This window comes from Prinia subflava, chromosome 18, assembly GCF_021018805.1.
Source record: "Prinia subflava isolate CZ2003 ecotype Zambia chromosome 18, Cam_Psub_1.2, whole genome shotgun sequence".
NCBI classification, from domain to species: Eukaryota; Metazoa; Chordata; class Aves; order Passeriformes; family Cisticolidae; genus Prinia; species Prinia subflava.
This window is the reverse complement of record NC_086264.1, coordinates 12,735,984-12,855,567: the sequence shown is the minus strand read 5'-3', so window position 1 is coordinate 12,855,567 and position 119,584 is coordinate 12,735,984. Positions and strand designations below refer to the sequence as shown.

Here is a 119,584-nt window from a genome sequence, read left to right as displayed (position 1 = left end):
TATTCTATTTGCACAATAAAATATTCCTGCTTGTTTGTTTTTTTTTCTGGGAGAAAAATTATTTTTTTAATGGCAGTAGCTTATAGGACTGTACCTTTCCCTAAAGCCTGCTGGGATGGAACCCAAGTATCTATTATTAAAGCAACACATCAGCCTTTTTGACCAGTAAATAAAATTTAGACTTTAATACAAAGTAACAGCAGTGTTGTTCTGAGCAGTCAGTTTATGCACAGGTAAATAAGCACAAATCACACAGGATTCACCTTTTAACTGTGAAGCTGATATTGCTTTTATGGTGTTGGACATGGAGCACGAGTTCATCTCCAGCCTGGACTGGGAGGGGCTCGTCCAGAACCACTGCAGCTTGTTTCCAGTGGGAGCTCTCAGCAGAGGTGTCCAGGCTGTGCTCCTCATCCAGGTGGATGTGGTACCAGAAGGGAATGGCAGTGACCCTGCCTGTCTTACAGATCTGGATCTAAAAATATTTTAAATAACAATCAGTCAAACTGCTTTGTTCCATTTCAATCCTTTCCAGAGACAGCTGCACACAGGTAAATCCTGTCTGGAGATGTTTGGCCCACAGGAGCAGCCAAGCAGGGCTGCAGGAGAGGTTTAAATGCACAGAACTCACCTTCACCTCTCTGCTGGGGCTGTTGAGCAGAGGGTTCATGAGATCCAGCCTCAGGAGCTCTGCTGGCTCGCTCAGGGGGACGCAGGGTAACGTGGACAGATCCAAATACACACGGACAGGAACCTGCAGAACAGACCAGAGCTTCAGGCAGCAGCCGCCAGTGCAAGGGGAAAAGCTAAAAACAATCGTAACACAAAAACTGGCAGGAATCACTGGGATGGCTGTCAGACACAGACAAAAATGCAAAATACAGCCCTCAAATCCCTGCTGGAACATTGGATACAATTCCCTGGGAACTGTAACAACACAGCCACTCTTCTGTACAGTAACAGGGACAAACTGAAACAAACATCACCCACTGTAGTTTATCTCAGGATCCCTGTGTGGCCACAGAAACCTCTCCTGATGGTTTCAGCAGTGTTATTTTACAGCTCACACCAAATCCAAGCAGCTGAAGAGCTGTGTGGAAGCCCCAGCAGCTCCTACCTTGAACTGGTTGATGAAAGGGGCGATGCTGAGGCCCAGGGTGGGCTCTGTTCCCTGAACGGCGCTTTCCAGCAGCAGCGACTCCGATTCCACGAGCATCCCGTACACCAGCACGTACTGGGGGAAAATCTTCCCCCCACTGTGAAGTAAACACCTGTGAAATGAGAGGGGTTGCACCTCTGAGCTGAGCAAGCAACAGCAGTGAAAGAGGAGTGAGGACACTGAAGAAAGGCACACCAGTTCTAACGTGAACACAAAGGTCAGCAGTAAAGATTCCCTAGGCACACAAAAGGGATAAATCCATTTCACACTTACTTACCCATTGCCATTATTTTATTCTCCTCTGCCTTCCTTCCCACTGCTCCTGCTGTGAGGAACAGCAGCTCTGCTGTTCTAACACCACGTGTTTGTCTTTCAGCAGGACCAGGTTGTTCTGACACGTACACAAATCCAGGCTTTTCTAACCCTGCACTAAAAGCTGCCTTGGTTATTCCTTGCTCACCTGCAAACTTCTGACAGACCAATGAATATCATCATCCATTCATATTCTTGCATAGAAAGAGATAAAGGAATATGAGGTGGTGAAATCTGGATGCTTTTTTAAAAATATAATGTATACAATGGTCATGCCAGAAACACTGGGAGGTTCAGTCCAAGGAAAAACCTTTTTCTACAGAAGCAACATAACAGTAATTACATAGATAACTATGAATATTCTAGGAATATATAAAAAACTATATATATATATTTAACTAGGAATATTCTTAAAATTTTTCAGGTAATTACAGATTCCTAGAAATATTTTTGTCCTTTAATACTGTACCTGGATATTGCAGCCTTTTCCATCACTTCCTGCTGGATTAAACCCGACGTCTCTATAACATCCAAGATAATAATACTCCACAGTTTGTCTGATTTGGGTCTCTGTAGCACCACACTTTCCTCTTCTAAGTGGCTGAGCCAGAACTCCAGTGTTTCCTTGGGGAAATGGTTTGCCTCTGCAATGACGTGAAGCGCTGCCTGCTGCTGCTCCTTCTCCACAGAGCTGTAGGCTCTGACTGGGCCAAGCTTGCCAGCTACAATTGGCAGGATGGAGAAGCCTTCAGACACATCCAGAACGTACAAAGCCTCAGTTTCCACACCTGGGGAGCTCTCTGGATGCTCCTGGGGGTTCATCCCGCTGCTGTGTCCGTCAATGTCCATGGAGGGCGAGTCCCTGCTGGGGTTTGGTGGCAGCAGCACTTTGGCCATGGCAGCTCTGAAGCACTCGTGGTAGGCTGTGTCGTTGAGCAGGGCCATTTCTGTGGGTTCCAGCACGCACACTGCAGCTCTGCCGTCCTGCCTGCTGCTCGTCTGCAGCCCAGCCAGGGCATGACATAACTCAGCCTCGTTACCCAAACCCGGCGTCTCATCTCTGGCACTGAAATCCATCCCACACTCTGAGGGCAAAGAAGAAATCTTCTGGATCTTCAAGTAGCAGTCCTGGCAGCAAACTTCCATCACCACAGTGTCTCCAGTCTTCACAGAATAATCTAGGCAAAAGAGCATTAAAAATGTGTCAGTGACTTCACAGACACATCACTGAAGGGCCTCACGGTGCTTGAAACACAAACAAACAAACAAACAAACCCACTCATTATCTCATTTGTTCCTATCCAAACCACCAGAGTGTGTGCAGAGAGGGTGACCAGAGGGAGAAAGGCCTCAGGAGAGGCTTGTGAGGAGCAGCTGAGGGCTCCTGTTCTGTTCATCCTGCAGGGGAGATCTCAGCACAGTCTGGAAGCCCCTCAAGGGTGGCAGTGGAGGGGAGGTGCACACGAGCAAACGGAATGAAGCAGGGAAGTTCAGATGGGACACTGGGAAAGGATCTTCACCCACAGGACTGTCAGCCACTGGAACAGGTTCCCCAGGGCAGCAGTCACAGCACCAACCCTGCCAGAGTGCCAGGAGCACCTGGACAATGCTCTTGGGTGATTTAATTTTAGACAGTCCTGCAAGAAGCACAAAGCTGGAGTCTGTGATCCTTATGGGTCCCTTCCAGCTTGAGATATTCCAAGATTCCAGCAAACAGGAAAATGAAAGGTGGGTGAACACAGAGTAGGCACTGTTAAAATCAACAATATCCATGTATCCTGTATGTGGACAGCATTCCAAGCTGAATCCCACACGGGGCAAGGGGGAGGCAGGAATGTTCAGCTTTGGTTTTGTGGTAATTCCTACCTCACCTTGCCCCCTTCCTCTCCTGAGTCACAGGTTCACCAGGTGAGTAGCCCCACATTTGGAGATGCTCCACAATGCATTAAATTCAGTACAGAGAAAAACCCAACTTAATGAAAAGCATTCTCCCAGATCTCTCAGTCCCACGAACAAGCCCTGATGCAGGGAGATCAGGAACCACCTCTCAGCTACTTGCTGAACTTCTAATCCTATTTGGACTTCCTAGTTCCTGAGATAACTTATTGAAATGACAAAAACACCCAAAAAAAGCCCAGTTAATGTACCCCAACAAGCAAACCCCCAGGACATACCAGGGAGGCCCTGCACAGGATACACAGCCTGCTCCCAGCAGGTTTCCTCACTGGGGCTTGTGGACAGAGAGTGCTCATCATCCAGCTGCAGCACAAACCACACCACCACAGCATCCAGTGTTCCTCCCTCAGTGACTGGCAGGCTCAGCTTCCAGGGCTTTCTGGTTGCCAGGCTTTTCAGGTCCTGACCAAAGCAGGAAGAGAAAATAAAGTAGGGGAGTTTATTTCCATAAATAAAGATTTGGTTTCATTAAACTGAATTTTCAGGTTCTCATCCAGTGGGTTCTAGTAACTGCAGTGTTACATTGCCATCACTTTGAAACCCATTTGAAGGCTCATTTCAGCTTTCCCTGCTCTGTCATGCTGCTTAACCTGTATTTACTTCTCACATTTGCCACTTTATAAACCTTCCTCTCTTATTTCTGCCAATTCCAGATTGGAACAGCCACAGCACGTCAGGATGGCAAATTATCAGATAGTCTTGTTAAAGAGAGAGCAAAGGAAATAAAGCAATGGCACAGGAACAGGCAGTAAAACCCCAAAATGATTCGATGCTACACGTGTCCTCTGAATGAGGAACACCTAAAACCAGGAGGGAATTCTACAGAAAGGATGCAGTTGTTGAATTTTCTATGTCTTGATCCACAATTGCTCACATATTCCATGCCACAACTTCTCGTGAAGGATTAGGAAGAGCCAAAATCTGAAACTGTTGGCAAAAACACGGCTCCTTTAGGGCCTGCAAGTGAGGCTGAGCTTTAATTACTGCCTGCAGAGGTAAACATTTCCCTGCCAGTGGCACTGGTGTGCTGCCAGCAGACATGCACACATGCAGCACATGTAATTGCAGCCACACCTCATTCCCCTGCCTGGGAACAACAGCAGTGAGAAAGCAATTACCACAGGCAGCTGCTTTTTTCAAATTATTATTATGTTGTGAATTTTGATTATTTTTTATTTTATTTTATTCTCTGATCTGTACTGCTGTCTTTGAAGTCTCCTACAACTCAGTTCAAGGAACACTGTTGTGCTGTGTTTTAGTTCTATCAATTTAAGTCTGGATAGTTAGCACAAGGAGAATAAATGCAACACCTCTCCAGTTCTTTGAAATAGAAAATAGGTCTTAGAAATTGCCTTTCTAGTGCTAAGCGATTTCTTATCCGAATTTCTGTTCTTAGTCAGTAATTCTGCTACTGTTTTTTAAGTTTAGAAGGATTTTTTTCTCATTACAATAGGAACAAAGACAATTTTTTTCTCATTTTTAGCTGCATTATTGAACATCCAGGTGTAGCCATGACATAACACATTAAAAAAGCCCCCAAAACAAAAACAAACTCAAAAATCCATGCTGAGAGAAAGTAACCTGCCAATGTTTGGAACTGCCACATCTGCCCAGTGACAAAGTAACAACAAACAGTAACCAAGGACTCCCAGCCACAGCAGTGATTCATAACAGTGGCATTTCTTCCTTTTTACTTAAGATATCTTAACATTTCATACAGGAGCACTCCATCAGTCTAACTGAAACTCCAAAGGAAACATGATTTCCAGAATAACTCTGTTCTTTACTCTTTAAAATTATCTTTACGTGTTTGCCAGCAGGCAGATGCTTGAGAACAGACATCTCTCAGATGAGAGCAATAGTTTCTTACTGATGCTGGAAGCAGAAGCAACATTAGGTCACAGAGAGTGTTCCCAACAGATCTCTGAAGAGCCTTGTCTTGTTCCATTTTTCATCTCAGGATGTCAGACAAGCCAACTAGGAAAAGCTATTGATTCACAAACTGCAGCTCCTGGCCAAGCAGCAGCCAAGAATAATTTCATTTATGTAACAGAATCTATTTTGAGCTCTGACTCAGTGCTGGCTCCTCAGCACAGGTCAGTGAGCCAGAGGCACACCAGAGATCAGATGTGTCATCTTTTTAGCAAGCTCAGCTGCAGGGCTGGACTCCTTTGCCTTCCAGTTCAGGCCTAGTTAGCATAAACATACAAATGTATTTCGTGCTAAATACACAGAATTATGCCACTAGATTTCAGAATGCCCTATTACAGAAATACCCTAAGATACAAAGGAGCTGCAGTATGGAATCAAGTGGTTGAACAGAATAATTTCTTCATCTCCTCTTTTACACTTACCCACTAACATTTACTTTTTTATGCCAGATGGAAAATCCAGCCTTTCTCCTGTCTTCAAGAGCTTCATGCAAACTCACTTTAGAGGATTAAACTAAGTCAGCTCCACAACTGCACGAATCATTTAGGATCTCTTGCATCCTTCCTTTCCCTCCCTGTACTGAGGCCAGCAGCTGTTTGATCTCATGGTGAGGTAGTTTATAAAGTTCCCTAAGCTACGCCTAATAAAAACCTTCAAAAGAATTGCAGACTGTCATCTGAGGAATCACCTCACCACACAACCAGACCAGCATCAAAACCAGCAGAGGATTTCAGTGCAGCCCTGCTCTGCACTTGTGAACTGTTCTGAAGTTGAACCCAAAAACAAGTGAGATGTGGGACTTTCACTGTCATAAATGATTAATTAAGAAGGGTGTAAGGACAGTCATTACCTGCAGGTCGTTGAAATCCACTGTCATGAGCTGGCAGGGCTGTGTGAGGGCTCTGTAGCCCCCGGGCACACGGCTGAGCCTCTCGGTGGTGTAGGGCTCCAGGGTTTCCTCCGAGCCTGCAGCAGCGTGCGTGGGGCTGAAGAACCGCACTGAATCCGACAGGGACACACCGGCCACCTCCTGCACTCCCACTCTGGGAAAAAAGGCAAATTCATGGTTTAGAATGTGTATTTCAGCATAATGGTATGATTAACATGTCCAGAAAATCTGAACCTCAGAGGGGTAGGGAGGTGGGGCAAAAAAGAAAAAAATAATCAGCATTGAAAGGGGATGGGGATAGCAGAAATTTTTAGTTAAACAGGTTATCAGCCACTCAGAAAATAAAGAGCAAAGTAAATGAGAAATGGTCAATCAAAACAACCAGTCTCTCTTCCCAAATAAAAAATGTGGGTTCAAGCTGGAGTTTAAACACACCTGTGATGCCTACGTATCTCTGTGCATTCCACTGCCATCCCAAATACTGTAGCACTTGCAGGAATAACTCTGCCATAGTGTCCAGCACTAATGTCTTGGTTTTTAGGCTGTGAAAACATCAACAGTAACATGCAATTAGACAGTGGCCTGTTTTACCATTCCTGAAAAGCCTAAGTTACATATTCACAAGCCATTGCAGTGACAGTCCAAACATGGGGAAGTTCTTAGTGACTGCTAAAGTCACAAGTCCTTGGCATTTTGCTGACCATTAAAGGAATTTTTAAATACAGTGTGTCAGTATAACCAGGCATCAGATCTACTCTTTAGTCTACTACTTCCTCTGTGGAACTCTAACAAAATGCAGACTGAAAAACACTGCTAGAGCCTACTGAAAATTCCATTTTCTGTTATCATTCCTGCACTGAACACTAGAGGTCATCATTTCAATCAGTACAACACTAAAGGTTTCAGCCAGATAAAACTCTTTTAAATGAGCTGGAATCAAGGCAAGGACAAAATAAAGAGAAGGAATATTAGCTTAACAGAGATTAGGCTCCTTGTCATATTACTTTGCTTAATGTAGTAGCAAAACCACAAAATATAAAGTAAAATCTGAGACCCAGTGGAATTGCTCTGTCTTCTAAAAAGGTTCAAATCAGCAAAACTAAATTAATTTATTTACCAAATTATAATTGAGTGTTCCCAAGTGTTACAATGAGAAATAACTCTACCATAATTCAGCATTTTCTGCTTAGACTGACTGTACATTTAAAATGCACACAAACCCTTTTGGTGTTACTTACAAAGATGGGGGACAAGAAAGATTTAAAATAAAGGAATGAACAGTGATTAAGAGTGAACCATTTGCAAATACCTGTTCACTCAGAGCTCACAGAAATACAATGCATGTTCTGCCTCACTGCCACTCACCAAATTCAAATCCACAGGGCAAGCCCACCTCATTTTTAGCACACCAAAAGGAATGAAATATTTTCCTTCCCACCTGTCTGGAATGTGTGCACATGCACAGGGACCCACATCTCCCACCTTAGGCTGTAAAAGCAGATGTTCCCAAGCATGGATCAAGCTCTCCACAATTCCTTCTCCAAATAAGCCAGCATCGACTGTTTCTGTGACAACCAAGGAAACTCTAGACAAGAAAAATATGATGTACAACACTCCTGTCAACAATCAATCATTCTTTTAAAGAAAACACCCCACCATACCAAAATGAGCTCAGAGCAAAACTTTTACCAGCATTCTGGAGTTTCAGTACATGTGGGCAATTTAATTCTTCCAAAAAATTGTGTGTTTTGAATTGTTGTTAGAAGTTAGTGAAGATGCAGATAAAAGAGAGCAAATATTGAGCAAGAATTTACTGTAAAGCTTCTTGCTCAGCATTTATAAATAAATTGTGTGGGAAGAATCTAGCCAAAACAGGAAGATGTTTCAGCCTGGGCACACAGCCAATGATACTGCAGAATATGTATTTTGTGCAATGGTATGTACTCACACATGTGTATAAAAAGGAATTAAACCCTCAAAACTATAATCAAAGCACAATAAAATTACTACACAAACTAACAACCCTAAAATCCTAAGTCCTCTGGAATTAAACCAAAAACAAACATCATTATAAGAGGAGACATTTCCAGAACAGCAGTCATTTATTTATTAATAGCTGGCACAATTAGGCAAGGCTTGATTGGCCTAAACCAGGAGCTTCATCACTTCAGATCAAGACTCTGTGTCATCACCATAACTTTATTAAATGCTGGTAACTCCATCCTATTCAAAGGCTGCAAAAGTGAGCCACGAGATCTTGAAAGTATAAAGGTGTGTTAAAATTACTTTTATGACATAGTACTGTAATTTTTTCCTGTTGCTGCAGTATCATTACATAAGCCCCAAAGCTCCCATCATCAAAGCGTTAAACTCCTTAATTTACAACATTGTTGATCTACCATAGAAATCAGGATGATCTGAAGAACATGTTCTCATTTCTGCTCTTTAAGCATATAAAAGATACAGAGAATTTACAGAGAAGTGTTATTTCCTGTTTAGGTCACAAGGCATTTCCTATTTTCATGAAATTAAGAGCAAACTCAAAATACCATCAGAAGAGAAAGCAACAACGTACCTCTCAGGTATGTGCTTTGGAATTTCTATATCCAGTGACTTCAGATGCAGAAGTTTAATCTCTCTTTCCATGTTATTTGCTGCCACCACATCACGGGCCAGTTCATACATGGTTTTGGATAATTCACAGGCATAGACAGAAGATGCTCCTGCCTTTTTTGCAAACATACTGAAAGACAAGAATCAGGGGTTTTCCCCTCCTCCACATCTGCTCTGTATTTCTACCAGTTCAAGTGTAAAAATTATCCTCAAATGAACTGGTATCTCTTGTGTGAACACTGATATTGCTCAAATTGATATGTTATCAGCAAAAAACCCACCACAGCCAGCATAAGGACACTCCCCCAGCTCTGCTGAATCCACTCTTCACAGTCAGTATTTAAAGACAGGACAAATAACACCACAACTTCAAACCCCATGTGAGTAACTCATTTAAACAGCACTTGAAATAAATCCTCCTTTAACCCCTCTGAGGTTCCAGTGCTAGCTCAGGCCTTAGAAGGCTTTGGAGGAATATTTCATGGACAGGATAAAGGAGGCTCTGACCCTCAGCTGCAGTATAGATGTTTATTCCAGGTGGTGTCTGGAGGGAAAGAGGACAAGTGCAGAGGAACAGGATCTTTTCTCAGCTCTTGCCAGAGAGGGGCAGTTTGGGACACAGCCAATAGGATCAGAAAAGAGAGGAAGGGTCAAACTACATGGTACAAGCTCTAGGGGTCCCTGGGGGCAGAGAAACCCTTCCCACAGGGGAATGGAACAAGCACTTACTGGCACAAAAAGCATCTGCAACAAATAATGAAGAAAAGGTTCAAAAAATACTGATAGACACTCATCTCCAGACTCATTGGCTTCTGAAAGCCTTGCTTGCTTTCTTAAATTCTGTCTCCACAAAAGGATCAAAGTAGAATCAAATATCAGCCAAATTTTGTCAACCAATCTTTCCTATTAAATGCTCTGTTAGCTTTTCCATTGGGTTCACGTGGAATGCGTACCTGAGGATGGCCGTGCCTGCGCCGATGTCCATTAAATTCCCTTTCATTAAATTCCCTTTCCCATCAGATTCCTGTGGCATACCTGAGAATACCCGTGCCCGTGTCCATTAAATTCCTGTTATTAAATCCCCTTTCCCATCACAATTCCTGTGCTGTACCTGAGGATGCCTGTGCCCGTGTCCATTAAATTCCCTGTTATTAAACCCCCTTTCCCATCAATTCCTGTGCCATACCTGAGGATGGCCGTGCCTGTGCCAATGTCCATTAAATTCCCTGTCATTAAATTCCCTTTCCCATCACACTCCTGTGGTGTACCTCAGGATGCCCGTGCCGATGTCCATTAAATTCCCTGTCATTAAATTCCCTTTCCCATCAATTCCTGTGCCGTACCTGAGGATGCCGGTGCCCGTGCCAATGTCCATTAAATTCCCTGTTATTAAATTTCCTGTCATTAAATCCCCTTTCCCATCACAATTCCCGTACCATACCTGAGGATGCCGGTGCCCGTGTCCATTAAATTCCCTGTCATTAAATTCCCTGTCAGTAAATCCCCTTTCCCATCAATTCCCGTGGGGTACCTGAGGATGCCGGTGCCCGTGTCCATTAAATTCCCTGTTATTAAATCCCCTTTCCCATCACAATTCCCATGCCATACCTGAGTATGCCCGTTCCCGTGCCGATGTCCAGCACGGTGGCGCTCCCCGCGCGCACGGCGCGCTCGATGGCGCCGCGGTAGGCGCGGTTCCGGCGGCCGTCGTTGAGCATGGTGAAGTGCCAGCGCTCCACCAGCCAGTTGGCTACGCGGTGGAAGTTCTCCCTGGCGTCGGCGAAGGCGGGGTTCAGCTTCACGGCTCTGTGGAAGTAGCCGGCTGCTTCGTCTCTGAAGCCCATCCTGAGAGCAGAAAGGACAAACAAATGGAAGGCGTGCAGCTGTGGGCAGCTGGGGGTCTGTAAAGAGGGCTGCTATATCAGCTAAAAGATAAAAAATGTTTTGCCTTAGTTAGAAAAATTATCTTTAGAAGCTGGCATTACTTTATGAAAAAGAATGATTTATAGCTTCACATCAAGTCAAATGCAAACCAGTTCAGAAACACCATTGTGTGCAACCACCTTCATCCGCTACTGCGTCCTTTGACAAAGTAAAACTGGTTTTATTTACAAGAACTCGCTGCAATGACTTGACACCAATCCAGTCTCGCAGATATTCAACTAAGAGAATGTTATAAACTCAAGAGAATGCTGTAAAACTGTTGGTGCTCTTTTTAACTGGAACATCCTGCAAAACCACCAAATTCTGAGTCGCCAGCTTTTGCATTGAGAGCCAATTTTGAAAAAATAAATTACAAGAAACAAAAAAGAAACCAAATTGTGAATCTGAACCAAGTTTTAGTAATTCCTACAGCATAATCTCAAATCAGTTTCAGTGATGGCACTGAAAAAAGCCCTAAATCTAGCAAATATTTGTATACATTGTAATACAATGCTTAGAGAGGTGTTCTTTTAAAACAAAGAAATTACAAAAAGGAAACCTAACTAAACCACCTGGATTATCATCTATGATTTCAGCCTTAAAATTCCAGCTGTAGAAGATCTGAGCAACAACAAAACATGGTGGCTTTTTTTTCCCCACATTTGCTGTGGTTAACAACAAATTATTTATTTTAGAACTGGCTACTCTTTTTAAGCTATTTAAGACAACCAGATTTGAATGTGTTTGTATTTACAACGTGACCCTCACGAAAAGTGAATATACATCACTACAAACCTGAAGAGATGTTCTCCCATGCTGTTACAGATCACTTCATCATTGGGATACAGTTCAAGAGCTTGTTCATAGCAGTTAAACAGATCTTGAATCCGTGCCAGAGAATCCAGTTCCTCTGCCCATTTGAAGAGAGTAAACTGAAATGTTTCCTAGGAAATAAAGCACAGACCACTGAGGTGCTGGGAGCTGCCAGAAGTAGGGAACTGAGCCCTGAAAACATCTGGAGGTGCCCTGACACCCACACATGAGGATCAGCACCCAGCAGTGTTTACTGAAAGCCTGTATATTAATGTGTATTAATGTATATTAATGCATGTTAATGGCTATTAATGTATATTAATGCAGCCTCCAGTACCAACAAGGTCCTGGCTTTATTAAATACAATTGACACACAAAGACTACAAGAAGATTCTATGAACTCCCTTCATACAGAGCTTATTAAACTTGTCATTGGCCATCTCAGTTGTTACTGATTTTCCCAATTCTGTCTTCAATAAAAGCAGAAATCAGTTACATGTAACAAATCCCAAGTACAAACCATGTCACAGAGACCTCAAGAGAATGACAATAAATAAAATTTCAAGCCATTTGAAGAGCACTTACTTTGACAGTAGTTTTTAGCTCGGGAGCTAGATTTAGTACCAGGAGATAGTGAGCATATGCAGTTCCAAAATCCTGGTTCTCCAGGCAATGCTCAGCACTCTGCAAAGACCTGGAGACCAGCTCCCTCCTGCTGGCTTCTCGGCCTCCCCTGTGGTTAGAATGAAGTTTGGCATTCGAGTTGGGCATCTTGAAGCACGTAAATGCTCACTTATCCTAAAAAAAAACCCCAAAAAACCAACAAAAAAGTCACACATACTATATACCGTAAGGTAAAACATTTGTGCACAAAGCTGACAGATCAAAAAACATTTCAGTTCTCAATGGCAAAGACATCTCTCCTCCCACCAAATCCTAAAGATTCAAAAACACCTAATCTTTATATAAGATAATTCCATCAGCTCTGAGTGTTCACCATTCAAAAGTCAAAAGTGCACCACATCTAGGTGAAACCAGGTCCTGGAAACAGATTACATTTCTGGCTTTGGAAAATTTATTTTTGTAACAGACGTTTTAGCATGTCTCTGACCAAACGGTTTTGCACACTGGAAGTTCATGCACTTAATAGATTTCACAATCAACCACAAAATCTGCAGCTTAAATTTCTTCTTAAACAACAGCATCTTCATAAAGGGAAGCCTCACAGAAAGAGCTACAAGTTTGCAGTTTATTTTACACAAGGTATCACGGCTATTTTTTCCCTTAAGAAAACATTAGAAAGAGCGACCAGAACCAACATGCACATTTTCATACCTGCCTGTGTCAGCGCTGTAACTTCTAAAGGTGCTCAGGTGAGCAGGGCTGTAATATGTAGAGATGGATCCCAGAGCTGAAGAACACGCAGGTTCCGTGGAGAGCGACTGCAAGAAACACAACGCCGACAGGGTTAGACTTCTTTCCCCCGCCTCTTTTTCCTGTTTTCTTAAAAATAAAGTAAAATAAATAACAAAACGCAGACCAAAGCGCGCAAGCGCGCCCCGGGACACGCAGAGCCGGGGGCGCCCCGCCGCTCGCACCGGGGCCGGGGCAGGGCGGCCGAGGGGCCGCAGGCGCTGCCCGTGAGGGGCAGGCTAAGGGAGGAGATGGGGGCTTCCCCTGCTGCGGGGCATCACCGGCTGCAGGGCTGTCCCTCACGGGATCCACGGCCGCCCCTCACCGGCTCCAGGGCTGTCCCTCACGGGATCCAGGGCCGTCCCTCACCGGCTCCCTCACGGGCTCCGCGGCCGTCCCTCACCGGCTCCCTCACGGACTCCACGGCCGTCCTTCAGGGGCTCCAGGGCCGTCCCTTCCGCGCTCCCTCACCGGCTCCACTGCCGTCCCTCACCGGCTCCCTCACGGGCTCCGCGGCCGTCCTTCAGGGGCTCCAGGGCCGTCCCTCACCGACTCCCTCATGGGATCCACTGCCGTCCCTCACCGGCTCCCTCACGGGCTCCGCGGCCGTCGCTCACGGGCTTCACGGCCGTCCCTCACCGGCTCCCTCACGGGCTCCATGGCCGCCCCTCACGGCCCGCCAGGCCGCCGCCATAGCGCTGCCGGGCCGGGGCCATGGCGCAGGCGCTGGGCGGGAGCCGGCGCTGTGGGATAAAGGTGTTTTCATCCTCCGCGTCCTTTCTCGGCCCTCATCCAACCCTCTGAAAGGTGGCCGTGCTGCTGGTGCTAACGCAGGGCTGCAGGAGGGATCCGCAGCAGTGCCCGATGAGGTTTCTTGGCGGTCCGTGCTGCTCAGGGCTGCCCGGCCAGCGGGAAAGATCCACCACCTTAAATGTAGCCAGCGCTGTGTGGGCACTGCCTCCCTCCTCTGGCCTGGAGTCACGGTGCTCCTGACTCTTAATTCTGCTCTTGGTAAGTCCTGAGAACCTCGGATGAGTGCAGCACAGGCTTTAAGTCATAAACAAGCTTTTCTTGGGCCTCTGCCTGACAGCTCTGCTCGGCAGCAGCAGATGGAGAGGCGCAAAATGCAGAGCTTTGCTCTACATCTGAAATTCCATATCCTGCTCCCTCCCATGCCTGTCCCACCATTTACCTCCCCTGTGGAGCTGTCTGCTCTGGGAACAACTCCATTCAGATCCTGGAGTGCAGCTTTGAAAAGGCAGGGTTCATTTGGGCACGTCCTACTTCTGGGACAGGAACAGGCCGTGGCATTGTTTGCTAATTATGAAGTGTTTGGAAGCTGCTCATCTTTACTTTCCCGTTTTAAAGCATGACTGCTGCTCTTCCACGCTTTTACAGCTGTGGGTATTGTGTGTGCAAGCCCTTTTTAGAAACAAATGAGCGTTGTGTAAAAATGCCAGGCCAGCATTTCGAACGGGATGAAAAGAGCACATGTGGAGTGGGAACGTGAGTCTAAATGGAACAGCGTAGCAGCTAAACTGCAAGTTGTGCTAGAAAAAACATAACTGGTAAAGCACTTGGGCTGAATGAAGTCCATGAGGATGTGCAAGTATCAGCACCAAAAAGTATCAAATACTTCATATGAGGACTGAGCTCCAAAGGAGAATTTAATACCTTAATAAATCAACTGGTACCAACAAGCATTCGTTCAGTTTTGAAAGAAAAAAACCAGCTGTGAACTTTAAATTAGTTACAGATAGGGAACAGCCTTGTCTGATTTTGGCTTAATTACGCTTTCCAGCTGGAAGATGATAGTATGAGACAAAATGTTAGTACATGTGTGGTATCAGGAGCCAGAAGGAGGAGAAAAAACCCACTGCAATTATCAGTGGTCAGTGAGGTGTAACAAGAGCTGGACTGTACCAAACACTGTAATGAGCAATTATCTCTGGCACTCTGTGGTTCTCCAGACTAATTCAGCTGTATTATTTTTTTGTCAGAGCAAATAAATGCTAGTGGATAGCATAAGTTCATTATATGCTAACAATATTTTTAACAACTCAGCAGTGTGTTGGAAATGGTGGGAGCTGATATCAATGCTCTGTAACAAAACGTCAGTAAAACTGAAGGTTAAATTCACCAGTTTCTAATCTGTCTCTCCTTAACATGCAGCCTGGAGACACACTCAGCCTCACATCAGGATATCATCTTTCATGAAAATCAGAATGGTGACCTGAAAAGAACATAAGGAAGGTAAGATGGAACCAAACATATGAGATGCTGGTGTATGCCTGTTGTATGAAATGTCTTGAAGAGGGCTTTTCCTGAAGCCGTGCTTGCAGTGAATGTCAAAGGAAAATAACCAAAGCAAGGATAAATGCACAGTTTATGGACAGGATATTGCTATAGCTTCACATTATCAATCTATGTCATAGTCTCTTAAAAGAGGCTACAAGAAGGCAGTAAAATTTGATGATTTTGAGTAGGGGGTGGCAGAAAAGCAGAGATTTTTCTGATATAAAGCCACTTTGAGCCTTAATTAGGTGAGGTCGCCCCAGTGCAGAGCAGAGGGGACAATCCCCTCCTTGCCCAGCTGTGCCTGGTGCCCCCAGGACAGGGCTGGCCCTCCTGGCTGCCAGGGCGCTGCTGGCTCATGTTGAACTGTCCATGGAGCAGGAGCCCCAGAGCCTTTGCCCAGCGCTGCTCTCCCGTCCCCAGGCTGTACACAGAGCCAGAGCTGTCCCGTCCCAGGTGCAGAATCCCAGCCCCTCGCACGGTTGGTCATTGTCCATCTCTAACTCCCCGAGGCGTCCCTGTAGAGAGCAGCGGGCTCTCGCCGGTCCCTGCCCGCAGCGCCTCCGCCGAGCCGCCCTGCCCGCGCACCGGGCGCGCCCCGCCGCGGGCAGCTCGGAGGGGCGGGCGCCGGGCTCTGCCCGCCCCGCTCGGGCGTGTCGCGGCGGGGCTGCCGGGAGGGCGGCTCCGCCGAGCTCGGCTGTGTGTCTGTGTGTCCGTGCCCAGCGTTCGCGGGGGGAGCCGCCGCTCCGGCTTTGTGGCCGCGGCCGCGGAGGGCGGCGGTGCTGCGGAGCGCGGGGAGCCGAGCCCGGCGCGGCGGCGGCCATGGGGCTGCAGCCCCTGGAGTTCAGCGACTGCTACCTGGACAGCCCCTGGTTCAGGGAGCGGGTGAGAGCCCACGAGGCCGAGCTGGAGAAGACCAATAAGTTTATCAAGGAGTTGCTGAAGGATGGGAAGAACCTGATCGCCGCGACCAAGAGTGAGTGGCGGGGAGCGGGGGGAGCTGCGGGGGCGGCTGCCCGGCGCCGGGAGCCTTCGCCTGCGGGGCGGCGGCGCTCGCCTTTGTGGCACAGAGCTTTGCACTGGCGTTCTCCAGCCTCTCCCTCGGGTTCCCCATCGGCCGCTTGGAGACGCAGCTCCTCTCCAGCCCTTCTCCGTGGAGAGGAATAAGGGATAGAGGCGGTGGCAGCGCCGGGTGATTCCTGTTGCATCTGCCCGGTTCCCGGGCCGGGCCTGGCTCTGTGTCCGCCGGGAGGGCTCGGTGCCGGTGCTGCGGGCTGTGGATCGCGTACCTGAGCACAGCCGTGGCGTGCCTGTGCACTGCAGCCTGTGGAGAGGCTGCTGGAAAATACCCCTGAAAAAGAAGCGTGTTCAGGAATTAGCACACTTAGTTTTGTGCTGACAGCGCTGGTTACCGGTTCTATGCCTTTGGCCTCTTAAAATGTGATGGTGCTGTGTTAATTTTGCATTTACTTGTTGGCTATATACATAGTGTATATAAATACCTAACTATAACGTGTTTTATGTGGGAATAGTATTTTTTTTGCCTTGAATGACCATGTTCATGCGTGTTCTTGGTGTAGTATTGTGCTAATGTATTTTTCCCATTTAACTTAAGACACAGTTGTGTAGTCACCTGAATATTTAGTAGGATGATTTGCTACACTGATTATTCAAATAAACCACTAATACAGTGCCCTGGCACCGTGTTCTCGGAAGTGTACAGCACCTCTGGTATGGTAAACTTCTGAAGCCAGGAAACCATGCTGTCAGGATGTTTCCATTAAACTGAGAGGGGTTTGGGCAGTGGTTTGATCAGTGCAGCTGCCTGGATATGGTGAAGTTTGTTAAACCAAAATTAACTCATTTCTGTAAATAAAGAAACATTGTTGTCTGGTGGAAAATGCCATGTCAAATTTCACTTGTCTGTAACTTATTCTTGAACCAGTTAACATTCAGTTACTGCAAATTGTGATCTTAGAGGATTATTCAAAATCTGTGATTTGAATTGTCAGTATAAATCATCTTAACTTGGAGTGTAAAGTAAAAAAGTGTCCCAAAAATCAGATAAGAACAGTAGAGAGAAATCATTTCACTTCTCTTCCTCAAGCATCCAGACAGTATTTTGGTGACTGCCCCAAACCCTCAGTTGCTCATGCACAGTGATGTCTACAGAACTTCATTTGTAAGTGTGGAGCTGGCTGTGCTGAGGAAAGCCCTAACTCCTGTCCAGAGCACACCAGAATCGTGTGCTGGCAAATTGGCCTCGTGTGCAGTGCTCAGGGGGCTTTGCTGTGTGTGCTGGAAGCCAGGTGTGCTGGCCAGAACTACCTGAGAGTGCTCAATTAAATACTCAGGGCTAGCTGAGATCCTGCCTGGTGTTCAGGTCTGAGCACTGCCTTCCTTTCTGAGATGACAGTCAGGAGGTTTATTCCTGAATTTAGTTGCTGAACCTTATTCTAACAAACATCTTCAGCATACTTGTTTGAAAATTACAGACAGGTTCGACCCTTCCTTCCACATTTCAGGTTTCTGCAGTTGTCTCTCCTCTTTGCAGTGCCCTGAGTGACAGGTTTGAAGCTGACCTGCTTTCCTCTGGTACTGCCAAAGGAGTGCCACTGTTCAACAGACATTTAAAGATAATTTAAACCAGAGGAAGTGCAAGAAGTTAAAACCCACTAAAACCCCAGTGGTTAGGGCATTGGTCCTCCTTGTGTTTTCAGAAGAAAACATTATCATCTAAATTCTTTGAGGAACCTGATTCATTTGCTGTCAGGAAACCAGATAGGATTAGTATTTGTTCCAAAAACCAAGCTTGAGAAATGGTCTAGACACAATAGTCTATTCATTTGTGTCCAAACTGCATTTTCTGCACAAAGATATTCTCACTGCAATTTTGAGACTATGATAGTAAAGCAGGGTGTAGTGAGCTTAGATGACTGCCTCTGAAAGAGCAGTTGCTGACAATTTTTAGTCTTTTGAACAAAAAATGTCATCTTGATAATAGCTAAAATATTTCCCTGTTTCTAGAACCAGGTAAAATATGAGATTTGCACCTGGTGTAATTGATATGTGAGTGTGATAAGCTGCTCTGAGTGGTGTGTAAAGTATAAAATGTAGTAAGTGCACTGTTATTCTTCAATTTGTGGGAAATACGTAATTTGTGGGACTGCAATGGACACCACCAGCATTTCCCTCCCTCAGCAGTTTCCTTATTTCACTTGTAAAGCTGGCAGCAGACGTTATGTGGATTCTTTAGGTGTGAATAACTGATGCAATTGAATAGATCCCACTTCCTGCCTGACAGACAGCCTCGTAAGTGACTTTTTTTTGATGCTGCCTGCAGTGGGTTACATTCTGTCAGGAGAAAGCAGATGCTGCTGCCACTCCCTCTAATTCATAGGAACCATCAGTGTCTTGCAGGGCACAACGTGATGTGGATCCTCTCTCCCTGGCTCCTTTCCATTTGTCTCCTCAGTTGCGTGGGATTGTATTTTTCACCTAAAACTCGTAAGGGTTGATTTTTGTTAGTACAGAACTATATTGCTTAAAAAGGAGAAAAAAAGAAGAATATGCATTTTTAAATTGTTGAATTTCCAGAGTAGAGCATACCTCAAGTGTATCTTTAAAGTTTCAGTAGTTTCAAGAATGTGATAAAAAGATAAACAAGAGTGACTCAAAGCTGTCTGTTTCCTGTGTGAGGTTTTGAATCACTGAGTTGTCTAGTTCAAGCTAAATATTGGAAGGATGAATAAACAATAGGTGGCTCTTCCTTTTTTGTAACAGTTAAATGTGTCTAGAAGAAGTACAAACCCATTTTTTCCCTTCTGTTACTAATACAAGTGGTATACACCTATACTTTTTAAAATAGAAATATTTCTTAGGGGATTCCAGTTCAGTTAAACAAGTTAGGATCAATTGAGTTTGTAAATAAATTCTGGATGGAGGTAGTTGTGCTTCAGTAAAAGTGAATTTGAAGGTGCATGATAAGAGAATCCTTGTTCTGAATCATGAAAGGAATGTAAGAGGTTCAGTTCTGAGCTCTTAAAAATCTGCAGTGCAGTTTGTCAGAAGCTAAGGAACACACTGGATAAATACTTTATATTTATTCTGAATTCTTGCCCCTATGTTGATCCAACACACATCTCTTCACACGATGGGCTGCTGAGGACAGGACATGGATGTGTCGGGGCATCCTGGCCAGTGACTGCTCCTTAGTGCTGCTTTCATTTTGTGTTTTTCATGGAGAGTTATTTCTTGCACTCCTCCAGACAGAATACAGAATGGGAACCAAATTTATTTTATGTGTAGAAAGAGTTTGTTGGAATACACAGAGTTGCTGATGAGTTTTTGTTTTAACAAATATCCAGTCCCAAGCCTCAGTGTGATATCTGAGTTGTCCAAACCCATATTCTTTTTTCTCTTGGTGTGTGGTTGACCTTCCAGACACTGATCTAGGTTAGATTTTGCCCTGACCTGGTGTATATATTATTATGTAAATATGAAAGCTGTGGTAATCCCATATAATAACACCACATAAAAACCTCTTAGACCACTTGAGCTGCGGTGCATTTTTTCCTTAAGCACTAATTGTCTCTTTTTTAAAGCTTTCCTTAATATAATCTGCAGTTATGAAACCATGTGTAATGTGTGCCAGCTTTCAAAGCCTTAGGAACTTTTTTTTTTTTTTTTGCAACAAAAATGTTCTACTGACATTCCAGTACATGTCAGAGAAGATAAAACCCCTAATATAGGGCTTATTAATAACTTCTAGACAAAAAATGGATATTCACTAAAGATTTAGGTAGAATCCAAAGATTAAAAACTTAATGCCATTCTTACTTAATGGGGAAGAGGGGAATATTGTGAGAGGGTCTTAGTTGAACTTGTATGCAAAGTTTCCTAAATCAACCATGGTTAGTTAGGCCTCTATATTTGATTATTTTGCCTTGAATTCAGCGAGACCTCTGATCTAATAAATCTTTACATTTAGCATTTTAGGAAGCTATTTTATTTTTCAGTCCCTAACTCAAATCCAGGCTTTATTTCAATTTTAAGGCATGCTTTAGGTGTGATAACCATAAGCAAATCAATGCTGTATGGGAATGTTCTGAGATTTAAATTTGAAATACACTCTGCTAGGGCCATTTTAGATAAAAATTACTTCAAGGGCAAGTAGTGCAAAGGCTACTGAGCTGTATTTACCTTTAAAAAACCCCACCTTTCTATTGGAAATGTTTCCATTACTGAGCTCATTAGAAAACTGAGGCAAACAGGTACTTTGGGGCCCATCCAATAGAGATTTCCCTTAAGAAAGAGCTGCTGATAACAACATAATAAAATGTTGCTTTTCCCTTCCCTTCAAGATAATTACCACAGCTGGGGCCTCACTAACTATGACAACACTTTTTTTTTTTTTTTTTTTTTTTTTCCTTCTTGTAGCTAAAGTTGCTTCTGTACAAGGACCAGGGAAATGCTTTTATTTAAGCAAGTACCCTAAAGAACATTTTGTTTAGCTCCACCCCAAGTGGAGCATTCGTTACTGTGTCAGCAGCTATAAAAAGTGTCAGGCTTATTCTGTGCAGGAGGCCACTTTGTCAGCTTGGATCTCATCTCTTCAGCTTCAATTACTAACAAGCTCCACTGCTGTCTTTGTCCTGTAAATGTTCCACTGGTCATTTTTTTTATTTTTGAAAGCAGAGCATTGTGCTGCTGAACATCTGTGATACCAGAAAACATGAAATTTCACAAATTTATATGGATTTTCTTAGTGCTGAGAGATGTGACAAACTGTCGTTAAATGAAGTGATTTTGTCTTTTAATCATTTGGGGAAAATGTGTCATTTTTCAGCTTTAGATAAAACGTGTGATGATCATTAAAGTGGGCATCACTGAAGTGTAATTATCAGTCTTCAGGACAAAACAAACAGACATAAGTTTATAATTTTTGGAGTTGTCTGGTAGATTATGTTGAGAAGGTTTTTATCTTTTTTTTTTAAATTACAAGACTTTTAGAAATGTAATTTTAGAGTTGTATGGAATCTCAGTCTATCTTAAGGAGCTGTAACAAAGCCTGGATTTGCCCTACAGGCTGTAAAGTGCCAACACCTGCTTGCAATAAGAAAATCCAGCCCACTGCTCAGGCTGCAGGTGGATGCTGTTCCTAAAATTATCTGTGCTTGCCAGCTCTGTATTGAAAAAACGTCACAAAGTTTAGCAAGCTGACCTTCTGACTCTGATAACACTCCTCAAGTCCAAAATAACTTGGTAAGTTTTTTTGAGGCAGAACATGTCTTTCTGCCTGGCACAGATGTTTTTTCTGAAGGGGCAGGAAAGAGAGGGCTATGATGATTTTCTTAGGGTTTTTTTGGGCAGTAGCAAACAGGCTGGGTGCTCTTTAGACAGGGAGCAGGTGGAAACATGTTTGGGATGGCACTGAAGAGCTGCATCCCTCCTTGTCTCCTCCTTCCCAGCTGTTTTGTAATGTTACATAATTCATGTATGAAGTTTACAGTGACAGTGTGCTTTTGTTTTACAATGCCAACTTCAGTCCTACTGCAACCCTTAGCACATTAACCTGAAAATCAGGGCCTGGCTGTTTTAGAGAGTCCACTGAGTGTGAATCTTGACAATATGTTTAATGTTTTGATAGTGTGGCTTGTGGCTTCTTGAGATAATTTTTATGATTTGCTTATGGCCAGTGTGGCTTCTTTTTGTGTCTGATGCCCCTTTTCTGAGTTTCAATACCATATTTACTGCTCAGTGTTTTGGTTATCTTTTAAAAGTCCTCAGGTTTCTGAGTTAGTTAATTAAGACACTTGGAGCAGTTGAATGCTTTCTGGAATATCTAATGAATGTAAAATATTTGATCAAATAAACTTGGGCACATATTGGAGAACAGTTTAAGAAACTACTGTTCAGGGGATGTAACATCTCTCTGCTGGTGGTTGCTGCCACCCACTGGAGTTGTCAATCTTAATCATCTCCCCAAATCTGCCTGTTGCTAAGGCAAACCCATCTTCCTTGCCAAATTTAAACTCAGCCATCAGTTTTGCAATGAGTTGAAGCAGGCACCTGTACTCCATCCCAGCAGCTCCTGTTGTTTTCCTCTGGGTGTGACTTTGATGGAGGAGGGCAGTAATTTATGAAGCCCCATATTACACATCTGGGATAAATGTGTGCCTTCTGTCCAAAGCACGTGTTTTGTTATCTCACTGGGAAATAAAACACTGGAAAGGGAAGTCTGTGGCCTGGTTTTTTACACTATCCTCCAGTTCTTTTTCTAAACAGATATTTTTGACAGACAACCTCAATGTCACGTTGGTTTTCCATACCTGCTTGTAACTATGGATGGAGCTTCTTGCAGATACTCTGTTGTCTTTTACTCCTTCTGCTCTGTTTTTGTTTCCTCCCTTTGTTGTTCTTTTCCATCCTGTGTGTTTGCTCATCTTTCAGGATAAAAATAGAGAGAAAACATCCAGGCCCTCAGAAGCTATGTGACCATCACAGGCCAAGGCCAAATCAGAAGTTCCTGTAAATCATTCGTGCTACGCTTGTCCTTTGTGGGAAAGGAGCAGCGTGAGGGGAAAAATAATCTACAGGGATGGAAAATCACAGTGTTATTAATCAGATTGTGGTTTTACTACAGCCCAGACCTTGGAATAAATGTCCTGTTGTTGCCTCTTTAAATGAGAGGGCTGGGCAGGTGAAGGTTCTTGGCTCCATAGGTAGGTCAGAGAGGAGCTTTGTCTCTCAGATCTGGTTGTTACAGCTTCCCTGGGTCCTTGTCAGCTTTTGTATGTGCACCTGGCTGGTTGGGACTGCATGTCCTTGAAGAGGAAAAACAATGCTTTGTTTAATTTGGCAGGGAAAATTGAGTATATCCAGGATGAAACTGAGCAGGGCTCTGTACCAGAGCTGGGCCTTGAAGGACGCTGTGGTGTGTGTGGTGTCCTCACCAGTTTGTTGCTGGTGAGTGGCTTTTGGCTTTGAAACGTTTCCATCTCCTCCGTTAGGCTGGGGCATGGGGGCTTAGAAATAATGAATGAATTAATGCTGAGGATTATGAAGTTTGTCATACATCAAGGGTTTAAGCCTTAAGAAAAATCAGATTGTAATGTCTCAAATCTCAGAAATTGGGATGTCTTCCCAAGCAGAGAGAGCATCGTATTTTTGTTTGGTTGGTTTAATCTGTGATATCATCAGTCTTTAGAGTCGCTTGCTTTAAAAAATGTTAATAATATTTGATTGTAGGTGTGTTTGAACAAAAAAATTATGGAAACTTGTAGCAGTTTTACATAAAAATTTAATTGCTTGGACTGTGCTTCTTCAAAAGAAATCCCTGACTCTGTCCAGTCTGCTCTCGCACACTTGCTCTGTGGTAATATTACTGTTCTTGCATTGTGCTTCATTTTATGCTTTCAGTCATTTCAAAATGCTGCTGTGCCTCTTCCTAGCTGTTCCCTTGTTCCAGGGGATTTGGCATCTTTGCTAAAAGAAATCTTAACTACCTGGAATGATTGCCTTTTTTTAAAAGATTTGGACACTCATGGCTTAACCCCAGCTAAGAACTGAGAACCACACAGACACTTGCTCACTCTCCCAGCCAGTGGGATTAGGGAGAAGATTAGAGGGGTAAAAGCTGGAAAACTGCTGGGTTGGGATCCAGACAGTTCAATAGGGAAAGCAATTTCTGAATAGCCTTGGAACATTGCTTCCTAGCACTATTATTAGTGTAGCAGCCAAGAGATACGAGCAGCTGCTGAGTTTTGTTCTGAGTGCCTGCATGGGTGTGTTGGGGTGCCATGACCAGGGACAAGCAGCAGCACTGGGGGATGCCTGGCAGGAATTTTGGTTGGAAAATAGTTGACATGAGCTCAGTGGTTGGTGATTCTGTCTCTTCTCTCTCTCTCCTCTGAGAGGTGTGAGTGATGTAACTTTTCAGATGATTCCTGCCATAGTTAGCAAAAATTGCTGCTTTCTTCACCTCATTTGATGTTTTTAGCTGCCTTTCTGTGATCATTTATGGAGCAAACTCAGGTGAACGTTCGAGTTTGAGTATTGGGGATGAGCAACAAGGGTCTAATAGGCCTGGATTTTAGCACATGCTACCATGGAGACATGCTCATGGTTCCTGAGAGATTTGGGGATAGAGCTGTAGGACAGATCAATGGCTGAATCAAGTCCTCTTTGAAGTATGTGCCTCTCATTCCTTGCTAGGCTTTGGAAAAGAAATGCTCAGCCCCGTGTTGCCAATGTCAGTTGAATTTTTAGTCACAGCAGAACAATTAGAAAGGGGAAAGACATGTCTTTTGTGGCTCTGTAAAGCAGGGGATAGAATAGATTGATGTCAGGGTTTAGTAATATCAGAGGAGGAGAACTCATCAGTTCTCTCTGAGGAGGGCTGTGGTAGGGTTGTTTGCTTGCTTGAAGACACTTGCCTATTCCCAGTTCCTTTCCTTCCAGAGAGGGACCCATTTTACTGCTCTAGTGCAGTTTGCCTCAGCCTTTTCAGGTGATGGATTCTCCAACCTTTTCCAGGGGGAGAGAGAAAAAACCCATACTGTTTTGTATAACACTATAATATTGCATAATATTGAATGGTAGCATTCGTTTATTGAGCATCGTTGAGTGAATTTGTTAATTTGTTTTCCTTTTTGCTTGTGTTTTTTGTTTGCTTAAAGCTGTTGGATTTGATTTCTGGCAGTCACTTTTCTCAAATTGCCTTTTGATACTCCATGGACTTCTCATGGTTTTTGGATGAGAGCCCATGGGAATGTTTTAGTGGTATGTGCAGTATAGGGAGCTGAGAATTCCTTGGTGTCATAAACAGTTCATTAATGTTTGTTTTCTTAAGTTGTAATGATATTTGTCTGTGAGCTGGTTTAATGTTTGTTTTCCTTTCGAGAAGATACATAGTTACAGCTGTAAGTGGGTGATGAATGTGAATAGAGGGAATTGAGAGTTGTTGTTTTGTGTGGCAGCAAAATGAAGCACGCCTGTCTGGCAGTGACAAATTCCTCTGCATACTCTGAGTGCTACCAGATACTTGGGAATTCAAACCAAAGGGAAATTCCTTGTTTGCCCTGTACCCCTGCAGTGAACAGCTTGGTGTGGTTGGGATTCTTGATCATATGAAGCTCCTTATTTAGGGTTGCCACTAGACAAGCACAGCAGGATTTATGTGCAGGAAGTGTCATCAGGACATGATGATGAGTTTATTTACTTGTGATCAGCCAAGTCACAACCCATTTTAAAGTCTCGCTAATGGTTTCCTGTGTTCTATTTGTAGCACTGTTTTTTTTTTTGTCAGGTAAAGTGTGTACACTTTGCAACACATTAATATGAGATTATTCTTAAAAATAAACAAACACAGCTCTTAACCTATAAAGCACTTAAAAATCCAAAGTACATAAAGCATTTTAGATGGGAACCTTTCAACATCCTGTGCAGCAGCTTGGGCTGTGGTTGTGTTTACGCAGGGGTGAAGTGAGCAGCCAAGTGATTAGATAGGATTGCACATCAAACCCTCATGGAGATGGAGGTAGTTATTAGGAGGCGCTGACATTTAACCTTTTAACCCATGCATTGGCAGATTTTATTTTGTGAGACAGCTTGGAGACATTGGAATTGTGCTGGGAATTGTGAGATTGCCCACTGAATTCCCTAACCAGTGATCAGAACTGTTTTGGTGTCAGTTCTTGCAGGTTGGAAGACAGTGTGTTGGATTTTAAATGCTCAGTTTTATCCTGCAGTCATGTTCAATGTTCCAGCGAGGTGGTGGAACCATCTGTGTGATTCTTTGTACTTTCTGGAATATGAAGGACATGGGACTGTTCTTACCTTGATGCTCTGATAAAATTGGGAATGTTTTGGCTCTTGCTGGTTTGAAGTGTACCCCAACTCCAGCGATTTGTTCCAGAACCACATCCAGTCAGACAGCAATCCACACACACTGCCCTGGTCACAGTACAAGGTGTCCCAGCCTCACCCTGTGCCCAGCAGGCTGAGGGTGCAGGTGGCTGTGTCACCCTGTGCCCAGCAGGCTGAGGGTGCAGGTGGCTGTGCCACCCTGTGCCCAGCAGGCTGAGGGTGCAGGTGGCTGTGTCACCCTGTGCCCAGCAGGCTGAGGGTGCAGGTGGCTGTCCCAGCCTCACCCTGTGCCCAGCAGGCTGAGGGTGCAGGTGGCTGTGTCACCCTGTGCCCAGCAGGCTGAGGGTGCAGGTGGCTGTGCCACCCTGTGCCCGTGTCCCCTGGCTCAGGGCTGCCTCACACGCAGCCACAGCCCCTGCACCCTTTGGGGCTCGCTGCCACTTTTGACTCACTTTTCTCATTTTCCTGTCAGTGACCCTACCCAGCTTAGTCTCTGCCCTTACAGATGGTTGCTACTGACACGAGTCCTAAATTTAGCCCTAAATTTTTCCTTCTGAACCCATCCTTAGTCCTAATTTGGTGATTGTAGCCACTAGCAGATACAAGCCGAGAAAGGAAATTTTCCCTGCCGATGCTGACATCTCTCATCATCTGGCAAACCTCTGCTGAACCCAGCAATGAGGATTTCTGCTGGCTGCTACCCAGCCCTAAAAGCAATTGACTGAATTTTTGGATCCTTCTCCTTCTGTCTGTTGACACTGGTAACTAATAACAAAAAAAAAAATTATCTGAAAGCCTTGCAAGTGAATCCTAGCTCAAGCCTTGCCTTAACACAAAGCAGGTGGCTCCCACTGAACTGCTAAATGAGGCATGAACTAAAACTTACTTGGTTCCATTGTCCTATGTTGATTAATTATGGACAAATGCCTTAGAGTAGCGTGAATCTTCAGAAACCAGGAGTGAAGATTATAGAATGTAAAGCCAGTGTGCCTTTTATTTCCACCAATGGGAAAGAAGGTGACAAACTGAGGATCAGAAAGGATTTGGGGTTTTTCATGGGCACCAGTCAGCAAGCCAGCTTAATTGTAAGCTGCCAATAGTCACAAAGTTTTCAGTTTTTAAGCTATTTTTGTACTAGTAATTTTACTTGCCCTATAAACCATTTTTTTAATCTCTGTTACTAATATGGACAAGAGGATGGTTGTGCTTTGAGTTGACATCAGACCAAGAATACAAGAAGACTGTTTATGCAGAGCTTCCCATTTACAGATGCCTGTTATGGGATTGGGACATATCAGAGGAAGATTCCTGTGCTCCTTCCCACAGCCATACATGAGAAAGAAAACAGGAGTGTTTTTCCTTTCCCTTTGTATCCATGTACTGATTATATGTGAACCATTTGTCTCATCTGTCTTGATAGGACGTTATTTAAAGTTTTAAATACAGAAGGATTAGGTAATGATTTTATACATCTTTTACTGAGAGAAATTAATTTGTGTGGGGAAAGCTCTCTTCATTTGCCAGGCTGTAATTAGGAAATCACCATCCATTTTCTGCCCTCAATTTTGTGCAACTGTGAGCACTGTTCAAAACTCACTGTACTTCCTTTGTCTGGGAATCCCATGCTGGTCTTTGGTGTGTTTTACTTTTCTTTGGTATAAGTTGCTGCAATGTAGAAATAGTGAGGATCAGCTTGTTTGGTTTTATTAAAGTTATTTTATTAAGTGTTACTGCTAACTCTACACTCTAAATAAATTTGAGACCAAATCACTTGTTTTGAGAGAGTGGGCTGGGCTGGAGGAAAGCCATAATGTTTTGCAGTGGATTTTGGGCACAGGAATAGAGAGGACTTCTCAAAGGAGTGAATCTGATCTTGTTCCTATTTTTCTTTAAAGGTTTCTTTCTCATCAGACTTTGTTTCTTGGCATCCCAGGGCATCTCCTCTTTCTCTTACATCACCCCACAATTACACAGCGCTTTGATGAGCATTCTTGTGGTCAGTAACATATGTTAGTACAAGTTGCACTTCCAGCTTTAAATGTGGCTCTAAAGAAGATGAAAAAATAAACAAATGCTTGGCAGAACTGAGGGCCCGTGCTCCCCTGGGTGGGTGTTTGTGTTCTGAGCCTTGGGTGCAAAGCTGTGATGCTGGAATACAGAAAGCCCTGCTGGAGCTGCCAGGGTGAAAGCTGGGGATGCTTTGCAGCCCTGGAGCTGGGGTTTGATGTGATCTCCTGCTGCCAGTGCAACCTCCCTGCTTAACACAACCTCTGGAAGGGCCAGAGCCTGTCTGGGAGAGACTTTGCCCTGTGCTGGAGCTTTTGGTGCCAAGTCTCAGGCACTGCGACTCCCTCATGGCTCTCCTGTGCCCACACAGAACATTTGGCTTTCCCTGCCTGCTCTGCCTCTGCCCCTGGAAGGTGTAGCTGTCATTTCTATTTAAACAGTTATTTCTATGATTTCTGTACAGAGAAACAAAGGAGTTGAACTATAAGTTATTGCACAACTTTTATTGTAGGGTCTCTGAGGAGAGTGGATATTGTACTTTCCTTTCTTGCTTTCCACTCCACTGGACACTTGCTTAATCAGATGTGCCAACATGCCTCCCCTTGGTTAATTTTCCTTGTTTTCTTAAGTTAGACATTTCTGCTTGGACATTCAATTGCTTTGGATGGGTATTTCTGCAGGAAAATCGTGCTAGTGAGTTTTATGTTGTGTTCCCATGAACTCCAGATATGTGTGTGTGCTTGTGTGTGCCTGTGTACCGTTCACCATGACAGGAAACGAAGGAAAGAAACACCCAGTAACCAGAAAAACTTGTAATTCACTCCTTACACCTTTGATACGCTGTCCCTTCCTAGACAGGGTTGTTATTTGAATTGCAGGATTTGAAGCTGAGGGCAGAACTGCCTGAAGCACTCTGTCATACTAACACAGAAGCTTTCGTAATTGGAACAATTAATACCGGAATAATTTCTTTTGCAGTCATCATGTAGGAAGAAAACCTCATTCATTTGACTGTAAACATTGAGGGCAGTATTTCTTACACATTGTGGGTCACTAAATTCCTCACAGTCCTCACAGAGGCTTGCTAGGCTGGGATTATTTACGTGAAGTGATTTATTGGGCAAAACTGTCAGCAGAACTGCAAGCCTGAGTTCAGCTGGCTGAGATTTTTATATACCACAGCCTCCACTGGGGTTTTGGCAAGTGCACCCTTCCTGAATGATGTGAAAGACCTTGTCAAGCTGTCTCTGATAATTAGATTTGACATAGCTAATACCTGAAATACAGGCAAGACAGTCATGTGGCCAAATCATGGCTTGTCAGCAATGGATGTGTTTGTATTGGGCTGCCAGTGTTGTTTTTGAGAAGGGAGCATTGCAGAAAGAACAGCTAGGAAAAAATGTGTAGATGCTTCGTCCATTCTGTGCTGAAATAAAGGCTGTAGTTTTGCTATGCCAATTGGCTATTTATATATTTAATTAAAGTATAAGAACTTTGCTGGTTTGATAAGAAGAGATTGGGAGATGTGCAGACATTGTAAAGTACTTCAAACATTTTAACTCTGAGTATCTGATAGTCCCAGGATGAGCTTATGCTCCAGCCAGCAGCAGGTCAGACTTGCTTTGAGTTTGAGTCCAGTTTTCCTTGCAGCAGTGGCCATCATTTTACCTTGTGGCTCTCAAAAGGATGAGTGTGATTTGTGATCTGCTTCCTCCTCGTCTGCTGTGTGTCCTTCGTGGTCCTTTCCCCATGGCTGCAGGATTTGCACAAGCCCAGGGATGCTGTTCACATCCTGCTCCCACCTTTAGTTGTGGAGTTACACTTGCACATGGTGAGGTAGCAGAAATAAAGGTTGTGCTGGCAATGATCAGGGATTTCAGTGACGTCTGTTGAACGTGCAATTTGGTCAAATTTCCAGCTCACTGGTTCTAATACACAGTCTTGGAAAATAAATCCTACTGATACTATGTCCCAAAATAGTGTCTCAGTTGGTGTTTCAAACAAAAAAAAAAAGAAAATTTTGCTCTTCTGGGCTTTTAAAAATCTATTTCCCCCATCATCATCTAACATTACTTGCATGGTTGGAAGTGATGGATATGACCACTTTGAAATGCCTTAGAAAATGCTGGCTTTAGATGCTGTCTGCTCTTCTGCATGCATTTCTGCTCCTTGGGAAGTGAATTCTCTGTTTCCAACTGATTTTTTTTTTTTTGTTTGCACTAAATGCAGTATTATGTTTTCCCAGATCTGCTTCTGGAAATACTTGGTGAACCAGGGCAGAGTGTTGCCTGTGTGTTGGCCTTTTTCCAGCTCAAACACCCAGCAGTCACATGTGTAGGGGTTATCATCATGGTTTGAACTTTGTTCTGGCTTTTGGATGTGATAAATGCTCCAGGATCAACACGACAGCAGTTAATGAAACTGCAGGTCACCAGTGTTTGTTTCTGAAGTGGGAACTGCCTGTGGGAGTGGAAATGTATTTCCTGTTCCTTCACAATGTGGAAGCAAGGGCTCTGGACTTGTGTTGTGCTCTTCAGAGCTGCTGGGCTCTGCTCAGCTGGATGCACTGGAGGAGGAAGGTGGGGAGGAGCTCCGTGGGCTTTGATGTTTTGTGCTGCACGTGTAGTTGAAGATGCTGCTCACTGCAGCACTGTGCAGTGAATTTCTGGATAATTCACTTGTAGAAGTGGCTCTCATGTTTGTGTCGTGTCTAGGTGGCATCTTCCAGTGGCATGAAAATAACGGAAAAATAAAGTTTAATTTCTTTGGGACACAGGCGCTTTGTTGGGCTTATTATTGGGGTATGCTGGGCATCCAAAGTCCCGTGGCAGCAGGGCAGGGAGGGGGTTCTGCCCCTCTGCTCTGGTGTGATCCCGTCTGCAGTGCTGCACCAGCTCTGGGGTCCCAGCACAGGAGGGACAGGGACCTGCTGGGACAAGTCCAGAGGAGGGGAATGCCAGGATGATCAAAGGGATGGAGCATCTCTCTGGAGAAAAGGCTGAGAGAGCTGGGATTATTCACCCTGGAAGAGTGAAGGCTTCAGGGTGACCTAATTGCAGCCTTCCACCTTGAAGGGTGCCTGTGAGAAAATGGAGAGAGAGCATTTACATGGGCATGTAGTGACAGGAGAAGGGGAACGGCTTCAAATTGGAGACTGTAGGTTTAGATTATATTTTAGCAAAGAATTCTTTACTCTGAGTGCTCTGAGGCACTGGAACAGGTTGCCCAGAGAGGTTTTGGATGCCCCATCCCTGTAAATGTTCAGTGCCAGACTGGATGGAGTTCTGAGCAGCCTGGTCTGGTGGAAGGTGTTCCTGCCTGTGGAAAGGGTTTTGAACCAGATGATCTTTCAGGACCCATCCAACCCAAAGCATTCTGTGATTCTGTGAAATATGTGGTAGTGACTAAAGTGTAACTTCTTACAAAACTCTAGAGTGCATAATAAAACACAGAGATTACAGAATTGGAAAAAGTGAGTTTACTAATTGATTATTTCAACTTGATCCTGAAGGTCTGATTCGTGCTTGTGTTCTGCTTTCACTTTTCTTTATGCTTCCCTACTCCCCCAGTATTAAATCTGAAATTTCTTCAGGTGGTCCAAAAAGACAGGACTAGTTTTCTATTCAGTGGAAGGTTTTTGTCCTGACTCCCTTTGTTGATAACTAGAAAAGGCTTTGTGGCCATGTAAGCAAAACGTAAACAAAATATCTGTGTTTTAGCTGTGCATCCAACTAATTATTAAGTTTTACTACCAACTGGCAAAGATCCTTGATATCTCTTCTCCAGCAGTCATGTGGATTTTCTGGATTTTCTCATCTGTCTCTCAGTCAACAAAAATAAGAAGAAAGGTAAATAAAAGTCAGTGAGTCGGTTGCATTTCTTTAGTCGGGCATTCCTGCTCTTGAATTAGCATTGTGAAATACCTCTGCCATAAGATGAAATGGCATTTACAGGTCTGCACGTGCTGGGTGGTGGGTTTTTGGTGGTGTTTTTTTTTTCCTGTGGAGTTTGTACCATATGCAACCACTCAAAAAACCTCCCCACCTTTGTTTTGGCTGGTGTCACCCCTCACAATTTCTCATGGACTTTGGTCTTTGGGGTAGAAAGGCAGAGGAGTTGCAGCTGAAGCACATTTGACAGGTTCTGCAGGTTTCTAGAGGTGCAGGGGACTGCAGGGAGTCACAAACACAGCTTGGGTGTGCAGCTTTACAGCTCTGGCAGCAGGGTGAATTGTGACTGAAAATGCCAATTCCAAAGTACAGCAGCCTTGTTGAAGCTAATCATCCTTAAAGGCTTAATGTTCTTTGTTACGTAGCTTCTGACTGATCCTGTCTGAGATTTTTGTGCCAGCGTGGCCTTCATCTGTTCAGGACGGGGAGAAACAATAGTGCCATGATCCTGATCCCACACCACAAACCTCTTTTACAATTTGCAGGCCATAATGGCAAAAATTACCTTCTGATCAACAGTGAGTTGTTATTTTTCTCTTGCAATCAAAACAGTATTTCAACACAATATATTATTTTTTATGTAGACACTGTAGTTGTCTGGGAACTCAGTCTGGGAATGAAAGCAATGCTTCAGAATTTAAACATTCAGAATGCTGATGTTGGATAAGTATCTGTAGAATAAACACATTTTTTTTTCTCTAAGTACTTTATTTCTTTCACCAGTTGAGAATGTTTTCAGTTAACAATTTTTCATCCTTAAGCAGTATGGTATATAAGCAGAATATATAAATATTCTGATTTACTTGCTGCTGAACAGCAGTAATGCACGAAAGCCCTCAAATCTGTGTTGTTCGACAAGAATTTTAATTGAAGAATAAAACATCTGGAAATCTATAATCTGGTTAGTGATCAGAATTCTCTTATGTTATCACCTTTAAATTTCCATTTCAAAATCTGTTACTAGCAGTGTAATCTCACCTTCTGAATTCATGTATCTTCACATTAATAATAGCAAGATCCTGATCTCTGAAAAGGAATTATTTCATCTCACGTTTTCTACTGCAGTCACTTTTGGAAGGCAATTCCCAGGTTGAAGAGTTGCAGATATTGCAGGAAATTTTACCAGGGAGAGCTTGGATTGTATAAATGCTTGGTCTTGTGTGTTCCAGCATCGTTTCTGGACTGGTGAAGAGTTTTCTTTTGGGAACAGGGTGTAGAGCAGTGGTGTCCCTGCTGCTGCCATTTGTATGGCAAAGAGAAACCTCTGCAGCAAATCCTGAGCTGCTGGTTTTTATCTTTGAATTTGGTGGAATGCCCTCATCATTTTCTACATTGCAAATTCGTTTTTCCTTGTTCTAATATATGATTTCATTTGTTCTGTTCCACTGTAAGAGGCACAGGGTTTGTAGGGATCAGGGAGATGGTTCTGATTCCTTTGAAGACAGATTATCTCTGTGGTGCTCCACAGGAACTTCCCTCAGAGTTGCAAGACCCTTCAGCAGAGACTTTGGGATACAGGTCCTATGTCAGGGGTGGTTACAGGAATATTTCTTCACCACTGCAGCAGTGAATTTATCTGCAGGACTGTACAATCAGGAATGGAGCTTCTCTTTTGGTTTCATAATGTAACTTATGCTGTGTTCCTGAAAAGCAGAACTGAAAGATGCAGTCACCATCTGAGCTGGCAGAGGGCTGGGGACACTTCTTCCTAAGAGCTGTTGGAGATGCTTTAGAAAAAACCTTAATCATTGCTGAGAAAAAAAAAAAAAAAAAGTGCTTTTTTTTTGCCTGGTGCCTGTGATGCAAAGAGAAAAATGCCCTTGGCAGGGTGAAGCAGGGCTGCTGGCAGATTTCAAAGATCCAACTAAAAAAGCAAATAACCAGAGCCCAGGAAGGTGTGGTGCAGCCCAGGGACAATACCAGCAGGACTTGGCCCTTTTCCCATGCTCTCATAAGATGCTACTTTATTTCATGTACAGTAATTAACATGTTAATTACATGTTTCTTGATGTGGAGAGTTATGGAGTTTGTACCCTTGTAGTTGCAAGGGTAGAAGGAGGAGAAATGAGTCAAGTCTGGTTTTGCTGATAAACTAGAACTAGAGAAGGTAGATAAATTGATACATATTTTATGTTAATGTGCTGCATACTTTCTATAGGAGAAAACAATGGTTGGAGGTTGTGGCATCTAAACAATTTTGTGTATTTATGAAAAAAAATGAGTGTACTCTCCTGACAGCTGAAAGATTTCTTTCTTTTTTTGATGGCTCTTGCAAAATATTTATCAGATAAAAATGAAGTTTTTATAAAAAATGAGATAAAAATGAGGTTTTGGTTTATATATATATATATATAAACCAAAACTCTGTTTGGTTTTAGGGAGTTGGAATGTGTTACTGCTCTTAGGAATTCTGCCACCTGGCCTGCATCTGCTAAGTTCCTAAATTAATCCTGTTTATCCACCTTGCTAAGGTAGTGACTAAATCCTGTTCGTGCTCCTGGTGTCGTGGTTTATATTGGGTTCACTGCTCACCTTGCGAAAGGGGACACAGAAAAGGAACAGAGCTGCTTTTAAAGTGTTGAGATGGTGCAATTTTGGTATAAAACATGACACCAGTCTGTGCTGCAGCTCTCAGACAAACTATTTAAAGTGCTGTGTTCCTCTGGAGCTGCTTTGTTGGCTCTTGCAGAGGTGGATGCCAGGGAAGAGGAGGGGAGAGGCCGGCTCTGGCTCAGCTTGTTCCTGCCTGTTCCACCATGGTGTGCAGCTTGCCTGGTCTTGGCCCACTGCAAAGAAAATACCTTGAGAAGTCTAATATCAGTCCTTAAAGGAGCTTGCAGATGAGCTTGGTAGCTAAATCTAAGTGTTTGTTACCTTTTAGCTTTTTGGGGAGGATGTTCAACAGAGCAGTTTTAATCCGTGTTCAGTAAAGCTGCTGGGAAAATCTGTCTTTCCTGGAGTGTATCTGTTAAAAGTCAGTGAAGCTTGAAGTTAGGAGTGAGGAATGGTGGTGTAATTCCAGTCCTTCATAAAAGCGTGATGCAGAAATGTATATATTGTTGTAGAAAAATATTAACATTCTTACAAACAGGTGTAATTCTCCTGCCTTCCAAAAGAGATCCAGAACAGCCTTAGAAAGCAATATTGTCTGTGCAATATTTCAATTTGTGCAGGACTGCTGCTTTGTGTGGCTACCACTGGCATTAGTACTGACATTAAAAAGAAGCTTGTGGTGCTGTTAAGTGAGGTTTGGCCACCTCCCAGCAGCTAATGGTGTCACGTTGGTTCAGCTCGACTCAGATAAGGAACAAAAGTATTTTCTTTCAAATCCAAATGGAAAAAATATCGAGGTTTTGCGTGGGGTACTGGGCAAACTCACAGGAGCACTTATTCCCAAGGTGTTTCAGAGCAAAGTCAGGAAGCAGGGAGCTGCTCCTGTCTCTTTTGCTGTATTTTTAAATAGTTGCAGCTAAACATGAAAGAAGTACAGTGTACGGATATGAACAATGAAAAAAAAAAAAAAAAGGAAATTAAAAGCCCTGGTGTCCTTGGATTTGGATCCCTCCCTTTTCTCCTTGGAAATCCCTCTTCAGCCTTTTGGTCAAAACATTGAGCAGATGCTTGGTTTCTTTTAGTGTTTTAGAAGGTAAATCTTTGAAATCACTCATGGGTTTGCCAGGATTCCATTGTATTCAGCAGTGTTTGGTTGATGGTTAAAGCACTCTTTGATCTTGAATGCCCAGTTCCTCCCTTTCCATGATAACAGCAGCTTGTAACAAGCAACAAACCTATTGCTGGTTTTTTATCTTTCAGTTTGGTGTTACTTTGTAAATGTGGGGATTAAAGGGAATAAAATAGTTACTCTTCAGCAGGCCACAGCATTACTCGCATAATAATCTGTGTATCTGGTCATGCTGTTTGATCCCTGGGGGAAACCATGGATCCATGAAGGGAAACGGGGGTGTTGTGTTCATGTGGTGCTGCAGGAGTCTCTTAGCATGCACCTTGCTCAACATTATTTGAATCCTTCACCTCTACAAGTAGGAGAAAATAAACAATTCCTTCCTCTAGCGAGGGGCTGGCTCTCATGTGACAGAGCTTTGGGAGGGGATTATCGGATTCAAGGAAATTTAATAAGTTTGGGAGAGCCTGTGCTGCTGGAACCATTCTCCCGTAAATAAACTCTCTACAGCCTTGTGCTGTGACCTGGCTCACAGATAAGCATAACATTAGATGGGTAAGAACCTGGTTATTTTCCATATTTAAGCCTTTCACAGCCAGCAGAACTTATTTCTTTCTCTGTCTGCTTTATGAACAGCTGTTCAGCCCACAGGACATTTGAATTCAAACACCCATGTTTGCTTTTGCATGGGAGTTTCGTTATTGCTTCCTTCAGCCTCCTTATCCTTGTTATTTCAACCCTGTGCAGCATCCTGCTAACATCATGTGGTGCAGGGTACATGCACAGGTTTGGGAGGGAACAGCTCTGTTATACAATGGGTGAGGAGAGGACTAATGAGAAATGGGGGAAAAGAAAGGAAAAGGAACAAAAAGCCTTTTTAAAATTTTTTTTTAAATTTTTTTTTAAAAAAATTATTTTTTAAATTTTATTTTAAACTGTGTTTTGCTGTTTGTCGAGTATTTGACTTAACCTTTTAAGGGGTTGAACTGAACTTCCCGTATGTGAGGTTGTACAATGACGTGATAAAATACATGATGTGTTGAATGCAGGACTGGTAATAAAATTGGGTGTTTTTTTGTTTGTTGTTGGTAAAAAACCAACCAACCAACCACAAACCAAACAAAAAACACCCAAAGAAATTACCTTCCTCCTAAAACCAGAACAAAAAAGCCCAGGCTGGTAATCTTTTAGTGCTTGTTAATATTAAAGAGCAAAATGCTTAGCTGGGCTGTTAAAGGTTCTTCTCAACCCTTCAGAACTGCATGTGATAAGAAAAAGATTATAGATTAACTAAATACTCTAAGTTGTCCTTAACTTTGACTGACAACAAAAATGTGAGTAAAACCTTCACTACTGGGTAGAGGAGTACCAGGACCAGGATATGCATCCCTTTTTTTGTCCTACTGAGCAATTCAGTCTTTCCAGAACTTGTGACATTCCCAACCTGCACGTCAGCACAACAGAAAACAGTTTATTTACAGCTTCATGAACTTCAGTGAGGCTTTATCACAATTATATTGTGACTGAATGTGGAGTCTGGTTACTTCCTGAAGAATCTTAGAGTGCAGCCTCTGACCTCAAATTGTCAGATATCAGTAGGTAAAATTTGGGTTGCTGGAAATGTTTTATAGTTATTACAAAAGAGTTTTATAAAATTGAATTTAATGCTGTACAGCTTTTGGCAGTTTAACTCCGTGGGATTTCCAGTTAAAGTGCAACAATGGTTTATGTATATTTATGTATGAGGGTTTCCCTAGTGGAGCTATCTGTGTTTAGTGTCTAGAAAATTCCAAGATGTGTGTTTGTGCTGATGAATTACGAGTGAATTTAGGTTAGCAGAGCACGACAACTGGTACAACCACACTGAGTGTTGTGCCCTTCTGTAATTACAGCTCTGTTCTCATGGCCCTAACTTGAAATGAACTGTAAGGATAGATGTAATACTAGACAGATAATCACGTGTACTTTCTACTGTACAGCCTTATAAAGATACCTGTGGGACAAATTCCTCATTAGGAATTTAGGGTTAGGTGACACTGGATGTCCTGTAATGTCCTCAGGCAGACCTGTGTAAAGAGTTTCTTGTAAAAGTTGGTTATTTTAGGCATAGAGAGATCTTCTGGCTGTCTTAAAATGACTGCTTACCCTTCAATCTGTGCTTTTTTTCTTGCAGACCTTTCAGCAGCCCAGAGAAAATTTGCCCATTCTCTGAGAGACTTTAAATTTGAATTCATTGGTGATGCAGAGACTGATGATGAAAGAGACATAGGTAGGTAAGAAGTGACTATGAGTGGCTATATTTTGTCAATGCCGTCCTGCAAGTTGATTAAACTTTTTTTTTATTGTTTTGTATTACAGATGCATCACTTCACGAGTTCTCAAACTTTTTAAAACATCTTGAAGACCAAAGAGAAATTTTGGTGAGTTGCAATAAAAGATTTAAAATCTGTGCACATAGGAAAGAGATCAAAAATGGGTGAAATTGCTTTTATTGCTTTGTTACACCAGCAAGGTGTTGATATCACTGACTTAAGTGGCAGCTCTCATTGTGTAGCCTCTGGTTTTGTAGAGTAAAGACAACAACTGGTTCTCATTGAAGGAGAAATCTGTGTGGTAGGGGTGGATAAATACGAGTTGGTTTAAAATATTCATGCCTGGATTAATTATGGCTGGAATGATTGGGAAAACCACCGTAAGTTCATTTACCATTTCCAGTAAAAAGCAAAATGAAAGAGTTAATGTTGTGGCAGGGGACACTCAGGTTCTGGCAATTGGATCCAGGATCTCTGTAGCTGCAGCTTCAATGCTGATGTGGATGTGGGATTCAGTCTGTTGTGTTTATGAACTTAGAAACCTCTGCCTTGTATTTGAGCTTCGTGGTGAGAGGCTGGAGCTGCAGACAGTTGCTGTGTTGTGTAAAGGTTCTGTGTTCTTTGTTCTGTTGCCTGTGATTGGGTGTAATTAGTGAAATGTGGCTCATGTTGGCTGCTCACAGAGCAGGGCTGACAGCTCTGCAGAACTCCTTGCTGCCTGGCTTTCCTAACTTTTCCAGGAGAGCCAAAGGGAGTGGTTTCTTTCTGGATGATTTCTTTCTGGTTCTTCTCAGCAGCTGCATGCCCAGCTTTTGTTTCAGAGCAGAGATTCATAGAACAGCTCCTGTGCACCCAGTTTTCTTCTGAGTCAGGCCAGACTCTCCATCTGGGAAATGCACTTAGATCTGACTCGATAGCAATTGTATTTCTCAGTATTTGTCATGTGATTCTATCTTTGCCTTCCTGGAAATCGGTGATCACGGCATCCCTGAGAGGAAGCTGAGACTCATCTGCTGTCTTCCCTGTTCTTTCTGCCTGCAGAAGAAGAGAGAGGGTTTCTCAGTTGTGCTTTCACAAGTTAAAACAAGTGGCTAACACTCAAAGGTGTACACTCAAAAGGTTAAAGATATACTTTAAGTAATCTGTACAAATATGTACATTTGCTTATTTATTCTTACTTAAACCACCTCTTCTGATTAGATATTGAGGTGCATGAGTATTTATTTCACGGGTGAAGTGCTCACTTAACACAGTGTTCTGGAATAGCTGGCTCTGTTACCTTTTGTCCAGTGACTTTCATATCTGGATTTGATTCAGCTGTGAAGATGGTGGTATTAATTTTTCTAAGCTTTTCTTTGGCACTCTGCGTGTGGGTATTTAGGGGTTTGGAAAATCTTAATCTGTCTTGAGAGTAATCTGAAGAAATCTGTGTGAAGGATCAATCAGTACTGATGTAGAGTTAAAAACCCCAATAATCTTGGATGTGTGATGCATTCAAGATCTGTTCAACAGGAGTTCAAGGCATTGTGTAGTGCTCCATATGTTCAGATCCTTTTAAATCTGCTGACAGTGCAGACTGCTAAATATATCTGCCAGGACAGTGGAAAGGACATAATTGTTTCACTTGTGAAAAACTAGGGCTACCAGCAGTACCTTGAATATCTCACATGCAGAGCTAGAGCTGCAGATAAAACAATATGTCTCAGGAACAGTGTTTGAGCACCTTAATTGCAGGATCTACATTATTTTCTCTCCTGCACAAGTTTTTCAATTTAATAAAGTGTTTTCCAATTTTAGAAAGAAGCAGAACAATTTCTGTCATATCCCATTGCCCAGCCTTCATTTTTCCTCTGCTGGGCATGAGACCAGATGACAGTCATGTAATTATCAGAATAGAGAATGCAGATTAGAGCTATGAGTATTTCAGGTACATCTTGTTTGGTTTTGGTGTTTCCTGACGCTGAATGTTTCATCTATTTGCTGGGTTTTGAATTTCATATGGAGTCTTCTGAAACAGCTTTGTGAATTACACATGAACTTGTGCACATTAATCTATAAAGATGACTTGTCTGTACAACAGAAAAAGAGAGTGCAAAGCCAGATCTGGGCGTGTTCCTCCCACCTCTGAGTGAGCAAAGCTGACAAGTTCAGTTACCACTGGCTTCCTCTTCCAGATAACTCCGTGCTCTCACATGCACCGACATAATTCACTGGAGAATTCTCATTCTGTTAGTTCATCATTGGGAAATGTTTGGAATTCACATTGTAAAGCTGTCACTGGTTTGGGTTTTGCTGGTTGTTAATAACACCGCTGTTTCTTCTGGAGGGAAGCGCTGACAATTGAGCAATTCATTCTTGACTGCACACTGATGCTGTTGTTTCCTGCTGCATTCCTCGACTTTCAGAGGCATCTTTTTGCTCAGTGGTGAGCTTTTCCATGCACCCAGAAAATGGGCATTATGCAGTTTTCTTTTCTGAGCAGAGGTTTTGCTTGGTCAGGATCATGTATGACCACATACGATGTCTGTGGTATGAGAGCCAGGCCAGTGTTCTGGTGTGTTGTGGTTTGCTAAGGGAAGATCTTTCTTAGAGGAAATAATAAAATCTTCACTGCAGATGAGGAAAGCTGATTTATTGCAGTGTGTGAAAACCTGTTTCTCTTTTTCTTGTTATTATCATGGCTTTGTAGTATTTTTCTCTTTAGAGTTGAATGTGTTGCATAAGAATAAACTTATTCAGCAGACAGGTCTATTAAATGGCTTTCAGTAAATAATGTTTACTAAAACCCACTGTCTATTTAATTATCTTTTTTTAAAAAAGGAAATTATGTATTGTTTCCTTATGATGCCAATCAGATTTTGGAGGGGAGCAGTTTCATGACAAGAGAATCAATGTGGGCAGAATCAGAGTAGGGCACGTCACAGCAGATGGATCACACGAGCTTTTTAGCTTTCTGTCCTTTAGGTTAGTCATGAACTTCCAGGAGATGAACAGCAAATAACTTTTCACTAGAAGGGTGACCTCAGGAGTCCAGCTGTTGTGTTTCCTGTAAGCCAAGGCTTGTGAAAAGAGTAGGAAGTGCAGAGGACAGGATTTTGCCTGAAGCCTGTATGTGAGGCAGTGGCTCAATGGTCTGGGAAATTCCCCTGGGAACAGCTAAGAAACTTCTTACCAAACCCCGAGGGGTGGTTTTGTGCAACACCTCAGAAGGAGGTGATGTGTTTTGTTACAGATGCCTCCTGGTGCTTCAGGAGTGCATAAAATACGTTTTCTCTAAGTCAGATGTGTCACCTGTGCCCTGGCTCTTTTATTACCACATGGCTTCCTCCACAGCTAAGGATGTCACTTCTTTTTTATAGCCTCTGCTTACATGCAAAGACACACAAGTATTAATGTGCTGTGAGACCTCCTTAAAAATCCTTTAGTCTATACACTGCAGGCCTTCTAAAAACCTAAAAACTCCTATGCTTGTATCCCCGATGTGTACCTGAGGCCCAGTCATTATCTGAGATTTTATAGCTGCAGGGAAAGCTCTAGAACAGTAAATATAAGTAAATAGAAGAGCAAATCATATTCTCATGGGAAGAGAAAGAATAGAGATTCAGGCTGTGCAAGTAACATCTGGTGTCTTCAGTAGTGGAACTGTATCTGCAGTTTTTAATAGTAAAGGGTTTCAGGCATAGGTCTTAATGCTCTGAAAAATTTCAGTAGCGAGTCACTGTGTGAAGTACGAAAGCTTTTTGGAGAAAATAATATTTTTTATATATTTCTCTCTCCCCCAACATTGGAGGTATCAGAATTGGCTTTTTTTTTTTTTTTTTTTTTTTTTTTTTTTTTTTTTTTTTTAATTAGGCTGAATGGCACATTTTCTTAAGGAAAACACAACTGCATCCTCTGTAAGCAGAAGAGCAGCTGTGGTGGTAAATATCTTTATTGGAAAGTAAACTTCTTTATTTAGCAGCATTGCCAACTGTTTTGTTATTGAATTACTGCTGGCTATGTCTTCCTTTCTGCCGTCTCTGTTGCACTCACTAAGGCAAAGCTTCCTTCCCAGATCTGGTTTCACTGACACTTGCTCAGTTTCGTGAGCTTTGCCTCACTGACTTGGTGGCCTCCCTCATAGCTTTGTAGAGGGGAGAAACAATCCTACAAATCAATCTTTCCAGTTGGTATGCTCAGAAATGAAACCTCTTTTATTCAAGGCATCCAATCTGCGTGCCAGTTCCTAGGTGGGAGCTGGGGACTCAGCACTCCCCTGTGTCAGAGCAGTCTGCAGGAAGGTGCATGTCTATGGCTTCATTTGCTTTTTCTTTCTCAGTAAACCTGTTTTTTTAATGGGAGAATGCTTCAATTCAGAATGGAGCAGAGTCAGGATGTGTATTTACCTCACCACCAGAGTCGTTGATGAGCCGTGTGCAATTTCCAGTGCTTCCAGTAAAGGCTGAGCCCTAAGGGCATTTTTAGGATGAAGACACGGAGGCCAGTGCTGCATTTATCTAACAACAAACTTTGATTAACTTAGGTTGGTTTAACCTTTTGGGCCACTGAACTTTGGGGAGAGCTCTTGTGGGTTGCTGCTCCTTTACAGGCCATGCAAGCAGCCTTCCTCCTCTGCTGTATCAGTACCTGGAAGGGGAGTGGGACCTGGAGAACCTGCTCCTGCTCCTGCAGGAGAAGGCAAGAGGAGCACTGAGTGCCTGGTCCTCTCTGTGAGCTCACCGTGCACCGGAGGTGGCCTTGGGGACAGCAGTTTGTCCCTGAGCACCCCTGGGAGGGGAGGAAGGGACAGTCCCGATGGAGTCATCCTGTGGGCTGGCCCTGGCTGCTCACTGACCTGTCGGGTCTTGTTGGCTTCACTGAGGAGGTGTCCAGCAGCTGGGAATTGAAATAAATCCTCCTTTTTAACCCCTCCCAAGTTCCAAGCTAGCTCAGGCCTTCTCAGGCTTTGGAGGAATATTTCATAGACAGGAAAAAGGACCCAAAGGAGGCTCTGACCCTCAGCTGCAGATCAAGATGTTTATTCCAGGTGGTGTCCAGAGGGAAAGAGGGCGTGCACAGAGGAACAGGGTCTCTTTTCTCAGCTCCTGCCAGAGAGGGGGAATTTTGGACACAGCCAATGGGGTCAGAAAGGGGAGGAAGGGTCAAACTACATGGTACAAGCTCTAGGAGTCCCTGAGGGCAGAGAAACCCTTCCCACAGGGGAATGGAACAGGGAATGAGCTGGGAATGGGTTTAACCTCTCCCTTTGAGGGCTGCAGTTGGAAAGAGTGGTTGGGGCCCTTAATCTGTGGCCTGTTCCTTATTTCTTTGGAGGACGTGGAGCTGGAAAAGGCAAGATAATCACAGTTCTGTGCAACTTCTCTGCCTGAGCAAGCGGAATTTTGTAAAATCATAAATAGATACACACAGAGCTGACAAAGTGCTTCAGGGCGTTGGAAATGTCGGATGCAGTGATCTTCTGAGGTGCTGATGGCTCTGGTGATTTTAGTGCTGCTCTTGCCAGGTTTATGCTCAAGTTGAGTGAATTCTTTGACCTCTCTGTAGGTGCTGCAAGCAGGGCAGGAGTAGTGTAAGCAGTTTGAGACTGTCTGCCCCAGACACATCGAGTTAAACATTGCTCAAAGCATTCCTGAGACTTTGACATTTGCAAAGCTGGTTAAGATTCTGTTACCTCAGACATGACCTCGTTACGTTGATTCACTTATGACTTAATTGAATGTATGTTTGTTTCATGTAGGTTTGGGTAGGCAAGAGATGTAAAGGAAGGGTTTTTTAAATGTCCTTTTAAATGGTACATTCCTGTCACAATCTGTCAGGATTGTACAGGAATGAAAATGAATGTAAGAGTCAAGACAAAAATTGGAAAAGGAAGGAACATCTAGTTTCATATTAATGAACTTAAATGCCTACTTTAATTTTTGCTGGAAATATTACATTTTAACACAATCCTAGTTCTAAAGGAAGGTACTGGTGATACAAATACATTCAGGTAATCCCTCGCTTATTTCTTATTTGCTAATTTGTTATCTATAGTTTAAAAAAAGTTGTTTTAAATTTTCAAGTTATAAATAACTGAAGAATGAATAGCAGTGTAAATAATGGGGTTTTTATCTATAAATAATAATACATCTTTTTGTAACTTCTCCTGACAAACACTGGATTCTATATACTGGAAAACAGTGGGAATTCCTCCGTTTAATCTCTGTTAATCACCTCTATTTAATTTTGTATTGGTTATATTTTAATTAGGAACTTTGTCAGTCAGAAGAACATTTCTGGAAATCATTGTTGAATTTACCAGCCTTTTTACCTATATTTTAATATATGGCCTGGTATGAAAACACAGAAAGCAAAGAGGGTGACAAATCATAAGTACCTTTATGGCAGGCACCTGGGGATGCATCTGTTAACAGAAGTTTAAGTTGTGCAAGATGAGAAATGTCTTTTTTGGAAGGAGGGGACGCTTGTTTTTCTTTTAATGAAAGAATTACTGGCATATCACCGCACTGGCAGCAGTGGAATCTGCTGTTGGCAGTCGCTGAAGAGAACATCCCGGTTTGATTTAAAGATTATTTTCTGCTTCAAACAAATTCCTGTAGTGGTTCCCATGGTTAGTGCTGCACAGGAGTAGCAGAACAAGTGATTTACAGTCAGCCCTGCTGTTTGGTGAAGCACAGCCTTTTATGCATATATTTTCCTTATATTTTTTATTTTTCCTTTGTTACATCAAGGTGCTATGGTTTTGATTTGGACTTTGTGTTCAGCATATATTCAATTCACGTTAAACTTAGACTGTTTGTGTAAAATTTCAAACAACTAATAAGCAACTTGCCATTTGTTAATTATTTTTAACCCTCTCACCACGTGAGTGCTCAGTTGTTACCTTTAAATGCTTTGGAATGATTCCAGTAACTGTGCTTGTGGAAGCTTGTGCCATCCTCTGTGAGTTTTCCTCCAAGGAGTTTTCTCCTTCACTTTGTTAGAACAGAGGGACAATTTAAAGTTTTCCAAAACAGAAGGTGCAGGAGATTTGCAGGATGGTCACAACATATCTCACGACATATCTCAGGAGTCTGGGCACCTCTTGAAACATGTGGTTTATTGCACAGGGTCATGAGCTAGAAGCATGCCCAAGAGAGATAGAGCAAGAGAGAGAGAAGGAAAAAGATGAAGATGGAAAATGATGAAAATGATGATTAGGTTCTTGTTACATTACATTATATCTGTTTTTGTCTTGAATATGCTAATTTACTATCATCCAACCAGTAAAAGACACAAATCCTATAGAATCTACATACAGCCTATTAGAAGTCCTACATTCCCATACTGTGTTACATTTTAAACCCTAAAAGCTGCTCTCTAGACCCATTTTTTCTTCCCTGCCACGTTGTCTCCCCAACCTTTGGACCCTTGGTATCCCTTTATTTGCCAAGGGTATTGTTCAGTCAAGAGGGGTTCTCCTTCAACCAGCTAAACCATTGTTTTCCAGTTGTTCAATAACTAACAGCTTAGCATCTTGCATCTCAAAGTTTGCCTTCATTTCTACCTCAGTTATAGGTTTCATATTCTTCAAGTCTTTTGCCAAGCAATCATATTTATAAGGCTTTCCTATTTCATCCTTCCCAACATCAGGACTGACTGTGTGGTTCCAATGCTCTCTACTCTGACTTGAGAGTTCTTTGCTCCCACCAAGGGTGCACCGAAGGCTGCTTTAAAATGTGTTTGGCAAAATGAGGAAATGGATGCAGAGGGAAGTTTTGTGCTCTGAAGTGTTACATGGATGAGTGTGCAGCGCCCAGTCTGGCCCAGACTTGCAGCTCCTGGGGTTTCCAGGCAGCTGCAGGTTGGGTGCTGTGGTTACAGGGAATTTGGCAGGGTGACTCCTCGGTAATCCCTGTGGCTCCGGGGATGGGCGGCAGCAGACTCACACTGCTCCTCACACTGCTCCTCACACTGCTCCTCACACTGCTCCTCACACTGCTCCTCACACTGCTCCTCACACTGCTCCTCACATCTGTGCAGTGCCAGATCTGCACAACAGCCCGTGTGTTTGGTGATAAGAACTTCTCAGAAGTGTTCCAGAGGGCCGGTTTAAGCGTGTGATGTTTTATCTGGAGATTTTCACTATAAAGGGAGGGGAAAGGGGAGCAGAGAGAGGGAAAGGCGTCTGTTGTATGTCAGGGGATTCCAGGGGGCTCTGCCTGCACTCTTGGCATCCCAGCCCAGTGGCTGTGCTAAGCCCAGTCCTGGGCATGATTTATTCTCTGGGTCTGCCTTAGGGCAGACCAAAGGATCCCCCACGCCTGCAATGCTCTTCCCGTCTTTTCCATGCTGCTGTTGTGTTCAAAAAGTACCAGCCTTTCCTGGAATTTCAAATATTTTTAAAATTTCAAGTCTTGTTTACACCTGCTCCATCTTTGGGGAAATCTCCTGTGAATTAGTAGCTGTGCAGATCAAATAAGCTACAATTTTCTGTCCCAAGATGGAATATTGTGTCCTCCTTTTTTCTTATTATTATGGCCATGAGACTTTACATCATAAGTGCACTGATGGGTGTAAATATTTGGAGATTCATATGAGTGCCTAATGGCTTTAACTGTCTTAAAATATTATTATTTGCTACTCACTGGTCTGTTCCACAGTTGTCTGCAGTGCTTCTTGTTGCAGAATTTTTTGCATCCCCTGATGAAACCCATTTGTCCTGTCTCATTCTGGTGTTCAGGCACTGGGGCCTTCAGCCTGATCTGGCACGAATGAAGCAGTGACAATTTTGAGTGCAACCTGGAAATTTCTGACATTTTTGCACTTGTTTTATTTTCATTTTCCTGATAGTGGATTGAATGAAGAATTTAGTAAGCTCGAATGAACTCAGAGATGTAATTTTTTTTGAGTCAGAAGTTCTAACTTGCATGCTTCTATTATTTTACCCCAGAGCTTGCTTGCTTTGTTTTTTTTCTTTTTATTGCTGATGCTGACTTGACTCATCAATCTGCCTACAGAAACCTAACCCATGCTTTTTTTTTTCCTTTAGGCACTCAGTGTTACTGAAACTCTGATCAAACCTTTGGAAAGGTTTAGGAAAGAACAGCTAGGAGCTGTAAAGGTTTGTCCCTCCTTGCCTTTATAAGTTTGTTTAATTTCTCTACTTGGATTGCATTGTAATAATGACATGTAATTGGCAGAAACTCAGGATTGTTTATATTTCATGTGCCCACACTTCTTTTGAGAGCTTCAGAAACAAATGGAATGTTTCAAGAAGAGAAGAATGTGTCCTTTCCCTTCCTTCTCCCCACCTCCCTTATCTCCTCTGTCTGGAATAGGAAGAATTCTGCTAACAGCCCCTTCCTAATGGGTAACCCTGCCTGGCTTTGTATTTGCCTGCAATTGCACAATCCAAGGCTGAAAAATATTAACTACCTAAAGGAGCTGGCTCATCCCTATGCTTTTAACTGCATTTTTGCCACCTGCAAGTGAGAATTGCCTTTATTGAATTTTTTGTTTTGAATAAAGAACTCATTGGCTCTGTCTGCATGGGAATAACAGGGATGAAGAGGCAAAGGACAAGATCTCATTGAAAGTATTTTTGATAAAAGTGTTTGGTCATTTTTTAAATGTTGTCACTAAGTTGTGAATATTTTAAAAAAAGCAAAGTAAACTTCATGTATTAAGTACAGACTAGACTTGGATAAAAGTAACAAGGACAAATTTATATCTGTCTACCTTCCTTCTTGTAGTGAGAAATTTAAGTGCTCATTAAAAAAGTAGAAAAGAAAGAAACCAGCATTTTCTTACAATTTTCTGTTGTAAAACTCAATACATTTTCAAAATACCTGCATATGATTTATTTTACAATTTTGTGACTTCATCACCAGTGATATTTAGTAGCCATACAATGTTTTACTTATGGGAGCACTGTGCATTTTGACTTTGGCAGGAATGATTAACATGTTGTGCATATGATTTCAGTGTTCATGAACTGAAAATGCTCTGTTGGTCATAAATCCTTTCAGTTCAGTGCTACAATGAGCTTTGTGTAATTTTATGGACTTGAGAGAAGTATATTAGGTGACCCAACCAGCACACAATAAAAACTTGGTCTGTAATATAGCCAGGGAAAAAGAAAATCTGTTCTGAATGTAGCTGATTGTCACAGAAGCAGCTGTGTGATGAATGCATTATTTCAGCAGTATTTTTGCTGTTAAAGAATATTGCTGGTTATGGGGTGAGAACTCCTACTGCCTAAATTATCTCAAATAGAAGTCTTACATAATTGTATAATGTTTAAATATTCATACATGTCTATGAGAGTTTCTCTTGGGATGCTATGATACTAAGTTTTATGGATTTTTAATTTTTTATTGTGTTTTTGTCATGGGCACAACAAAACTCTGGTAGAAACAGGAATTCAGCACTGAGGTTGTTATGTAGCTTTAAAATGAAGAAATCCTATGGAATATAAAGGTGTATTTGCTTTGGGTTTCAAGCTGTTGGAATTCTTCCCTTGTCAATTTTAGAAAGTTATTTTTTCAGTGAGACTGGTAATGCCTTTTATTCAAAAACAAAGTGGTGTGGATGATGCCTGTAAGTAACAAAAAATGCAATAAATCAAGAAGAGGTCAGGTTTTTTTCTTTTTTTACTTAGAAGATGTAAGCATCTGTGTGATGCTTACATGTGTGAAGCTGCACCATAATGATGCAATGGGATTTCATTTTAAATTAGCCTTTAAATTATTTTTTAAAATGAGATAGAACATTTTTCTCTGCTTGTTGGATCTATGATAATTTTTTCTTTGTTCCTAATGAACTAGAATTTTCAAAGCAGAAAAATAGTACACTTTTATATTTACATGGTTGCTACTTTGTTTCTGTGTCTAGGAGGAAAAGAAGAAGTTTGATAAAGAGACAGAGAAGAACTACAGTTTGTTAGAGAAACATTTGAATTTATCAGCTAAGAAGAAAGAGCTACAATTACAAGAGGTATCGTTGCCTCTCTTATTTTAAGCAGGCTGAAGGCTTTGGAATAGGTAAATATGCAAATGCAGAAACAGCATTGTCAGTGCTAAAGCAATCCTCAGCTGGAAAGGTTGGTACATGTCCATCCCTGTGGAGGGAGGAAGAAATAAGGAACAGTGCTCCAGCTGCTTTTAACAGCTGGCCCATTAACAGAAAGAGAGTTATGAGACAAAGGAAAAACACCTCTTCAACCCATTTCAACAGATTGGGAATACAATACTTGCTTTTGGTTACATCTGTCACATCTTGCATTGCAACCCAAAACTACAATGCAGCTTGCTGGGTGCAAGGGGAGGCTCAAAAAACAGAGAGGTGCTAATATATTCTGAATTGTGTGGTGAGGCAGATGTCCTTGCAGATCCCCTCCAGAGCCTCTTTGCAGGGTCTGTGGTACCCCTCATGTCTACATGATTAGAAGTTTAGCTGACAACTCAAACCATTCCTGTGCTGGTAGGCTGACAACTCAAACAGTTCCACAGTTTATGGGGTGCATCACAGTGGCATGGCTTGTTGGAACACATTCCCTGACTGAAATACTTGTCAGGGCTTTATTTATTGGATGGAATTCGTGGTTATGCCCCTTTAACTGCTGACTGTTCTCCAGAGCAGAGCAGTAAAGCCAAGCACAGCTTAAGCCAAAACTGTCTCAAAGCTAATTTGGCTTATCCTCTTAAAGCACAGCAGTCACTGTTCTGCCTGAAGGATGAGTCTCAGTATTTAAGAAAGAGTCTGAGAGTAAATCTTGTCCTTTCACCTACCCTTCCTTCACTTCCTTTGATAATTCACTGCAGAAGCATTTTGTATTATCTTTGTGGGCAAAGACTAAGTGTTAGTTACTCAGAGTACCCTTTTCTTTAATATATTTTAATAACAACTTCTATTACCAAATTCTAAACTTCATTTAAATGAATCTTACATGTACCTTAAATAATAACTTCATAACATAATAAATACATGCTAGAAAGTGAAATATTTATATGCAGATGGATGGCAGCTGAAACATAACTGTTCAGCATCAGTATGGTGTTGGCATTTCTGCAAAGCTCTGCTAAATATCAGCTCCAGGTAGAAAGGCTGCATTGTTTAGATACTTGATCCTCTGGGGAAACTTGTGGAGTGTTCTGCCAATAAGTGAACTCTTTTTCTCTTGCATTTCTTGCCAGCCAGAGTGAGCACAGGTGTGGGATGGGTACAATAGCATTCTGGCTGTTTACAACAGTTAATTAGGTTAAACTTGGAGCACCAAAATTGCATTTTCTTCCTTATTTTGATTGGTGAGACAATTTCCCCCTTTTCTAATGGAAGATGCTCTCAGCTCCCACTCTCTGTTTGGTCAGGTATCTTTGCAATGCTGTTAAGAGTTGGATTCCCTAGAAAAGAAGCCTGAAGAGGTGTTGCTGGAATTTTTAGAAAACTCCAGCCTCATGATTCAAAACAGCATCTGTTACCTGGTGAAAGGGAATAGCTGCTACTGCTTAAAAGTAAATGAATGATCTGTGTTGTAACAAATCCCTCAAACACGGTGAAAATTATCTGCTTAAATGTGTGTGTTGTCTGCAAAGTGTGTGTGAACCTTCAGGGTGTGCTCTGTGTGCAGGCAGATAACCAGGTGGAGCAGAACAGGAAACACTTCTACGAGCTGTCCCTCGAGTACGTGTGCAAGCTGCAGGAGATCCAGGAGAGGAAGAAATTTGAGTGTGTGGAGCCCGTGAGTATCAGTGAACTCAACCCATTCTGCCTTTCATAAGGCATGAAGGAGTGCATTTGGACAAAAACCAAGCTCTGCTTTGTGGAGAACACAACAAATTGTGTGAATTAACAGATTAAAACCACCCTGTTACATCTGCACAGGTTCCTAGTGCAGATAAATTTATCCAGGCACGCCAAATCTTCCCTCAGTAAGAAGAGCTGATTTGGACCCACTGATGCTGATTTTCAGAAAATGAGTGACACCTTTTGTTGTACTCCAAAAAACTCAATTCACATTGTGAGATAGAATAGAGGACTCAAGAGATGCTGGTGTCAGGATCCTTGCCAATTTTCTAACCAATGAAATGTTACTGCTGACTAATGCAATTAGAGGAATCTAATTTTAATTATGAAGGATGGGCTTAGAGGCCTGCTGGTAAAGAATTGCAGACATAAATGAAAAGGCTGCTGGATAAGAAGCTCGTTACTGGGTAGCCTGATATGTTTAATTTCACTTGCAATTGAATCTGTGCACAAATCAAGGGGTTTAATTGAATTTAGATGAAAATTGTGCATGCACTCTTGAGACTTTCATAAATCCATGAGAAGAACTTAATCTAAAATTTTCTGAAATGTACATTAACTTGGTATTTTGTTCTTTTAAATTGAAAAGCTGAAGTCAGCATATGCTGAGGGGGTCACTGCTGGTTCTGGCAGAAAGTCAGATCTGTACACAAGAAGCAGCAGTGGGAAAAGCTTCCTCCTTCCAGCAAACCTGATGACTGATGTGAAACTCATCTCCACGTGGTCATTAGAGAGAGGGATGACCAGGGGAATGGTGACTGAAAGACAGAATGATCATTACCTCCTGCACAAAAGTGTGTTCCAGACATCAAATGTTACCCAGGAAGGTTTGGGATATGCATTCCCTGTGGGCAAATGGAAAGTGGAGAGCAGTTGTGAAATTCCATCCAAAATGTCTGTATACATAGATCACCGTTTGGATTTAAATATCACTCATGAACTGTAGGCATTAGTGGAAATTTATTTTTAAATAGTCCTTTTGTAGTCTATCTTTCCAAAAAACCCTATGTGCAGCAATTGTATTAAAGGAAATAGATTCTTTTGTTCTAACAAGTCTTTTGTTTCTATTTCAGGTGCTATCATTTTTTCAGGGTTTATTCACTTTCTATCACCAGGGATATGAACTTGCTAAAGACTTCAATCATTACAAAATGGCCCTGCAGATAAATATCCAAAATGTAAGTCGAGTTTACTGTGAGTAAAATCACTTGCTGAAGTTGCTGCGTGTGCAGTGTCTGTATTGCCAACACTTAGTTCCATGTGCTGCATTGCCTGTGAATTTTGGGGATATGGTGCCATCTCCTGGATATCCAACCACATCACTGAACAAACCATCAATTCCAACGAGTTATTTGTAATTTCTAATTATACTGTAAAAAACAAGGATCAAGTAAAGGCCTTCAGGCCTTTCATTTTTTTGGAGACAGAAATAATGCAAGGATTATTTAAAAATGACTGAAGTCTGTTAAAAATGCATACAGCACTGGAGAATTCAGAGTGTGGGTGATGAAATACAAAGTTTTCAGCATTTTGGGTGTGCTTTGAAATGGAGTTTGTGCTGGTCATTTCCCTTTAGGGTTACATGATCCATAACTAAGAAAAGGGAAGAAGAGCAGCTGGTCACAGCAGTGTGGAGTTTGTTTGTCTTGCAGCAGCCCTGTCAGATGAGATCATCCCTGCTGGTTTGGGGTGCAGAACTGTGTGAGGAGACCTGGTATGGGCACCCTTGGCCTGTTTGACAAAATGTTGTGTTCCCCCAAGGACAGGCAAACGGGGTTTACTGGTTTAGTGTGGCCTCACCCCAAATCTCCCAGTGTGGTGTGGACTGGGAGAGCAGGGGAGGAGGGGAAGGCTGCAGCAGAGGGCCTGGCAGAGTGAATGAATTTATGAATCTCACTCAGAGGAGCTGGCTGTGCCAGAGGCCCCTTGGAAGGAAGCAAACCACACACCTCACTGCAGGCAATCAGTTCCTGATGGTGCATCTGTTTTGTTGGCCTCTGAGGGCATCTGGAATTAAGACACAGAAACTTCTTGGAGAGGACAGTCTGTTTTTAGAGCTGGTTGCAGTTGTAATGCACTCAGTGACGTGGTTGGCGTGTCCCAGGACCATCCCTTTATTCTTCTTCCTGTATGTTCAAGTGTCAAGTTTCCTTTTGAGCTGTTGTTTAGTTTGAGAAGGGGAACTAATTAGTGGTAACTTCATCAGCAGGCTTCTGTGGTAGAAGCCAGTGCTTGTGGGGGAAATGTCAGGCCAGACTTGCTTCTTCTCTGTGCTTAACTGAGTGAGGAGCAGCACAGAGGGGAACTGATGCCACATGAAACGTGAGAGGGAAACTCTGATACAGTTTTGAAGAGCTGGGTTTCAGAATATAGAGGAAAAAGAGCCAGTGGAGTGATCTGGAAAAGTGATGAGCACTAAGAAATAAAGCTAATCTCAGCAGCTGCATTTTCAATTGGCTGAATGGTATCACAGTGTGCCTCACCAAATTCTAAAGAGCTTGAGCTTTGCAGCTCAAGTTTTATGAATAGATGGAGGCTGTAGACAGAAGGCAGAACAAGGCTCAGCAACTCTCCGAGGTGAAAGGAGAATAGAAGGAGGCATTTGAAAAGATTGTGAGAGGACATGACACATTCTCCTCTGTGCTGAGGAGCAACAAGACATCCCAAAGGAAAAATGAACCGGGGTTTGCCTGTGGTGCATCTGAGCTGCTGGCAGAACACTGGGTTGATGTGTTAGAAACTGAAGGGTACAAGATCCAGTACAGACAGCCTAGCTAAATATGGAGAGTGATTTAGGAGCTGCCAGCTGTAGTAGTTGCCTTTCCTTTCATTCAGGTTGTCTTTACTGTGAGAATTATCCCGTGGATTTCCTCTCCACAGCCTCACCACAAACCCTGCCTCCCTCTCAGTGCCTGTCTCCTCCCCTCAGACAAAAGAAAGAAAAAGCTCACCCCAATCTCAGCTCTGGCACCTGGAGCATCTCCTGCCCCTCCTCCTGCACTGACCTTGTGTTCTGCAGAGCTGTTCTTGCTCCACTCTCTGGCTGCATTTGGCTTTGTGAGGTTTTCCCTCCCAAATACCTGATCCCAGAGGCGCTGCTGTGGTCACTGAGGGCTCAGCCTTGCCCAAAGGCTGGTCTGCCTTGGAACTGTCCAGCTCTGGCTCTGTGGGACACAGAGGAGGCTCCTGTCACCTTCTCACAGAGCCCCCCACCTCCAAAACCCTGCTGTGCAAACCCAGTACTGATCCCCATCAGCCAGGGAGAATAAATCTTTCTTCCACTCTCCTTACCAAAGGCTTTTTGCTGTCTCCTTCTAGACACGAAATCGTTTTGAAGGAACCAGATCAGAGGTGGAGGAGCTCATGAACAAGATCAGAAGGAATCCTCAGGAGCATAAAAGAGCAAATCACTTCACCATGGAAGGCTACCTCTATGTACAGGAGAAAAGTAAGGTGTATTTTGTATTCTATGGTGCCCATATTGGGCATAGGGGCAATTCTTATCTCCACAGGTAACATGAAAATGCAAAGAATTTAGAGTTAATTAAAGAGTCATCTAAGTATATTTTCAAAGTTTCCAACAGCATTGTTACTGTGGCTCATAAAGAGAATATGAAGCTGAAAATGTGACAGTTTTTAGTAAAAGTGACTAAATTCAGGGGAAGTTTTGTTTGACCAACATCTTATTTTTGATCCCTTACTAATGACCTCCCCTAGAACTGTCAAACATTTGTTGTCAGCCAGCAACACGAGTTGTCAAATTAGCCTCTGAAATTGGAGTGTGATGGAATTGAGTGTCATTTCCTTGATTCATTGATACACTTTCATTACCTAATTGTGATGATAGGGTCAAATAAAGCAGGCTATATGTTAGGTAGCTGGTGTTAAAATTCTTGCTGAGAAGGTGCATGTCACATAAATCATATCCTGTCAACACTTCAAACAATTATAAATCTTTCTCACACTAGTAAAAAAGCCAAACAAGATGCAGAGCTCCTGTTGCTCAAGGAATGACAATTTATTGTAATTTATTATTTATTTTTCAACGTTTTGCATAAATCATGTTTTTGCCCTTATAGACTGAGAAGATTCACTGCAGACCTATTTTGTAGGAAAATTAAAGTAATAAAAGTGAGGAGATACAGTAAGCTGGGCTCTAAAGTGTATTCTGTATAGGGTATGCACTGATTATTAAGAGAGAGTTCTGGTGACAGAAATTGTGAACAATTAATCAAGAGATTGTTTAGAACGTGCAACAGAGGTTTGTAATCTGTGGTTGTTTAGCTTCCAGTTACCAGGTGTAAATCCAGCTTTCTGTCTTCTGCTAAATAAAGTCTCAAGGGGTTATTTATTTTATAGGGAAAAGTTATTTTGTCTGTAGTGGCGAGAGAAGATACATGAATAATTCTTTCCATTTGTCATTAAGCATAAGAGTGAAGTAGCACAACATGCATCAGTTTTTAGAATAATAAACAATGGTTAGCATTTGTATGATGTTGTATAATATTCTTAATTTGTACCTTTGCCTTAAATGCTGCATCATTAGGAATTAAGTAGGGCTCTTAAGTGTCATTTTAAAAGCAGGAGAAGAGAATGCAGAAACTGGAAAAAGTGCATATTACTGATTGTTTTTGTGCTGTGCAGGGCCTGCTCCCTTTGGCTCCAGCTGGGTGAAGCACTACTGCATGTACAGGAAAGAGACAAAGAAATTCTCCATGATCCCGTATGAGCACAGATCAGGAGGGAAAGTTGTACGTATATTTAAATATTCCACTCTTGCACTTGTCCTGCGTTCAGATCAGAGTGTGTTAGATAAGATATGCCAAATACTCTCCCCCTTTACCCTCCTTGTCCTTTCTTCCATCTTTTATGTTATTGTGTAGAAAAGTGAACTGCAAACACGGGCAAATTCTGGGCAAGTGTCAGTTTTCAGTATAGCTTTTCCCATTTAATATAAATTTGCTTTACTTGCCTTGTACAGCTGGCTTACTGGAGCTTATAAAAACTCACCAAAACTGGGTCAAGCTTATAAAAACTTTCTTTTCACAGGGTGATGCAGAGCTCTTTGTCCTCACATATTGCACCAAAAGAAACACAGATACAATAGACAGGCGGTTCTGTTTTGACTTGGAAGCTTCAGACAGGTAAGCTTGTGAATCACACCAGGAAGAGCTCTTCTTGAGTAGTAGTGAAAACTGCTGCAAAATTACTGCAAAATTCTGATTTCTTCAATCCTCAGGCAGAGTTCCTGTGGGAATGGTCACTGGAGGAGCAGGCAAGCCCTGCCATGGCTCACTGGATTTTACCTCAGCTGTTTGTAGCAGAAACAGGGAGGAATTAAACTTAAATTGCCTGAGCTCACATTAAAGAAAAGCACAAAGTTAAGAGGAGATATTAAGAGTTGTTATCATAGTGAAGAAACGTGGCATAAATGGAAATATATAGAGCTATAGTGAAAGGCTGATGGCAGTAATAATTTATATAGGCATGGCAATGTTGTACCACAGTCCTGCATTCCAAAGTGATGGGTTGCTGAGGAGATATTTTCAGACTGAAATAAAGTTTTTGGGATTTTTATGCCTGGTATAATCACCCACTGCACCCTGTGCCACGTTCTTGGCACTGTCTCTTTGAAGCACCACTTGTTGCTCTATTTCTAAAGAAAAGACTTGCTCCTTTTTTTCTCTAAATGATCTCAAAATCTGATAAATAAATAAACCTTTCAGCAGCATTCTAATTTTCCTTCATTTATGAAGGTGAGGGTACCCAACTTGATAAGGTATTCCAAATAAATAATTTGTGGTAATGGTACATTCTTTTGATGCAGAAATGGATCATGTCTGGAGTTAAATGTTAGATATAAATTAGTGGATTGCTGCTGATATTTCCATCCACCCCTCCTGAGCTGCTTTTAATTTATATGTTTACTCCTTACTTATACCAATTAACTACATGCTAATTAATAATATAGTAGGTCTTCAAGTTTTATAGACTTTTGGGGTTTTTTTGCATCAGATTTTTAGTGTTTTCCCCTTCCAAAGCCAATCTGTCAGGCCCCTGTGCTGTGATTGCTGATGGTGTGCAGATCTGTGAGTATGTGCTCACACTTTACTCAGTGTGAGCAGAGCTGTGTGACCAGGCAGGCTGGCCTGAGGGTGCTCATTCCACAATAATGTGGAATAAAGGGATGTGAAACTCCCTCTGCATCAGGAAACTTCCAGCCCACATGGCAGGATGGTCGTTTACAGCACAGGGGATGTTTGTCATCACTCCACAGCGTGGTTTGAACTTCAGTTTTTGTGTTGAGGAGGGTGTGGGTCTGTTCAAAGGTGTCCCAGCAGTACAAAAGGGAATAAAGATTTCTACTCAGGCACCAGCTCCCCTTGGGTCAGGGCATTGCTTGGCCAGCAGGGATAACAGATTTCAAACTGCTAAAATGCTAAAAAACTGTGAGAAATGTCAGTCTGTCCCCGTCTGTGTGTCCTCTGCTCAGTGGTGTGTCTGCAGTTTATACAGAGATGGATGCAGAGCAGGGTTTCCTTGATCCTGCAACACTTTTTTTCCTTCTCTTTTCTGGTAAAAGGGAGAAAATCTAGTTCATCTTTCTGTCTTGATATAATAGACACAGTTTGATGCACTGTGACCTTGGTATCAGACACTTTTCTTTCAATAACGTGTGTGTAGCACGGAGATGTTCCCATGGAGATCAGTTCTGTGGTGCAGGCCATTACCTTGTTTCCTTGGTATCACTTCAGGGCACGCTCATCCCTCAGCTCTCCAAGTTAAACAATAACACAGGCCTTGGGGTTTTCTTTGGTGCTGTGCTTTGGAAGGAGGCAAGACCATAAAATTTTAGGGGAGGCTTTTAAGTAGCAAACATTCAGCCTTGTGTGTGACTTAAGCGTAACTTGGAGCTAGCTGAAAATTTGCATTTTTTTTTTCAAAAAAATGGTTTTATTTTCTTTTAATTCTGATATTTATGGCTCCGAGGGTGCTAAGATTCTGGGAAGTGATACATTTTCTGTTCCTAGTACTCCATGTTTACTTGAAGGTAACTAGTGGTAAATGGTAACTAGTTTTGCTGGGTTTACTTGAAGGACTAGTGGTAAATGTAGAGAAATTTAAATCTTAAGGAGAAGAGTGGAGGCCTTCTAGGATAGAAAAAAGTTATTTTATTGATAAAGACCATTATACTTCTGAAATACTTCCTAGATTTTAATTTTTTCCAGTACACAATGAGGGAAGGTTTTGTTTCCTCTGACTTTATTTTGAAGACAAATAAATGATATTTCATGCAGCAAATACTGAGTTTGATGCATTGCTTCTAGGTTGATACTCTGATACCTTGCCAGTTGTAGTTTAGTGAAAGAATTAAATGGTTTGGTTTTCATTTTTTACTGAAATAAGATGTTTGTTTTCATTAGATATTTACTTGGAAGCCATGATCGTTGTTGCTGCTTTAAAGATGAAGGTTCTATATTGATTTAACAAATGCCATTTTTCATCTAACAACAATGCAAGTCCAAGTTTATTTACAATTCGCCAAATTCAGTGACTCCAGCAAGTGTTGGAGTCAGCAGGTGATCACCAAGGAGCTCTTTCAAATAAATAATTTGCAGATTACATTCACTTTCCTTTTTCCTCCCCGTTCTCCCCATTTCTTACTGCATGTATCACTTCTATACCTTCTATTTTCAAGATCAGCAGTGTTCGGTTATAAAGCAAAAGAAAATGAATCCTGACTTTTAGGACAATGGGCTTTTGCTGGTAGTTGTAAATAGAATTTGACAAGCATTTTTAGTTGCTGATGAGTGCAGTTCCATTATGTTGTTGGTACATTTGCAGGCCTGGAGCTCCTGTGACCATGCAGGCATTTTCTGAGGAGGACAGGAAGCTGTGGATGGAAGCCTTGGATGGAAAAGAAGCTGTAAGTTTAATTTTTAAAATATTCTTTTATAGTGTAATGGGGAATTCCCTCACCCTCTGCTTTCTGATCCCATTTATACTTTGATAAACTGGGATTATGTGGTTTGCAAAGTGATAAATTCAATGAATAAAGGATAAAAGTGAAAGAAGACTCAGGATGGATGAGTAACTTGGTAAAACTCAGTGTAGATAACTGCTAATGCTGATGTGAGAATTTTTCATTGTAATGACAGCATCGATTTTTATAAATAGTTTCCCATCCCAATAATAACATTGGTGTTGTAGAAAACATCTGATATAAGCATGTTCATTTAGTCTGGTGCTCACATGATGCATTCCAGTGGCAAATCTTCCGTGAGTGAATTACATGCTATTATTATTTTATCTTTTAAAACCAGATCAAAAAATTCTTGTCAATGGGACTGAGATTGTGCATGAATTTGCTTAATTTCTGCCTGGCATCAGGAAACAGCTCTGAAATGCTGAATTGCAGCACACTATTTGTTCTTACAGGTTTAAATATATTGGTCTTGTGGGGCAGAAATATGGGTTTTTTCAGACAGTGGTACAGTCTGTTGTTCCATCCTCTGGTTTAATTTGCAGAGATGTTTATTACCATGACATGTTGGCTGAGCTGCACTCCCCAGTAAATTTACAACTTCTAGGAAAGCCAAACTGGGACATAACCACCAGGAATAATCAAATTCTTAATAATCTGAATGACCTTGAAACTGTGGGAATCTCACTTGCAGAGAGACATGGAGCACACACGTCCCAGTGAATTTCAGGGGCTGTAGCTTTGTTCTGAGGGAGCACAGGGCTCTGCTGGTGCTGTGTTCTGCCTGTAAACAGCTCTATTTGTGCCTGTTGAGAATCCTTTTTCCTGGTTTCATGAAAGTCTTTCAAATAATTGATGTCTTTTTTACTCTTTTTGTGTTAGCTGCTCATCAACCTGAACAGAACGAATGCAAAACGAGAGGGAAGTAAGTATTTGAATAAGGCTCTTTTTGGTAATATTTTGCAATTGAGAAAGGCAAAGGTAATTTGTTATTTATTTTTTCCTCTAAAAAAATCCAGCTAAATTATTTTACTTTTAAATCTTGACTTTGAATACTACTTGTAGATTTGTAATTAATGGGTTTTCACAGTGGCTCAGTACATATGTAAGAATTGTTGGACTGGACATCAGCTGGAGAAAGAGTCTGATTGGTTTTGCCAATTTACTTCATGCCTGAAATTGATTCAAGCGTGGATTTGGATGTAAATGCATCACAATTTCTTAATCCAGATTGTGTGTGCATTTCTGTTAGGATGTGTAGGTATGGTTTTAAAAGCAGTTGCAGCTGAATGTCAAGATAGCAAAAAAGCTGAATTTCTGCATTTAAAATATAAACCAAAATATGGAAGTAGAAGAGATGGCTTTCTTTAGACAGCATTAGCTTTCTTCTGTTGCCAAAGTATGAAAGAGTGAAAAGAGGTATCTTCCTTTGATTATGGGCAATTTTTGTTGCTTTTTTAAAAACTTGAAATTGCTGATTAACGCTGGATCCCGGTGTTATTAATAGAAAATTTTCCTCAGATTTGTCTTTTCCTGGGGCAAGACCAGGTCCCCAGGAGCAAGAAGGCCAGATGTTTGGGGGAAGGGCAGTTTTGCAACATAAGCATTTAAATGAAGTTTAGATGTGAAGGAAAAGAGTAAGATAGGAGCAACAAAGGAATGCTGGAGCTCAGCTGTTGTCCTGTTCATGCATCTGCTTTCACGTAGTCAGATCATTAACTGCTGTCAAATGATGAACATGTGTCCTGTCTCTTTAGTGTGGAGTTTCTTTGGCTCAGGGTAGGGCTCAGTAAAAGCCCTGCTGTTGATAATTATGTTTTTTTCATCGTAAGTACTTCCTTGTCCCATTTGGTGAACTCTCTCAGATGCTGTCGATGTTGCAGTAAGCGCTGTTCAATTCCATCTTGCATCTGCCGACGTGTGTGACTAATCAGAGATCCCATTCTTCAAAGGATGCTGCTGTGAACACATTCCCTGAAGCCACTAGCACCAGAACAAGCCTTTACTTTGGCTAGGCAAAGGAGAAAAAAACCAGAATTTCTCTATAAAAAGTGATGTGTTCTACCAATTCCAGAATATTTAGTTCTGCCTCAAAAGTACTAGCCTTGTGATTAAGTCCAGCCTTATTTTTAGTGAAAGACATAATTGCAGTGGTGCTTTAAAACTGCTCAACCCTTTTTATTTTTTTGTAGGTGCACAATTGGATAAGATAGGGTTCACCATCATCAAAAAGTGCATCAGTGCTGTTGAAACACGAGGTAAGGATGAGCCCAGCCTGTCTGAGAAGGGGTGAAGCAGCTGCTCTGCTCTGTGAAGAGGGCTTGTGTGCTAGAGTCTCCTGTAGATCTCTGGAAAAGATTTTACCCTGGAAGACATTTCACTGATTACACTGACCAAGAATCTGTCCAATCCCATCCTTTTATGCGTGGCTTTCTTACAAGAAATGTGTTTGCCAAAAGTGGGGAATAGCACCTGTCCTGGCAAAGGGAGCCAATTTTTGTGCACAGTAGCTGAGAATCCTGTGTTTCTTCTTTCTTATCCTGGGATTCCAGGAATACAGTTAGGTGAGGTACTACCTTCTAGCAGCTCAACAACCCACTTAGTTTGGTTTCAATCCACTTGATTTGTCCATTACATTTCAAGCAGCCATTGATGATTTTCTGTTTACTGATTCTGAACTTAACGTCAACTGCGTTTAAAAAACAAGACAAGTAATCAAAACTCCAAAACAAGAATCCTCTAAAGAACCTTCTGCTGCTATCTGCTGAGCTAAACAAACAGAGGGCCAGGAGAGCATTCAGTTGTTTGTCTTAAGAGAGTTTGGACAAATAGTTGTATGATGAAGAAAATCCCACCTCTCAAGCTGCAGAATTTTCTACCTGTACTTTTTCTTGAAAACAGTTTTTACTTGGGTATTTTACTTTAATGATAACACATCAAAAGCAAGTTATATTCAGCAGGAGAAAACAGGACAGATGCTTCTTCAGAGATGGTGCTTGTGTGCCATGTTTTTATCTCTTTTAATCATAATGGGTGTGAGGTTGGCGTGGGTGGAAAGAGAGGACAGTCTAGTGTGGGTGGAAACTGAGAATAGTCTTGTCATGTCACAGCAGAAGTAGTCTGGTATTCAGAGAGAGAGGAGCATAACAGAGATATTGAACATAAACTTGTCAATGGCTGGATCATTTTTTTCTCAGTTATGTTCCCTTCTGTAAAGCCAAGAAGGGAATTATTTGCTCTGAATGAGTGGAAGCACAAAAAAAAATTCAGTGTCTTGGTTAAAATTCACGTGAGCTTCTGATTCAGCATTGCCTTCCCAGAGCTTTGCTGTGCTTTACCTGGTGGGAAATGCTGAGGAGTCAGGATGTGCATCCCACCTCTCACACGCTGCTGCTTGGATGTGCACCTGTGTTTTGTCTTGGAGAGAGCATTTTGGGATTCTCTTTGGAGTATTTCATTTGTTATTCTCTACTGAGAATAATAGAACGGGGGGGGGGGGATGTTTATAGAAACATCAAAGAGCTGCTTGCTCCATTGGTAAAGGCTCCGTGCATGTTTTTTATGTGCAAGTGGTTGTTTGTACCTCCTGAGAGGCTGAGATGGGTAAAGTTTGCCAGAGCAGTTTGATTTGTCTGGAGCTTGGAGCCGCCAATCTGAGCTGCAGAGAGAGATGGCAGCATTGAGCTGCTCCTCAGCACACCCTGAAGAGGAGCAGAAAACCTTTGCAAGGGACTAAAACCCCGCTGTCACTCCCTTGAATTTAGAGTGTCACTTGCACGGCTGTCTCTGCGCCGTGGATTTTGGTATAAAAAGTTGTATTTGCAGCTATATGTGCAATGCCAGTCACAAAGTGAACTTATCTACCTGTGTACCCTGCTTACAATAGTATAAATGACTGCCTTGCTTTCAATCCCTCGTATTCTCAGCATGCTTCACAAACTGTGTCCCTGTGCCAAATTCTGCCATCAGGCAGCCAAAGCTCCTGAGCTGATGTGAATCAGGAGGAGGTTGTGCTGCGGGGCTGCAGCTCTCCGGGTTGCATTTCAGCGTTTCAGCGGGGAAATGCAGTGAGTTCCTTGCAGTGAGTCACCCTCAATTGTGCTCTGTAAATGCCAGGCTTTAGCAGTGTTGGATGCGCTGAAGATCTGAAATGTGCAGATTAAATCAGATACGGGACTGGTGCAGGGTTTGTGTATTTTAAATAAAACATCGTTTGGAAGTGTAGTCAAAGGTGTCTTCGAAAACTGTGTTGAAATATTAATGCCTCTTTTTGCACTCCTTGATGTCTGCAAGCAATTAGCTGTGCTTTTTTCACGTTGATGAATTTGAAACCGATCAATTATCTGATAATCTCTCTCACAGGCTCACGATTATTGCTGTAGGACTGTCATAGCTCCAATGCTGCCATTTCTCAGAGACTTCAGCATTGTCGTGTCTGTTTGAATACTGAGCAGGAGGTTTTGTGGTTTGACCTTGATTGTGGCTAAGCCTGTTTGGGGTCAGCACAGTTGGTTCCCCCCAGTTTTAATATTAGCAGCACAGGAAGTCCCAAATCAACCTCTGAGATAAGCAAAAGCTGAGTGTGACAGTATTTCTTCAGCTTTTTAGCATCTTGCCTATGATGCAGAAGGCTTGTTCTAAAAAGTATTACTAAAAGTAGTACTAAAAGTGTTACTAAAAGTAGTAGAAGACGTTGTATAAAAAAACTGTGATGCATTTTGGCGAAGCTTGGTGCTAGTTTGGTACCAGAATTTTCCTGGACACATCTGAGAAGTTTGAAGCAAGAACTATTTGCTGCTCTCAAGATGGATTTGTAGTGCATTCTTGTTTGGAGTGCACCAAGGATTGGATTGTTGAGGGTTTTTTTAGTGTCTCCAAGTGGTTCATAGCATGCTGTCATACTAAAACTTAATTTGTTGTGTTGATAACTTCATCTTTTTAGAAGAACAGTGTTGTGGCCCTATAGCTATTTCTTTTTTGAGTTTGTTCTTTTGTGCACAGCTGAACTGTGAGCATACACTGCAGTTGTGTGCTTTGATGAGCACACATAAAATAAAGGAGATTTGGCTCACTCTGTTGCTTTGAGCCAGCTCTAAACGTGGCTTCTATCTTAATGCTCAGCACCATTCCATTCCCCCTTCCTGGGGAGGAAAGGGCCAGTTCTGCCCAGCTGGAGCAGGCAGGGATAGAGGAGGGAGCAGGGCAGGGAGGATTGAGCAGGCTCAAGGATCTGGGGTGGCCCAGGAGGCTGCAGATTGTTTGAAGAAGAGGAAGGCGTCAGAGAGGAGAGAGAAGGTGCAGCAAGGCTAGGCAGGAGCTGAGGAGGTAGAAAAAGCCAAGTTCTCTCTCCCATATTGAGAATTATTGCTGTGTGTTATGGCTCTGTCTGACAGTAATTCATTAAAAGGCTAATGATTTTTACATACTTCATCTAATATTTATTTGGGAAGAAACTTTTTTTTCTCATATGACTGGTTTTAATTTTCCTTCTCTGTGTTGGAACAGCTTGGTATTGAAGCTGGGAATTCTCCACAATTCTTCCTTTGTTGAAGGATATTTTGAATAAGAATACCACATAATCTGTTATTTGAAAAGATTTCCTTGGAGTAGAGACACAGGTATTTTGTGGCATTTCTGCTCTTCCAGGCCAGCGTGATTGTGAAGGTAGATTGTGTTTGTAGATGGCTGCTTATGGTGAGGCCTCTCAAACATTTGTGTACTTCAGTATTTTATCTCCCACTATCTGGGCTCTGAAACAATGCAGCAGACAAAGACCACCTCATTTTGCCCTTCTTCTTCCTTGCCCCTTCTCTCCCTCCCCTTTTTCAATTTATATTCACAATTTTACTTCTCTGGGGATAAAACTGGGTAATGTAACAGAAAGCAAAAAAAAAAAAAAGGGTAGAGAAGTGAATGTATTCATGATGGGAGGGCACAGAGCAATGCCAGGAAAGTGTCCAGTGCCAATATAAAATGGGAGTAGGGACTAAAATTCTCTGCTGGTTGTGGCTCCTCTGTTCATCCCATCAAAACGGTTCAGGAGCTTTTGGTGGTGCCTCTGGATGTAACTCCTGTGTGCACCACAGTGGGTTGGAGTGAGGCCTTGTATCTTAAATAGAAAGCATTTATGAACTTGAAAAATTACTGGTTTGGAGAACTGGGAACAGGCTTAAGTTCTTCTTCATCCAAAGTGTTTTAGTCACTAAACATTGGGAGGGGGGAAACAGAAATGTTAAATTTATAGAAGAAATCTCAATGGAGCATTTGTTGGTTCATTTCTTGCATTATTAGAATGTGGCTGTCGATGTACCCAAAATGCAGTTTAAATTTTTTGGAATTAGACAGTGGTTAATGTATTTATTTTCACCATAGCTTTGTCCCTGTTTGCTTCTTCTCTCAGTTTCAGAAATGGAGTTGAGGTACATGAAATCTTTATCAAAATATAACATGGACTTACCTTAAAAACGGAGTAACAAAAGGATTCTTGTAATACTTAATTTTTAATGTTGTTCTTGGGACTGTTAAAACTATGTAGTCTCTCTGTCTTTGAAGAAAATTTGTTGCCTGGGGCAGAATTTTTAATGCTAAATTTGACTGTGATTGATCTCATGCTTTTTGTTTGTTTGTTTGTTTTTTACATAATAGGTATAAATGACCAAGGATTGTACAGAGTTGTGGGGGTGAGTTCAAAGGTCCAGAGACTTCTGAGTTTGTTGATGGGTATGCCTCTATTTTACAAATATTTTTTCAGTATTTTATTTCATGTTGTTTTACTGTCAATATTCACTTTTTAAAGCACCTGCCAGTAGTTTGCTCCAGTCCATGCAAATAATCACCTTGTCATTGTAAGTTCCTCTACTTTAGAAAGACCTGGATGAGTTGAAATGAATAAATTAAGAAGTGCTATGAGACATTTAGGAGCAAAGAATGTTCTTTGTGCAAGGTTGATGGAAGTGGGATTAAAGCAGCCTAAGATGAAGAATCTGATCAGAGAGTTGAAAATACCAAACTAAGGAAAGTTTGAAGCTGGTTCCTTCATTGTTTGAAGTTTCCACCTTCCTTCTCCCTTGCCCATGTGTCTTCAGTTAATCACTGTGCAAATAAGACAATTAATTTAAGCCCACTGTTAAAGAGCTATTTGGTTGAAGAGGAGAGATATGATATATGTATTAATAATAACTGTGTGTCGAGGCAGGAGACAGATGGAGAAAGGATTTGGTTTTGTAAACTTCAGCATCTCAGGCTCTTTTCTACCCAGCTAGCTAAAATAATTCGCATAAACTTTTTTTCCTCCCTTTTCTCTCTGGAAATTTTGCTGCATCTTTAATTCCAGTGACTGGAATTCTCCTGCCTCTCTGCTGTCCCTGGGGGAGGGAAAAAGAGAGGAATATTGGCACCTGGATGCAGTCCCTCATCTGCCTGCTCTCTCTCACCAAAGCAGTGGCCACGACTGCGAAACGCGCCGTGTTCCCTTGTCCTGAGCACTGACAGTACATGCAGGCAGACAAGACCACTGGGATTAGTTCATTTTTACACAGCTCCCAAACCTGTCACTTGACAGCAAAGGTCTGATACTCAGGGATTCATTGGTATGCAAAGAAGCTTGTTTGCAGTTTGCACCAGGCTCTTCTCCAGAACCATGCATGCTCCATCTGTGCTGATAACACAGTGTTCTTTGGCACTGCAAACTGAAGGAAGCCAGAAAGTGAATTCATTTCATTACCCCAGACATTATGTGAATGACAAAGCGCTTTTATATTATGTGCTGCTGTCAGTTCAGTGCCACCTGTAAGACTTTTTCTTTCCCTTCCTTTATTTTTTCAAACAGCCTGTCTCCTCAGAAATGATAAGACATCTTGAGACTTGAGGACCTGCATGTCATATCAATCTGTCATAATGACCTTGCTAAATATTAATTTATGATGTCTTCCTTTAATCAATATTAACAGCACCCTGAAGTACTCCATTAGTAAACCTTTAAAGTATTATTGAAAAAAGGCTCTTCTTGGAAATACGAGCTGGGATTAATAAAAATGACTGATCTGTAACAGATTTTCGTGGTTGTTTATCTGTGTTGGGGTTAGCCTCGGTGAGCAATAACCATCTTTAGCCATTGACCATGGCAAGAATGACGTGCTGTCACTCAGAGAGCCTTGATTAAATTCATTTGATAGCACAAGATGCTTTTCAGCTTCCTTCTTGCTGCCTCAGCTTGGGCGTGCAGGTCTGGCAGGCAGATTTTCCTTGCTGCCATTACTGCTGTCCAAATTAAATAGATTCAGGTTGCCAGTGGTTCAGTAGCAGCTGGAAGAGTTTGCTGGGGATTCCAGCATCTGCTTTTGGTTACTTTTTAAAATCAGGAACGTTTTTTTGTCGTTCCCAAGTTTCACATATTTATTTGACATGGGAAGAATACAATGGTATCAAGATGAGGCAAAATAGTGAACAGGAAAAAGTTGGGGTGAGAGCAGCTCCTTTCTGATGATTTGTTGAAAGTGATCCTTGCTCTGCTCTTTATCTCTCTGTCCTCAGAGGAGAACAAAGAGGGTTCCTTTTTGATATACAGTGGTACAGAGAATTTAAAATGACTGATTAATCTTTAATCCTTTGTCTCTGGGCATACTCTTAGATACTCTTTTATATGAAAGATTTTTCAGAATCATAAAAAACTCATATTAACTTTCTGTATTTTAAAATGTTTGATAAGATTTCAAAGTATTTTAAGGGACCTATCACTGACCATGAGGTTCACAGTTGGAAAGGCCTGATGTGAAAAAAGTCTTCCAAATGGTAACAGGGACGTGATTTTTTTTTTTTTTTCTTTTTTTTTTATAGTTTTGTCTCTTTTTGAGAATATTTTCTGTAGAATTTTGGAAAGTAGTCTGAGAGTCAGGAGAGTATGAGAAGACCAACATATGCTTTTCTAGTGCTATGAATGCATAGATTTTCATCTGTAATGCAAATATCTAGTGGAGCGAAGTCTCTGCAAAATCAGGCTTAGCAATCAAATCTACAATTCTACTTAAAAATAGAAGTTAATTTTACAAGTGGCTTAGTCAGTGAAGTTACCTGTAAGTGGTACTGTGCTGTTTTGCAGCAAAGATCTTGTTTGAATTTAAAGGGAGGTGTCCAGTGAGGAACTGCTGAGGACCTGCAGCTCTGCTGATGGGTGCAGCTTTGGTTTCTGATGCTGTCTGGTGTGAGAAATACCAGATATTCCATGTAGCAGGGAGCTTTCGGGTGCTTCTGCCTTCCCAAAATAGCAGGTTTCAAAACAATGACACGGAATTCCTTTTTATTTCATATACAGTAGATTTATTTCATATACAGTAGATTTATTTCATATACAGTAGATTACAGTACCCATGCACATCTCCAGTGGCCATGTTGCATATGAAAGCAGAGTCTCCTCCTAACCAACCTCTGGCTCCCTCATTGTCAGAAAGATTTGCATAAAATGTAGACCTGATCTGTCCAAAGCTGTTCCTAAATACACACAATTAGTTTTACAGGCATAAAATTCCCCTCAGTGCACAGTGGCTGTTACATGAGCAAGGGGCATGAAAACAGCCAGGGTAATTTTTCTTCAAATCTGCTTAAACTTCCAGTTCTTACTGCAATGGGACGTTTGAGGTAGAGGGGGAAAATGCAGCAGGAATAGCGAAATCAATCAGGTGATAAAGCACAGAGCAATGTAAAGCAAATACCAAACCAAAAATGAAGAAAATGTCTTTAAATCTTGATGGCTTCTACAATCAAACCAGGAGCTTGCAGCAGGGCTATTTTTTTTTCCTCAGAGAGATAATGACATGTTTCAACAATAACTTCTATTTTTTATTTTAAGAGGCTCGCTTTGGAATTCAGACGCCTGTTGTTTTCTTCCCAAAATTCATCAACAAATTTCAATGAGCAGAGTGCTTACTTTGAATGTAAAGGAGGCTGATGATTATGGAGCAGCTATTTAAAAACTGGATATTACATAGTAGTTTAGTAACAAAACCCCCATAGATTTTGTAGCTTCTGATGTGATGGCAGTTTTTATTTGATTAATTCAGGAGACAAATTTTCTTCTCGAAAAAGAGAATTTGAACATGGAAACAGCTAGCATGCTAAAAAACAAAAAAAGAAGCTTATATCTGAGACAATTCTGAGTATTTTGGGTGGTGGTTGGCTAGGAACAGTTTGCTAGAAAATGTTACCTGACCTGTATTTTAAAAATGAGATTTAAATAATTGATATAATGAGGGAGAATATTCAGTTACAGAAATAATTGCTTGGCACAGCTTTTAGAACAAAATTATTTAGTCCCAGTAAAAGGACTGCACCTTTAATCAGGGATCCTAATTTGATTTTTTAAATGTGTCTGTCGTTTGTCTGACAGGCCAAGTAACAAATGAGTTCTGAATTGTGTGGAGGGGTCCACACGTAATCTGTGTCAGCAGTGACTGATAGAAATATTTCTCAGTAAATAATAACAGGGAACTCGCATTGGGCTGGGCTGGCCTCTGTTTTGAGGCCAAAAGGGGTTTTTTGATTAAAAAACATCCCAGTGTGTTGTTTTTTATGTGTCAAAGTCTTCAAGTTGCTGGGTCAATCCAACAAAACCCTTTTGGTTTGGTCACTCTTGTTCCCAGCTAACCCGGGAGATTGGGAGTTCTGGGGCCCTGGCAATGGTCAGACAAACAAGGATTTCCTTCCAGTGGCTAAAAGTGATCAAATAAGGCAAACATGCAGCAAAAATCTCCTTTTCCTCTTTGGGAACACCTCTTAAAGGTTTTCACACAGAGGGTGGAGCTGCACTTTGACTCTTCTCATCAACAATTTACAAGCAAAACTATGGAAAGAGTTTATCACTTTAAATAAGAAATAAAAGAATAAAAGATAAATTCTTTTTAGAGGGTCTTTTTCCCTAAACTGTTTTTGGACATCTTTCTGTATTTGTGAACATCTCTCTGTTTAATTAGAGGTGTGAAAATTTCAATTGCTAGAGAGATCTTTTTACATGAGGGTGATTTTTAATCCTTCGTTAAAGAAAAAAAAATCAGCAGTGAATAGTTTTAAAAACAAAATATGAAAATGGAATTTATAAACAGATCTGAATATTTGGTCTTCATATCACCAAATAATAATAATAAAAAGGACGTTGCTTCTGTGCTCATGTGAGCAAACACGTAGTGTTGAAAATTGGTGTGTTGCTGTTCATGTAGCTCATACTGATTTAAAATCCCCTTTTTCATGTCCCTTTTCTCTTTCTGGATATTTTCTAGATTCAAAAACCTGCAATGAGGTTGACCTGGAGAACTCTGTGGATTGGGAAGTGAAGACGATTACGAGTGCTCTGAAGCAGTATCTGCGGTACGGCCGGCTCTTGCTCATTTGGGTTTTTAGACTATAAATTCTTATTTTAGTTCTCTTATGCAGTGTTTTAAGCTGCACCAGTTAGCTTTGCTACATTTTAGAACAGGAGCTCATTTTGTCCAAATATGTTTTTTATTTGTAAAGCAAAATACTTTAGCAACATTAATTGGGTCATATGAGACAAGCCCCCAAACACTTTTTGTTTCCTTTTTGTTTGTTTGTGTGGTGGAATGAAAAGGGAGAGGGCTGTGAAATTTTTAATATTTTCCTCTTCTCCTTCTGACCCTCACTCTGATGTTCTGTGTGCAATAGTAATAATATTCTGAGTGTGAAAATTTTTAAATATTTAGAATATGTTCTCTATTCAAATGGCTTTGCCAATTCCTCATAAAGCTATTTTACTAAATTGCCTAAGAACATAAAATTTGCACTTTTGTGTATCTCTTGTAATGTAACACAAACACTGTACTTTTAATCTGCTATTTTTATTAAATACAACATTATTACAATCACTATCAATGAGGGCTGCAGAAATATTGTAAGGACACAACTTGAATTCAAGGGCCTTTGTATCAATGGTTGATTCCAGTATAAGGATTATTCTACTGAATGTTAAAAAGGTTTCCTGCTTAGAGTAAATGCAGCTAGAAGAAAATACAGTTAAACTTATTATGTCATCCTTGCTTTACAGAAGCCTTCCAGAGCCACTGATGACATACGAGTTGCATGGAGAATTCATCGTTCCTGCCAGTAAATACACGACTCTGGTTCAAATAGAAATCTTTTGTTGTTGTGCTGTTGTGACCTCAGGAGCACTCTGCAAATGCAGTTTCAGAGAAATGCTTCATCCCAGGAAAAATACAGGAACAAGGAATAATAAATGATTTATGAATATGTTTTAATCAGTATTTAGTCCTAGTGTGTGTCACATATAATTTGACTGCCCAGCACCGTTTTTACTTTTATGGAAAAACTTTTGCATAGCCAGTGCAAACATTTATTCTTATTATCTCAATTGTATAATGATAAACATCTACTTAATCTGTGATTTTTTTTTTGCCTTCCATTTATAAAGAGTATGAAGCTTAGCAAAAGAAAGTCCACTAATCTGAGCTCATTTGGGTCCTTAAAGCACAATTTTTCAGTGCCCTGCTAGCTTTGTGTGCAGCCTGAGTGTTCCTCACGGGTCAGAGGAAAGGAGAGAGCAGAGCAGATCACACCGAGGCAGCTCAAATACAGACTTGGAGAAGACACAACAGCATGTGCAGCTCAGTTGTGTGGTATCTACTGTACACAGGGTTTTTTTGGAAGAGGATAGAGGGAAAATGGAAGAAAATTTTTGGCCAAGTATCAAACAGATATTTAGCTGATTTTCTTCCCAGCCTGTAGCACTTCTGGCAAACTGTGGAAAGCAGAATTAAAATAAACTTTGAGACAATTGCTTTATCATCTTCAGATTGCTGTAATGACTTTCCAGGACTGCAGAATGTGTTTTCTTCTGGTCCTTAATTCAAAACGAGAATTAGCTCAGGAAATTCGTTGCCAAAGCACATGCTAGCAGGCTAGTGCTTAAACAAAATTCAAATCCTTACCTACGTGGTGTCTTCACATTTGTATTGGAAAGTGTTTAAATAATTTCTAGACTTCTGAAGTTTTGCCAGCAGTTTCTCACTTTATTTTTCTTTATTTTATAGTCTCTTTCAGAGGGAAGCTTCAGTTGAAGTTACACGTTTTAGACAGTACAGTGTTCATAAGTAGTAAACAGCTCAGAAAAGGAGTTGATTCTGGGGAGGGAAATTTAATCAACGTTGCAGATTTGAGTTACAGTATGCTCAAAAATAGGTACTCACTGTTGTTTCCTATGTTGGCTATAAAAAAACAACACTGGAAATAGCCTGGAGTGTCCTTTTCCCTAAAACTATTGGAGGAGGAGCCAAAATTAAAAAGATTTCCTTCAGTTTTGTTCTCTTTACACATATCAGTATGGATTGAAACTATATGAGCTTTGACTGTATCTGATAATTAAATTGTTTAGCCATTCTTTAATTAGAATTAGTGATCTCACATATACATAAAATATTCCCACTTTAAAGGATGCCTGTTTTTTCTGTGAGAATTTTGAGTAGCTCACTAGAAATTAAACATTTTGCTTTTTGGTAGCCTTTTTTTCTTGCAATCTGTGCAGGGGTGTTCACTGCTAAAGAGTGAAATACAGCCCTAAAATCTACAGCAATATGCAAAGAAAAAGATCTGAAAAAATCTGAGGAAATCTGGAGTTTTGTAGGAAATACACTTAGCAGTCAAAGTTGCCTTAGAGAAAAATGGGACCTGATCAGTGGTCCTCAGGACAAAACTTCTTTTGCATTCAGAATAAAGTCTAAATTTTTCCCATTCTGTGAGAATTTCATTCTACTACTCCTTTGTAGTATTATTATAGACAATAGAAATACTTCCATTCCTCTCGTTATACCCACTGCAGAGATGTAATTTTGTCATTTAATGTAACTTGCAGTAGGAAGATGGTTTTTTCATCTTTTACAGGTTCTTGTTTTCATCTGTGTACAGTGAAACCTGCAGGGGCCAAAATTACGCAATTTAACGTGCAACAGACAAAAATAAAAATCTCTTTTCTTATCTTTATTTCTGTACTGTACCAGAGATGCCATTGTCATTCAGAACCTTGGTCTCAGTGTTCTCAGTAGTTATTTCTGCATGTTCACCCTTCAGAGGTCATTAGGTTTCTAGGCTTTTGGATGTGCATGCAGTTTCCAATGCAAGGCAGCACAAATGCAGTGTCATTAGGTGCAACAAAACCGAGTTGTAATTACGAGGACAATCAATTAATGATGCTGAAGAGGGAAGCAGTGCAGATCCCCTCTGTGGCACCTGAACATCGCTGCTCACCTTGCAGCGTGTTTGTCCAAAGCAGCAAGACAATAACTGCATCTGTCAGTCTTTAAAAATAGATGAACAAAGCATCCTTTTGCAGGTGGATGGAAGGATGAGCTCTCAAAATAAGTAAATAAGTTGTTAATTCTAGAACAATATCACGTGTGAAAACAGGCACATATGTTCCCTGCTGCTGTGTTTGGAGATCCATACGCGGTCCAGTGAAGTGTGTGCAGTATTTATCCATGCAGGGGTGGCAGAAGGTTTGTGTTTCTGTGCGTCTTATTTTAAATTGTTTTTTGAGATATTTATTTCTGTGTCCCATAGAAAGTGGGAGTCCTGAATCTCGAGTCAACGCTGTTCACTTCTTGGTCCACAAACTCCCGGAGAAGAACAAGGAGATGCTGGAAATTCTGGTGAAGCATTTATCCAAGTGAGTGTCCTGACCTGCTCTCCTCCCTTGGCAGAACTCTTTTCTTTCCCTTTCTCTAACTAATGGGCTCTAGTGAGGTGTGGCTGCAGCTGAATTTTGCATTTTGGTGCATCCTCAGCCCCAGAACCAAACGTGCAAAGCAGACAAAGCATTTGCCTCACGCTGTGCGTGTTTTGGCGGGAAAAGCAGAAATATGAGAAGTTAATGAAGCCATAGAAATATTTATTTTAGCAGTCCTGCCAGCAGCTGAGGGCTTGATTGAAGTGAGAAAAGGAACATTATACTTTCTTTTTGCAAATTCTGGCAGAGGGAGTAGTGGGGATCTGTTAGCAAATTTAAGTTGGTTTCACACTTGCCCTGGTCCAAGGCTAAGAGCATTTTATATATTTAGTAAGATATTTATATATTCAGTAAGAGATTGGTTTTGTTTTCAAGTTGCCAGTGGAAGAATGGCTTTTCACTTTTCCAGAATTTAGTAAGACTTCATTTGAAGAAACTGCACAAAAGAGACTTCTAAAACATAGATTAAGGAAATGTAATGTTTTCATTTGTAGACTGCAGTTTCCAACAGTAATGGAAATTTTTCATAACCCATTTCCTGTTTTTTCCTTCAATTCTTTTCAAAAAGTGTTTCAAAGCATGCCAAGAGGAATCTGATGACTGTGGCCAACCTAGGGGTAGTGTTTGGACCAACCTTAATGAGGCCACAGGAAGAAACTGTAGCAGCCATCATGGACCTGAAATTTCAGAATATTGTCGTTGAAATCCTGATAGAAAATCACGAGAAGGTGAGTTTTGCTACATTTTCACATTTCTGAGCATTGTCTGAAACAATCTGCTGGCCTTAATGGGGTTAAGCATGGAATTAGGCATGACATTAAACTAATAGTTTAATTCTAAAGAACAGTCTCTATTCACTGTATGCTTTTTAATTTATTTATTTATTGGTTATTTATCCTTAATAATCATTGCTGGTCATAGTGAACTGACATTTTGGAATGCACATTTCCTGGTAGTGGCAGTGCTTCTGTGTGTGGTACACCAGTAGATTTGCATTATGATATTTGCATTTGCTTTTTTTCTGAGCAAAAGTGAAACAAAACTGGAAAAGAGAAAGCCTAGGCTCAGTTTTTAGCTCTTCCATCAAGTACTTTGACCAGAGTCTGAATTCATTGTTTTATGTCTTCATTTTATCTCAGAGTTCCCAGAGTACAAAAGAAGACTTGGCTGTGCTCTAAATTTTATGTGTATAAAGCATTTAGGAGGGTGCCAGGTATTAACACTTCCTTTGTTTTCAGCTGAATGTGTTATTTTAAGCCTTTGTATTTGGGGTAGTACCGAAAATAGAAGTTGTTGTTGCTGCTGTTACTAAAGTTGGTAGTTACTAAAGTGCTTCACTGTCCAGGATATCAGCACATTACTGCATGTAATCTGGGATCTGAAATTAAAAATATAAATAGTAAAAAAGTCCTGTACTTGTCTCCTTATTTGGGTGCTCCTTTGGGAATCCCTTGTGTCCAAGCTGACTCCTGTAACTGGATGTTTAGGGTGCTTTGTACTGGGAGATGGACAGCATCTCCCTAACTCTTACTGTCAAAAAAAGAAATGCTTTGGAAAAATCCCAAAATGGGCTTTTCCCTCTCTCCTTTCTGAAGCACTCGGAGCATTGAAATTATTTCCTTTAAAGGTTAACAGTGTTGAAATTGGCTATTTAAGTGAAGTGTTATCTACTCTAAATAATAAATGTTTTAGGTTTTTCTGACAATGTGGTTGTGCCCCCTCCCTGACTGATGCAGGCTGGGCAGAGCTGTGTGCACACGGTGGGTTTTGTTAGCTGATTTAGGGTGTAATGCTGTCCTCACACTGAGCAGATCTGGGATTGTTCTGCTGGAAAAACACCGGGCTGCACATGTGGCTCAAGTTCTGAGCAGTAAATATTCCAAGAGCTGCAAGCCGTGGTATTAATTTTGGAGCTTAGAAATGAAAGTAAACTTTGCAGCTGAGCTCACGATTTTAAAGCTATCGAGGCAACCACAGAAATTAAAGAAAGTTGAGAGGGAGCAAGCAGAGACAGGGTGTTTTAATAACATGTGGAGGTTGAGTTGTGTTTATCCAAATCACCACAGATTAGCACCATCCTATTCTTGTGCCAGCTCAGTCACACGTCTCTAAAAACTGGACATCAGTTTTACATTTGAAACATTAATGGCCTTTCTTGCTGCTCTGAAAATGCAGAGAAGCGAGGGATGGAAAGTACATCAGTATAATTCTGCATCATTTCCCACAATTTCTTGGTTTTATGCCTTCTTTAGGAATAGAAGGGTATAATTTTTTTAAGGGGTTTCTGTCATTTCTAACAGTGAGGTTGCCATCAGTGGTTTGCCTCAGGAACCTCTCCCACGCTGGAGCTGCTCCCAGAGTGGAAGGCAGCCCCAGGTGTGACCTCTGTGTGTTGGAACAAAGGCCATGGAGAGGTGTGTGTTGAGGAATTACAAAAAAATTATAGTCACACTGAATATGCTGCTTTTACAAGTGACCTTTCTTCATTTAGGACCTGCTTTTAAAGGCAAGCAAGGCCATTGCCAGTCTAATGTTCATTTTATATTGTTATTTTAAATTTCTGTGCATTTCAGACTTACTGAGAGTCTTGCATTAGATATTTTTATTTATAGCCCTAGTGAAGTCCTAGGAAAAGTCACCAGCTGTGGGTTAAAATATTTTAAAATATTTAATTCAGCCACTATTCCAATTCTGCTAATTTTTTAGCAGCTTCTGCTGATAGGAGCAAAATTTGGAATTGTAGGAGAGGGATGGAGTCAAGGTGGAGATGCACTGACCCTTCACAGTCAGTGCAGATGTAATTTCCAGAGACATTTCTTTTCCTCTGCAGCAAAGGAAATGACCACAAACTTCCCAACCGTAGAAGCAGGAGCCATCAGCATTTCTGGTATAAATACTGTAACCTGGTAGGCAAAATGGTAAAAACAAGTTAGGATTCCTCAAATATTTTACAATTTTATGTCTTTTGTGGATAGCTTTACTGAACAAGAATTACTGTTCGTTTTTAGGAGGAGACATGATTGGGTAACTGCCTTTGAAATCCTGGTTCAGTCATTCCAGCATCATCACTTTGCCGGGTTCTAATTAGAGAATTTCTGTGCAATTAGTGTGGAAACCTGAACACAATGACTTGCCCTAAGATAAGAGTATCATGCCTGGTGAATAAGCTGATTTTGTTTGTTTTGGGTTTTTTTTAAGCTTTGTTGATATGTACATTTATTTCCTGCTGGCTAGAAACCAGTGAGTGCCACTTCCACCCTGTTACAGGCTGCACGTGTACATCCCATCCAAATCTATGATCCAATTTCAGGCTGTTGGGAGGGGATGTTTTACAAAATGAACACTGAAATCAGACCATAGAGCCTGACGTGTTGCTTAAATGGCACTAGAATTACACAATGGTTAAGGGACAGAGGAGTATCAGGGATGGAATTATTCAGCTTTTTTCAGTTCCAGACAAGTCTCTGCCTGGAGATCTCACAGTGCCCACTCTGAGCTGCACAAGCAGGTCTCTGCTTTGAAAGAAGAAGACAAAAGCTACACCCAAGCTGAGATATTTCACTCAGGACCTTCAGAACCACCTGCTGTGGAAGCAAGGAGAATCCAAAGGATAGTTGGACCTGTAAATCTCTTGCTTTGCTTCTGTCCTATGGCTACAGGGGAAGGACAGGCAGATAGGGGAAGGATAGCCAGATTTTGTGTCCTGTATCTTTTTATTCACTGAAGAAGCATCAAGAAATTCATGTTTGTGTCTCATCATGATGTTTATTTTGCTTTAAGATAACCAGCTCAGGGGCTGACTGCAGCTGTGCTTGTACAGTGCCTGGAACAACCTCAGCCTTTAGGTAATCTTCAAATGAAGAATCTCAGTCAACTTGGCCCCGAGAAAAAGGTTTTGATTCCTCTTCTCTGCCTCCTCCAAATGAGTTTCAAGGATTGCAGTTAATTTTTCTTCCCATGGGTTTAACAGATTGGAAATCTTTGACTTTTCAGCTCTTCTGGCTTTTTCTCTGATGTGTGGTGAATAAGAAGGGTGGTCCATGCCACAGCAGCATGAAGAGCACACACTTGTTTATTTTGCTGTTTGTTATCATGTTTTGGCATCTTGTGGGAGTGAATGTCACTATTCCAAGGGCTTATTTATTTGCCATTTCGAGATGCCTCAGTGGTAACGCGAGCCATTTTGGTTTCTCAATTCCCTGAACATTATTTTAAGAAGGGAAAAAAAAAAAAAGGCACCGGGATAAAAAAAGTCTTAAGAAATGAAAGAAGATGAGGGAGGAGGTTGGAATAAAAATCTCAGTGGGACTGGAATATTTAAACCAGTGTATGGGGGAGGAAAGAATAGTGAGTACAAATAGCAAGATTATAAAAACAGAAAGAAGATGAAAATTACAGTGAAAGAAATTTAGAACGAAAAAAGCGAGGGGCTAGACAGAAGTTCCTTCTGGAGGCTGGAAGGCCAGAATCTGAGGAAAGGGAATAGGCTTTGTAAAAAATACCTTTTTCTCAAATTCAAACAACCTGTGGGCAAAACTATCTCAAAGACACTCATGCTGAAAAGCTCAGCAGTTCCCATGTGTAGGGCAGATAGCTTTTCTCTATCAATCTTTCTATAAAGGGGAAAGATTTTACATATTTTAGACAAAATATCTTTGGCTTAGCTTTGATTCCTTCAAAACAATTTTAAGTGGATTTTTTTTTTAAATGAAAGACTTTTTTTTTGTACTTTGGGCACTTTCATGTTTTTTTTTAAACTAGAAAGGGAAAGAATAATTTAATACTACTGAGCTCTTAAGCCAACATCAACCTCATGTAGTAATCCTTGAAAAATCTTGTCTTAAAACGCATTACAGTGCATAATACGTGCAATATTGGTGAGACAGAGGGAATGGAAGCAGATGAAGTCAGTTGTTTGTTTTAGAGCAGCACAGCCTCCCCTTGGCAATCCAGCAGTAAATTTGGGGTGGAATTCCACACCACCAGGTAAACTGGAACTGTTTTTTGGCAGCAGAGCAGATCTTTTGAAGGCCCACTGAAGGGACACGTGGGGAGTTCTAACGAGGGCTTGTTTCAGCTTTCCTGCTGCTTTGGCTGCACAGGAGGACCAGCAGCAGTGCAGTTCTGCTGCTTCACTGTGGTGCAGCAATTCGAAACCTCCACAAGGTTCCTCAAGTCGACAAAGGTTGGACTTGGAGGGCGGAAAAAATGACATTAAAATATCTCCATTAACGCAGAGTTTGTAGTAAAAACACGCGGGGGTATTCAGTACCTGCTTAACATAAAACATGTAACTAATCAGAAGTGTCATTGAAACTGTTCCTGAACTTAATTCTGATTACATGCCTTAATTGTTGGCTGAGCCTCAAGCAGAAAGGGCAACAGACACAACAAAGAAATTCTGGTAGGAGTCAGAGCAGCTCTTCTGTTCTGTAGTGTGAGCAAACTTTAAATCCTTTCTCTGCCCCGTGGATAGCATAAAGCCCTTCCATGTGAGACACACACGTGGTGGTAAATTGACTTATATACAAATATAAATATTTATATATATATATAATATAAAATATAAATAATATAATATAAATATAAGTTATACAATAAAATATAAATAATATAATATATATTATATACTATATACTATATAATATATAATATATAGTATATACTAGATAACATATAGTATATAATATATACTATATAATATATACTATATAATATATATTTATTGTTATACATTATATATTTTATATATATATATATATATTTAAATACTCTGGTTTTCTACATGTGGTCTAAAGAAGACTGAATATCAAATCTCTGCTCACGTTTGTGGCTGCAGTTGATGATATTAGAAGCAGTCTGGATCAATACCTGGATTACTGTGCTGCTAGAATGGTTCAAAAGAAACAAAACATGCACTGTGAGAAATCATATTATATTAATACAGAAAATCAAAACAAAAGTCGTGATCTTAGTGGTGGAAGAGACCACTGTACTACAAATATATGGCACATAGAAATAGTACATGGATTTCTGACTACTTCCTTTGCCTGCCTTATTTATGGTTAATTTGGGGAAAATTCCCTCCACTTCATACAAAATTCCAAAGTGGTAGAGATCTGAACTTCTGCTGTCCACAAGCAATGAATGTGTTCCTAAGTAAGTAAAGAGATAAAGTGGCAAAGGAGTGGAATTCAGCTGGGTAATATTTACCTCAGTCTTGATGCATGTATGGAGGAGGAGGCAAGGGAGAAGTCCTGATGGAGACATCCTGCTAAAATGGATGTTCCTAAATAAAATCTTGTTAGTAAAAGAAAATATTCTGTAAAATATTATAAGGGGCGTGAAGAGAGGAAAAGTTGTTGCGCTTCTTAAAAGTTTAAAAAGTAAATTCTTATGCAGAAACTGTCATGTTTTTAGCATGTATTCTTTAAAATTCTAGTAAGCTTTTGCCTTACCAGAAGGGCTAGTGTACTTCATACAATGAAACAGATTTTTGTATTAAAAACGTGTGGCAGTGAGCTGATAATACTTTTATTTCCAATATTTTCAAGTGCATGCTCCTTGCACTAATAAAGCATCAACAGTTCATTTAGCCATACAATAGAACAGTGTGTCTTTGCCTCCAAATAGCCTATAGTCATAATGCAAGGTAAAAAACGTATTTTAACAAAAAGAATGAGCAGAAAATACTTGAAAAAGCAATGATAATATAAATCCTTGTCATAGCATTAAGGATATCTGTGAAAAGGAATCTGCTGGTGAGGCTGTGTGGTTTGCTGGGTTGGAACTGTCTCATTTGCAATAATCTTGAAGATCTTGTCATTCCATTCTGATGCTTTGCTTGATGACAGTGTTGGTAGGGGGTCAGATGTGGGGTTTTATACTCAATTATATTATCTGTTTTAAAATCTGCAGTAAAATAGATGTGTATATATATGGTGTTTTTATGTGTATACGCACATGTGTATATATGTTCATATATATTTATTACAAATGAAGGGAGATCAATGTTAGGTCACAGGTCACACTGTGCTCTGTTTGGCCATCGTTGTTTTTGTTGGGTTTTGACTGAGGTTTCCAAGTGCCATTTTAGGACTTCTCACACTTTTTGTGAGAGAAAATCCATGCTAGCATCCTCCTCCTGCTTTATTTTCCTTCGAGGACCGTGTCATGTTTTACAAATCAAGGTGATGAGATTGACTATTCAATCTTTTAATTTTAAGGCATTTCTCTGCTGTTTTAAGTAGTTCCTGTAACTAAACAAGATACACACAGCTATTATACAGGGAAAGATGACCCTTTTGGAATACTCTGTCTTGGGGGGAGCTGCAGTCTGTGTCAGGAGTGCTGCTTTTAGAAGGGCTGACTCAACAAACTCATCACTCAGTGATCAAAGGACACGCGTTTTTAACCTTGCCATGGTCTCCTTGTGTTTTCTCCCTCCTTCACAGCTGTCCTCCAGACTGCAATGTGTGTTTGCAGGCTTTTTATTTTCTTCATTACGTCTCAAAACTTGAACTACACAGTTCAAGGCAGTCAGGGAAAATGAGTGGCTGAAGCTTCCCTGGGTTCTTTTGCCACTCTTGCAGTTTGCAGATTGTCCAGACGTATCAATCTTTCTATAAGGGGGAAAGATTTGACATATTTTAGACAAAATGTCTTTGGCTTAGCTTTGATTCATTCAAAACAATTTTAAGTGGATTTTTTTTTAATTAAATACTCTTTTTTTTTGCACTTTGGGCACTTTCATGATTTCTTTGCTCTTGTTTAAGAGGAGCAGATAACCCAGTCAGAAGGGGACTGAGACTCTCAGTGTCCCCAAATCCCCGTGTGGTTACGGGTGGTCCTGCTGCCAGGCTCGGCATCTTTGTGTCTTTGCCATGAAGAAAAAGCTGTCTTGGATGGGCTCAATTCTAATTTATTTATTTAGAGAGCGTCGTGGTCTGGCTCCCAGCCAGGGATGTTTCCTGTTTCTCATTTTGGCTCATACCTGGTTCCTTTCCAGCCAGTGCTGCACTGTAACTCAGCAGGAACATTATTGATGCTTTCTGCTCGGTGTCCCTCTAGGGAATGAGCCACAGGTAATTTCCAGCTCTGGATCTGATTCTGACCCCCAAGATAATGATTATGAAAAGGTATTTTGTGGTTTGTATCAAAACCCAAAGCCTCAGAAAATCTGCATCTTGTGCAGTCCCACAAAAAGCAACGCACAACAAATCTTATTTTACAGTATATAAACGTTGAAGTGCAAAAATGAGAATAACTGATTTGAGGCAGGCACAACTGTATTGGAGTGGACAACCTTTGAGAGGTAAGTTATTTAAGAATTCCGATGAAATTGTTGCTAATTTTTCTTGGAGAATTTTGTAAATGTTTAAAAAATATTGAATGTGAGTTTTAGAATTAATCAACTTTAATCGCATTTTGGACCCAGAGCACAGATTCTGTTTAGATATTAAGAATCCCTAGTTCATGTAGTTTTTATTTATTGAATTGTATTTGTGAACAAGAAAAATAAATAGATGATTTTGATTAAAGCTAGGAATGAAACATGTTGATCTAACATTGACCATAGTAAATTAAAAATGCAAACCAGTAAAAAACCACAATATCAAAGGATCTTTTTTAAACGCTTTCAGTACTCTGGAAGTTTTATAAAATTGTTAGAATTGGTGCAGAAATCAGTTTTGAAATAAAACTTTTGTCCTAGCTCTCTAGTAGTTGATATTTTGTAACTTCTATTATGATTAAACTTGTAATAACTCCAATTAGCTTCTGTAATCCCTTCAAATAGGGCATAAAAACCCTAGAATTTTTCATGTTATTGAATGTGGTTTTTACTGTTAAAAAATGGATTACAATTAGTGGTTAGTGGTTATAATTAGTGGCTGAACTACTGTAGTAGTATTTTAGGATGCTTATTTTCACCTTACAATTTCTGTAGTGCTTATATCTACAATCAAATTGTAGTTTGACATAAAAGACATCATTGCTTAGTTTCAGAAATGGCAAAAAGCAGGGTATGATCATTGTCTTCATTATCCTGAGAGGAAAAAAAATTAAAAATTTATCTGAGTAAGGGCACACTGTGACCCACAAAGACAGTTGGCTTTTTTTGGTGTTTTTGGCTCTAATATAAATATGATTTTTGGTTTTGTGCATATTGGTGGGTTTAACCTGAACTGGGCTTGCATTACATTGAAAAGAAGCTAAGTCAAGGACAGACCATGGTGATGAGCTCCTCTTGCACTCTCTCATTAACTACTAATGTATAAAATATTCTTTGATCAGCATATTCTAGCCAGTTGTCATGGAAATGCAAGGAGAACCACAGGGATAAAATGTGTAAGGGGAGAGCAGTGCATGTGCCATGGCTGGGTGGTGCTTTAGATTATCCAGTGAACATCAGTGGAAATATCTTGGTATCTTTTATTTTGTCAGTCTTTGTATCTTTTATTTAACAACGGCAAATCAAGTTGATATTGAAGAGAAATTGCCCAAATAGAAACTTAGGTTGTTCTTGTCTTGAGAAAAACTCTCCTCTCCACATATGAGTGTAGCAGTGGAGCCTGTCCCACTCATGGAATTCCAGAGAATTTGGGATGAGCTTCCTCTGCATTGCACAGTGACTTCTGTGCTCTGCCTGGTGTTTGTGTATTCCGAGGAGATAGATGCACGTTCTGAGAGTGATGGGGGTTTTGTCTTGCAACAAAACCGTGGCACAGCTTTAAGCTGATTTTTTATAAGTTTATCCTCATTAGCTCTATTACTAAGCCTCCATTTTTTTCTCCCCTCCTTTTCATCCCACTCTGTCCTTGCTGTTTGCTTCCCGCTGATTTTTAGAGAAAATCTTAATTACCCCCGTGAAACAAAGCAGACAGAGATGACCTGATGTCTGGGTCTTTTCCTAAAGTGATTCCTGGCAAACGTACTGAAATTCATTAATTAGTTCTGCTTGAGACCAGAACAAACAGATCAGTATTCTCTTGTAGCAGCAGAATCTAATCTCCATTTCCATGTACAGCTATACATCTAGTCATGAACTCGTGGAACAGGCCAAGTTAAATCCTCCCAGCCGTGGGTTTTTCTGAATACCTAAAATCAGCTCAGGATCCAGAGTCCAACACTGTTGTTGCAGATTAAGGGGAATCTGGCAAAATTCCTTGGGCTGCTGCCATGTGGATCTGCTGGTAGAATACAGCACGATAATACGTTGAATTTGGCTCATTACTCCCAAGAAATGCTGCCATGGACTTTGTGGGACACAGATTTAGGAATTGGAATGGTTCTGTGCAGGGATGCTCTAGACAGAGCTGTTATTAGTGCTGTATGCCCAGGATGGTTTGTGGTTTGTTTGGCCTTGTAAAGCATCCATTTCATATTCCTACACAGAGAGAAATAGGTCAGACTCACCAGAGTTTTAAACTGCTCCAGCAGAGTTTGAGTTTTTGTTGTAACTTTTACACTGCAGGTTTTGAGATTCATCCTCTGGCTCATTCAGTGCACACTTAGAAATTCTCCTTTAATAAATTCAGATCTAAATAATGATTAACAGTAGTGGACTAATTGAGACTGGCTAACAGAGGTATTTGTTGCTGGATTCAGATTTTGAGTGCTACATAAATCAGTCTTCTCCCAGGTGTAAATTGTTACACTTAGCTTAGAGTTTACTCGCAGGTAGGTCAGTAGCAGGATGCCAGGGCTTTTGTGAACTAAAGTGTAGAGAACTCATAGTCTATAAATCTCATGCAGTTTGACCACAGTCTCAAAAACCACGTTAACACTGAATGTGACTGTGAAACTTTTAAACTTTGAGGTTGGCTGTGTATATTTTTATCGCTTCTAGAATGACGTCATTCAGTAAGCACACTTCACTCTTGTCTGTACTACAGGAATTGTTCTGAGCTGTGGTGAGTGATGTGGTAGATCTGGCTGTAAGGGAGCGTGGCTTTTTGAGCAGCAAAACAATCATCTCTTAAATAGCTCATTGCAATCTGTTCCTCCTTGGTGGAGTTTCCCTCCAGTTGGATGTGTGTGGTTATAGAACTTCTTATAGAACTGTTTGTAGTGCAGGATGGTGCTCCTAAACTTGCTCACCTGTAATCCCCTGCGTTTGTGCAGTCAGATGATGCTGGGGCCATTTCAGGAGCTCCTATTTTGTGAGTGTTTGTCTGTGATGTTGAATTTAGTCCTCTGTGTGCATACATTGGGCTTCAGACAACAGATCACTCCCAGCTGGCATCTTTTATTAGCCGTGAAACATTTAGACTTCAGTGGTGTTTAAATAGTTAATAAGATTGGAAGCAAATCTGAATAAAACCAAACCCAACTTTTCTCCCCACAGTTTAAACAGAGCAGGTCTCCATCCCTCGTTCCCAGGCAGACTCACAGTGCTTCTGTCAGTGCAGCAGACTAATTAATATCCAAGCTGTGATGAAACACATTTAGTTAAGTGAAAATAAAGCAAGAAAGATCAGCTGAATGCTGTATGTGCACTTCTGAAGGTGGAGGTTGATGTTCTGCTTGCTTTTCAGATGCTGTCCTTTGCAAACCTGGGTATGAGCTGAGGCTTTGGCATGCAATGGAAAGAGATCGCTGCTGGAAAATCTCTGGTTAGGGCTGGGCTGGAGTTCATTTTCCTACTTAAAAGACTGAAAAAGATACCAAAGTAGGAATGAACACAACTATGAACTGCTTAAAAGAGCAAAAGGTCTTTTTGTTGCCTCTGTGACTCTGAGTTTCTCATGAGTTTTGGAGGAGTATATTGCAATATTTGGGAGAGACAAGTCAAAAACGCTGAAGAACCTCACTGCAACCCGTGCAAGTCACCTAGAGGCACACAGGAGAGCTCATCTCTTGTGAAGTACTGCTGAGAAATAGTTGTTCTTCTCACCAGCACTGATTTCAGCAGAGATCCGTGGATAAGGCTGCAGAAATAAACACAGCTGTGGAATGTGACACAGTAAACAACACGCTGAAACCTCTTGGCAGAGAGTTGTTTGCCAGAGAGCCCAAATGCAACGCTTAGCCCATGGAGGAGAAGATGGCATTTCAAATTTTGGTACCTTTGAATTTTTCAGAAGCAAATATTTATCCCTAAAGCTGCTCCATCCAGCCTTGCACTTACACATAAGGGGGCAGTGTGGGACTGTTAGCCAAGTGCCATGGAGGTGCACATTAGATTTCACTATTTTATATTATTGCATCATGTTTTAAGAGATGTCTTTAGAACCCTGAGCACAAGCAGGGCTTTGTCAGTGCTGAGAGTGCTGCTGTGTCTGCGCTGGGGAGAAGCAGGTTAGGCAGCTCCCTCTCTTTGTAAGCATTTTGTTTTTAGAGTTGCTGTTTTGGCACTCTCTCGTAGTTCGTGGGCATGTAAAGGAGGGGGAGGCAGTTCTCCTTATGCTGGGATGGGGAACTTCAAATTACAGCATTTTTACCTCTCCCGTGGCAACATTCACTCACTGGGAAGGAAGGTCATGTTTCCACTGGAGCTTTCCTGTGCACACCACACATGGGCTTCCCCTGCTGCTCACTTTTGGGAATATGATCATTTCTCCACTTTTTGTGGATTATATCCTCTCTTGGTTAGTTTGTACCAGCACAGTCTTTCACCTACCAGTACAAAAGTGATGATTAAGTGACTGTAAGTCAATGTACACATGAGATGTTGGGTCATCTTCTTCCTACACGTTAATATTCAGGGTTAGAAGGCCAAGATATGATGATATTTAGGGTTTCTAGTATTTTTAACATGGTGTTTTGAGTGCCTTACTACAGGATGCTTATGGCATTGTTTCTCACCTGTCTGGGTTTTAGTGCCATGCTGCTCCTGACACGTGCTGTTATTATCCAAAAATGTGTCATCTGTGCTGTCCCTTTATAGTTTCTGCATGAATTTCTACTCCATAAAAAGCTCCCCCCTCAAATACTGATTACAGCTCTCCTCTTTGCCACCATCCTTACAGTAAATATTATAAAGTTGCAGAGTACAAGAACATCATACACCATCTCATTATTTCCTGTTATATCACTGTGTTGCATTGCTGAGAGGTGCTCACAGACACAGGAATTTTCTTTATCTTTCCTTTATCTTCTTTTCATTATCTGCTGCTTTGTCTTTGCCGAAATACATACGAGGCCAATTTGTTCATGCCATGATCACGTGTAGAAGGTGCTGGTAAACTTCCTGCCAGCACACTGGTAATTTCTAGAAGTAAATCAGCACTGTTAGGCTGTCCCCTTGGTGTGACAGGTAAAGTGAAAGTGCTGTCAGGTACAGTGAATCTCAGAGAGAAATGAGGTGGTATTCTGTGTGGAGTGGTGATATGCTGATAGTCACGAGTCAAAAGATAAAATGATGACAGGAAATGCAATCCTTTTTATGTGCATCTTTGTAAGTGTCAGTGTTTAATGTAAAATTGTCTCAATATGCAATAGTTAACAGAATAAATTCTCACGTGGTTTGTTACTATGGTGTTTCTCACTAAAAACCCCTGCCCACGAAATTTTCCTGTTGCTCTCTTTAAGAGTGTGTTGTTTCTTTAATTAAAATGGCTGACATAATGATATCACAGCCATTGAAAGTTAAAATGGGTATTCAAAAATTACAGATTCTAGCTAAAGCTATAAAACATTTTGGTTACTGGTTCCTGAGGTGGCATCCTTCATTTTCTCCTTCCCCTCCATCCCAGCTGGTAAGTGTGGCTGCAAATGTTTTGTATTTGAATTAACTGACTGGCAGCTTGGTTAATGTGTAGACAGTGCTCTTGGTTATGTCCATATTATATTTGTCTATTTATTTATTTATTTTAAAAGCACTCATTAAAAACCCACGGCATACTCCCAAACTCGAAGGAATGGATTTTTTGGCTCCTGCCTGCTTTGAATGAAGTCCAAAACAAATGTTGTTTGATAATGGTTTACAGTTGCATTGCACAGGTTGCTCTTCACGATAAATAATTAACACCCTTTGTGTTCTTGATTGCAGATTTTCAAAACCCTGCCTGATGCTGCTTTCCCTGAGCCAATCTCGATGTCAGCATCCCCTCCAAATGCCCCACCAAGGCAGTCAAGAAGACAAGGCCAGCGTGTTAAGAGGCCTCTGGCTGTTTACAATCTCTGCCTGGAGCTGGAGGATGGTAAGATGTTAGTAAAGATTTATATTGCATCAGATGGGCTGTGTATCCTGTCTGCAGGAGGTGTTTTCATTTCATGTTTTGTTTGTATACACGTGTGGATGCACATGAACACTGGTTTAATTGCTTTGGAGCATGCAAAGGAGCAAGGAGAGCTGCAGAGAGAGGACAGCAGGGAGGACTGTCTTGTGACTGGTGTTTAAAAGTAGGACGGGCTGTCTTAAATACGCTTTTCTCCTCTAAAAAAGAAGCAGCTCCTCTTTCTTTGGGGAAATCTCTTTGACCTCTGCTGAAGATTACACAGCCATAAGATAAATGGAGAGGGAACTAAAATTAAAGCAAATCTTTTATGAGAAGAGCTAATGCACTTTGCAGTTAAATTCATCTGGATTAAAGGCTCAGGTCACCACTGCACCAGAGAATACCAGGACTTCACTTGAATCTTTAATACCTTGCTGTAACTAGCAGTAAATACTTGTCAACTTGCCTTAGCACTGAAAAGCAAAGAAAAAAAAATCTTCCTTTTGCAGCAGCAACATACAGTGAGGCAAAGGGTGTATTAAATGTTATATATTCTGACTGTTGGCCAGAACCATAATCATTTTCCTGAAATTTCATTGCTTGGGGGTACGTACAGTACGGAGGAGGCAAGTCAGGGCTCATTTCGTGTTACAGTTTTGCTCCACCCTATTCCTCTCCTCTCTCCTAATGTTTTTAGCCAATTGTCTTTTCACATGAAGGGCCATGGGATCAGGGCACAAAGTCCAGTTACAGCAAGTGAAAATAAACAGGAAGGTTTTGAACTCATGCTGTAGTGAGAGGTGAACTGTCGCTAAATTGGTGGTTAATGGTGGTTGAATTCAGAAGGCAAGAACACAGATACCTACAACAGCTGCTAAGTGCAGGTTTTAGAAATAAACTCAGGACTGTTTAGAGTTTCAAAGCCAGTTTTGCAAAGAGTCAGCAAGAAATTCAGCATTCCTGCCGTGGGATTTGATTCGCCAGGGAGATACATAATCTCTGTCTTTCTTTCTTGCATCAAATGTGAAACTAAATGCCTTGACTAGAAGATGTTTAAGGTGTATCTGCTTAAAAAGCTTAAGCTGTGTTAATTTGAATAATATGCTCCCAAAAGCTAAGAAAGCTCTGGAGCTAAATCTGCAATAATAAATTTATCCTCATTTGAAAAACAAAACAAAGCTGAAGCCACGGGCAGAGCTGTTTACATCTCATTTCGAATGCGAATCCTTGCAGGATGCAAGAAGTACTGCAACTTCTGCAATTCCATGGAGCAAGGAGCTGACTCTGGCCCTAACACTGCAGACAGAATGCACTTGCTGGGTTGTTTTTATTCTAAGAGGCAAAAAGATGGGGTGTTACTGTTGAAAACTGTTACAAAGATTCTATTTTTAGTCCATATTCTTGTCTGATTTGGGCATCTTGGCGAAGAGCTGGATTGTTAGAGGCTGTTAAAGGCTGTTAAAGGAGAATTCTGTTTCATGCAGAGCTTTGGTGCCTGTCTGGGAGTTGGAGTGGGTTGAGCTGCAGGATAGCCCAGTTCATCACACATGAGAACGTGGTGAGGGCTGAACTGCCGCAGGTGGGATTTCAGTGCGATCTGGCAACAACATTTCCCCTGTGCCTGCTGCAGAGATTCCCTGTGGACTCTGTAAAACCACTGGCAAAGGTGGCAGGGCCCTCGGGCTGTTGGGAGCTGCTGGTGGCCCTTTCCCTTGTCCGGGCAGCCAGGACAGGGGCTGGGACAGCAGCACGTGTGCTGCACGCATGCAGCGCTGCAGTGCCTCGAGCACGGCTGCATCGCTGCATGCCCTGCCCCAGTGCATGCAGGCTGTGTGCACCAGCCAGGCTCAGCAATGATCCCCTCCTGGGTCCCCTCCTGGATCCCCTCCTGGGTCCCCTCCTGGGTCCCCTCCTGGGTCCACTCCTGGGTCCCCTCCTGGGTCCAATCCTTGATCCACTCCTGGGTCCCCTCCTGGGTCCCCTCCTGGGTCCCCTCCTGGGTCCCCTCCTGGGTCCAATCCTTGATCCACTCCTTGATCCCTTCCTGGATGCCCTCCTGGATGCCCTCCTGGATGCCCTCCTGGATCCCCTCCTGGATCCCCTCCTGGATCCCCTCCTCGCTCCCCTCCTGGATCCCCTCCTCGCTCCCCTCCTGGATCCCCTCCTGGATCCCCTCCTGGCTCCCCTCCCGGATCCCCTCCCGGATCCCCTCCCGGATCCCCTCCTGGATCCCCTCCTCGCTCCCCTCCTGGATCCCCTCCTCGCTCCCCTCCTCGCTCCCCTCCTCAGTGCCTCAAATGCTCTCTGTCCCCTCGGTTGCTTTCTTTTTGGAGAGGGGATGAAGGAGTAGCAGTGAGCCCAGGCTTCATTCCATATTTACCTCGTTTCTTGGCTAACAAATGCAGGTTTTATAACCGCTCTTTGGAAGATTTTATCCTGTGTGTGTTTTTAACAGGAAATTAAACATTAAACCCCTTCCCTCCCCCCCGCCCCCCCCTTATTCACAATGGCATGAGTAAAGCACCAGGCACAAGCCAGTGTTTTGTGTTTCCTGGATATGGCAAAATTATCATAATCTTGTTTTAAACAAGCAGCTGATACATATTTATATGTAAATATATTTGTAGACAAATACATCTCTAAAGTTATTATAATTGTATATAAATATTCTCTATGCCTTGAAACTAGAACTACATTGCAGACAAACATCTCTCTGCGCTAGAAAACTTCTTGAGTGTGTTTCTTTTAGGATTGTTATGCAAACCAGGAAATTGTTAGAAAAGCGGAAACAAGTCTTTAGCTATCAGCTGCTCCAGGGAGTTAACAGGCTTCAGAATCCACTGCTTGAATTGGAAATGCAGGGCTCGGGCCAGGTTTCTTTTTAAAGGCACGCTTGCAGTTGAGAAGCGTCTTGACTGCACACAAAATGTATGCAGCAACCACCCAGAAAGGGCTGTAAGATATATAAATATTGGTGGATATAATAGCTGAAGAACACACACTACGTTTGATAAAAATCTTTATTTTGCCTTCTAGTAATTAGCTGTAGTGAATCCTGATAGTGTGTAGATTTTCCTTCCTTGTACATGGCAATTAGATGATTAAACCTATTTGCAAACAATTCAAAGATTGTATTTACTGCAGTGAGGATCTTTGTTTGCTGAAAGACAAACTGAAGTCACAGATGATACTGTCTGTTTTCCTTTCAACTTCTTTCTTCTTTGCTCTGTGGTAAGCCAGTTTTCCCTCTGAAGGTTTTTTTGACATCCTACTATCTCAAGTAGAACTGAACCTAATGGGGAACTCTGAGCTACTTTCACATATGGCCCAGACCCAAAGTTCTCATTTCAGCAAAATGCAGATTTGTCTGAGATTTACATTAGGACCATTTCCAGAGTTTTCTAGCCTTCTAAATGAAGAGATGGGATTTGTTTTATGTGGGTTTGCTGTTGGTTTTTTTGGTTTTTTTTTTGGAAATGACTTTTTTCTTTCCCCCTCAGTGTCTGAGTGAATTTTAGAGTGAACAGCAGTGCAGATACTCCTGTGGCTCAGTCTCAGCTATGTACAAATGAGTTTTCATTGTCTCTCTATGCTGAGAGAGAAGGATTGTTAGCTAGAGCTGGGTGTTGTTTATCCTGTTCTAAACATGTCATTGGGTCTTTATTTTCCATTTGAGCAATCAGTATGTATCGGAGGATATCTCTGTTTATATTTCTCCTAGAAGGCACTGCAGCTTTCAAATTTTGTTCCCTTACAATTTTATTTAGATTTTTATATACCTTTCTTGACTTTTAGCAAATGGATTTCTCTTGTTTCTTTGTTTCATTTTTTTTTCTTTTCAGTGCCAGAGACCCAGAGATTATTAAACAATTTGGCAGGGCTGTTAGAGCAATTTGGGAAGAACAGTCCTGTGTGAGGGAGGCAGTGCAGTCCCTCCAGGAGGAGCAGAAAATCAGCACAAGTTGCATAAGTCACACCTGGAGTCCAAAATGGGTCGTGCGTAGCACTTTGTCCAACTACAGAACAACTTGTTTCCTAAACAAACCAGAATATACATCTTAAACCACAGGGCCTGCTGATGCCTTTTGATATTTGAATGCCCTCTAGGTGCCAAAATTTCTCCTTGGAATTAGCACATTAATGTCAAAGGGAGGCTGCATTGTTATTTTGTATTTGTGTCCTATCCCCCCACTCTGGAATCACATTGTGATAGCTTGCTGCTGCAGCAGAAAATAAGCTAAATACTAAATTAATAGTGATTTAGAAAACAGAGTCTTCTGCAGAATTCAAAAAGAAATAAAAATTAGGATTGCTACTTAACCCTTCAAAACTTTGTGCCAACTTACATTGCCCTTTGAAGTATTTAGGGAAGCATAGTTATAAAGGCTATGTTTGTGTTGAGTAGAAGTAGCTGGTCTTGATTTTTTTGTGGGGATTGGAATGAGACCGTGTCTTAATTTGGGTGCTAAAGACATACTGTGACATTCAATTAAATTTATCAGAGTAAAATGTGATACGTGTAATGGCTACATAGTAATACTCCCCTCCCTGTCCCTTCCTGCCCCAAACACAAGTAAAAAAATCATAAACTTCATTTGGAATTACAGAAAACCTGGATGTTAGAGGAAGCCTTGGACTTAAAATGATCCTGGTCTCGAGGGCTGAAAGAGCCCAGAGCTGCGAGGCTGCAGGTGCGAAACCTGGCCTTGAACTCTTTCTATTTCTGAACCTGCTGCTTGGAAGTGTTTCTGTAACCTGGCACATAGCAGGGGAAATGGAAAGAAAAGCAGCTACACAGGCACATCAAAAAGCCAGAAGGGCCTGAACCGTTTGCTTACAGAGCTATTGTTAAGAGCTGAGCAGAGCACAGCTCTGCTGGCACTAAATAAATGCACCAGAGTTAGTCACGGGGGAAGATCAGCATCGCTGCTGTTCACCACGGGGAATTGCAGGCACTTTGTTTTGCACCTTGCTGCAGGAATTCCTGCAGGTCTGTGTGATCCATCACAGCTTTTCCCACCCGATGGCTCCAAGATGTGTGCTAGACAAAGTTAAAAGTCTTTTTAGCTACTGCCAGTGAAGGTAAAGCTTCTTCATATGTTAATTGTGGGTCCTACTTTCCTGTCAGAGAGTTGACTTCTGCTTTGAGAGCTCTGAGTCTGTAGAAGGCACTTTTTTTCTTTTTTTTTGGAGATAAAGAATAATTTTGGGCCATACTTGCATACACAATATACATTGTCTGGCCATTTTATCCCTGTGAGTATTTTTTCTGCTACAGCTACTTGCTGTGCAGTTACCAAAAATCAAATTCGTTTCATGATGCAGTAAACATCTCCTAACTTTTATGTCTCATTGAATGAGGTGTGTCAGATCTTCATGGCTGGGGTGAGAATTGCCTTAGTTTCATTGTTTCAGTGTTTGAAATCTAGAGGCTGTAGGAGTGTTCAAAGTAAACACATCCACGTGTTCACACACAACAGGAGTCAGGGGGCAGGGGAAGGGAGCTGGAATAGGCTTAAAACCAGAATCTGAATTGAAAGGAGGAAGGGTGAGTTCAGGAGAATGGGTCAGTCTTTCCTTGAGGCCAGACATTATTAAAAATCTCTGACCTCCTCTAATAATCCTTCATCTCCTTAATTCTCTGCCTTCTGCACACAGACACGCAGGGGCAGATAATGCTGTGAGGAGGCCAATTTGACAATTAAAAGCCATTAATAGAAGTCACTGACATATCTTTGCTACATGCCAGCTGTGCCCTGGCCAGCCTCTGTTGGTAAAAGTCATTTCCCTCCCTGGCACACAGGAGTGTGAGAAGAACAAAGAGCTGGAGCTCTTCAGGCTGTGGATGAGAACATGCACTGCACTCAGTCAGGGCTTTCCTCTTGCTTCTCTTCACTGGTGACAAGGACAGCAGAGATCTCGCAGGGGAGAGCTGGTGAACCTTTCATGAGGCTGATATGCAAGTTAGAAAATATTCTTCTTCTTGTTTTCCTCTCACTCCATCAGTATTTTTCATTCGGTCAGAAAAAAAAAATGTATTCTTGTTCGCCCGTTAGCTTCTGGAAGTCTTTGTCCTATTTGCTCTCCTTTTTCTCTCTAATTTTCTGTTTTCTTCTTTGGAAATTTGCACTTAGTGCAAGGTGAATTCCATTCCTGTCACTTCTCTCCTTCCCAGCTGTTCTCCCGACTTGCTGAGCCAACAGGGAGATCGGAGCTGTTCTTAGGGGAGATGACAAACCTGCCACCTGGATGTTAACTGAAACAACTGACAAAGCCTCCCCTAAGGGCTGCTTTTCTTGTTTTCAGGAGCTTTTTTAACAAGCCATGGGTATCCAGCTTGATCCATTCCTCTGTTATGGCAAAAGAACGAGGCAGGAGGCAGAGCCAAGTGGCAGCAGCATAGTGAGAATATTTCGGGGTGACTTTCTCTGAGAGGCCCATCACACACACAGTGTGGAGCAGTTAGTCCTTGTCATTGGCTTTATTGTGGAATTATTGGTGAGAAACTTCTTTTAAGAAGCCCCAGGATGTGAAGGAGATAATAGCAAGAGGAAAGGAGACAACAGCGTGATGTTATCTCTGTTAGACAGCTCAGGGAAGGGGCTTTTGAACACTTTAGGTTTTGGGGTGGAAGCACCCTTAAAGACACAACTTCCAGCTCAGTGGTGTCAGCAAAACAGAAAAGGAAACATGGGAGAGCACTTGCATGGACTTGGAGTTTTTGATATATTTAAAAAGTGCTTCTGACATAGGGATCTCTTAGGCCTGGTGCTTATACCCCTCCTTGATCCGCTCTGGTTTTTCACAGTTCTCATTCTCATGGGTGAGACTGGAGCTGTTCTGCTGCATGTTCAATACAGGGCTTGACCGTAGGTTAATGTTACCTGCACTGCTGGAAACCCACACTCAGTGCCACAAAAGGATTTAAAAGCAGTGGCGCAGTCAGTTTATCTTTATCTTGCTGTTTGTCAGGGTTTTCAGGAAGTAGCTTCAGTTCATGGTTGTGTTTCTGAGCCATGAAATTGGCTGGCATCCGGCCAGCCTGGTGAGCCTGGAGCTCATGTGTGGTTTCCTGCCAAGCCAGCTCTGGTAAAAATGAGTAATCTTTGAGTTTAGATACTGCTCATGTTATCACGGTGTACACAAATCAAAAGAGGAACCCCTCTGCAGGCTGGTATCTGATTTCTGTTGTGTCTCAAAATCTAATTATGTGATATAATTAACATACCAACATTGTATCTGTAACTCTGTCTTGAGCTGGTTTTCCAAAGCTTGAGGAATAAATTTGGGTTCTTTACCCATTTTAGATTTAGCTTGCTCAGCAAAAGGCTGTCTTTTGGATTTTATTGGCGTGCAATAATCCAAGCAGTATTTCTCCTGAATTTTGAGAGATGACCTGCAGTGAGGGGGATATTTATCAAAATAGTTGCTTAATTTTTGCAGGTTAATTGTTTAATGATACCAGGTAAGTGCATATCTAGAAAGATGCTTGTTTAAAATTGAACTTTGCATTTTAAAAATGGACAAAAAAATCAAAAAGGAGGAGGCCAGGACAGGTTGGTCCCCAAACTCCTCTTGCCCCTAAATAACTTGGAGATTTCTTTCCCTTTCCTAACCCCACCTCAAACACCTTGTGGCCCTTTTGGCCACAATTCTTGAATTAAATCATCCAGTCTTGAGGCAAATTCTGTCTAGCACAGCTTCCTCCTTTTCCTGACGTATCCGAACCATTATGGAGTTGGGAAAAACAACCTTTCCACAGGAAAGCTGCTTTGTGCCTGACATCCACCTGCTGCTACATGCCCACGTTTGAAAAATATATCAAAGTTGCTCCTTCTCTAGGAAAAACCGTAGTCAGCTGGAATAATTGTGTTAATTATTTTGTCTGAGGGAAAAAAGTCTCTGGCACAGGGATGTGATTCTTGTGTTCTGTGTGAAGCTGGTGGGAATGGGAGTTGTCTGCTGTCCATTTCTCTGCTGGCTTGGGGCTGGATGAGTCCATGATATCTGAATTTATGGAAGAATTAACTGCATGCCAGGGCAGGGCTGCAGTGTACAGGGTTTGCTACACTCTGGGGTTATTCATTGGTACTATTGGATAATGGAATGTGGTAATACAAATCTATTTTTTGGAGTATTTACAAGAACGTGACCTCCAAAATACCCATTATTCAGGAGCACTGAAATAACTCCCTTGTTTGGTTTTAGCATTCACTATGGTTACTTTTAAAACCAAATAATAGGTCTTGATTAGCTTTCAATCAAGCTTTCACCTTGATTTGGAAAGATGTTTGAAAAGCATAATTTCTGTGGTCTGGAGGTAATGAATTGTTTCAGTGGCATGACAAATGAAAGTACACAGTTTCTTAATTTACTGAGAAACAGATGACTTTGCTTCATTAATTCAGAAAACTTTAAAAAAGTGGGAAGAAGTAGGAGAACATCTGAGCTCACCTGGTGTTTGGTGTGATTTGCCACAGGATGAGGGGCACTGTAAATATTGAATAAAGGGAGCAGCCCTGCTTCTAGAAAAGATTCTTCTCGACTGCAGAGTCCCCTGATAACTATCACAGAAAACTTTCTCCAGTGGAGTTAATTGTAGCTCTCCAGGAATGGCTGAGTCCTTTCCAGAGGAGTTGGTACATTGATGGGATCATTTAAAGATTTATTAACTGTGTGAGGCAACTTTGGTTATGCTTTTTGTGTAGATGCTGAAGATCCAAACTGGAACTAAATACTTGCTTGATCAAGGATATTATGATACCAAAATCTCTTTTGTATCCCCGATCTCTGAGATTCCTGTTAAAATGAAAACACAAATTAACATAAGAGCAAAGCCTTTTATAAGCTGTTTCATTCTCTGGTTACCTTTAAACTATAGACATTGTTGACATTAAAGATTAGTCTTGCTTTTAACATTAAAGCATGTAATTCATCTTAAATTTACTTCAGCTGAAGTTGGAAGAAAACTGTCACTTAAGCAAGTAACTGTTCGTGTTAGCTCTCTGCTTTTCATGGTTCTTAATACAAACACTTTTTTCTTACTTAGAATTCTCAGAGTAAAGTAAGGATCTGATTATTGACACTGCCAAAATATTTCAGGGCTTTTTTTTTTTTTTTTCAACCTTGGATGCCAACAAAAAAATATTCTTAGACTAGCCAGATGGAAAAAGGAGGAAAAAAAGGCAGTGGGGAGACATGTCATGCTCAGTTAGGTGGAAGCTTAGTTCAGATTCCTGGTAAGGAGGGTCTGAGAGCCTTTGCTATCTGAGGCTCCTCCAGATAAAAGCAAAAGGAATTGAGGGTATTTGCTAGAGAAATCTGGATGTGAAAAGCTCTTAGTCTGTGCAGGTGCTTTGGGGTTATCTGTTTTTATGAGAAAGGGAAGGATATTCGGGTTAGAAACTGAGGGGATAGCAGTACCAGCTACACACACCAGTAAATGGTTAGGATCAGCCTGAGGTATTTATTATTTTTCAGATGGGGCTGATCTGAGCTGTGAACAGCCATAAAGGCAGAGCAGAGGGTGTCTGTTGCAGAGGCACAGTGAGAGCTCAAAGCCTTGGATGAGTGTTGTGATTAGATCAGTGAAACAAGAAGATAATTTACATGACAGTTTAAAAGGATCCAAGCAGTCAAGAAATTTAAATAGTCTGCAAAAGGTGGTGAGAATGTGAAACGAGTTTTTAACTCTCTTGAGAGTAAAATTGGATCTTACACCTATTTGTGTAAGATGGGGACATGGATTGATGGCAGCTCTGGAAAGATGGCCAGAGCTGAAGGCACTCAGAGCCTGCCCACAAATCCACCAAGGAAAGGTGAGGAGCTGACGGCTGGAATGCTGACAGGAATTTGTGAGATGTCATACAGGCTTACTGCTTTTATACCGAGAGCCCTCGTGTCCTTCATCTGTTCAGGCACTTTCTGGCACCCAAAAATGAGTGTAATAGGAGAGAAAAAGGAGGCAGATTGACGTTTTTAGAAGGAGAAGGTGAAGGCACCAAGAACACCAGACTGTATGCTCAGAGAATAATATAAATGAGCTTTAAAGGCAATCACGTCTTGCATGTTTTATAAGGTAAGAGCTCATTAGAATTCAGGGGTAGGAAAGAAGAATAGGAAGTTTCTGGAGCTCCTCTTGGAAGGGACCTGTCAGTCCAATGTGGCAGTCAGCTTTGTCACAGGAGAGGGAGACCTGACGTGCTGCTCACTGAGAGCAGGGCTGGAGACAGAGAGGAGAGAGAGCAGAGAAACAGTACAAAATACCACACTGTCAATATTGGGAGCCCCTGACTTCTGAGATAAAAGGAAACCCATAAAATTAATTCAGCAACATCCTTAACATGCACTTTAAAAACAAACCATGGCAAAACTTAAAATGCAGCCTAATGTCTTTACTGGTTCTACAAAGCAAACGACAGGAAAAGGGCAGGGGGTGGGAAAAGAGGAAATAGCTAGAAGTCAATGTATGTTACAAGTTTTGAAGAAGTGTCAAAAGGAACTTAGTTATGATAATCAATGTGTAATCAAGCAGAGATGTTCAGAGGTGGGTCTGTTGCTAGGTGAATTTTTGAATGATGCAAAGTCCCCTAAGTTGTCTGAAAAGAGGTGTCTGGTAATGGGGTATAGCTTAGCAATGTTAATTTTTAAAACATCTTGTAGCTTGCTGAAGAAGTTTGAAGCAACAGGAGGAATGCTGATGGAGCAGTGGTATTTAGAAAGGTAAATACAAATCTTTGACAATGTATTTGCACATGGGACAAAGTTAGGAGAATTGCAAATAATGACAGGCAGTAGGAGTTGTGGTTGTGTGCTAAGCTGCACCCATTCAAACAAAATAAATGTATTGAGAAACAAATGTACAGATTTTAGAGGGAAAATGTAGCCCAGAATGACAGAAGGGAGCACATCCTTAGAAACAGTGACTCTGCTGATGCTGTTGGTCACAGAGGCCAATCAGCCCATCATATTATTAATTTAAATACACAGCAAAAACAGGTGCCAGCCCTGGATGTACAAACGGGACTGGTGAGTAGGAGCATGGGGTGGAATTAATGCTTAATGCTGTTCTGATGGAACCACGACAAAACAAACCCCAAAGAATCACACCTGCTGCAGCAGGGAAATTGTAACAGCTTGATAAAACAGGGATGTGATTCCAAAGCTGCAGAATCCCTCCCAGCAAGAGATTCCGTGTTAAACATAAACAGGAGATCACTGAAAAGCTGTCACACAGCACAAGAACCTGTGTGAGAGGTAATATAATAATTAGTCGTGCATATTCCATGGGTCATGCCTGGAAATGAGGCCTGACACAGTGAAGGGCCATGCATTGATTGGCAAGTCTGTTAATTAGTAACCAATTGATTCTTCATTCCCTTTCTCGTCTGCTGATGTTTTCAGACAATGACTGGAAGATGTCGTTTGACCCCAGTGTGAGATGGGCACTAATCAAAAGCAGGTTATTAAGCTGAATGAAGAGATAATGAGCACAGTTCTGTGGCCTCTGCCATGGACAGGAGTTCCTGTAATGTCTGAAGTTAGCAGAACTTCTGGCCCTGACATCCAGGGTGAGATCTTTGTGCTGCTGGAATCACAGCAATGACCTTGTATTTTGAAGACTTAGGTTTGTAGCATATATAATTTTTAATCATGAAAATGAGCTAGATTGTCATTAGTCATCTGTCTTTGCAGTTATACAGAATTTCCTCTTCCTGAATAAAAATGTTGTTTTACTTTACAAAAGGAGATCATTGAAGACATCAGAAATGTAAAGTGTCTTTGAACAGGTTTTAGAGGGTTTTTACTTAACCCCACAGAATTTAACAGGCGTTTTCCTGTTTAAATACCCCATTTGTTTTTGCTGTTCAAAACCAACCTTAGTTTTGGGAGTTCAGTGCAGTTCAGACTGTGAGAAAACACCGGCTCAGGAAGGAAGGAGTAAAACTTGAGGAAAGATTTAACACACAGTTTAAGATAATGTCAAACATCATTGCCTGGATACTGCAGTCTCCAGTGCTGACTCTGCTGTGCATGACTGAAGTGTTTGGGGTTTTTTAAACAACTTCTGTGTGTTCTGAGAAACAATTCAACAGAAAATCCTTTGCTTTTTGTGGGGAGGAGCTGTGAGTTGGTTGTGATATTCCTTTAATTAATATTAATTAATTAATGTTAATATTCCTTTCAAATGTGTTTTAGTGAATGGTTTGGGTAAACTTGGCCTTCTAATATGATATGTATAGTTTGATAATCTAGACTGTGCTACTGCTACTGCTTTGAAAAGAAATTGGGATGGATTAAAAGGATTTAAGGCTAATTCTAAGGAATTCATGAAGCAAGGTTGCAGTGCCACTGTCACATCTCTGAATTTTACCACTGTGGCACACACCAATGAGCTGACACATGCAGATGAGGTGTAATTAATGAGTTTTCACCCGGCACTGCTGTGATTCTCACTTTGTGTGAATGTGAAGCAGCAGCCCCATGGCCCTGGTGTGCGGGGAGGTGCCAGGGGAGCAGGATTGTTCCACAGGGCACTGATTCACCCTCCCAGGTTAATGTTCTCCTCCTCAGAGCACAGCACACCTTGGCACCAGGGGCTAACTGAGATCCTGAAATCAGGGGAGACATTTCCCGATGATCACTTTGTCATTTCACTGGTTTTAGTTGTGTTATTTTGCTCTCCAGGGAAGTTGTGCTCTCAGAGCTGCTGGGACGAGGTGAGGATGAGATGTCTGGGGAAGCACTGAGGGCTTTGCCATCTCTAAGCTGTTGTAGCAGAAGGAATTGAGATTGGAATCCTTATGAGAAGGATTTTATCCACCAAGGGTGCCTTTTCATTGTCCACATTTTTTTGTTGGGGTGTTGCACTTTTCATTAATTAAAAAAAAACCCTCAAAAATGAAAGAAATCATTGCAGCAGTAATGCTTAGCTTGATGGACTAGAATATTAAGCTTAGTTCTTCCCTGAGCAGATGCTAATTAATTTAGAAATAGGAAGTAATGTTGTACAGGACTTCATCTTGTATATTACTGTGTATAGGAGATAGAACTTGTCAAGCCAGCACAAGATTTGAACAGCTTTTGGTTGTATTATTTTGATGCTGTGTTAGGACTTAATTGTTGATTTTTTTCCCCAAGAACTTTTTGCCCCAAAAGAGCAGAACTCTTTTGAAAAAAAGACTGCTGGGGCAGGGGTATCTAATCCACTCCAGACTTTTCTGGTGTTATTTAGCAGAGCTGTGGGTTGTGTTCATGAGTGCTGCTGGGAGTAGCATAGATGGAGGAAAGGAGCCTTTTGAATGTGGCTGGAATTGATCCTTATTACTTATAAATATTAATCTATTGGAAACAGCTCCATTTGAGGCTGCTGCCTTAGCTGTGCTGGACACTTCAATGCTTGCAAACATCCCCATTTCACACTCCTCCTTTAGAATTTATGAAATGTACAGCTGATGTTTAAAAAATAGAGATGGAAAGGAGAAAGCAGTGTGGGTGAAGGTTAGTTCTTCACTTTTGAGTGAAGAACGTGTTTGGCTTGATGTGTCAGCAGGGCTTGCAGTGGCTGCTCTGACACATTGGTAACTTTATCTCGTGCTCCTTGGAATAGGATAATTCCTTTAATGCTTTCCTAATCAATCCTAGTGGAATATGTTGCCTCTGGAGTGATATCCTAAGAGCAGCCTAGGAAAACAAATAGTAAATCAGAATACAATGAGCTCTCTTCAAAGTAACACCATTAAAAAGGAGTAATAAAAGTACCATTCTTGGGTATTGTGTGTTTGTTAGAGATCTCTTGCTCATTCTGACCTTTCTAAATGTCATTGTTTCATGTTTGAGGAGACTGTGCTTATTGTGTTTGAGAGCACTCATTTCCTCAAATGTGTGTTAAATTCTCTTTGGAGACTCTGATTTTAGGGAGATGTGCAAATGTGCATAGCCTAAACTATTTTCTTATCAGGAGTGATGCCTTTGCCTGAAAATACCTCCCCAAAATTTGTCATTTCATAAAACACATCCTGAAAAGGGACTGGGAGTCTGTTGTATGTGAAGAAAGCCTGGTGAGCACAGTGGGGAAAATTGTGCAATGTTAATTTTTGGGGAAATAGAGGGAGATTGCTTGTCCTCCAAAACACCCAGTGCAGATGGGACAGCAAGGTTTCTTCTCTTACATATTTCAGGACTCTAGGGCAGATTATTTGGCTTTTTGAGATAATTCCCTGAGTGCCCTGCCTTGTGCTCTGTTTTCCAGCTGACAGTCACAGCTCTCCCAGAGAGGACACCCCAACTGGGAGCACGGATTCTCTTTCCTCCCAGTCCCCCACCCCTGCCTGCCCCAGCAGCCCCCCGGGGCTCCTGGATGGGGATCCCCTCATCATGGACAGCGCAGACCTGGCGGGCTGGACAGCAAATCTGTGAGTGAAATAAGGAGGTTTCCACTGGGGTGGTTGGGAAACATTTCCCTTTTCACTTTGGTGAGGAGGGATTTTTAGGAATTGCACATAATTGTGTTTGTTTTTTTCTGTTACAAAAAGATGCCTTTGCATGTTCTGGTGGAGCTTAGAGCCTGCTTGAATGCTTGTAGGAAAAAAATGTTCATGTTCTATTGAAATGTACTTCATTTTCCTGTGATCTGTTACAACATTTAATTTTTTTTTTAATTTACACAGTAACTATATAAGTTATTCTCTTCATGATATTTTACTCTAGTTTTATTTCAAGGAAACATTAATGCACATTTAGATTCCATACTGTTAAGGCTTCGGGCCCAGCTTTGGGTTTGGTTAAACTGCAATGAGTGTGTGCTCAAATTGTTGCCTAAGAACATTTAGTTTTTAATCTCTTATTAAAAATTAAGTGCCTGGTTTCCAATGGAGGTGCAGTCTCACTTTCAGTAGATGCTGTGAGTGTTCAGTTTTTGAGCATGACTTAAATATAGCAAAAATTGATATTGAAATGTTAGCCCTGTCTCTCTAATACGTATTCAGGTTTGATACACAAAAAGCTGACCATAACTTGTTTTTAAATCAGAGCTGAACTTGAATTGAATTCTCTGCTTTGCTATTCATTCAGACTTTAACCATTATCAAGACAAACTTTTCCAGCCTGTAGTGCCAAGAAGAGTGGAAGAAGCAGGTCTGGAGAAAAGATCTATTAAAAATATTTTCCATAACGGCGTTCTGAGTAGCCATTTCTGGTGGTGAAACAAGTGTAAAATGTATGTGTAGATGCATGTAGAATATATAGATATATATATTCTACATGCATATATATATATATATATATATATATACATGAGAATATATAGATAGTCATAGGATAATAATAATAATTAACTGCTGACTTGAGTGTTTATTAACTGGAACAATTTTTTTTCTCTCATATGTGTTGAAAGAATTCCTGATTTATTGGTATTTTCCATAAATGTTGTTTCTTCAACAGAGGTCTGAAGTTACTCTTCCCTTATCCTCTTGTACCATCCTCTAGAAGTGGGCAGAATTAGCAATAAATTGTCCTTACCAAAGAGAGTGTGTGTTTGGAAAAGATGCTGTAGCTGGTATAGAACTGGATTGTCAGTGAAAGCTAATTAAGGAACACAGGGTTGCTAATTAAGGAGCACAGGGTTAGCAGGACAGTGATGATGTCACTTCAGAGAATAAAAGGAGGAGTGTTGGTTTTATCCAGAGAGTTTGGGAACTTCAGGTGTTTGGAGGAACTTTTTTTTGCATTTTTAAATTTTCATTAAAGATTATACTGCACCGGTGTTTTGGAAACCTGACTTGATGGCTTGAGGTTTCCTGCTCAGTTGGAAACAATACTTAGAGTTCTCTTTGGAAGGAAAAAATAATAAAGGTGCACGGTATGTGCATTTAGATTATTTGTCAAAAGGAGTTTCTTTCTTCCACTCTCATGTCTGTGAAATCTGCACAGGAGCTGCCTCTGTAACAAGCCTGGACAGTGACAGAGAGGTCTGTGAATGTTCCATTCTTCTTTCCTCTGCTTCCTCACCTCAAACTGGCTTCTCTTCCCCTTCTAGCCTTGGCAAACAAAGCCCAAACCCAAACGCAGCTCCAGTGCAGCAATGGCAGAATGCAGCTCTGGCACTCGCACAGCTGCAGGAAATGCAGCACTGGCTGCTTGTAGCCTGCTCTCACAACTGCACCAGTCCTTGGTGAAGAACAACCCTCTCTGTCTCTGCAGGATTCCAGAATGTTTTGTATTTTGAGCCAAACTGGGACAGAATCAATTCTCAAAGCCACAGCATCGTCTCTCAAACGGTATTGGAGGTGTTCCCTGAGCTGCAGCAGATCCCAGGCTGAGTCCAGGGGAGATGGAGTTGTACCAGAGGATCTGGAATTGTACCAGAGGATCTGGAATTGTACCAGAGGATCTGGAATTGTACCAGAGGATCTGGAATTGTACCAGAGGCTCTGGTTTCTCGGGTTTTGCTGGTGTTTATACCACATGGGTGTTACTTGTCAGAGATCAATCACTCTGGAGCTGTGCACTCAACAGGGTGATGGTGACTCCTCTGTGGCAGGAGAATTTCTTGCAGCGTTTCCTGGGGGTCAAGATGTGCCAGATATTCCAAGAGCTGGTCACACCAGCAGTTTGCTTTAAGCAGGAGTACGTGATGGGTAGCAAGGAGACCTTTTGTGGTATTTGTTTTCAGGGAAGAAGCAGCTTGGTTTTTTTCCAGAACGATAGCTGTTGTCACCGTGACGTTTCCTGGCAGAGATTTTTTGTGATGTGTGCCCTTTCCTTGCCCCACCTTCCAAAGCAAAAGGAGCTGCAGCTTCCAGCACGATGAGATGAGCACCAAATGGAAGCAAACACCTCTAGGAGGGCCTGAATGGTGAAAGGAGCCAAGAGAGCAAGGCCTTGGCCACGGATTTGAAACCCCTCACAAAGCCCTGACTGCTCAATTGTCCTGTCAGTATCGGATGTGCCGTGCAGACGGTGCAGCTCGGAGGTGATGTTGCACATATGTGCCATTCCAAAGCCCTGTTAGGCTGTTGGTTTTCGTGTCTCCACGCGTGTGTCTGCCTGATGCTAGGTTTTCTCTGAGAGATCTGTGTGGATCACACGTGTGTGCTGTGCTGTAGGGGTGAGCAGAAGCTGGGCTGTGCCTGGCAGGGGTAGTTCTCACTGGAGACCTCAGTTTGCTGCTTTAAGGCTGTCATGCACCCTTAAACTTTTTTTAACCTTTTTCCTGAAGTTATTTTTAACTTCACACTTCCATCGAGAGCCAAATACTAAAAATAAATATGTTTTATTTTTACATACGCTATGTGGTAGAAGATAGCTCTTTTTTTTTCCCCCTTGTCAATCACCAAGTTACAGAGCAGTTTTTGTAGACACGGGATTCAAACTCCAAATAGCCTAGGATGGGAAAATTACCACTTCTACTCGATGGAGCACTGTGTCATAAACATGTATTCTTTGAAAATACCTTCTACCCAAGGATGCTTTGCACAAGGTGATCTCAAACATAAACTCTTAATTTTAGTTGTGAGCTGGGTAAAGGATTGCTCTCCACTAGTATGGACATTTTTTCCCTTTAAGGTAGAATAGCAACAGCAATCTCAGTTTAATGTTAACCACAGCATTTACATTCTTCCATTTTTCCTTTGATTTAAGTGTCCATACGGACTCTCTCCTACAGTTTCTGGTTTTTCTATATTGCATTTGCCCAAAAAGCAAATCTGCCACATTTTTTCTTCAAGATGCTTGATGGCTTTTTGCTGGAGGATGTGACCCTGACATTACTTTCAGTGCCTTCCTAATTGGCACTGAAAAATATGCACTCTAATCACTCAGTTTTTTATTCTTGTGGTAAATGAAACTCAAATTTTAATAGTTTAAAATGTGTAGTTTGCTAAGAGAAGTTCATGATTTCAAATACTAAAAGGCTGGGTAGCCTTGCTAAGCTAGTCCCCAAACTGTTTTGATTATAGTGATGGTCTTGGGTTTGGAGATATGGTTAGAAGGTGTTATGGGCAGCTCTTAAACTGCATTTGAACTGTGGAGCTGTAGTCAATCTTCCCTTTTACCTGCAGTTGAAAGTTGGTGATAAAAAGTTTGAATTTCACTCTATTGCCTCATGGCTTTGCACACGTAGAAGATAACAGTGATGGCTAAACTGGGTGTGCACTTTGGTGTCTAACAAAGATACCTAAGCAAGTAAAGACAAAGTGTAATTTAAAGTCCTCTTATAGTGAAGGAGGTGGCATTGCCAAAGTTTCAGGATCAGATGTGGAGAGATGGAATTAAATTAAAAAATGGTGAGAGATTTTTTTTTGCAGCTGTTGTGGTTTGACTGTAGAATTTACTTACAGAATCATTTATTGATGTGAGGCTGTCCTGTTCAGCCTTTCCTGGCTGTAGTGGCAGCTCACCTCTGATGGATTTCCCTCACAGGGTTCCCTTATTGCAGTGACTGATTACAGCTCACGTCCTAAAATCCCGTGCGCTGCATTGTGTCTGTTTTCACTTGACCTCAGAATGAACCAAAAAAGCTGAACTCTTGGTGTTCTCTGGACTCACTGTGTAATTAATCTTTCTGAGGACCTCTTTCTGATAAGGAAAGATTTGTTGCTGTAAGTGGCCCCGTGTTGTCACGAGATTTCTTTGTGCTCACAGTGCAGTGCCAGGGCTGGAGTGACCCTCCCAGTGCTGGGCTCTCAGGGCTGGCTCAGGCTTCCCCTTGTGGCTGGAAGTGTCCCACACTTACTGTGTGATTTCTTCACTCAAATTGTGAAAACTGATGTCTGTTTCTCACCTGGAGAGTTCATTTCTGGGATCTGAGCCTGCAGGGTTTCCCAGGGGGTGGAATTTGGTGACTTTTCGTGGTTGTTCTGCACAGAGTTGTGATGCAGGATACAGAACAGCCTTCCTCAGGATGATACTGAGTGTCTGTCTGTCTGCCTGTCCCTCTTTCCCTCTCCAAGCCTTTGGGATTGTGCAGCTGGAGGGGATGGAAAGCATTCCTGTCCCTCAGACGCTCCCATTAGTGTGGGTGGGTGCAGGGCTTGTTAAAGCAATTACATTTCTGGGCTAAGAATAGTAAGATTCATAGTTAAATTCATAGTTAGATTCATGGTTAGATTCATAGTTAGATTCATAGTTAGATTCATAGTTAGATTCATGGTTAGATTCATAGTTAGATTCATAGTTAGATTCATAGTTAGATTCATGGTTAGATTCATGGTTAGATTCATAGTTAGATTCCTAGTTAGATTCCTAGTTAGATTCATGGTTAGATTCCTAGTTAGATTCATGGTTAGATTCATAGTTAGATTCATAGTTAGATTTATAGTTAGATTCATGGTCAGATTCATGGTTAGATTCATGGTTAGATTCATGGTTAGATTCATGGTTAGATTCATGGTTAGATTCATGGTTAGATTCATGGTTAGATTCATGGTTAGATTTATAGTTAGATTCATGGTCAGATTCATGGTTAGATTCATGGTTAGATTCATGGTTAGATTCATAGTGAGATTCATGGTTAGATTCATGGTTAGATTCATGGTTAGATTTATAGTTAGATTCATGGTCAGATTCATAGTTAGATTCATAGTTAGATTCATAGTTAGATTTATAGTTAGATTCATAGTTAGATTCATAGTTAGATTCATAGTTAGATTCATGGTTAGATTCATGGTTAGATTCATGGTTAGATTCATGGTTAGATTCATGGTTAGATTCATGGTTAGATTCATGGTTAGATTCATAGTTAGATTTATAGTTAAATTCATAGTTAGATTTATAGTTAGATTTATAGTTAGATTCATAGTTTCCAAACTGAATCCCACCTTGGAGGCTTCTACAGGAGCATGCAAGGTACAATAATCAGGCTAAATACCAAAGGTGTTCAAAGCCCAGTGGAGAAATGGAAGCACCAATATAAATGGATTTTCGGGAATGTGCAAGGGACTAATAGAAGATGAAACAATTCAATCTTTTTTTCCATTTCTTCTGATTTCTTCTTAATTGGTTCTCCTGACAGTCAAATATTCTGTTACCCAGCTGAGTGGTATATAAGTTTTGGGGTTTTCAATACCCAAAATGGTGCCAAGCTCTGTGCTGTGCAGTTTCCAGGGTCTTTGTGACCAGGCTTGAAAGACATTTCTCATTCTTCAAGAAATCCCAAGATGTTCAAATTGCTGGTGAGCAAACTGGTGTTGGAAGAGCCATCAGATGGCAAGAGCAGGCAGAGAGTGGTGCTCTGCACATAGCAGAAGCCTTGCAGATAGTTATTAATTTTGTTTGACTGCTGAGTGAATTCCCATCAGCCTTGTTATATCTACATCAGCAGACTGCATGTCTAGGCTCCTTAAAATGGTAATACTTTCTGTTTTGTGCTCTCTGGCAGTGGTGTGAATCTGCAGTTTTACATAAACGATGAGTGACTTCAGTTTCACTGTCTCAAACTTTTTATAATATCAAATGTCATCATCCTGTTTCACTGAAATTGTGTTGGGTCATTGTGCTTATCCTGCAGTTTGTTTTTGTTTCAGCTGCCACCTCTCCAGTGACTCAGCACTTTGAGAGCAGGTTTAGTGGAGCAGGCACTTCTTTTTGTACCCTTTGGTTATGCAAGCAGAGCAAGAGCCCTCATTTTGCAGTTTCTTTGAGACAGGCATAATAGAACTGAGTCATGTGGCTCGTCCAAAACAGCCCTTGCCTTCTCCTTGGCTGCCAGGAGCTCACACAGCAGTGCTCTGTGAGCTCAGGGTAAATGGTGAGTGTGCTCAGGGGGGCTGTGGATCAGCTAAAGTTTCCATTTTTATTTTTTATTTTTTATTTTTTCTTTATTTTTTCCTTTATTTTTTTTCCTTTTTTAAATTTTTTTTTCTTTTTTTTAATGCTTCCAGGGGAACACAGCCCCCTCCTCATTTATTTTTTTTCCTGAAAGGAGCAGCAGTGAGCTCCAAGCTTATAGCTGTACATATTTCCCCTTTGCTTTGTCTGAATTATCATTTAAAAGTGCTTTAACTCGGGACAGCTGCTGTAGACATTAGCTTTGGGTTCAGCAGGCTGGAGTGAAAGATGATTTCACTGATGTGTGAGCTGCCTCACAATCCGAGTTACAAACTCCTCCATTTCAGTGCTGCTGATGTGCTCTCTGCAAATGCGGGTTCAGGAGAGCTGTGTGCATGTCACACACTTGAACTTTTGAGGATGCAGTTTCCTTCCAGGGCGAGCACAGATGGGGAATTCTGACCTTCTGTTTGTCTCCAGCTTTGCTGCAGCTACGACAATTTCTAGAATTTTGGCCACGGATCTTTCTGCTCCCCACTCCCCAGGGCACAGGGGGATTTTAACGTGCTGGTGGTCACTTTTGGATTGCATACAGAGTCAGAAACATCCAACACCCTCTGATGCACGCTGTCATCTTGTAATGAACCCTTCCAAGGGCGCTTCCAGCGGGTTTGTCAGCCAGACTCTGTGACACAACAGCCGTGGCGCTGCCAAACCTGTCTGTGAAACCTTTTTTTTCTCAAGAGTTGCACTGTAGATTCTTTTCACAGACTCTTCCTTGCTCTCAAGATAAGAGGCTGCTCTTTAGCTGTGTTACCCTAGGAACCAGCCAGATAAACATCCAATAAAATCTTGTTTTCAGAAGTTTCTTGCTGAATATCAGTACAGAATCTCTAGCTTATTTTCAGTAAAGCCGTTCCCCCCCTCCTCCCTTTTCCCATCGTTCACTATGCTAGAAAATAGCATTTTTTCCCTCAAAGAGAGATGGTTATGTCAGCCTTTTTGGGTTTTGTTCCTACCCACAGGAAATGCATTGCCTTTATTTTAGCCTTAGGAGAAAGGATTTCTTCAGCATACCTTGCTGAAGTTGAGCTGCTGTGTGATAACACGTGCAACACTTCCTAATATATCAACATCTTGATAAACAAGGTGTGCAAATCTTTATAGCAAGGTAACCTTGCTATGACAAGCACCTTTTCAAGGAAATAACAATAAAATCTCACCTTTTGTTGCTTACACACTGCAACATCGGAAATTATTTTTCTTTCTGAGTAAAACCTTCTGTTTCAATAACAAGAATTAAGTGGTTCCTGAGGTAACCAAGTACAATAAATAAAAACACGTTTCCAAAGGAAAAGTGTAGTAATAAGGAATGTGACATTCACATTATAATGTACTAAATTAAAAAAAATTATTAATCAAAATAAATGCCTGCTTAATATGTAATTGCTAGAATGACTACGAGATATAATGAGTTTGTAAAAGTTGAATTTGATTGTAAATCTTGTTATGCAAACCAACAAATAGCAACAATTTCTTCTAGAAATTCAGCATCCCACTGTACAATCAGATTAAAATTAGCGATCTCAGTTAGATTTCCTACTTTCTTTAATTCATCTGCAAATATAACTGGGCTGATTCTGGATTCCTCTTTTTGGTTGTGTTCTGTTTATCTTGATTAGGGGTCAAAAAAAGCCTTCTTGACTGAGGTTTTGGATTTTGGCAGTGCCTTTCAGATCAGTGCTACCCCAGTGGTTAATGTTGGAGCAGGACAAAGCCTCAAATGCAGTATTGGGAAGTCTCTGCTTCTGATTGCTGTGTGCAAATTATTTTAATTCTGTTTCTGCTTAGAAACTGCTGGGAGTCCAGCTCTTTGCTCCAAAGTCATGCTGACAGCCACTTTTTGGATTATTTGTGGTTTTCTCCATTCAATGAAGGAAACCCTTCCAGAATTAAAAACTTTAATTCTTTAAGGTGTAAAATTAGAAATGCTCTTTATGTTGACAACAACTTTGTGTGTTTACTAATACAAGTTTTAAATTTTGCCTGCTATTTCTTCTCCTCTTGTGGCAACTTTGTGTTCAGCCATTAACTTATTTGAGCAGAGCCTTGGTGAGCCCTGGGGCAGTGTTTGCACAGCTCTGTGAAGGAGATCCCAATCCAGAGCCAGCGTCGTGATCCCAGTGCTGGAACAGCTTCAGAACCTCCCCAGTTGTGCCTTTGTACAGCACCGAGGAGATTTTTAAATAGACTCATCAAAACTTGTACAGGCAGAGTGGCAGCTCAAATAATAGCCTGCTCTGTGCAATTTCACTTTGTGTGTCTTTATTAGATGAGGAATGGGGATTTTGCCCTTTTACTGCTTCTGTCACACATCTCAGGTAGTTCTCCTTAGCTCAGGGTGTCGGGCATGCAGGAAGAAGAATTCCAAGGGCAAGTGCAGCATCACACGATGGCCATTCCTGCAGAATCAGCTTGCCAACATGATTTGGTTTGAATTTGAAAATCTAGCAGGCTGTCCAGTTACAAAGACTGGACAAGTGTTACCAAACACTTTGGTACCATAAGCAATTTTATCAAATTTTATTGTTAATTTTATTGTTAACTCTGCCTTGGCTGTGTTTCCTCCTAGCCCCGCTCAGAGCCGCCCGTCCATGGTCTCGTGGATGAACCTTCCTTGTGCCAACCCTGCTGCCACAAACGCTGCCCTGCCCACCTTCCTCTTCCCCACCCCTGGCACCGACAAAGTGGAAAGGTATGGTCTGCACCTCACCTTTTACTGCCTCTTCATTTGCCTCCTCTTTCTGTATCTTAATTAAAATTGTCTCCCGTGGCACGGGAATGATTTTCTCAAACCAGGAAAAGCGACCGCAGCAATTCTGAAAAAATAAAATTCCTGTCTGCTCCATCTTAATTTTCCTTGGAACACCTGAGCCAGGGCTGTGCTGGTTAACACAGGAGGGTCATTCAGAGTGTCTCTCTCCTGCAGTGTTTCTCTTAGACTCTTCTAAAATACAGATTCTTCCATCTTTGCCAAATTTAAGTTTCTCACCCTGACCTTGCTGCCTCTCAAAGTTGTTCTTCCATCTTTACCTTGGTCTGTGGTTTCATTGTTTTCTTTCACTCTTTTGTCCAGTTTTCCTTCCATCCTCTTTCTGCTTCCTTCCATGATGTTTTCCATGTTTTCAAGTATTTTGAGTTTTTTCTTTGAAGGTCTTCACCATCTTATGTTTACCCTTCCAATTTAGTATTATTTACTTTTCTAATTAAAGTAGCTTTATATATTCACAGATTCTTCCCAACACTTGATAAAATAATCCTATTTCTTATTACCAGTTAATTTTTGAAGTATGTTATGCTTTGCCTGCTATTGAGTTCATTGCTGACTAGCACATGAAAAAAAATTTAACTGCAGTTGAAAAATCGAGTTTGTCATAAAAATAAGTGTGCAGAAAGTTGGGAGTATGATATTCAGAAATGCCAACAGTAAGCTGTGAAGCCTCAGCTTTGGCTGTGTGTATGAATTATAAGCCTGTAATGATGCATGTGAGATTGTGTTTAAAGTTTTAGTCATCTCCAAATGTGAATGGAGAGAGAATGGTTGAGACAGAGTCTTCATAATAGTAAAAAGTTGCCATAATTCATAATTTCATTTTTCAGTGTTGCCCACCGAAAAGCAAGAGCAGTTTATCCGTGTGAAGCAGAACACAGCTCTGAATTGTCATTTCAGATAGGAGCAATATTTGAAGATGGTAAGTACTGCTTGAGTAAATATAAAGCAATGAAAAACAAATTGACAAAACTGCTAAAATGGCTTTGGATAAAAATACCAGGCTGACTGCTCTTCTGCCAACACTGCTGATGGCACACAGTTGGTGATGGAGATATTTTCTGGTATGAAGAAGCTGCTTAACACATCCTCAGCACTGCGAGGCAATGCTTTGCATTTTTGGGTGAACAGGCTCTTCCAATTGGTATCATTTTTTCAACACAATTTAACATTTAACTACAGCATTGGTGTTGTAGTACCAAACAAAAAAAAGGTTATTCAGTGATAGAAGAGAACCTATGAAACTGAATTTTTTAAAATGTGAACTCTTGTTGTAAAATAATACAGAGGTTTTCCTTTAAAGAAAAAAAAGAAATCTGTTTCAGGATTTTCAAGCGAACAGTGCCAGGTAAATCAGGTGAAAATGGAGGAAAAAAGAGTGTTTTTGTTGATTTAGATCAAGGTTTGCATTAGTGTGTGCATGTATCTGTAGAAAAAGGAATATTGACTGAGATGTGGAATCGAGGCCTGTGTTTAATGATTTCTCTGGATCCAAATACAGCACTGGATATGAGCACCCAGAAGGTGATTCCTGTGTTCTGAGTGAGCTTCCTTGGATTTACCCTTCAGCAAATGCACAGGGACTGCAAACTGATAGCAGAGGTTGGAGTTGTTAAACCTCACGCCAGTGACTGCTGGAATACAAATTCTGAGGATGCAGAATGGGAAGCTCAGCAATTTTAAACTTTTTTTTTTAATATGTACGATAGGATATTCCTCTCCTCTCCTCCTTGTAAATAGCAAGCCTGGTCCTGACTTGTTCTGTGTTTTGGGTTTCTTTTCAGGATTAAATGGTCTGGGGTCCTCACTAGGCTCTTCCCACTTCACAAAATCATTCTTGATGTTTCCTATTAGAGCTGCCTTGCAGGCAAATCATGTCTGACTCAAGTTAGGTGGGAAACCTTTTAAAGATGAATTAGCTAAGTGATTGCTCTTTTAAAAGTCCTTAACACCAGCTATTTTAATTGAAGTTTTTTAAAACATGACTGATAGGGCTCTTCAGCAGCCATCAAACTGTGTAGAGGAAGGAAATCTAGAGCGTGGTGGAAAAGATTCAGTGTCTGGGAGAGGCATTTCTGCTGCAGAACAGCAAGAGTTTGTGTTGCCTTGGGGTAAGAAAGCCTTGCAAGAAGTAGTTTTTCCTTGTGTGCCATCATTTTTGTGTGAGAGCAATGCTGAGGTTCTCTCCTTGTGTGAGAACTCGAGTGGTGACAAAGCCCCCGTGATTTGGAGCATTGCAGCCTCATTGAATTTTTCAAGAAAAATTAAAAAAAAATTTTTTTTTTTTTTTTGGAGAGCTGGAGTGCCCCAAAATAAGTGTGGAATTTGGCATCTGTGCAGAAATGTTTCAACTTTAACCTCACGGGACAAATAAGGTTCAAAGCTTAGGGAAAAGGCTGCATGGACTGCATTTCAAAAGCCCAATTGCAGATTTCCAATGGCAAAACTCACATTTCCTTAAACACATTAATTTGATTTGTTCTGCTGGGTCGTGGTTATTTCACAGGTGTTGTCCTTGCCCTGCAGGGCTCTCACCCTCAGGCAGATAAAAATGTGGAGAACATGCAAGCAATAAGGCAGAAAATGTGTGCAGTGGTCATTTCATAACTTTTCCCAGTCCTGGATGGTTCTTTTCATGCCAAGTGCAGACCTGTCCCCACATTTGAAACCTCTGAAATGCCTCGACAGGAGCCTTTTCTTTCTGCATCAGGCACCCCTGTGTCTGTGCTGAAATCAGATTGCAGTGAATCAATTCAGGTTCTTTAGTTACTCAATTTAAATTCCCATATGCCCTAATAGAGCCCCCAAATGAAGAATTAAAGTAATAATACATCAATTCTGCAGCTCTACCAATAACCTTAACTATCAAAGTGACAACGCATCAATCAAGTTGACATACAGCTAGTATCAACCATTAAAGTAACTGTTAAATTAATGTCTACTAAAAAGTGCTGCTTCCATTAGTGAAGGTTTTATCTGTCTCTCCTTTCTCCACCCGGCCTGTCTCACTTTCTAATCCTGTCTCTTTTCTTTTTTCTTTCCTCTCTTTTCTGCTTTGTTTCCTGTTTCCCTCCCCATGCTTGGTTTGTCTCTCTTGGTCCATGGATGTTGATGGCAGTGGGTCTCTCTCACCTCTCATTACTCGGGATGAATCCTGGCTGCTCCAGCCCCAGACAGGATAATGACATTTTAGGGAAATAGTCTTGCACCTGTCATAGCTGCTAAATGTAATATTGGTGCAAGAAGGTGAGTTTAACCTTTGCTCCCATCTCCTATTTCTAAATGGGGGGAAAAAATCTGTCTCAGTCTGCCAAGGTTAGATTTGCTAAGATTTTAAGTTAAGCTTTGCATCACCTGGTAGGAATCTGTATAGAACCCCAGCATTTTTGCATTCAGGTGTTTTCAGTACATGAACATTGTGCTTCCCCAAATCCCACAGTCTTTCCATTAAAGTGCCATAGAATATAAATGCTAAGGCACCATCTGGTAAGTTAAAAAGAAAAGGCTAAGTTTTCTATTTAATTGAATTGTGTAAGAAAATGAATAATGTAATCTCAACAATATCCACTGGATTTTTTTTTTTTTTAATCTTCAATTCAATTTGCCTTCGGCTGTGCCAATATTTTTATTTCCCAGTTGTTACAGGCTTTATTATTGACAGCACTATAACAATATAATTCAAGTGGTTGGAAGCAAAGCTTGAAGAATTTGCAGCTGGCTAAGGGCACAAAGGGGAAGAAGCAGAGCAGGATCTGAGATTGAGACAGACATATGCTGGCTCTGTTCTGTTGTTGTCAGGGCAGATATTCCCAATAATCAGGGAAAAAGAATAATCAAACTGCCTGGCACTGGAATCTTGCCAGTCTTGGAGCCAAATGTCATTAAATTTCTGGTTCTTGAAGGAGACTGCTTAAAAGTCAGTAAATGGGAATTTCGCTCGGGAGAAGTGTTTCAGATAGGTTAAATGGTGTTTACACAATAAAAATTCCTTGGCAGAACTGCTAGCAGGAAGGCTGCCTGAAAACTTGTCAAGATAGCTCTTATCGAGGCTTTTTACAATTTTTAAAACCCGATTTTAACCCAACATGAGCCTCAGTCCTAGGGATGATTGCTCTAGTAATGAGTTGTAGTTTTAAGGCCAAGTGTTTCTGCAGCCAGGTATTTTTAAATGAGCAGGCCTGAGAAAGGCTGAGAACTGTAATTGTTGGTGACTGAGAAGAAATGACAGAAAGGGGACACCACAGAAGTCTTCTCTTCTTTTTTCAGAAGTATTTTTTCAGAAACAGGCTGTGCCTGATAGAGGAATGTGGTTTGTGTGGTTAAGTGGTTTTGATTTTAAAGGAATGCACGCTGCTGTACTCTGTACCTCAGAAATGGCTTGGCAAAGCAAACACGATCACTGGAGCTTAAGGCAGCTTTTCTTTTGCATGGCACCTTCATTAATATCATTAATATCATTAATATCATTAATATCATTAATTATCATTTGCCTACAGAAGCAGTCAGGGATGTACACAAGAATCTCACCCCTTCTTGCACAAGGTGATTGGAGTGGGGGCAGAGGCTTTCCCTGCTGCTGGACATTAGAAATTACTTTTTGCAGTGGTTTTTTTTAAAGCAAAGATCTCTAGAAATGGTGGCCTTAGGGGTAATAGAGTGGTAATTTCTCCTTCAGTCTTCCTAGAGTTGAAAAGAACTGGAACAGTTTGCCAGCCCTGAGCTGTGTCATGTACATCATGTGCAATATTTAATTTCCTCAGGCCAGAGCTCAGCTCGGTCTCAGCTGGGCTGAAAATGGTTTTTGCCATCCAGCCCAGCTGCTGGGCCATGGACGTGCTGCAGAGTGCAGAGTTCACCATTCTCTCACCAAAACTGCTTAGAAAATATTTCTTTGGCAGTTTGCTGTTGAGTGATGGGATTCAGCATAGCTTGAGCGTTTCCTCCCCTGCGTAAATTTTAATTTCAGTGTGAAATTTCCTACTTCTAGGTTTTCCAGTTGTTTTTCTTCCCCTTTTTTTTTTTTAATTTGAGTTTGTTTCCTGTAATACAGATGTGCTCTGTAGGTATGGCAGGCCTCAGGGAGGGCTTTGGCTGGCTCCATTTGCTGGAGATGCAGAATTACAGTTTCTGCAGGGAGGTTTGTGCTGGTGTCAGCCGTGCAGTTTCAAATGCGTGTGTACTCTGTAATTGTGGAATAGAAATGACAAAGGGAGAGGAGGGCCTGCTAATTACTAATGGTAATGTAAGTTACTGTGTGAGCACAGATCCTAAAAGGTAATTGTCTGTGCAGGTTTTTCCTTTGGAATCTTTTTGTTGAGCAGATTTATTACAAATACAAGCCCAGGATTTCGTGCTGAATCTAAACTATCAGTGTCATTGGAAAGCAGTTTTGTTTTCTGGGCTCTTTGGAGTTATAGCTGTTGTTTATAGAGTGGTTTCTGAGCACAGCTGCCTGACAATAATAGCACAAAGAAAAACAACAATATGTTTGGGCAAGGATGTTCTTAAGTCCTCAAATTAAGAGCCTTACAATGCTTTTGGAAGTGAGACTTAACATGCTGCTCTCTCTCAACTGCTATTTCCCTGATAAGTAGAAGGCTACAAATCTCACATTTGCCAATGTGTTAATGTGTTTTAAATAAAGCACTGCCATGGCTGGCAGCATGTTTCAGCATTTGTCTGATGTCTTCCCTAAATTCTGGCTCAGAGGCGCCGTGAGGATAAATTAATACAGCGGGGAATGTCGTAGGTTGTTAAAAAGTGTGGGATTTTACAGTTCCATAGGTAAATAGGTATCTGTATCATATCCTTAGAAGACATCTCAGAGGGGAATTTGAGGACTTTTTAGTCTGTTTTCCAAAGAGGGGAGGCTTATGCTTCTTTTTTAACTTCCTGTCAAATGTGGTCAACATATATATACAGGAAGTCAGATTTCATTAGTTCTGCTGCTCACAGAGTAACTTCTGGGGCATTGAGAGTCCAAGCTGAAATATTTCTGATTTTATATTTGTGGATACTCTTGCATGAACTGTGGGATCAGCAGTGGTAAAAGCTTAGGATGGCACAGGGAGCCATCCAAGCCTTTGCTGTGTGGTGTGTGAATTGTGCTCTGTATTTGAATATCAGAGAGAGGATTTAATCAGAAGAATGATTCAGATTTTGTCCACTGATCACTTCTAATAGCTCTGTTCTGAAGAGATGATACTTGCAGTGACATCTGGCTCATTTCTATCTCCCCTAGAATCCTTTCCTTACTTTCCATGCCAAGTGAGGTCCTGTGCTGAGCCTCTGTGGCTCTGAGTTCAGATTCACCACTTCTGCTCCAGACAGGCTTTTGCTCTTGTTTTGTCCTACCTGCTGTAAGTGTTTGCCACTGTTTGATATGAATTCTGACTTTTCTCCTAAGGCATAGAGTTTTCTATTTTATAAAATAGAAAATTTTATAAATCTGTCTTAAGCTCCATTAACCATTTCCCTAATGAAGTCTCCTGCACCTAAAAGCTATTTCACCATGTGGGCTTTGCAGAAGTATATTATGAAGTATTTAAGTCAAGGTAATAATCCTCTTTATCTTTCCCAGCCAGATTTTTAAACTGGTCCTTGCAGATGATTTTATGGACGCTCTGCCTGGTGTCGTGGAGCTAAAGCTGAAAAGTACTAATTCAAACACAAAAAGATGCAGTAATTTTTCTCTCCTTTTCTTTTGCAGTGCAATTTTCCAGAGAGCCAGGATGGCTAGAAGGCACATTAAATGGCAAGAGAGGACTTATTCCACAAAATTATGTTCAGTTTTTATAGCTTTGTGCACTGAACGCCCAGACGGTGTACATGGTATCCATGGATTTTTGTTCTAGTCTCTCCTTTTGTGACTGCTTTTAATCAGTGAAGAGCTGGACTGTGCATGGAAGATCTTAAGCTGTATAAAGACATTAAGTGTTGCCAAATATGAATTACAAAAAAAAGGTTCTTTGAGGGTTGGAATGTGGGTGGGAGGGCAAGAAATCGGGATGGAGGGATTGGGTAATTTTTTAATAGGGTGCTTGTTTTTCAGTTGTAAAAAGCAGTAGTGGTATAAAATAGCTTTTCAAGTCGAGTATTTGGTTGATCTGTGACTCAACTTCATGTCCTGGAGATTATCTTTGATAAGCAGCATTTTTATCACTATGTGAGGGTGGTGAGGCCTGGCACAGGGTGCCCAGAGCACCCGTGGGTGCCCCATCCCTGGCAGTGTCCAAGGCCAGGCTGGATGGGGATCTGGGCAACCTGGGACAGTGGAAGGTTTTCCAAGGGTAAACCCATGGCAGGGGATTGGAATTAAATGATCTTAAAGCTCCCTCCCTACCCAAACCATTCTATGATTCTGTGATCATTTTAGGTTTGGAAGATACTGATGGATAAGGAAAGCTATCATGCTGACAAATTATATTTCAGAGTGGAATAGCCAGAGCAGAACAGACAGCAGTAAGTAAAAATAATAGTTATCAAGACATGACATTTTTCAAATGTCTTCAAAGAGCACATTCGTTTATGTTGCGTGTATGATTTCATTTATCTTATAAAGATAAGACACATGAACTTTTATTACAGGCTCCTATATGTCATGGTTCCTTTGCTACTCAAAAATATCACGTTAAATGAAATAAAATGTTATTTGTTATTTGACTTGTCATTGCTATGTTGCAGAGTATTTTGCTCTGGTTCTGGAAGTTGTGGCATGAAATAATTATTGGCAGCTCTGTGCACTCACTCAGCCTCAAGCAGGCTCCAAAAGGGATGGGGAGCTTTCCTCACACCAAACAGGCAACTCTGGAAGTTCAAGCCAAAAGGGAAAAGAAAATCTCTGGCTGTGATGCTTTTGCATCCTGGAAAATTGTGCATTTTATCTGTTGTCTGTTTTAGTTGCTGGTTCACCTTGCCCATCTTCCTTCCTTCTAATTGCCAACTGCAAGGTGTTACTGATGCCTTAAAATTTGTAGAATTTTAAAGAAGTTCCATGCAGTTTATCACTAATTTTTCTGGTTTTCTCTCCTTGAAGTAAGAAGTGGAGAGGATTCAGGAGAGTGTGACAGGAGGACATGCTAATACAGGCTCACTTATTTGTTCAATTGGACTCTGTGGATTTTGAGTTTACTGCTTGCAGGTTTTCCTAACAAATGAGATTGGTAACCCAGTTAATGGTTGATGCTGCTGT

The 119,584-nt window shown here is 41.3% G+C and overlaps 2 protein-coding genes across 8 annotated transcripts; one reads left to right on the top strand and one right to left on the bottom strand.

Moving 5' to 3' along the window:
- Positions 1-170: 170 nt before the first annotated feature.
- Positions 171-14,026, bottom strand: PRMT9 (protein arginine methyltransferase 9). 7 transcript variants are annotated; one of them, XM_063415244.1, is made up of 14 exons: positions 13,504-14,026; positions 12,933-13,039; positions 12,183-12,395; positions 11,580-11,728; positions 10,470-10,706; positions 8,824-8,991; positions 7,731-7,833; positions 6,684-6,790; positions 6,210-6,402; positions 3,646-3,829; positions 1,941-2,649; positions 1,118-1,271; positions 632-754; positions 171-475 (listed from the first exon to the last, which is right to left on the bottom strand). In XM_063415244.1, the coding sequence occupies exons 3-14, from the start codon at positions 12,366-12,368 to the stop codon at positions 260-262; spliced, it is 2,529 nt and encodes an 842-aa protein (XP_063271314.1). In that variant the 5' UTR covers positions 12,369-12,395; positions 12,933-13,039; positions 13,504-14,026; the 3' UTR covers positions 171-259. The 7 variants fall into 7 exon arrangements, with proteins under 7 accessions (XP_063271314.1, XP_063271320.1, XP_063271319.1 ...); XM_063415250.1 differs by having other exon boundaries at positions 13,594-14,026; XM_063415249.1 differs by having other exon boundaries at positions 13,482-13,596.
- Positions 14,027-15,950: 1,924 nt separating this feature from the next.
- ARHGAP10 (Rho GTPase activating protein 10) lies at positions 15,951-119,055 on the top strand. Its single transcript, XM_063415242.1, has 23 exons — positions 15,951-16,281; positions 37,987-38,082; positions 38,172-38,233; positions 47,157-47,228; positions 49,001-49,102; positions 50,736-50,846; positions 51,985-52,089; positions 54,230-54,359; positions 55,556-55,662; positions 55,961-56,055; positions 58,757-58,838; positions 59,778-59,820; positions 61,088-61,153; positions 65,541-65,615; positions 70,163-70,250; positions 70,945-71,003; positions 73,470-73,575; positions 74,204-74,363; positions 87,629-87,779; positions 102,049-102,211; positions 111,196-111,318; positions 112,224-112,315; positions 118,103-119,055. Exons 1-23 carry the CDS (start codon positions 16,128-16,130, stop codon positions 118,189-118,191), a joined length of 2,331 nt encoding a protein of 776 aa, XP_063271312.1. The 5' UTR covers positions 15,951-16,127; the 3' UTR covers positions 118,192-119,055.
- The last annotated feature ends 529 nt before the right edge of the window (positions 119,056-119,584 follow it).

What these genes read in the sequence shown, in the direction of transcription:
- PRMT9 (XM_063415244.1), bottom strand. Translation starts at nt 12,368, where the DNA reads ATGCCCAACTCGAATGCCAAACTTCATTCTAACCACAGGGGAGGCCGA. An exon ending in ACGGGAACGGGCATACTCAG is followed by an intron (nt 8,992 to 10,469) that starts GTATGGCATGGG and finishes CTTGTCTTTCAG; the next exon opens with TATGTTTGCAAAAAAGGCAG. An exon ending in TCCTGTGCAGGGCCTCCCTG is followed by an intron (nt 2,650 to 3,645) that starts GTATGTCCTGGG and finishes TCTTTTGCCTAG; the next exon opens with ATTATTCTGTGAAGACTGGA.
- ARHGAP10 (XM_063415242.1), top strand. Translation starts at nt 16,128, where the DNA reads ATGGGGCTGCAGCCCCTGGAGTTCAGCGACTGCTACCTGGACAGCCCC. An exon ending in CAGTGCTGTTGAAACACGAG is followed by an intron (nt 61,154 to 65,540) that starts GTAAGGATGAGC and finishes TTTACATAATAG; the next exon opens with GTATAAATGACCAAGGATTG. An exon ending in CTGCCTGGAGCTGGAGGATG is followed by an intron (nt 87,780 to 102,048) that starts GTAAGATGTTAG and finishes TCTGTTTTCCAG; the next exon opens with CTGACAGTCACAGCTCTCCC.